Below are 144,179 nucleotides of genomic sequence, written 5' to 3'. Positions count from 1 at the left end.
TGCAAATGACACTATTCAAACGTAGTTGGCTGACAATATAGGAGTGATATTTGTTTGGATATTCCCAAAACTTCCTTGCTGTCTAGGATCCCCTTTGTGAACAGTTCCTGGTGACAGACAGCAATTCTGCACCTAGAGACTAATGCAGGAAATGAATGTTATCTCTTGCTCCCAGGAAGGATGTTTGCTCCCTGTCAGTGGCTCAGCGCTCTGTGTGATGGTCAGATGTTGGGTTAATCTCATGGAGATGTGTTTCAGCTCCCATAAGTGGAAGCCATGTGAGATACAACAGCACAAAGTGTCTGACAGGATGGGCTGGCAGGGATGTGGTGTGATGAGCAGGCTGGAAAACCACAGCCCCCTAAATCATGGAGTCAGTTCTTCTTTTTTTAGTAACAAACCAGAACAAACTATGCTTTTTGCCCCAGAGGAAACAGTAAACTTCAGAGCGTCACTTTTCCCTCCCATGTGTTATCCAGCTGCTCATCAGAGTCACTCAGCCTTGGTCCTTAACTTTTTCCAGCTTGGCTGTGCTCCAGGAACAGCAATTATCCCCTTTCTAATTAGTGGAGATCTCACCAGGGAGGGCGACAGATCCACAGGTTTTTTACCCGATGTGTTTGCAATTTAATGTTCTCATTATGGAGAACAAAATGATTTTTCCATACTGAGTCTGGAGGGGTCTGAAACTGCACAAGCGTTGTCCAGGTTCACGTGTCAGAGTCCATTGAATGTCTAAGCGGATTATATTCCTGCCTTGATACAAGTCACAAATCATGAACTGACCTTTTTGATTTCATCTAGTCCAACTGTCCTCCTATCCACATTACTACCACTAAGCTATTAAACCATATCTCATAGCACATCATTCAGATGCCTCTTGAACACTGCAAGGGATGGTGACTCCACCACCTCCCTAGGCAGGTCATTCCAGTGCCTGACCACCCTTTCGCCCACCCTAACAAGAAAGAGAAACATGCCATGAGAACTGTGTCCTATGACTGTGGCAGTCTAAGACACTCTTACTCTGCATTTCAAACACAAGCAGTTGTAAGGAATTGACCTTGCAAGTCTTGCTCGTGTCCTGAAACAAAAGGGTTTACGTTGCTTTTAAAGTCATATTCTAAGATCCATTATTCCCATTATCCATAGAAATGTCTGATCCTCTTTAGAATTTTGCTAAGCTCTTGGCACTGGTAACATCTTGTGAAGTCGGTTCCAATGCTGCAATATTTTTTGAGGCCTTTTCTTTGATATCATGTAGTTTCTGGCTCACAGATTTATTGAATACCCTCTCTTTATTTTCTCTGAGATAAGGGGTCCTCATCTGTATGTTCCCTCTCCTTTGGCTATTGCCAAACGTGCCTGCTGCCTTGCCCCAGCTGGACTGAGTCTGGGGCTGCCAGCAAATCGTAATGGGAAGAGCTGGTCTCATGAATATGTTCAGAGATGGCATAAAGGAGAAAATATTACTATAAGCGAGCAGAACAATGGCTAAATTACTTCAGCTAATTACTACCAATGAATTACTTGTCCAGTTTTGTCACCAGCTCTTAAACATAGTGACAATCATCTAATTAAAAACTGAAGAAACAAATTTATCTTCTTAAATAGAAACGTTATACTCCAGCTGTTGGAAAGCTAAATGAAGACATTTACCTTAAATTATCCTTTATGACATATTTGATCACTGATGGTCCTAACAAAGTTTTAAATAAAAACTGGCTGCTGCTTCATAATAGCACCAGCTTTATCCTGAATGTTCTTTAGCTAATGCACTTCTGTGTTTTGAGTAAGGAAGAAGAATGAGTAATCCTTGAGAGGGGAGGATTATTCAGTTTTTAGACTTAAAGTTTCAAAGAGCATTTGAAATCCCAGAATTATTTATGTAATGTTTCTGAAAATGAAAATCTTTTTGAGTTGCTTGAAAGCATCCTTTGCAAGGGCTGCAGTGACAGAAACTGCAATTCACGTGGGATGAAAGCCAGCCCGTTTGATCTGATTTTGCACTGTAATAGACAGGATTATTGATCCTTTGTTTTCATGGCATGTGCTCTGAGTTTTTCATGCATATCTTCCTCCCCGTTTCATTTATCCTGTTTGTGGTGGTGATTAATGAGGATGTATTGCGAAGCGTAAGACCTGAGCATGACATAGATGTGTAGCAGAAGGAGTGGGTATTGTCTTCCTTTTGGCTGAGATGGAGTTGGTTTTCTTCCTATCACCTGGCATGGTGCTGTGTTTTGGATTTAGGATGAGTATCATGTTGATAACACACTGATGTTTTAGTTGTTGCTGAGCAGTGGCTGCATAGATGCAAGGCCATTTCAGCTTCCTGTGCTGCACTGACAGCGAGGGGCTGGAGGTGCACAAAGAGCTGGGTGGGACAGAACCAGGACAGCCAACCTAAACTCACCAAAGCAATCTTCCGTACCATGTCACATCATGCTGAACGGTGAGACTAGAGGAGCTGGCCAGGGAGGCAGACTGCTTGGGGACTGGCTGCACATCAGTCACCAGGTAGTAAGCCATTGCATTGAGCATCAATTGTTTTTAAGTATTATTATTATTTTCCCTTCCTTTTCTGTCCTGTTGGCCAAGAAGGCCAATGCAATGAGTGAGGCTGTAGGGTGTAGTGAGGTGGGGGTCAGCCTTTTCTCCCAGGTAACAGTGATAGGACGAGAGGAAATGGCCGTAAGCACCCAGAGTTCTGCTTCTCCAATTAACTCCATGGAGACAACCTGAGCAAAGTATTTAAATGTTAACATTTTTTATCCAAAGGAGAAAATAGAAGCCTGTAGCTACCCAACATGAGCCAAAAACTGCGCCTCCAAGCAATAATCTCTTTGTTTACAACAGATTTTGGTTAATCTCAAAGGAAAATTTATTCCTGTTTTACATTTTGGGTTTATACACAGGACATGTTCGTGGTGTTCAAAGGGTGCAAGACAGGTAGAATTCAGGATGTACTGCCCCAGACTGAGAACAGCATCTTCATGTGTTCTAGTACAAAGAGTCAATGGTTTGATAAGGAGCAGAGTAACATTTTAGACCAACTGTTATTACAAAGTGACAAGCAGGTTTCTCGCAGTACTCATTAATTTATTCCTGTTTCATCCCCTAATGCTCAACAGGAACAGCAAGAACCCATCTAAGGCAAATGTGAGCAAACAAACCTTTCACTGTCAGTTGGATTTGCAGCTCTGGTTCTCTGCGTCTCTGTATCTTGTTATCATGCAGAGCAGATTATGAAGCACCCGAAACCTTAAAAATATGAAAACATAACAAGACTGACATTACAAAGGTGAAATTTCACCTTCCAGGAGGCAGAAATAAGCAGAAAGACTTGAAAATAATGGGATGCAGGAGGATGTGAGAGCAGGAGGGCAGCCTGGATAGCGGGGCTGAACAAGACCAAGGCTGGGATGCAAGGAGGGATTCAGGACACCCTGTGAAGCACATTGCCCACAGCACTGCGTTATGAGGAGAAGGGGAATGTACACGTTAAGTGTGGAAAATGATTAATTTGCAGGGAGTTGGAGGCACAGAGGTTGTGTCACTGACAGCTCATCCAAATCCCCTGATCTCATCCAAGTTCTTGAGTTATTTCCTAATACTCCATATAATTAGAATTTTCAAAGACCGGCAATTACACCACTTAGGTTTTAGCAGCAGTGTGTTTATGTGTTACAAAACAGCGTCAGCTGTGCATGAAGCAGACAAACATTCCAATGCAAGCCAGAACATGGAAATGTCTCTCCTCAATCCAGCATGAGGCTGTGAGGGCTGGCTGAGTGCAGCTCCCTGGAGCCAGGATCTGACCAGTGATGCCAGGACAAGAGGCAGCGAGTGCAAACTGGAGCACGAGAGGTTCCCTCTGATGAGCAGGAGCGTTTCTGTGCTGTGCTGGTTGCCCAAAGGTTGTGGGGTCTTGGAGATCTCCAAGAGCTACTGGATATAGTGCTGGGCACCCTGCTCTGTGTGTCCCTGCTGGAGCAGGGGTTGAACCAAGTGACCTCCAGAAGTCACTTACAACTTTATCCTTTCTATAACTATTTATTATTTTCCCAAACCTTTGGTCAGAAGCTTTTCACAAAGTTAGAATTTTGTCTGCCTGAGTTGCTTGATTAGAGAGCTCTGTGCTTTGGGCCCTTCACTACAAGAAAGATATTGAGGCCCAAGTGCATGTTCAGAGAAGGGCAATGGAGCTGTGTGGGGCCTGGAGCACAGACCTTATGGGGAGAGGCTGAGGGAGCTGGGATTGTTCAGGCTGGAGAAGAGGAGGCTCAGGGGAGACCTCATTCCTTCTTTTCTACAACTAACTGAAAGGTAGTAGTGGGGGGGGAGGAGGGTCAACCTCTTCCCCAGGTAAGAGACAAGAGGAAATGGCCTTAAGATTCTCCAGAGGAGGTTCAAGTTGGAAATGAGGAAAAGCTTTTTCTCAGAAGAAGTGGTGAGGTGCTGGCACGGGCTGCCCAGGGAGGTGGTGGCATCGCCATCAATGGAGGTGCTCAAGAAACGTGGAGATGTGGCATTGATGGACATGGTTAGTGGGCATGGTGGGGATGGGTTGATGTTTCGACTCAGTGTTCTTAGTGGCCTTTTTCTTAACAATTCTGTGATAGAAAAACAAAACAACAACTTCTTCCTTATCTACTTCTATGATACAGAGCTGAGTGGATGTTGAACAGTGGAGGCACAGGTGCCTTCTCTTGCTATATGACCTTTTGTCAGCTTTACCTGTTGCTGCTTTTCTTGCCTACGCCTTGGTGTGAATTAATTGCTTCACCCATAGAGATTAAACATTTCTCTGTGATCTTGCTGCTGCTAATTGCATTGTAATTCATGCATAAGTGGTGATAGTTTGTGCAAAGTTCAGCAGACTGATGCCTGTGGCTTATCTTTTACAAGTGTAGCACAGCAGTGCAGAGGACCTTCAAGTGAAAACAGAACAACACAACCATTCTGTTAACCCACTGCAAAATGCAAAGCCTCGTGTCTGGCGTTATCAGTCTGTATGAACAATTGGGGGAACAGAGGTGTGATTGTTCTGTAGATAGAAGAAATGCCTTGCAGAGACAGCAAGTGAGACATAGGCCTGGCAGTACTGGGAAGTCATTTCTGCAGGTCGGAGTTCAGCAGAAAGATGCACAGATGTGCTGAGTGTGCCCAACCAGGCTCCTCCAGCTCAGCCAGAGCAGATGTGGTTTCAAGTACCTTGGGGGCACTGCATGCTTAATTCTCTTCCAGACTCCTTGCATAATGCTTCAACTCCTCACCTCAGGCCAGTCCCTCACCCTGGGACAAAAAGGAGATTTTCTCCCTGGTTTCTGGAACAGTTATCCAACCAGGCATTTGCTATCTCAATGGCTGTGAGCTGCAAAGCTTTGCAGCACGTTTTATTTCAGATGGTTCATAGGAAACCAATTTTAGCTGTGACAAAATGTTCTGAACTCACTACCACATTTTTATTGCTCTTTGGCTCCGGATTGATTTTTTCTTATGAGCTGACTGTGGCTTTTTTTATCAGACAAACCTGGAAAGCAGCAAATCAGTCTGGAGCTCAGCTGCACAAAGCAGACTGGCTTTGCTTATTGATGCATGCTTTTAGATCACTTAAAGTGTAACAGGAGTCAGCAATTTAGCTGAATTGGTTCGGTTTTCAGCTTTGATTGAAATTCACAGTTTAGAACATTAGCAGAATTAATTTGCTGGAGATTCTTATCTTTCCCAGTTAATTTGAATGAAGTGAGGTATGTAAATGTATGTACTTTGCAAGCTGTTATCTTTGCCATTTCAAAACAAGATTGATTTGAGCAAAAAGCTTTAAAATCCAGTGCTGGTGATTGCTGGAGGCCCTGACTGGGGAGGTGGGTTGAGGTTTTGCCTGCGGTTTGTAGGAACAGCTTGATATGGTGTTTTTGCAGAGCTGAGGAGGGAGATGAAGGCAATTTTGACAGCAGCAAATGTCATTTAAAGGCAGAGGGAGCAAAGATGACTTGGCTGCAGGAGGTGGGTAATCCTGACTCATGTTTTTAATGGAAAATCCAGAGGTGGGAAATAGCATGTGCGAGAACCTGTGGGAAACAAGGCACAGCTGGGAGACAAAGCTGAAGGAGGTCCTGGAGTTCAGGCAGAGCTTTGAGGAGGTACCATGCAGCTGATGCCTTTCAGTGTTATGCTGCAGTGTCCTTCCAGACATACAAACATGTCATACTGTAGAAGGAGACCCTGGGGAGCACAGGTCTATATGGGCAGGTAGGTGATGGGTTTGTGCCCAGGAACATGATTTTGCATAGGCAGCTTTCCCAGAACAGTCTCCCTATCCCTTCCCTCTCACACTCTGTTTCTTGCTTTTTCCTTTTGCTTTTTGCCTCCAGTGGGAAACGTGATGGCCGTTTGTTGCTGGACACTGATTTATTTTTAGTGTTGCGGTACACGCATTCACTTCTTCGGCTGAAAGAGATAACTTGACACACTTTGCTGTTACAGTGGAGTCTATGGTGCTATGATTAATTCTCAGCATTAAACAGACTTGCACTCAAGGCAGATGCTGATATTTTTGAGATAGTTTGTCCATCTTTTAGTATCGGCTGTAATTTCCATGCTCAGCATTTATGCCTGCAAAAAAAAGATTTTGTATAACGAAAATGCACTAAATTTTTTTTGAGCAAGATAAGCATCCGAATACACCCTCTTTCAAATACGGTTTTAAATCTTCCCTGCTTGTAAAGAAGGGACCTTTGTAAATAAAGAAGGCATGGCAGTGATCCCACTAGGGAAAGGGCTATGGCAAATGTTGCTGGGAAAAGCTTTGCTTTTCCATGCATGTGGATCTGTTAGTGAGCTCTGTGTTCAGTGATGCTCAGCCTTGCAGATCAGCCCACCAGAAGATGCAGAGGAGAGGCTGAGACAGAAGACCTGGCTGTTGGCTCAGGGAGTTGTTTGAGTTACCGTCCCTGGAAGTGTTTGATAAGAAGGTGGATGTGGCACTGAGGGACATGGTATAGAGCAGTCACAGGCATGGGTTGATGGTTGATGATCTTACTTGTCTTTCCAACCTTAATGGTTCTTTGATTCTATGATTCTCTGGATGCAGGACTCGAGCTCTGGTCATCATTTCCTGTTCTCAGTGCCTGCTTAAGACAGAAAGATGAAGGCAGGCTGTTTCCCTCAGTTCACCCTTAAAAGAAAGAGAAATGCTGCTGAGCAACTTCAGGGGCCTTCAAGGTCTTCCCTCAAAGGAAACAAAGAGAGCTTTGCCACCAGCTCTGTGGGACAGGCTGCAACATCAAGGCCCTTTAGGGCAGCAGAAATGAAAGATCTTAAAACTGTAAAAGAAAGCTTTAAAGTCCAGTGTGTGGGAGTAATACAAAGGACACAAAGCAAGACAAACAAATGCGTGGCTGCAAAGAGCTTTTTGTTGTACTGCAAATAAAGTAGAAGGCTCTGGGCGTGGGGAGAAGTGATATCATGGTATATCTCTCATTGATAAGCTGTTGATGAATGTGATAATTACCACTTTTCAACTGTCATATGAACCTTATTTATTCCAGGATTTGAAAAATATCCCAATTAGAATTCCCATTTTATTCCTTGAACACCTCTAAAACCATCTCAGAACAAATGAAGAAACAACAGCACTTTGCATTGGGAGGCCCTCAAGATTACAGCAAATCCCGCATATCTGAACATCAGAATGAGTATTTTTATCCTAAGTTTGGCACAGGAGTAATCCAGACATTTTTAAAGCATTGAGCACTCGATAGCACCCTCTGATAGAGAGGCTGTTGAATACTCTTGAAGACCAACTCATTTATTGTTGTCCTTACTGACTGACTTGGGGACTAAAGCTGGGCCATCTTTGCCATAAGCAATTTGCCAAGAGCACAAAGCATCATCACATGGTAGATGTAAACCACAAGAAAACTGAGGGACGTGATTTCTGAATTCGCTGCCAATTGTAGTAAATTTGTCCCCGATTTCCCAGTGTTTATTGTGAGTCTTAAATGTTCCACCGCTGTTAATGTGCCACCAGGCACAAATCAAAGGTATTTTGGAAAGCCAAATGATGTACGCTGGTAACACCACATCCAAAAGGAAGGTAAGGAGGTTCTGTACTCACAGTTTGTTTTGAATAGTTGTTTTGTTCTTGATTGCACAACCAGAAAGGAAAAAAAGTAGGGAAAAAAAATGAGCTGTCAGTCAAAGTAAATGTGTTCTGCAGCTTCACAGGCATTTCTCTCTGGATCAAAAGTCAGCTTGAGAAATAGTGATCAATTTCAGCCAAACCAACCCACTTAAGCTTGCAGTGAAATGTCTTAATTTTGGCACCTATGGACAGGGGTGTGAGTGTAAGAAGTGGGGCTGATTTGTCCCTCTTTACAGGAGTTCAGGTTCTCCAAAGCTCTCCTGAGGTAGGGGAGATTCAACCAGAAAAACCCTTTCTCCTCCTTGGTAGGATGTTATTCTGTGTTGAGAAAAAGGCCATAACACAGGGAGACATGAGCTGGCATCTCTTCCCAACAGCCAACACTCCTGTCCTGGGAATGGACCCAGCACCCGACCAGTCCCATCCTCTGCAAATCTGCCTGCACTCTGCCATGAGACCATTTCGTACCCTCAGCCCAATCTTTAACTTCTTCAAGGAAAAAGGAATCAAGTCTAGTAAGGACTTAACTCTTGTTAGTGTTTGTGTATTGCTGCTCTCTGTTGGGTGCTGTGAGAACAGCCCAATTATGTATAATTTGAGTAGGAGTGGTCAAGTTTAACAGCAATTAGGGAGGATTAAAGAAGTAAAAACTTATTTCTGTGAGTGTTAAGCCTCCAGAAGTTTTCATTTTGTGGTAGTTAACGTGGATATTCTTTTATTTAAACCCAATCACAATGTCACTCGTGTCTGAGCATTGCTAACAGCCTTTGGGCACGTCTCCAGTAATAACCTGACAATATGCAATTGCCCAGATGGGGATTGGAGGGTCTCACAAGAAGGTGGGTGGCTGGGATGGGAAAGGCTGGCTTTGCAGCCCTGCAGCATGAAGGGAAGAAATGAAACCCCCTTCTCCCAGATGGTGTCACAGGGATAATACATGGGGAGCAATACTTTGGATTGGACATTTTCCCTGCCTTTGAGACATATCATCACTGCTGTATGAGTCTTGGACACTTACCTTGAATGCAAACCCTTCTTTCTTGGAAGAGTCTTGATTTGAGGAGAGAAGATGACTATATAATCAAAAATCACAGAATCTTTTAGGTTGGAAGAGGTCTTTGAGATCGTCAATCATCAACCTATTAGGATGGATAAAATAATTTCCCATATAGAGAACAGCTTCAGTATATGTTGGGTTACTCATTTTGTCCTCCAGTTCCTGCTAATAGCCTGCAGTCTCAGCCTGTGTTAGAATGATTGATGTCCATACATCTGAATACAGCTGCTGACACATGACTGAATACAGACAACTGACACATCTACTGCAGACATTGCCCAGCCCTGATTTACAAATGGCCAATAATACATTTCTATGTGCTTAAGAACTAAAGTGCAGTCTTCCACCAATAACTTATGTTACAGAACAGCTTCTCTGAGAGCTGGCCCATTACTATGTAAGTGGTGGAATTTTAAGAGCTTTTTCATTTGCATGCATACAGTGCTTATCCTGGGCAGCATACTGAACAGCCATCCCTGAGAAACACACCACAACCGCTCTCCTTTTCTTTCAGCATCACCCATTCAGCACTAAATCTTCACTAAGCAGATCCATCCAGAGATTACGCATCCCCCACAGTAAAATGAATGGGACTTCACTGAATATGGTTGAGATTGCAAAGGCTGAAACAGTGAATGCCAGAGTTGTCTTTTCTTTCCTCTTCCCTCTATCCGTAGATCACCATTTTTGGTTTTTAATTTTATTTATTTATTATTCATTTTTCGGTTTTGTTGGATGTTTATTTTTAAGTTAAAAATCTAAAATTGGATTCAAATGCTGGGAAGGTGGCTTTATGGAATAACCTCATGCACTGCAGTGATTCCAGATTTATAGGGAGAGGGGCAAAGAAGGAGAAGAATGATCCTAAAATAGCAGGCATTAAAGAGGGGAGTGTGAGAGGCCATGAGCCACTTCCTCTCCGAGAACAAATTCAGGATACATCTTTCTGGGAAAAGAAAGATAACTGTTTGTCTGATGATTATTGGAATGTAAATACAGCGGCGTGTTTTACTGCTGAGTGAGACTTGCATTTGAATTTGTAGATGTGCTCTCTTCTCCTGAAACAACAGCACCACTATTATCAGGATACCTGCAAACCAGTTTCCTCAGTCATTCACCAGCCCTGTATCCAGCATAATGGCAGGAGCACATATGTGCCCTTTCAATTCTTCTATACAGGCTCTCCTGTTTGGCAGGCTCATTCCCTGTAATGGGAGTAATGGTGGCTTTGTTTCAGCACCTGTCAATGGGAAACTTCACGTAAACACATGTGCTGTTGCTTTCTGTTTACAAATAAGTCCTTCTCTTCCTGGAAGTCGTGCATTGCACAGCCCTGGGCTGTGCTTCCTGGCAAGCTGGCCAGGCTACCCATTACTCAGCTAGCAAGGAAATGGACTCAGCTTGAGCTCATGTTTCTCAGAGCCAGGACACAGTGCTCAGAGTGAGGCAAAGATTAAACAAAGCTTGTCTTTTTCCCTGTGCAGACTGTGACATTTTTTTCTCCAGTGCACTGTCTGGCCCTTCCCTGGAACACATTCAAGACACTGCAGTGATTTCTTTTCGTACAGCAATGTTGGTAGGACAGACAGGAGGGAAGGCAGATGGATTACTGCTAAAGATGTTGCGAGAGTCTGACTGCAGGTTAGGCACGGCTGGCATAAGTGCAATGACAGAACCAATCGATTCCAAGCCAAGTGCAATTGGTGGTGAAACAAATTCTTAAAAATAAAGAAGCCAGGAGACAAAGGCTTGACAAGAGAGGATGATGAAGTGCTTAGATTCATCAGATTGATACCACCCTGGTGTGGGGAGCCCAGCATCCTCGCCTGGCCGCTGGGAGGATGGAGTCACCTTCAGCTCTTTGTGTCTAGCAGAACCCACGTGTCTGGACTCCAGATGTGAACATATGACCATTTACTGTGTCATTAATAGAAATAACTAGCATTAATAAATCCTTTGTATGGGCCATGAAAGGAGGTTGTGGCAAGGTTGGCCTCTGGTCACCTGTGAGAAAAGGTGACAGCAATATTATGAGAGGTGATGGCCTTAAGTTGCACTAGGGGAGGTTCAGGTTGGATATCAGGAAGAATTCTTTCTTCAGAGTGATGATGTACTGGCATAGCTGCCCAGGGAGGTGGTAGAGACACTGTCCCTGGAGGTGTTCAAGAAGCATGGCGATGTGACACCCAGCGGCATGGTTTAGGGGTATGATGGGGATGGATGGATGGTTGGACTTGGTGATCTTAGCAATCTATTCTGACCTTAGTGATTCTATGATTCTATATTAAAAAGCAGTCTGTTCAACAAACAAATAGTAAGAAATGACCCTGAAGGAAGGAGCTGTGAAGATGTGCCTCACAGGGCTATTCCCCCGTGGGAAAGTGGAGGAGGCAGCTCTTAGCTGTGCTTGCAAAGCTTGTGAGAGTGCTCCTTTGAGATCAAAGATTTGACTCACTGAAGGGTCAAGCCATGGGCCCTGAGAGTATTTTCAGCTCTTCTCCTCTCCCACCAGTAAAGCCTGCCCCTCCCTCTCATTTCCCTGCTGTATTCACAGCAGTTGGGATTATCTAAGAATTGGCTGCTCTTCCTGACTCCTCAAGACTCATAATTTTCATGTGATCCATGTACATCTACACATCCTTATCTGGGTTTAAAATGCTGTTACTGCAGAAAAAAATAAAACCAAAAACCAACTCAGCCACACTCACAGTTCTGCCTCAGGGATGCATGCTTGGCTCCTTCTATCATAGCCCCACCAGTGACTGCATACAGCTCAGTCTAGCATGTGGTCACTTCATCCTGTCTGGACTGAATTCCTCAGCACATGAAACAAGGAGTTTGTATTGCTCTTTTAACCTGTAGCGCATCACATGAAGGTGGCCTTGCAATCCCATACACAGGTGCAATAGGACACCAGTGCTGCTACAGATTTTTAGACTTCTTTAGGGTCATGTAGGGGATGGATATTTTTGTCTGCCTCTGCAGTGACACCAAGTCTGGTCTGACAAGAGCGAGCTGCTGGACACAGGTCAAGTTTGAGTCCTGTAAAACTGAGGCAAGTGAATACCTAATCACCATATATTTACTATGACCAAGCGTGCGGCCCTCAGCACAGGAAGGATGCTGAGCTGTTGGAGCAGTCCAGAGGAGAGACGTGAAGATGATCAAAGGGCTAGAGCATCTCCTATGTAGAAAAGTCAAGGGTCTTGTTCATTCTCCTGGGAGAAGGGCAGCAGTGAAGGAGAGGAGGGGAGCAGTGTTGAAAGTCACCGCTTTAAATCAGCAGAGAACATGTAAGTGAATGAAACAGAGGCGTTTCCATGTGATTGGTACCAGTTTATGAAGCTGCAAGGCTATATTGGAGAGATGAACCATCACTTGCAGTGTATCCCCCCATTACTGGAACAGCAACAGTGCCAGGGACACCAATCAAGGAGACTGATATCACCCCAAGCTGCTATTCAGGAAACCATTGCAGGGAACCACTGCTGGCACGTGCTCATGCTTTGTCTGCTCAGTGATTTTGAACAACAACAACTGTGAAACTGGGTGGAACCAACTGCACTGCTGGACCTCTGGCCTTTCCCCTTTTGTCCAGAGAAGTTCAAGAAATTCCCGTGGACAGCAGCCAAACATCTGTGCTTCCTCTTGTGGGGTGCCAAGCACTGTGCTCCCCTGTGAATCAAGGGGAGTATATTTAGACATTGAGATTCAGCAGCTACCAGTGAGTAGGCAAGCACATCTGAGCTGTTGCTCTCAGGGTAGAGAGTTTGCACAAGCTTCTGTGTGTATTTATATCTCAGTCCACATGCATTGGGTCTTGCATACATTAACAAGCTGACAGGCACCACATTTTATAATCTGGGCTTGTTTTGTTGATGCTGATAATTTAAAAAACAAAAAAGAAAACCCCCAAAACAACAGGGATATGACCACTGTTGGGCCAGTTTCCTGGCTGAAGCACAGGCATTCTCTGCCATGTGAGATGCCAAACAGGTCCCACAGTGTTTGCTTGGGTTAGGAGAGTCCAACCAAGATCTGGAGTATAAGATCTGCAGCTTGAAAACAGCATTTCCAATGCACAAAGCATGGCTACAAAATGACACATTTTTAGTGTTCCCAGCATTTAGTGTTCCCACTCTGAGCTTCATGAAAATGTGTGCCATGAGAGCTACTTCTCTTACCACTAACATCACCACCCGAGGTGCTAACAGCAGTGGAGAAGTACACCAGGATGCAGAAAATGATTAATTCTGGAGGATCCAATGTGGAGATCTCCATGGAGATTTCTGCCTTGCTTTGTAGCACAAGGTTTTGCCCTAACCGCATCAACCTCCAGCTCCATTTGTTGTGTTTTCAGCTCAGGACCTCGTTTTCCCAACCAGCAGAGATGTGGGAGCTTGGGAACACAGCCAGCGCCAGGAGAAATATGTCACCTCCTCCTCATTACAGTCTGGAGCACCATGGATGAGTGAGCGGCTCGAGGAGGAGCCCACACACCAAAGAACTTCAGAGTTCCCAAAACACAGTATGTTCTTAGAGTCATAGAATCATTAAGGTTGGAAAAGACCTCTAAGATTATCCAGTCCAACCTACCACCAATATTGCCCGCTAAACCATGTCCCTAAGCACCACATGTACATGCTTCTTGAACACCTCCAGTGACAGTGGCTACTCCAGCTCCTTGGGCAGCCTGCAACAGTGCCCAACCACTCTGAGAAGTTAGAATCATAGAATCACCAAGGTTGGAAAAGACCCAAAAGATCATCCAGTCCAACTGTTCACCTATTACTAATAGCTCCCACTAAACCATGTCCCTCAACACAACATCAAGTCTTTCCTTGAACACCCCCAGGGTCGGTGACTCCACCACCCCCCTGGGCAGTCCATTCCAGTGCCTGACCACCCTTTCTGAGAAGTAATGCTTCCTAATGTCCAGCTTCCAGTTTGTCCTAACATCCAATCTGCACCTTCCTTGACACAACTTGAGGACATTCTCTCTCATTCTAGCTCTAGTTATGCGGGAGAAGAAGCCAACCCCCATGATATTCATGTTATGACATGCTCTGGGACCAAGTGCTTGGAATAAGATGCTCACCAGAGCACAATTCATGTGCATGTTGCTTGGTGGCTGGAGAAAGGAGAAGCTTAAAGTGAAAAAAAGATCTTAAGAGAAATCCTGTCTCATCTCTTTTCATTTCCTTGGCAATAGAACTGGGAATAAGAGTGGGCCTCTACCTTCCAGTTGTGTTATGGGATCAGTTAGTGGCTGCTGGGAAAAGCACTTTGAGGGTATGGGTAAATGAGAAGTAGTATTAAAAAAAAGAAGGCAACGCAAGGACTTGTTGTTTAGATACACTCAGTTTGTCCTTTTGCCCTTTGGAGGGCAGATGGGAAAACAGTACTCCAGCTCTCCTGATGACTTATTGGGAACACTCTGTGTTCAGGAGATTGCCAAACTCCGGAGAATTTCTCCAAAGGAGATGGGGAAATCATTGTGACAACCAAGATCGCTACTTATTTGTCTCGTGTCCCCTTCACATGTGTTTTGGATTCTGGGGATACATTTGGGATGACTGTAAGGTGGTTGTTACAGACTGTTCCCTAAGACTTTTCACCTTGACACTCAGGACAGGATATACAATGCCATTAAAATAACTTGTTACCAAGCTGCTTCTGCTGATCCTTCGCCAGCTTCTTTAGCAATACTTCCCCTCACGCTCGCTGTTTGCAATGAGCAGGCATTCCTGCAGCAGAGTTCATCTGGAATCTCAAGTATATTTTTGCAAGCCCTAAAGAAAAGCTGCGTGTCTCCTTAGCAGATTGTAATATTTTGATGTTACCCAGATCACTTGAGCTCTCGTGATTTAAAACTGCCCAGAGTCTTTTGGAAGAAAGCTCATCTCACAAGCGCCCTAAATAATATAAGCTCTGTGCATGTGATATTTATAACCTTTGCAAAACTTGCCCATTTTTGCCTGCCCTGTTTCCAAAAAGTCCTTGAGCGATGGCATTCTTCATCTTTTGTGTATTTTTCCTTTCGTTCTGAACACTAAGCTTATTTGTAATTGCTGGCATTACTGCTGCCGGTTGCCTTATTAAGCCTTCAAAGTATGCTCAGATTTAAGGGTAGAATGATAATTACAGCATAGGGTTGAGGAGAGAAAGCAGCGCTTGGAAACAGAAAGCACACCCCCAAACACACCAGTGTGCTCCCAGAGAAGAGGCAGTGCACTTCAGGGTCACTTCCATTCCATGGAAATGAAACTGTTTTATTTTCCAGTTCCTGAGCGTCCTTCTCAGAAGAGCAGGGAAGGAGGCATGACATCGTGTGCTATTGTTCGTGCCTCCTTACAATGGCTATTCATAGAAGGGAGTTGTCTCAGGGGTCATCCAGCTCCCCTCTAATGGCTACAATGCATCAGATAATTCTGCAGAAGAATCCAAAACAGGCCTACCTCCCAAATACAGGGAGAAAATAGGAGCATGGCTGTCATTGTAAGTAGCTTACTGGAGTGGCAGAAGTGTGCAAACTCTTTGCAATGTTGTGTAACATTGCTCTGCACATGTTGTTCTCCTCCTCCTGCTTCAGCAAATCAACCATTTAATGTAATTATAGCTGCTATTGGCAAAAGACTCTGACAGCACCAGCTAGCTTTGGAAGAAAGCTGCTGCTGAGACAGGAGTGCTTTCAGCTCAGACATTTGGAAAACGACCAGGAGGACACCTCTCCTTCAGCCCTGTGTCATCTGGTGATGAATGATGAATGATCTTATTGTCCCTTTGGTGACATTTGCCTCTACATTATAAATAATCATCCGCAATGGCCGAAAATCAGGCATGTCTCCTATCCTGTTGCAAGCAGATCTGTTATCGGAATCCCTGGCCCCGTTTGCCTTCATGTGGATTCTCACAGACTGAATCCTTAGCGTCATTTATAGGGTCATGAAAACTACACCCATGTGGATTCCTGGTTTTGTGGAAGACTCCTTAGGGCAGATATTTGACCGGTATGAGACCTCAGATCCAGACAAAGCATGTTAATATGCTTAAATATGTATTTACTTACATATGGAATGAGAGTCATAGAATGTTCTAGATTGGAAGGGACCTGAAAGATCTTCAGGTCTAACCCCCACCTGCCATGGGTGGGGAAACAACAATATGTGTATATATATATCACTGCTCTCTGGAAAGGTTGGCTTTCACCCACAGCTGCGTGCAAGAGGGACACAGCTCTACTGACCAGGTTTAGATGGCTTTCCAGGGAATGTAGTTTGGATATTGTAGCTATTTCTCCAGCTGACCTCAAAAATGGCAGTCCTAGGCAGCAGGTGGGCTTATATCTCTTCAATTTATTGGTTGGTGCCTCTGGCCCCTCCTGCAGTAGCATCAATCACACCAATGGTACTGGGTTTATGGTAGATTAAGTAAATTGAAGAAAGTGGTACTTTCATAGTGCCATGCCCACTCACGGGAGAGAGGAGTTTGGGGAAACAGGAGAAAGGAAGGGAGGAAGGGTTATGCTCATCCTTGTGCAAGCAGACACTGAAAGCACAGCACAGGGCTGAGCAATTTATCAAGAATCTGGCTTAGCTCCTACCAGAGAAATACTGTTGTGTTAATGGGGCATTTAGGCTGACTGCTTAGATGTTTTGGTTTTATTTTCATCACCATCCAGAAAGTCAGAGGCAATGCCAGCAACTGAACTGAGATATTCTGCCACAGCACAGGGTATTACCTAGAAGACATGGTAAGTATGCATTATCCTTACTGCATGTTTCTCGTTCCAACAGTTTCTTCAAGAAACTTCAGAAAGTTTCTCAGGACATTTGGAACGTGTTCATGGAGTCGTGGGACAGACTCACGGAATCATAGACTGGCTTAGGTTGGAGGGGACCGTGAAGATCACCTATTTCCAAACCCCCTGCCATGGGCTGGTTGCTACCCAACAGATGAGGCTGCCCAGGGCCCTATCCATCCTGGTCTTGAACACTTCCATACATGAGGTATCCAGAACCTGTCTGGGCAGCCTGTGCCAGCACCTCACCTATACAGTTCAGAAGGAACCTCTGAAGTGGTCACCCCTCAGAGCTGCACATACTCAGCATCCAAGGTCCAGTGCCAGGAGTATTTCCTCAAAACCACCACTGCCCTCCTTCACCAGTTTAAATCAGTAGACCTTTTCCCTTGTCCTCTACTAACATCTGTCCCATCTATTATCACCACTTGTTTGTGATCTGATCGTGCAGCACTTAAAAGATTGACCCACTCTGTTCAAGCCTTTGTGTCTTTCTGGACTTATGGTTTCATCTCTCTCCCCTCTAGGGAGAGAGAGCTTTTGCTGTTGTTGGCCTCATGTCAGACCCCCTGATGCCGAGCAGGAATGCCCTCTGCTTGGTGGGATTTACACAAGGACAATCCCAGTTAATGAGAAGTGACTCAACCCTGGGGGCATCTCTTGCCTTTGGGCCCAACCAACAATTACCTCTGCTTAAAGCAGGACTGAGCTCTCCTCCTTGATGCTCTTCTGTTCCGTGGCTCTGTTTGTGGGTTTCTGTAGAGCAGTGAGATGACAGGCCCTCTCACACACCACTTTGCCATTTCTAACCCCACAGTGCATCCCTTCCCATCCTTCTCCAGCCCCAGGCTGGGAGTTGTCAACAGGGCTGTAAATTTATCTCTTTGCTTTCTTGCTTTTCCTGCTGGGTCTGCTTGAGACGAGCCAGTTCTGGTAGTTGTTTTATTATTGTGGTTACCTGGAGAGAGGCCATTTTAACTATAACTGCTCGTTCTCTGCTTATTTGGAAGGCTTTCTGTGAATGCCTCACACTGAGCTTGACTTTGAAGGAATGCTTAATTGGAGAAATGTTACATTCTTCCAAGCTTTCACTCTTTTTTGGGGGGGTCTTTTTCACCCTCTCCCACTGTGGATGCAACCACTCTGCCAGGAGAAATCACAGCTGCATGGTGAGCAGTCAGATCAGGATTCCCACACGTGCTACCAGCAGCAGTCTGCCTGTTGAATGTTAAAAGCTAAAACAGAACAGAATTTACAGTTTTTTTCTTTTTTTTTTTTCTGAAATATTTAAGCTTTGGTTGAACAGCTGTCTCAGGATTACTCAGATGTGCTTTTGCTGCAGCATCACATGCATTAAAAAATCAGATTAGCTCTGTATGAGCATCTGTATTGAGTGACGGATTGAAACAACTACACGTCGTGGCAAGTACATGTATGAGGTCTGGTGGAAATCCTGTACAGGATGTGTTCAGCAATTAAATATGGGGCTGGAAAGGAAAAGTAACATTAAGCAAGAGCACATTTACAGCCACCGTTTCTGTTCAGTGGCTTCGGTTTTTTTTATTATTATTAGTTTTTTATTTATTTCTTGCTGCCAAGGGAGAAATAACAAATCAAAGATTCTAATTAAGGAATTTGTTGTTATTGTTGTTGCTGTTGCTCAGTGGAAAAAAAGAAGAAGAATCTGGTTCTTTTTGTCATGCTTTGTGACACACACACAGTAAAACGCCCTGACCTGCATGTTCCCCTGATCTTTGCATAGACTCTGTTAAAGGCATTTATCACTTGAAGAAGACACAGAATCACAGAATTGTCTGAGTTGGAAGAGACCCTTATAGGCCATCTAGTCCAACTCTCTGCAGTGAGCAGGGACACTCACAGCTCCATCAGTGCTCAGAGCCCTGTCAAGCCTGACCTTGAGTGTCTGCAGGTATGGAGCATCCACCAGCTCTCTGGACAACCTGTTCCAGTGCCTCACCACCATTATTGTAAATAACTTCATCCTTATATCCACTCTAAACCTCCTTTCTTTTCATCTGAAAGCATTTTGCCTTGTCCTATCACAACAAACCCTGCTAAAGAATTTGTCCTCTTCCTTTTTACAGCCCCCATTTGACGCTAAAAGGCTGCTCTCAGGTCCCTTAGAACCTTCCCTTTCCTATGCTGACAGTCCCAGCTCTTTCAGCCTGTCCTGATAGGAGTGGTGTTCCATCCCTGGGATCATTTTTGTAGCCATCCTCTGGATACACTCCAACAAATCCATGTCTTTCCTGTACTGAGGACTCCACATCTGGATGCAATACTCCAGATAGCACCGAGGTCACAAATCACTTTTCCTATTAGGACAAGGTAGGAAGGATTGATATAAAAGATGTAAAAACCAATACATGAATTTACCAGTGAAGAAACTAACATTCAGACAGTTGTGTTCAAACAAGAACCTGGAGGGTTTAACTTTGCAGGCTAACATAGCTTCAGAGAGAAAGCAAAGACGTGGAGATGATGAAGAGGGCAGAAGCAGTTTTGTCTCCCTCCAGTCTCACTGAGGACAGACCACCTAGCCCAGCAGTGCATCTGCTTCTCTTCCCTTGCTAAGTTCTGAGCATCATGTTTTCCACAATGGTGGTGGGACACAAGATGCTCATGGGCTGGTTTATCTGTACAAGCTCCATTTGGTGACAACAACCCAAATGTGAACCCAGGGGATTCTCATGCATGACGTGACTTAAGTAACTCATTACAAAACTGTCTAGGGGGTCTGAATGAGCCAGCTTATGGCAGGTTTAACACAAGCCATCTGTGGCCTTGACTTGTTTTTTTGGACAAAGTTGTTGCAGTCAGACTGCGTTCCTGGCTCGTTGGAGCAGAAAGCATGGCAGGCTCAGTACATAAACACAGCGCTTCCTGCAAGAGGCTTTGTTTAGAGATGTGCTAATAGTGCAGAAGGAGGTTACTTGGTCATGAGCATGTTTTTAAGGGTTGGGACTGGACAGCCCTGCAGACTTTTTGCCTCTAGTAAAAGCCAGATTTGGGTGGCTGCAGTGGAGGGAAAAGGAGTTCAAAGTGTGAGGTCCTGTTTGAGTTTCAGGGTATGTTCTTATCTCCATGTAGGACAAATCACTGCAGTAAGTAACCAGGAGATGCTGGGAGGATTGGTGTCAGGTTTGGGAGGGGGGATGGCCAGGTCCTTGCCCAGCTCCAGCTGTTAACTTCAGCCCATTTGCTGTGCTCCTGGAATAGCACGGCCCTAAAACTCCCACAGTCCATGGTGGGGAGGCACTGAGATGCTGACAGCAATCTGTGTACAGCGAAGCTGTGTGTGGCACAGAACTTGTATCAGGGAGGAAAGTGGGGAGAAAAAGGGAGAGGAATGCTCAGGATTATTTCAGCTTCATACCCAAGGGTCCCATTTGTTCATGCAAGTATCCTTAGCAGAGTGAAATGCTTTTCATTGAAGCATTTTTCCCACTTACTGGCAGCCACTCTGCTCCGATTGACTTTTCTACCTTATCCCTTGAAGCAAGGCTCCAAGGTAAACAAGTAAAAACCTGACAGCTGGAATGCAAAGCTCCGGCTCAGACTGAAAGCTTTTATAAGATCACATTCTGCACATTTCTGTTGTCTGTGATACCAGGAAAGAGATTTCCTAATCTCACCAGAGACAGCACCTCACTGCCCCACATCTGAGCAATCTCCAGCCCACGGCAAAGGCCTCATCCATCCCCATTAGCCATGAGCCTGAGCAGGCACACACACAGTTTGCTCCTGGTCTGGATTTCCTACATTTTGGGGTGTAAATTCTTGAGAAATTATTTTCCATTAGAAAAAAAAGTAACCCACACAATGAAAATGCTTTGCAAAGCCACCTTCATTTAGCCTGAAATTTTACTTCAAAAGAGAAGACAGTTCTCACAATGTTGATGTGTCCAGTTTCAGCATAATTAATTGCAGGATAAAACATCTTTTTCTTTCAGTTTTGAAGTGTTTTTTATTTATTTATTCATTTATTTATTTTCCACAGAAATGTACCATTTTACAGCTTAGAATTTAAAATAGAAATCTTAGTGAAATTATAGTTTTGAGAGAGTACTACTGTGGTGAAAACACGTCTGAGAATCATCTGTAACTAGTGGGAAAAAACAAATATTAAATAATCATATCCCTTAAAATATAAGATTTTGATCCTGGCTACATGTCTATGTGAAGGTCTGTTGGCACGTTTGAGTTAAGATCATGGTTGATTTCTTCCCCAGTGAGGGCAACATCTGAGCAACAGCCCACTCCATTGATGGGTGGGTCATAGGATCATAGAATCATAGTCTGCCCCTGGGCAGAACTCTGCGGTGCCAATCACTCTTCTGGAGAAGCAGCTTTTCCAAGCATCCATCTTTTAAGATGCAGCTCTCCTTAAAACCAAAGGGATGAAAAAAATCTTGGTGTGTCTGGAATCACTTTCATTTTTTCTTCTGTTTTTTGCAAGAAGTCTAGATTGCTTTCTCCTACCATTCAGAGAAATTCAGATTTTATGTTTCTACAGAAAGAGCAACAAGCTCCATGTTAAGACTTGCCTGGGAGATGGTCATTTCAGTGGAGGTCTCCTCCTGCCTGTTAGTGAGCTTCTACCATCATCCTCACCATACTGACACGCTGTGTGGAAAATCAGAGTTGTGTTCATACTTAGGTCGGCTCTTTGGCCTTCTTTGCACAAACAAAGCTGGTGTCTTTCCATGTGTTTTAGACTGCTTCTTTGGGTCAACTCAGTGCCCTTGTGCTTGCTTAGTACCTCAGATCAGCTTGAAAATAATAATAATAATAAAAAAAAAAACTAAATTCTTAATTTCCAGCCAGAGCATTGAAGTAATTTCACAAAACTCCCAGTTTTGCTCAGGGTCTGTAGTAAAAATGGTGAGGAGAGAAGAGCAGGCCATGAGATGGGAAGATGAAGGAGATCCACCCAACTGGTGGTCTCCTGGAACATTTCCACTTTAAGAGGTAAAAATTGCTTCTAGCAAGGCATCATCTGTTCCCAGCACACAACTGTAGTTGCCATGAGCACATCTCAGTACTGTAAACTCCCAGCCATGCTGTTATAGGCATGACAAGAGGAGGCCTCAGTGTGCAGAACTGCATCCTATACAGTCAACCTTCCCTCAGCCAGGCTCCCCTTCCATTCCTGTCATAAAGAGCCTCTGTTTCTCACCAACAACCTTCGGTGCACTCCACATTCAGGCCACGTATCTCATCAGCTGGTGTCTCCCAGTGGAGGGCCGCCATTTTGCAGCCCTGCCAGGCCAACATAAAGCAAGCAGCTGTTGGAGGTCTGTACAGACAAAATTCCTCAGCTGCAGCTGTCTGTTCCAATGAATGTTTAGGGGCAGAGGGAATGCAATATGAGAAACACATGCTCAGAGAGGATGGATTCAAAAAGGGTGGTGTGGAAAGGGATTAGGGGAGGCTGTCCCCCTGGATGCCAGCATGGTGCCATGCTGAGCTATGCCTGTGCCACAGATGACCTATGCTGGATGCTTTATAAGCAGAATACTAAATAAATTCCGTGGAAAATGATTTTATTACAAATATGTTAATGTTCATGGGTGAAAATCTGGGTCTTAGCATTCAGTTGGGCTTCATGAACATGTGGACCTGGGAGATGTGAGGAGGGTGGCTGGAAGCTCTCTTTTTCGCCTTCTCCTCCAATCCTAAGGCTACTCAACCTTAGGTATAATTTAGAAAGGCTTTTCTAAGCTGTATGCCGACTCCATCTCTGGAAGGAAGAGAGCTTTGTTTATCCCCAGCAGTTGGCCCAGAGCGGGGGTTCCAAGTGCCTGAACATGAACATCTGTAGGGTCTGTGCCTGAATCAGAGCCAGCTGTCTGGGGCTCTCCATGAAGTCAGCAGAGAGAGGAACACACTGTAAGGATGTGATTCATCCCGTGGTGCAGTGGGAGCTGACTCAGGGCAGAGGAGCTGCTTCTGTTGCAGAGTAGGGGAGTGACACCCACACTGAGAGACTCAGTGAGAACATAAAATTTGAGCAGTCTTTGGGTTTTTCGTTAATTTTCTTCTCCAGGATCAGCATGCTGGGTTCATGACAAGCTTGGGCACCTTTTCTGAGGTGGCTCATACAGAGGCTTGGATGTGCTCAAGTATGGCCAAACCCCACAGCCACAGCTATAAAGGCACTTATGTGGTCTGGGATCTGTCTGCTGTGACGTCCCATGTACTTGAGACATGGTTTGGTGACCCCATGGTGCTTCAGCTTAATGGAACCAGCAGATAGGACTACAGAGAACTGGGTAGACTAAGGCATGGGAAGCTGAAGAAGTAGATGCTGTGGCTATCTGGGTCTTGAACCCACTGGAGAAATTCTGGGGGAGCTAAGGATGCTGATGTGAGCTCCATGCAGTGTGCAGGCTGTGGTTGTACGAGCTAGGCAAGCTGAGAAGTGACAGAGATGGAGTAGGGAGGCAAGAATTACATGAGACTGTGATGACAGCTATGCTGAACGCACTGGGGAGATTCTCGGGGAATAAAAAAAATCAAGACATTGATTCTGTTGGCAAGAATTTTGGCTATGTCCCAAAGAAGATACGATGTTTAAAATAAGTACAAAATCATGACTCCTTCCTGAGGGTCATCAGCTCAGTCTGGACACTTACATCTGGAGGTGTTCAAGGCTAGGCTGGGGGGCAGCCTGATCTGGTGGTGCTTGATCTAGTGGCCAGCAACCCTGCCCATGGCAGGTCCCTTCCAACCCAAGCCATTCTATGATTCTGTGATTCTGTGATCTCCTAGAGTGAGAACTACATGGTTAGGCTCAAAAAATAAAAGAAAAAAAAAGAAAAAAAAAGAAAAAAACCCCAAAACCAGATAGGGATGGTAAAAGGTTAGGAAGGTGGATATAGAGGAAGAAATGGAGAGCAATTTTGCTTTTCTCTTGAGAAATGTATCAGTGAGAAGGTTGTAGCTATTTAGTTCAATGGTGGAAAGAAACTGCTGTTATTCTTGTCAGATCTGAACAAAGTTCTGATCTTGGTCCTCATTTCTTGTTTAAAAACACCGAGTGCTCTGACAACTTCTCCTTTTTCCAAGCCAATTTCCCTGCCATGGGGACCTCACCCAAAGAAGGGCTTTTGATGCAGTGCACAAACGGAGGACAGTACAACTTTGACAGAACTTCCCCTCCTGCTCCAGGGGAGGCCAAGTTGAAAGGCAATACTTGAGGTGGGCAGGGCAGAGATGATGCTGTGCATCCAAGCAGTGAGATCCTTGGGAGAAAAGCTGTTAAGAACCATCAAAGCATGTTAGAGAAAGGAGATAAAGCAGGTGTGTGTAGGCTGAAGTGGAAAGGCTGGTGTGATAGATTTATGACAAGACTGGAGAAAGGCAGAGGAGATCTACCTATTATAGTTTAAAAAATGGTCCCGTCAGAAGCCTGTCATAAGTGCTCCACTGTGCAAATTTATGACATGAAGTGGGAGTGATCAAGGCTTCTGTGAGAGCTGGTTAAGAAAAGAAAAAGCTTTATTTAATGAGTAGCGATCATAAAAGTGCAATAGAATTTTTCTTTCCTCAAGAAAATTTTCTGTTCATTACAGAATGCAAAGCTCCTACGTTAATGGCAATTGAAAGTTGATTATTATTACTATTTTGGCTGCAAATTTCTTCCAATGTTTGTTTGAATTTTTTTTTTGTTGTTGTTCAATTCCAGATTTTAATTTTGGAACGAGCAAAGCAATTTATTTATTTATTTTTCTCTCAGAAAGACATTTAAACCCTTGCAAACATATTTTCTTCTGCTCAGAAAATTTCACAGTGAGGTACGCCAATTCTTTCTAACTGTTATTGCCACCTACTCACAGAAACAGCTCCCAAGCCACAGATAGTCTCAATACTATATGATTTAATCATAACAGATGAATATTTTAGTATCCTGCCTGTGAAAATAATCTTCATTTTCAGGAAAAAGCGTGTGTTTGAGGCTTTCTGACAAGGCCTTGAAGAGCTTGGCCATGGAATACTCAGCTCCATCAGTAGGGGAGCACTTTTGGAGCACTGACCTTTGGAGGAGAAATTGAGGAACCTCTTTTATTTTTTTTTAAGCTTGTCAAGAGATGTTTTTGTGTGGCAACCTGTCACTGCCTGCCAGAGGAGGTGGAGACAGACTCTTTGTGGAGATGCATGGCAGTAAGAGGAGAAGCAAGTGACTGAAAAAAAGAACGTGGGATGTTCAACCTTGACATGGAGAAAAGGTTTTCGCCATAGGGCCAGTGGAGCACTGCAGCACACTGATGAGAGTGCAGCCTGCTGGACCAAGCCACCAACGAATGGGAAAGGATCTTTTCCAATGGAAGTGTTACATAATGGATAGAAGATGAATTGCACATTCTGTATTAGGGAGTTTTCAGTCAGTTATATGAAAGGGAAGAGTATTAAACAGTAGTAATAAGAGGCCCACGCAGATGTCAATAGTTCAGCAGTTGGGCATTGCCCTTCAGCATAATTTCACCAGGAAGAGTATTAAATTAGGAGATTAACCCTAGGAAGCTTTATGGGTGGAGTTGGTTCACAAATTAGAAGATAACATTTATTTCCTGTGCGGGGTTGCTGCTCTAAGTGCAGTACATTTTTAGCAAGTCTAACTGATGTGTTATACATGGGAAAATGGGATCACATTATTGAGTTTTGCACAGCGGCCCTTCTAGAACTAGTGGCAATTACAGAATATCTTCTTCAAGCTCAGATTTTATATATGAGAAGCAAACATAACTGATAACACTTTTAAAGGCTGGCCTCCCTCCTCCAACCAGAGAACTGGGCAGCTTTACATATTTTCATGTTTTTCTTAGTCTTCTCATGTGTCTTTCTTTGTCTATCATTTATGGTGACTAGGGTGGTTTATTGGCAATATTGGTGGTAGGTGAACAGTTGGACTACACGATCTTAAAGGTCTTCTCCAACATTAATGACTCTATGATATTATGATTCTATGATCATTCTGGGGAGCGTCCTTGCAGTTCCTTCAATTACCCAACAAAAGTCTGGGGAAATAACCAGCAGAAACTAGCTATTCTCACAGTTGTTGTTATTATTATTATTATTATTATTTTGTCTGCTATAAGGAATAATTTCCCCTGCTCACTGAGAAAAAAAAACACTCCACAAGATTTCAAAGGACCTCCCTGTATCAAGAAATGGGCAGTAATAAATTGTCTTGTGCTTCTGTTCTACAGCCTGTGAGGGCAGGAGAGGTTCAAGGGCCCCTTTACATAGCATCAATTGAAATTAGAAGTATTTCTCCACTTCAGAGGTACCTGGCATTTGAGGCTGATGGGGAGTAACAGGGTCAAGTAGCGAGTGGTATAATATTAGACTTACTGAAATGTATAATTCTGCAGGTTAAACGACGGAGAATTGGCTTCCATGCTCCAGAGCACCTGCTGACTCTCAGGGGGCAAGGTAAGGATTCATACTCCACCTTTCTTTTTATTACAATTACAGGAGATAAAGCAGAACTTGGAGATCTGCCTTTTTACTTGGTGACTGCTCTAGATTTAATTGATTAATGATGAGATTGAAGATACTGACTCAGAAGATATGATTTCCATTATCCACCGTTAGTCATGCTCTTGCTGTGAGAGAGAACAGACTGTAGGAAATGGCCTCAGCTTGTGTGACTGTGACTGGATTCAATTTACTGCATGGTGGATAAACAGCAGTAGATCATTTGCCAGGGCTGCAAAGAATGAATTTTGATAATTAAAGAAACGAACAAAGTCATCTGGACTGAGGAGCCCAGTGTCTGGAGAGTGGAAGAGATGGATTCCTTCAAGTCACTGCTTAGAAGTGCTGTTCCAAAGGAAAAAATATGCAGGAAAGGGCAATGCAAGGATTAAGTAGACAATTAGTGGGATTAGGGAAAAAAAAAGAAGACTGACTAAACAGAGACAGCTGCATCAGAGCCAGGGAATGGGAGATGTAACATGAGAACTGGTGAGCTGTGAGTTAGATCCAGCAGATATAAAGTGGCAAAAAACTTTTTGCCCCAGGAATAGAACAAGGATGACAAAGTGTGGACCAAGTAGATGTCCCTGCACTAGAGCCATCTAATCTGGGACTTCAGCAAAAAAAGCCCTAAACCTGCTACCACTTCTTCTCTACTGAGCTGGTTAGTGCTCAGGAGTGCTCCCACATAGTCTTCATTGCATGCCCTTACTTGTTGTGCAAATCACCATTTAGGAAGGATTGTTGAGATACAGAATATTTGTGGTACATAGGTTTGCTTAAGATGGCACCTGATAGCATAATGACAACAGAATGTAATGTTCCACTATTGCTATAGTGGAAACAAAGGGTGAGTGAGCAGGGGAGGCACTGGAACTAGAGTGATATTGATCAGATCATGCCAGTGTAAGTGCTCAGAGGTCAGGACCACAGAAGTGAGGGTGGGGAGAGGAGGACTTCTGCTGCTAACAGGAGCTGAGCTGTTAATAAATGTGGTGCCATTGGGACTCTAAGGTCTTCTCAGAGGTTAAGCTATGAAAACCATATTACTGTGGTTGGCTGAATCTGTCTGATTCACTTCTAGATACAGCAGTATAAAACTCATTCTGCTTTTTCATGGTGACGTGTAGAAAAGTTGTTCTTCTCCCTCTGCCCTTGTCAATTCTGTCTCCTTTCATTCCAGTAATCAACACTTTGTAGATGAATGAGCATTTGCAGAGAACTGATTCTCAGCCTTCCACTTGGTAATATGACGTACTGGGGAGCAAACTGAGCCAGAGCCACTCATATTGTCTCTGCATCTTCTCTGTTGTTTCTAAGGGCTTGGCCACAATTAGAGCTCGTGCTAACCTGGGATAGATGTGGTGAAGAAAGTGAATTAAGACCGAGTTTGGACTGAGATTATCTGACATCTGCTCTCAGCTCAGCTGAGATTCTACTTGTCTCTGCTTGAATGAAGAAGACCAGGTTATTTGTTTGGAGGAGAGGGAATGTATGAAATACCTTGTGAACAATCAAGAACTGCTGAGAAACCGAAATGCAGTGTTCTCTGTTCAACAAACTGGAAAGTCTTCATGTTTCTTGTCATGTCTCTGGGCTTTATAAGCAATTTCTGGATGCAAAAAATGTTCTAGTGCTTTAGCTCTGTTCTCAGGATGAAATGGTGAGTCTGCTTCTAGAACATAGACCACCCAAATGATGGTCCTTTGGGTCCATTGCCACATCTGTTGTGGTTTCTATGATTCTGAAGAAATATTAAAATCATAGAATCATAGAATGGTTTGGGTTGGAAGGGACCTTTAAGATCATGTACTTCCAATCCCTCTGCTATAGTCAGCGACACCTTCCTCTAGACCAGTTTGTTTACAGTCCCATCCAGCCTGGTCTTAGGCAATTCCAGAGAGAGGACATTCACAACCTCACTGAGCAACCTGTTCCAGTGTCTCACCACCCTCACAGTAAAGAATTTCTTCCTGATATCTACTCTAAATCTACCCTCTTCTAGTTTAAAATCATTTTCCCTTGTCCTGTCACTACCTGCCCTTTTAAAAAGTTCCTCCCCATCTTTCCTGTAGGCCCCATTCAGGTACTGGAAGGCAGCTATGAGGTCTCCTTGCAGCCTTTTCTTCTTCTGGCTGAAGAACCCCAGCTCTGTCAGCCTATCCCCATAGAGGAGGTGCTCCAGCCCTCTGATAATCTTTGTGCCCTTCTCTGGACCTGCTCCAACAGCTCCATGTCCTTGTGTTGGGGGCTCTAGAACTAGATGCAGTACTCCAGGTGGGGTCACACAAGAGCAGAGTAGAGAGGCAGAATTACCTCCCTTGACCTGCTGGTCACATTTCTCTTGATGCAACTCAGCATACAGTTTGGCCCTCTGGGCTGCAAGCGCACATTACCAGCTAATGTTGAATCTCTTGTCAATCAACACCCCCTGATCCTTCTCCTCAGGGCTGCTCTCAAGCCATTCTCTACCCAACCAGTATCTATGCTTGGGATTGCCCTGACCCAGGTGCAGGACCTTGTACTTGGCCATACTGGACTCATAAGGTTAGCATGGGCCCATCTTTCAAGCCTGTCAAGGTCCCTCAGGATAGCATCCTTCTCATGTGGTGTGTCGACTACACCACTCAGCTTGGTGCTGTCTGCAGACTTGTTGAGAGTGTACTCAATCCCACTGTCCATGTTGCCTACAAATGTGTTTAAAAAAAAAAAAAAAAAGGCAAAAATGAAGGTAGGCAGATTACTTTCAACTAAAGAAAATGTAGTAGTCTCTTTAATCGAGGGACAAATTGCATAAATGGTGAAAACAATTTTCTATGTTCCTTGCTGATTTAAGAAACTGAGCTAAGTTACCATTTGTCTCCGTCTAGGGCAGCAAATTTGGAAAAGCACGGAACTGTACACAATATCCTCTCTTTTACTTCCAGTGCTGGAGAAGGGACACCAGAGGATGACCCCAAAGTGCAACCAGGACCTACTGCTAGTGACTAGGAAGAATTCTCATCTGCTTCCTCCTCCTGCTCTCAGTTCCTTGAGCAAGTCTATCCAAAAAGTGGGTAAAGATGCTGACACTGGTGCCCATGTCAGCAGGACACTCAGGAACTTTTGTTTCTTCCAGTATTTGCTCCAAGGCAATGCACCTCTGCTCATTAACTGTGGGCAGAGCTGAAACGCCCAGGAGAACACTGAATCCATAGCAAAACCATGCAGACCACATTTGCTGCAACAAGCCTACTACTTCTATTTCATCAGGTCAATATGTAATTGCTTCTGTTGCTGGAGGGCTTCATCAACCCCTTCATTAAAATGCAAATTTCACATTAATTAAAAATGCTTGGAGCATTTGCACAATTTATGACCAAATCTTTGAGTTCAACAGCTCCTACACTGGGGAGTAGCAGTAAGAGATATTTGAAACTGCTAAAATAAATCCTTATCTCACAACACTGGGGATGTTTTAACTGATAAAGGAGGATCTTCTTGGACTTTTAAAATTAATTTGTTCTCCCTAGATTGGAAAACACACAAGGCAAAAGGGGCTCTACAAGAGCTCTATTCTTACAGATATTCTTACAGATTTCTATGGTACAGAAAATGTCTAAGATGTGAATAAGGAAGAAGAAAAATCCTATCTTATGCTCTAATGCGGTAAGGAAATGATCTCATTTCTGGTCAACCTTCCCTTCCTAGTCAGATGACAGTATCCCCATATAGTACCTTAAACTACTAACTGCTGCAGTCCCTTCATAGCTGTTTCAACATTTCCACCTGATTGCTTCTTTGAGAGAGGAGCTGGAGGGGTGCTGAGAGAACGTGGGGTCTACATCTCATTCTCTGGGTGATACAGCTACAGTGGTACATGTCGTGCATCTAGGAAGATGGAATCCACCAGTGGGTGAAACTCTCCATGGGACATCATGGCACGTGAAAACACCACTGGCATTTTGGTTACACATCCTTGTATGACTTGAGCCCATTCACTAACCAGTGGTGAGGAACATATGTGATTTCCCCCAGGCCTTTGGTGTCTTACCATACAAAGTCTCATGGCTATGACTCTTCTGTCTACTGTAATTTGTCTATCCCAGTTTGAATTTCTAGCGCCTTCCCCTCACCACGATGTCTTTCCCACAAGCCATCAGCACTTTCCATCTGTCTGCATCCCTCCACCTCCAGAACGTAGGCCTGATCCATTCCTCGTCTGTGCGCAAGCAAATCATAGAACGCACAACCACAGCTGCAAAAATAAACCTGATTTGCCAAATACCTTCCCCCTTGAAGGGAAATCCGTGGTGATTGAGGGCAGGGGCTCTGTGCATGCCCAGATCTGGCGGTGTCTCTCCAGCGCCTGTTTCTGGTGCATAAACCAGCAGCAATTCTACCAAGGCAACAATATTTATGACTCACTGTAACGTTTACTGAGGTTAGCTCATAGCTCAGGGTGTTGTTAACAGCCCTGGAAAGGCTGTGTATTTGTGTGCATGTTTGCGTGTTTGCATGAGCAAGAGGAAAGGGGGCAGGAACTCAATGTAAAGCTACCGTTTATCCCACAGTGCTACCAAAACATGCTCTGCCTGAGATGGGCTGGGTTCCAGCAGCAAAGCAGACGCCCCTTGTATAAAGAGCCTCTTATTTAGTGACAAATGTAACAGGTGAATGAACTGAAAACGTGGGAGTGTGGAGGGATGGGATAATTATAGCTGCGTGCCTTTGCTTGACCTCACTGCGGGCACATCAGTGCCCTTTTGGCTGTGCCTTTCCGCTCAGTTTTGGGCACTGCCAGGTCTGCTGTGTTATTTAAGCCGAGTGGCCAAGTGCAGGCATTCATTTCTGCCAGGCATGGTCCTTTCTGCCTTCCCGGAGGTGATGCAGTGGGCACTGAATCGCTGTCCTTCTAGCCACAGATAAATCATGGATGGGAATTCTGGGTCACCTGAGATGGCATTTTTAGGATCATTCCCACATTCTCAGGCTCAGCAGTTACATATGTGAAATAAAAGAAAGGAGGTGTGATTTGTTTGTCATTGGGTCAAACTATTCCAAGATTTCTGGGGAAAAAGAATATCTCATCCCGATGGGTTCATAGTTATAAATAGCAGAGCTGCGTGCACACGGGGAAATGCTGCATTCCAGTGGGTAAGAAAAAAAGGGTCAAGAGATCGTTAGACTCATAAAATTTATGGTAGCCCGTGGACGGATGTGTTGTGTGAGTACAGGCACACACTGTACGTGAGGTCAGCCACCAAGGATTTATAACTCCCAGCACCTCTGTCCCGATGGCACCATGTGTTTATATGGCCCATAGGTTCATAATTGGGAATTGAAGGTCACTGTCACTCATGGAATCCCGTAGATGTGGTTCTGAAGGACACGAGCTGTAATCCACACTGCCTTTTATATCCTGGATCTATTTTGGTTTAAAGTGAAATCTAAAATATATCTTCTTCTTTTTTTTTTTTTTTTATTTTTTTCTCAGCAAGGAATTCTGAAACTAGAGAAGGGGAGCAGGCAACAGCCGGCCACCTTATTTCCATTTCTCTTGTTGTAAAACCTCGTCTCTATATGTGGGTCTGTTACAAAAGCATGCATTTCCCTGGTACTGTACACACATCCCTCCACGCCTGAAAACCTGCCAAGAAACACAGAGCATTCCCAGTCTTGCATCAGGAATAGCCCTGAAAAGCTGTGAAAACAGCAGCATCCAGAGCCTCCCTGCAGCCTGGTGCCATTGGTGGTAGGGATGCGGTGGCAGGGGACCAAGCCTGGCGTGAGCGCCTGGTCACAGGAGAAGGACACATGTGGAAATTCATTATCAAAAGCATGCTGCTAATAAAGGAAAATGAGCTGATGATTTTCCCAGGCACTTGTTCCCAGGGGCAGGTGGCAGGTGGGGATGCTGCCGGCACGATGACCATCCCTTGCTCCCTCTGCTGAGACCTCAGAGCTGTTGGTAGCAGGAAATGTTATCTGCTATGGACACACCCTTGGGTAGCTGTGGTAACAAACACAATATTACGTGCTCCATGGAGATAGGATTGTTGTGGTTAACCAGCGTGTTACACACTCCGTTAAGCAGCTCCTGCTCCCAGTGAGGGCTGCATGCTATTCAGCATTATTTTTGCTGCCTATAGTCTAAGGCAGTGCTTACTTCTGATACAGACCCAGAGCTTGTCACTTCTGCCAGCAGCACCGAGCTCAGGTCTCACTTATCCCATGGGATGGTCTGAGGGGCCATGTGAAGTAGTTTTCTTGCCAGTTCCACCCAGAAATTCTGCAGAAGATGAGTTGTGCTGCTGGGGGAATAGGGATGCATACAGCACAACCAGTGCTTGTGTGTTCCTCTTTCGTGTGATTACATCCGTCAGAGGGAACACAGAGGCTTTTTGGTCACCCCTTCACTGCTGGAGTGGAGGCTCAGACAGCAATTACATTTCTGTTTTAGAAAACAACCCTGGGACAGAGGTGCATCCTGCTTTCTGTTGGACCCATAGGCACTTGTGCTGCTTTCCATAGGGGTGTCATCTGCAACTTGCACTGTTAATGATGAAGAAAAGCAGATAACAGACAGGAACACTGACCTGGCAGCTTATCCTCTGCAAATCTGTTCCTAGCTACATATGGACTCAATGATTCTCTTGGGTCACTCCCAGTTCAGAGTATTCTATGCTGCAGAGATGTTCTCGGTGCATCTGAAGTTGCAGCTAGGTGAACATTCCTTTGTCTCTCTCATATATTTTGTAAATCCTTTCAAACTTCATGACTTAAATCTCCAAATTCAAATGAACATCTCAAAAGATTCAGACTAAGTATTTAACATCAATATCACAGGGAGGAGGGGGAGTCACCACCACTGGGGGTGTTCCAGCAATGTGGGGATGTGGCACTGGGGGACGTGGTTTTGTGGGCAGTACTGGTGATAGGTGGATATTTGGGCTAGATGATCTTAGAGGTCTTTTCCAACCTGAATGATTCTGTGGTGCTATGCTGGTAGGCCTGAGGGGTTCTTGCCTCTCTGTGGGTCCAGCTGTAAGAGGATGGTAAGTGATAAGAGAGACACAGCTCTGTTCACACACAAGGATGCAAAGGACACACACAGTGGGTTCAATTTTTTCTTTTCCTAATTCCATCTGACATTTAGCAATAGTAACTTTGTAACTAAGCTTGAGTAATAAATGGGTTTGTCCTTTTCAACAAAACTGCCGTGGACGTATTATTCCCTTTATGGTGTGTGTTGCTGAATTCCAGATGTTGCTGTTTATTCAAGACAAAGTTCATCCACAGGCGGGTCAAGGAAAAGAAAAAAGACTTGCTGAATGAGAGAAAAAGGAAAGATTTGGGGTGTAGGTATGTGTCGTGTAGAGCTTTGCATGAACTGAATTATGCCATTGCAGTGACTCAGCCTGAGGAAGTGAAAATGACTGCCAGTGCCTGCTTACCCCATTAACCTCTTTAATGTGAACTTGTAAAACAATATGTGATCTGGGAGATGGGGATCAAGTTGAACACGTACTGAAATAGTTTCCACGGGAGAAGTTAGCATCTTTCCTTCTGTGACAGTGAAAGAAATAACCTTTGCTCATTGCAGCCCAGCCCTGACTTAAGTGCAGCTCCCTACAGGCAGAGATGGAGCAGGCAGGGGAAGTATGTGATTAAAGATGCTGCTTATTTGGGTCGTGCCCTAATTGCTTGTGCCTTGGACTAAGGCCCCAGTGTGCTGGGTGCTGTGTGAAGCCAAACTCAATCCAACTCAAGCCGTAGTGTATTTATAAACCAAAACAAGACAGTATAAGCATTGCTTGGAGAGGAAGACAAAACACTCTTCACTTGCTGTCCTTGAGAATTACAAAAGCAGCTCTTGCATTTTTCCTAGTTTTTCATCTTGTGAATACAGAAAGAAGTCAGTGGGACTATCAAGGCTGTGCAGCCTTCCCTTGGGAGCAGTAGACACAGGGAGAGGAGCAAAGCTGCCTTTAGTTCCTCAGCGTAAAACTAAACCCAGCCTGCAAATCCACCTCCAGTTTTGGCAGTTCTCCTCTAAAATGGAAAGGTAAATAAGCAGAATATTAGAAAGAAAAGTGTTACATTTTGCAGGTAAGACATTTTTGCTACCTGATGTGGTTGGCTGAGGGCTGCTGAGATACCTAGTAGCCTACCTGCAAGTGCCTACTCAGGTGCTAATTCATTCCTTCATCCCTCTCAGGTGGGATGAAACCTGCTGGGGTGGGTTTGAAGTATGGATATGTACTGGATGTGTCCTGCTGGCCCATCCAGCACCAGGGATGGAGATGGGGAGGACCAAGGGACACTATGAAGAGTTCCTCTGGCATTGCAGGGCCCTGTTGTCATGGATTTCATTCATCTCCATGCAGGAGCCTCTGGGAAGGAAGAAGAAGATGGGCCAGTGCTGGCAGTGATTGCCTCAAAGCAGCAGAGCAGAAAGGCAAAGCAGAAAATAAAGCATGAAGTGCTGGTGCTCATCTGCACTTTGTTAAGCACCTTTGCCTCTTCTCTGGAAGAGATCTGATCTCTTTTTTCTTCCCCTGGGATCATATTCTCCTTGCTCACAAAGAGCACTATTGGGGCACGTCTTTATTAACCACTATCCCCACTGTGAAACTGTCCCTCTTGGCCTAGACAACGACTGACAGCTCCCAAGGCTTCTGTTCCCACTGGGTTTGGTACCTCTTTAATTAAAAACTAAATGTATAATTGATTTTTTTATTATTATTATTTTTAATTTGGTTTGGCAGCCTTTGAGAATCAACCTCTCCTCTACTTACAAGGAGAAATATTTACCTGGACACAGCCTGATCTGACTTTTAAGCAAACACATTCATATTTGTTTTTCACCACATTGAATCCTGCTGTTAACATTCCTGGTACAGAAATTTATAAATATTGACATTAGAAGTTAGCAGTGTGGTTGGTATATGGAGGCATATTCTGCTTCCATTCAGCAGAGTGCATTTATTTCAGCAGATATGTCATCTTCTTCTTTTTTTTTTTCTTCTTTTTCATAGCTGCACCAAATCTTGTTTCCAATTTGAAGTTACAATCAGGATAGAAAAGCCCTAATGAATGGGAAATTAATGGCACAGATCAAGCAATCAGCACTGGCACCTGGAGGAGTGGAGGGTATTAGGATCATCCCAGGGAGGAGAGAGCAGTTGCAGGCTGGCTTTCTGTTCCCCCCTGCCTGAGCTACTTATCTCAAGTTTCTCAAATCACAAGGTTATTCATATTTTCTTACATGACAGGCTTTGTTAGGGGAGTTAATGCATCATTCCTCTTGTGTTTGCCATGAGGAGATGATACACAGCATTACACAGCCTATAATCTGCATAAACAAGGTGAGTAGTACATAGAAGACGATAATGTTATTGTTTAAGCTATTTCTGGGCTAGGAAATCACCCAGCAGAACATTAAGGGACATTCCTCTGTCAGACCACCCATAGCACCCTCGTTGTACAATCACTTCTCTGAGAATGTTCCAGGCTTATAAGAAGAAATGACATTCGAGGTATGCTAAATCAGAAGCATATTTTGCAAACAGATACAATTTTTTATTTGAAATTTAGTAAAAGAGACCCAATAAATCTACCACAAGTGGATTCCAGCTAAGAGAAGGTATTTAGTTATTTGCTATGGAGCAGAGCTGGTCATAGCACTGCCACAACTTGCTGCTGTCCCAGAGCCATGTTGCTGGGTACGTGATGCTATGATAGAAGAAGAATGTGGTTCATGATTTCCACATGTAATGTTAACACCATAAGTGCATGAACACATTTGTTCTGATGACCCAGCAGTCACAGGCATGCGGTGATGGTTAGACTAGATGATCTTAGTGCTCTTTTCAACATTAATGATTCTTCAATTCTATGACTCTTTCCCTCTATTTTGTATAGTACTGAACTGTAGTCAGCTACCTCTAACCATATTGGTAGCAGTGCCACTGATGATGATTGAAAGGCTGCTGCTGGTGACCATTGCCACCAACATGACCGTGTGCTGGGGTGCCTTCTCTGGGCCTGCAGACGTCTCAGTGCACAATATGACGGACAAGTTGGCATCCTTACTTCTTCAGACATTATCCATGACACGTGAACAGCATGTTGTCCCCTTCCTTCTTGTGTCCCTAATGGATCCCAGTGCATTAACATCACCCCATGCTACTGTACTGGATGACGTCAGTGGTTGTGCAGGAGTGGGACTTTGACACGTAGGGTGTAGACAATAAACATTCATGTTAGAATGTAGTGCTGTGTACGTGTCTGTTGCCAGCCAGGTCAGGGTTCACACAGCCAGATCACCTTTGAAATTCATCTTGCTGCTGTCCTTCCGTGGCTACCTTGTATGTAATTCAGTTCTATTCAGTTCTATTTTAATATCATGGTGTCATCAGCTTAATTAGTCATAAAAGGACTCCTTTCCCCTACCTCCCAAAATTGCACTTGGCTTCCCCATATTTTCCCCATCTCATTGTGGACAGCATGCTATCTAATGGTTAATGAAAGGAGACAAGCCCAGATTACGAGGCTGTCTGAGATCTGTGTACATATACTGTTTTGACAGCAGAAACTACAAACAGACCATTTTTGTTGACCCGTGCCCTGCAATCTGTTTGAAAGCAATTCCTGCCTCTTAGCACTGAGACTGATGGTGGAAACATAACTTGTGCGGAAAATATTGTCTCAGTACTCTCTTGCCCAATGGATTGTTTCCTAATTCTGATGATCCAAGCTAATACTCTTGCTTCCTTAGCACTACCTGAGTGTACGACCTGCTGTGCTGTCAGTGACTGTGTAGATGGGTCCTTGCAGATGAGTTACAGCTGAGTCTGGAGATAAGAAAGAAGTTTCTTACAGTAGGGGTGGAGACGCACTGGCACAGATTGCCCAGAGAGATGGTGGATGCTCCATCCCTGAAGACACTCAAAGTCAGGCTGGATGGGGCTCTGAGCATCATTGTTCTAGTTGTAGGTGTCCCTGTTCATTGCTGGGGAATTGTACTTGATGGCTGTTAAGGGTACCTTCCAACTCAAAAAATTCTATGATCCCATGTCTGCGAGGGACTCAAAAAAGGAGGATGACACTCAGGCAGCACAAAATATATGAGATCAGCCTGCCCAGCAATTCTTTCATCAGAGGTGGGGGAGGAAAGTGAAAAAGGGAGATAGAGGAAGGAAAGAGGCAACAGCAGGTCATGGATTGGAGCAAACAGCCAGAAAAATGGGCCACCTGTTTGCCACCTGTGTGGTAGCAACAGCACTGCCGCGTCTGTGATGGGTGAAGGATTCTGCTCAGTTCTCTATAGGAAATTAGACTTCTCTTTACAAACCTGCCTGGAAAGGAGGAAGAGTGGTCGTCCTTCAAGCAGCTCTTCCCATGTGCAGTTATCCTGAAATATGTTTCTCCAGGTCTAGCACACTTCAAGAAAGTTCTCCCCAGGGTCAGAGCCTTTACTAGACCTACACCTATTCCTCCTCAGCCACCACTGTGCCCAGTTAGCACTTAGCATTGGAAAAAACCTGCCTTGTGGAAATAGAATTGCAGACCATTTACTGGCCTGGATCAGTGCCTGCTTCTTACAGACTTATTTGTCCTTTGGTCTTCCCCATCAAGTCACTGCCAGAGCCATAACTGGGCTTTTATCGTTGCCATTATAACAACTCAGGCTGCAAAGACTGCAGAGCTAAGCTAAGCTGTTTCCCTCACCTTCATGCTGAGACTGTTTTTCATCTGCATGCTATGTGTCAGAAATTTGCATTCCTTGAAGATATTCATAATACAGAAGTATCTCAGGCCTCCTGCTTGGCTGTGACCTGCCTACCTTGCTGCTCCCAGGACATGGTGGCCAGCTGGGTGGCAACGTGAATCCAGTTCTCTCATTTCTGAAGCATTATCCTTAACCCCTGACATGTCGGACAGCCTGGAGTGGGCACTTTCAGTGCAGGATCTGGGCAGGAAACATCTGCTGGAAGGACTCTGCAGCCTGAGCAGCTGAGCAAGTTGTTGCAAAACAAAGAATAAACATGGATGGTGCATAACAAAGTGGTGTCGGGAAACAAATTCCTCCTCTAGGAAAGAAAACTGTATCTTACTCTCATTTCCCCAAATCCCCTTTGTTTTGCAGATAAGTCCCAACAATTTCAAGCATGCCAAACATGCAAGGAAGTACTGCTGACGTCAGGTGTCTGGAGGCCAAAAAGAGGGGATGGAGTTCCGGAAATCTGTGAAATAGATACTGTGTGGGGAGTGTGTGCTGGGTCAGAAAAGGGTTTCCTCGCTGTGCAATCTGTCTGAGGCAGTTTTCTATTTCAAGTCCCCAGCTGGAGCTGGAGGAAGGGGCAGGGGGTCTCGGGATGAATCATCCATCCTGCTGGGAGAATCCTGAGGTGGGAGATTTCCTGCATTTGGAAAGAAAACAAGACACTCAGAAGCTGTTTATGCTAGCAGGGAACCAAACACCATCTAACGGGGACCTCAGTGAGGTCATCCAGGAACCCAGAGGTAGTGCTCATCTGCCATTAATTCCTTACACTCGGAAAAATAAACAGCGCTCCAACTGCGCGGCCTTAAGGGCTACTGGCTGTCCCATGGATGTCAAGTGGGAATAAATCCACAGAGCGGGTGTGGATGGCTTGTCATAAGTATCAGCTGGGTGTATTGGAGGAGCACAGAGCTCACAGCCATTGGCACCATGTCCTCCCCTAGCTGTGGAAGTGAAGGAAGTCTCCACTCCCAGCTCCAGTGCTCATGAATGCAGATCACTGCAATCAAATCCATCCCTGAAATGGTCCACAAGCTGCAGAAGTATTTTACTGTCACTTCCTCACTCTCCATAAAATAAATTCTCCTGCAGATTATTCATAATGGGGAAGAAGCTTCAAGTTATAGAATGCTTTTGAGCCATGTCCATACTCAGCATGCAAGGGAGATTTCAGCCACAGGAATGCTCATTGCTGTCTGCAGTGAATAAAGGTGTGAGGACAATCCAATATAGGGCAGTGTTAACTTAGCTACACCTGCTTAAATCCAGACATCAACGACACTCAAGGTTTTTATTTGTGCTTGAGGCTAAGCTTTGTGCCATTTTGTACATTTAGAATGGGATCAAGGATGGAATATTCAAACATGTTTTTGGCCTGATTTTCCCCTTTCTAAATCATTGAGCTTTCCAGTACAGTGGGGGCAGTCCAGGAGCACTGTACAGCAGCAGATCCCTTTCTTACCAGAAGCACTGCAGCCGGACATGCAGAATGCTGATCTGCTATAAATCCAGCGTGCTGACTCAGTCATCCTCTCATTACTTTCGTAAGTTAATTTTTTATGGGCAGGTATCATATTGGATCAGACAGTTTTTATTTGTGTCAGTCCAGCTTCATGTCGGATAGAAAAGATGCATTGGGTCAGCCAGGCCGTCAACTAGCAATTACCCTACCAAATGCTGGTTTAGAGACCTTGGTCTGTTTCTGAGGGAACAACTTTTGTATCTGTTTCCCATAGCAGGTTATATTAAAACATTTCCATTTATTTGACTGAATTTTGCATATTCTCTAAATTAAGCTGTGTATTTAAATAAGCACTTTCTTAACAACTCCTGCTGTAGGCCTCTTTTTGTGTTGTTGTTGTTCACTAGATTAGAGAGGTAAATTTCTCCTTGCAACATTTGGTAAACAAATAAAGAGAAGTCTCTATGCGATGTGCTACAGACTCAGCCCTCACTAATGGTGTCTTTACAAAAGAAATTCATAACTGTTTGACGGGAGAGGTGGGATTTGTCTGACCATCTCCAGATGTTCACATTGTAAATTTCTGCCTATGAGCTAAGTGTCTAGACTGTTTTTATAGTCAACAAAGAAATACAGCCACCTCAGGATTCATTTTTCCTTATCCTAAAGTCAATAATGGCTCTGACTGCACCTTTAAAGTGAAAATTATTTCCATTGGCTAAAAATGGAACCTGAGTGAGTAGCACTGGTTTAGATGTCCAGGCGTTGTCTTCATTTGAATACTAAATTGCTAGGGAGGAGATTGTTACCTGGCACTGAAGAAGAAGGGCAAGGAATGGCAGGGAATGCTCTTTCCCTCTAAAGTAGTGAGGATACCCCAGATTGCCACCACCCCTCCTGAATCCAACAGATCTTTGGGAGAGGAACTGATAGCCCATGGTCAAAACAATGTCGAGGACCAATCTAGCAGTTAGCATGGTCGGACACTGCAGACAGCCAAGCTACATGAGAAAACCAGGGTGATGGGCTGAGAAACAGACATTTACATTGTTGTCTTGCAAAGTTAAAAGTAATGAATCCTACTGAATTCTTGGAGGTGCTCGGGTCTGCTGCTGCTGCCTTCACTGCCTGCAAATGGTTGCTGCTTGAGTGCTGTCAGGATTTCTTCTGCAAGAGCTGTGGTTGCTGACATTTGTCTTGTGCTCTTCTTTGTAGCCTTCTTGATGGTACTGTTGTCAGTGCCTCCAGCTCTCTTCACAGGCCACGCGGAAAGAAGTTGGCTCCTTTGCCTTTGCAGAGATTTCTCTAAATTGGCTTCCCTTTAGTGGATTTGTGTTGATGGAAGGATTAAGCATTTCATTTGTTACTCGGTGATTACTGAAATCACTGGGGATAGGATTGCAAGATCAAGCAATGCTTTTACCCAGAGTGCTTCCTGGGTGAACTTTTGCTATTCCTTTGATGCTCACACATGGCTCTTCCCATTCATATCAAAGCTATTTGCCAGCTGCTCCCACCAAAGCAGCAGCACACTTTCATAAACTCTCAGTCTAGTTAGCTGTCAATATAATGGAAAAATCCAGTCCTTTTTCTCATCTAAGTTGTAGCACAGTGGCAGCACACCATTTTACATTCACTTTGCATGAAGTACAATCTCCTTACATGTAAACTACTTGGATATTTTGAGGCAAAACGTCTGATTTTTCATTGTTTAGTGGCCCTCTCTCGTGCCTGCAAGATGTAAGTGCCATCAAGAGTTACTGCTGTGAGTACTGTGTGTGCTAAACCCATCACAGGCACATTCTGATTACAGATTTACTGATGCAAAAATAGCATGACTGTGACCAGAGTCTGCCTGCTACTGTAGTAATATATCAGATAGCTTCACACAGATGGTGCACCTGATGCTTCCCCCCTTTTTTTTATTTCTTTTTGCATAATCTCAGTAGTTTCAGTGAGACTTCTCCATGGAGCAGAATAAATGAGATGCAACCCTGATTACAGAAACCGAGGATGCACAGAAATGGAGATAAAACTCAGGAAGAAGGAATGGATGTTTCGGCTCAACTACAACATAAAAAGTAACCAAAGTAGGATACGAGAATCTGAGGGGAATCTACAAATCCTGCCACTGTATTACAGCTGTTTCTTTTTAGCTTTGAAGCCTAGCTCTTTGAAGACGCGTTACTGAATACTTTCATCTATATGCCTTATTTTCCATTTAGAAATATCAGTTTTCAATTAAGGAAGGTTACTTTCCTAATGAATGGTTAGATTTTATTCCCAAAGCTTTAAAACTAGGAAAAAAACTAGCAGGGGGAGTGGTAGTGCATATCAATGGAAAAATTCCTAAACAGAAGGAGTTCTTGGAAATTGGAATCCAAACCAATTTTTGCACAATGCTGCAAAAAATGATAATCCTTATTAATTAATCCTTAAGGTGTTGGAGAACAAACGAAGGCACATCTGAAAGCTGAAGGGATTTGTGATACGTCCCAGTCTTTTCACCTCCAGGGCACCACTTTGGAGTTGTTGCGGGTTAGAAGCAACTGAAAGTCATTACTCTCTGACAGCCATTTGGAGACCTCTGGGAAATGAGTTTGTGTTATCCTGTGACCAGTGGTAGAGTGATGCAATGTCAAGCCATCTATCCTCTCTACATGGAGTAATTGGTATTTTCCTCCATGATATCAAGCAGAGAGACTGTAATTAAAGTAGGCAGAAAGCAAAATTGTCATCCTAGAGACACCCTTCTCGTTTCATACAAAAATAAAGGTTGGAGCCATTCATGTTGACCAGCGAGGCTTCTTTCTCCCCGCTGACAGAAAGGTGCCATGGATGATGCAGTCAGATTTCTACCTTTGAGATGATACCTAATAAAAGGAGATCTGCATCTTAGCGTGAGCATTTATTGAGAGCCAACAAAGTGGAACCAATATTCAGAAGAAGCAAATAAAGACATTGGAGACCTGGAAAAATATGGTTAGAGAGTTGAAGTGATAAGTCTGATTTAGATAGGAAAAGAAGATTGAGTGTCAGGTTAGATACAGTCAATAAAGAGGTTAAAACATAAAAAAAGCTTTTTAAATGCAATGGAGAAGGACATGATAAGAAGCAGTGGCTGGAAACCGAAGCCAGACAAATTTAAGTACAATCATCTCATAAACTATATCTCCCATAAAGCAGTGTGTCACCAAGGTAGAATGAAGTCTGATACTGAGCCTGACTGATCAAAATGGATCATTATTTGAAGATGACAGTAATGCCACAAACTGAAAGAGACACTTCAGCACCGGGATTGTCTGAGTGTTTTGGTCAGGCACAAAAGGGAGATCAAACAGCCAACTTCTATTCTGAGCAACCGCAGCCCAAAGCAGGGCTTTGACTGCATATTAATAGTAGCCTGGTTACATCTGAAGAGTTGTGGCCATTTTGGGACACCAACACAGAACTGATACAAGGTCTGCTGAAGTTCCCTCAGGGGTAGCAAGTAGAAGCTAGGAGCAATATACCAGTGAATCAATGAGGCTGCTATGTTACCAGGGATGTGTGGCTGAAGATGGTCCCAGCTGTTTCAACTCTTCCTGCAATCAGTGGAGAGAAATAGGCTGTCCAAAAATATGGGCCTGAAGTAGACCTGATGAAATATAACTTAAATACACCTACTTATCTCTTTGCATTGTAAAAAGAGAGCAAGGAAGTTGGCTCAGATGTCGATAACTACATTGTAAGTAAGTAATGACAAATAAGATCAATCCATCATTCAGTGTTTAGATGAAATGATTCACAATCATAGGAATGCCTTTAGATATTTTCTTGGACACTAAATCACAAGGTTTTCATTTTCCAGTCTGAATTCTAGATAACAGTATAAACGTCCAAAGGACAGAAATTCTTTGTGTTCCTGTCGGTCAAATTAAGCACATAAACTAGAATATAAAAGGTATGTTATTCCAGGGCTTTCTGAGAAAAGAACATACACCCAAAGAAACAAGAAATGCCCATTTTGCTCACAGACCAGCTTATGATGTTTGAGGAACATGTGGTCACTGACATGCGAGCAGACTGCTTGCTGCTCCCCTAGAATCTCTTTGCTTGAATATGGGTTTCTAACACATGGATGATAGTCACGTGCCAACAAACATGTAACCATGCAACCTCTGAGCATATGATTCCCAAAGTTGCTAAGGAATGCATAGTGAAGCAATTTAAGGAGGGGAACAAACCAACCCAAAGCAAGGGAAAGAGCAGAAGATCATTTACTCCAGCGCCCTTTGACACCATGTTGCTGCTGTAGCTAAGGCAACCTTTGGCTTGGCCCCTCCAGCTGCAACAGGCAACCTTCCCCTTTCAATCACTGAACTTTCCACCACTCCTATGAAAGACTAATTCCATGATCTAAGGCTGAATCATGAAAGAAAGTGCAGTGAAGTGGCAGCACAAACAAATGCCGTGTCCAGAACCTCACTTGCTTTTACGAGAGTGGGAAAGAGATGCCAACCAGAGCATGGGTACTTTGTCCTGGAGCACACCAGGTGCTGGGAAGAGCCTTGTACCACACCCTGCAAACACAAGGGTTAGCACCACCAGTGAGCAGAGGCACAGAGAGGTCACAGTTATTTTTGGAGACTTCTCTGACTGGCCTTCTTTCCTGACTCACTGAGAAAACAGTGTTTGTTTGGAGGTGTTGTCTGCTGGGAAATGCACATTACCTTTACAGGTGTAGCCCACAATGTCCTCACTGTGGCTTTGGCTGATGCGTGCTGGAGCCACAGACCAAGATGTCTTTGACATCCACAAAGGGATGTGAGCTGGTGTCTGGGCTGTGCTATGGTCTCTCCTCTTGAAATGACACTGAGGATGGATTTGAATCCCAAACTCCATGTTTGAGGCACGGGGAGGATGTGGTGTAGTCTGCCAGAATATCACCTTCCAGAGCAGCAGGGCCAAGGGAGCCACGTGCAACATGAACATGGTCAGCAGTAATGGCTTCAGCCCTTCAGAGATGGCAGTAACTGTTTAGAAGGATAATTATCCCTGCTGACAGATACTCGATGCATTCCACCAAAATGTGTACTTTTATGTATGTGTGTATGTATGTATTTATTTATTTTGTGGGCTGTGTAAGACAGTAACAATTTAACAGGAAAAAGCCCAATGAAGAGCCTAACCCAGCTGAATGAGATGGCAATTATTATACAGTCTGACTGCATGGAGCCGGTGCTTTTAGTGCAATTAATTCTGCCATGGCTTAATACATTTGTTACGCTGGCATAGTCAAGACTGAAGTTTAACAAGCATGATGATATGATGATGAGGGTTTTTGTGTTTAGACATGCCAGCATTCAGATTGTTAAAGTGCAATTTTGCCTATTCTGGGTTTCATGCCATTGGTCAGTGTTAGTGTGCCCAGTAAATAATTCTCCCTTTTGTTTTGGAGCTGGGGGTACCAGGGCAGGGATGCACAGTGGCAGCTCAGAGACCTAAGGAGTAAGTAGTCTGTGCTTCCCAGCATGATGCTCAATCTGAGGGCATGGGTCTTCCTTCAGAGAAACAGAAAGTTACTGTTAGCTCAGGACCTTGGCTTAAGGAAGGAGCAGCAAGTACATTTCCTGGTCTAGCAAGGAAGTTTTGTGGTGTCAAAGAAGTCAGGGAACATTAGTCTGGGGACAGGCAATTTCTGAGGTGAGATAAATGTATGAAACAAGGTAAAAGTGTCTTCAGAAAGGAAGGGAATCAGCTGTTCTTGTGCCTGGAAAAAAGAGTGAAAGATGGTGCACTCGGGCTACAGCGAACAAGGTTTCAGTGAGGCTGAGAACTTTCTCGACTTAGCAGTAATGAAGCTCTGAGCTGAACACCCAAAGGAAGCTGTGCAGTCTTCACACCGTTGTCTATTCTAAAGACAGATTGGAGACTGGTGAGTCAGGTGCCTCAATGCTCCTGGTCCTTCCCTGAAGTGAGAAATCTTTTCTCTTTCAGGCTGTAATGCTATTATCCCATGGGAATATGGCACTGGAAGTCCTTTGTCTCGGTAAGGGAAAGGCAGCAGCATGGTACTGAGATGCTGCGTGGAGCTGCTCCTTGTGATCCAGGATGCAAGCCAGGGCAATCTTGTTGGTCTCAAATATAACCAAGCAGTCACTAGCAAATGTGATTTTGCTCAGCAAACCTTGATCCATGATGTCTGCAATGGTTTGGAACATTAAAAACAAATGCATCATCTGCCAAATGGCTTTTCTTATATGAATGCTATGGAAATGTACACTCCTTATTGGTATCCTGTGTTTCATTTGCCATCTCTGAAGTGATAGATCCTTCCTAGGTAATTGGAAAAGAGCATGCCAAGAATTATCTCATTCTAAACACATTAGGAGCTGAGATAAATCCCAGTCAAGCCGAGCTCATTGCAGATGAAACATCGCAGAAACAATGAAAAGTTTTCTGGCCACAGAGAAGCAGCAGGTCTGACTTTTCTATTCAAACATGCATCAGGATATACATGCACAGGAAACTGGAGTCCCTCCTGGCAGTCCCTTTCCTGTTGCTGAGCATTCACTGCGTGGCACTGTTTGCTGTGATGGGCTGCAATTGCATCTGCAGAAAGGCTGAAGCCCAAAGCAGACCCAGGAGAGGCTGCTTCTTAGGGAAGGGTGCAGACCTGGGTGCATGGTGGGAGAGGAGGGGGTTGGGTTGCATTCACTCATGCAGGTCTTTGTGGGGGGAGCTGCTCTCTTGGCTCATTTGCTTCAGACCACATAGTGCTGCAGCCATGAGGGCTGGGCTTCTTTCCTCCTTAATCTGGATACCTGCTCTGTCTGAACCAGGAACCCTAAATTCCCTCTGGAACTTACATAGAAAAAGACACTCCCATGATTTTGTTCTTTTTCAAGTAGAAGTGTAAGATGAGTGGGATCCATTCCCTGTAAAAGCCCCTCAGCTGACCCCTAAAACAGAACAGGTCCAAAATGCCCTTTTGTATTCCTACTGATCGAGGAACTTTTCCTTTTTTAATTTAAAGAAGAAAATGATGTTTTTAATATATATATATGTATATTTTAAGGAAATATTAAAGGAATTGAAGAGAAAAAGATGAAAAATACCAGTCTCGTCCTCCTGCAAATATATCAGTAAGGAAGCTTTTATAATAGAAGCAAATCTTTCTTTTTTTCTTTTCTTTTTTCTTTTTTTCCCCCTACATTACTCTGCTTGCCCTCATGAAATCACAGAACTGCAGGGGTTGGATGGGACCTCAAGAGATCATCAAGTGCAACCCCCCTGCTAATGCAGGTACCCTACAGTAGTCACACAGGTGGGCATCCAGCCTGGTCTTGAATATCTCTATAGGAGGAGACTCCACAACCTCTGTGTGCTCTGTAATCCTTACCAGCCTGCCAATTCCACACTGTGCAGTGATGGTGGTGGGAAATGACACCCACGGGCTGTGTATGTGCATGAAAATTAGACTCTTGTGTAAATGCTCCTGCAGACTGGAATCCCAACTGAAGAGTGAATGCATTACTTTGTTTTTCCAAAGAAGGGGTCTTTACCACAACTCTACATCCTCTCAGCCTCAGAGGATGTCGTTGTCTGAGATGACAAGCAAGCCATATCCCAGACGTCCAAAGTATTTGACAGAGGATGTTTATTAATGACCTGGGGACTGAAGATAAACAGGCTGCACAAAAATATCTGCAGCGATACAATGGTGAGGTTGACCTTTGCGTTCCAGAGGTGTGGGTAGTGCTCTGATGGGATACACAGGCTGCAGTGTGGCTCAGGCTTAGCGCTTCTCCTTGTACGCTCTTGCATGTAGTAACATACGGCAGCACTGCAGAGTGGGAATACAGATCTGCTGTGGAAGTGTCTTTTCCCACTATGTGCTACATGATCAATTATAATGTGAGAAAATTCTGTCCTCATCCCTCATGTCCAAAGGAGCAACCAATCTATCTTCATTTAACAAATACTGCCAGAAGGACAGAGGGAGGTGTTACCTTTTGGACACCCATCATTTATACATCCACAATATTTCTGCTGTAGTGACATCAATGTGAATGCTGGAACCACTGTAAATGAACTATTCCATTTCTTTAGCTTCAGTGGTGATATATGAGAGTAGAGAACTTCAGGGACCTTGATCTTAGCTGAGACCCTCTCTAAGAATTAATAATAATTGCACAAGCCAGGAGTCATTATCCCATGTATCGAAACATGTATCTTGCACATCCACAAGAAGCAGCTGTGGATTGCTCCTGGGTTCTGACAGTGTAGGGTTAACATGACCTTCATTTTCCAGACATGCTGAACCCAACATCCAAACATCCAACAGTTCTGAATAGAGTTAAAAAAAAAAAAAAAGAAAAGTAAAAATAAACTGATGAAAATGCTTGGCAAACAGAAAAGTACAATGGAATGACCCTCTTGGGAAAACGGCATATTTGACCTCTTCAGAATACAAAGAAACATACTTCCCTGACTCATCAACCCTTTGTATCATTTACCTGCTGTCTGCAGCCTTCCCCAGGCTAACAGAAGGCAGATGGTATTCAACAGCATTTGCATTTGTTCCTAAGCACTTACCCAATAGCTCCCCATTTTTTCTGGTGTCTTTAACTCATCTAGAATAAGCAGTTTCACATTTGACTTGAGCAAAGGCCTGTCGTTTCAGAGACCAGTTTATCCAGACTGCTTGCACATCACCAGTTTAGGGGCCCCTCAGCAAACATGCCATTTTGTCTGCAGTCTGTAGGGTGTTTACCCAATCCATTTCTCGGGCTCTCCCTGGAGGAAGTGCTGAACATTATCGTCAGTTGACACAGGTTAACTCTGCTTAATGCATCCCCAAAAGAGATATGAAGATACACATATCAGCTGGCATTAGGCAGGAAAATAACTCAGACCCCCTGCTGCAAGCCTTGTCCAGCTGTATTCATGCTTTACTACGACTGTTACCTCAAGGTCAAAAGTTGAAGAAAAAAGTTCTTAGCGTTGTATTTATGATGGTCTTATTGGCAGTGAGCTGAGCAGGCTGGATCATTGAAGTAATCCTTGCATTCACAGAGTGGAAACTCCAAAAGGTTGACAAAGTTCTTCTATTTAATCCCAAGGAATGCTTTTTGTTCTGAACCAGAATTGTCTAAGGCATTACAAATGATACCCAGAGGCTTCCAGTTCTAACACAGCAGCCTGGTAGTTGGAAGGGAGATGATCCAAAATGGAGATGTTCAGAACTTTCCAAGTTCTTTCTTTTTTAACTGGTACGTATCAGTCTTTCAAAATGGAAGGTTTTAATGGAAATGCATCAGTTTGGGCCAAATAAAGATTTACAGCTGTTCAGTAGGTTTGGTAGTCGGTCAGTCGTGTTCAAATGAAAGAAAGGTTTCAGGTCTCTGTTTTCCTTTATTCTGAGCAATGATTGCTCTGGGAATGCCACATTTCAGGCAATGGTTTGAGATTTCTTTTTGAAATCTTGGCAATATCACCGCACTGGAAACACGTTGACAAGCTGTGTCCATATTTTGGGGGATCTTGAGCAAGAGCTGAGGTGTCAGGAAGGAGCAGCTCTTGGACAAATGTTCCCGTGCCATTATCCAGTAAAACATTCCAGTAGATAGCCAGAGACCTCAGGTTTGGGTAAGGAAGTTCCAGATCCACATCTACTCAGACACTGGCTTGTCTGAAACCAACCACAGCAATTCAAGTTTGGGGATTTGGGATTGTGGGATTCTGTTTCTTTTCTCATGCTCAGTGTTGTGTGACATTGAACACTGCTGTTTGGAGGAGCCTGTAAAACTGCCACTGGGGACCAGGTTGTCCTTGGAAACAAGCTGTAATCTCAATGTGTTTCCATATGAACAAGAAATACTTGGAGATGGAATCGAAGAATCTGTGTGACAGAAAGCACAGCCACTAACCTTGTGCTTTAAGGCCGTCGGTAGACGTTCAGTTTCATGAAGAGGTGAGGAAAATCTTTTTCTGATGAAACAAAAACCATCATCGAAGAACATCTGCAACATCCCCAACAGAATACGAGCCACTCTGTAATTAAGTCTTTCCTGGTTGCTTAAAGATGTGCAAAGTGAAAGGGTCTCTGGCAGGGTAGTAGTGATGAATTTTCTTTGACAAAATGCCTTTTGAAGTTGATTTTAGCTCATAAATGATTATTTTCCCTACAGACAGCTTTGAGTCTTGGTAGAGCAACCTCCAGCAAACAGGAAAAAGGGGCACCTTTCCTTGTAACAGATTAGCTAGCAGTGGTTAGCTAGGACAGAAGCACAATGAATTGGTTAAACAAATCTCTTTCACTCCATGGTTGAGTTTTAAGACTCTACCAGTGTTTTAAAAGGGAAGCACAGCCTTGTTGTCGGTGTTTGCACTCCAGATTTAAATACAGAAGCACTCAGCCAGGTTGGTAACTATGCACCAGGTGAAGGTCAGAGAAAGCTCAAATTTTGTGCTTAAATAAATGCAGGTACATTTTGTAATGAGCTTATCTCTGGCTTTCCAAAGACTGACATGCACCATAGCAAAGCTCCAGGGCACCGTTATAAAGCACATGGGCCAGGATGCAGCTTCAGAGCAAGAGCATTGGAAATCTCTTTCCCAAAGACAAAAAGGCATTAAGGAAGAATGCTGGGATATTTGGCACTTGTAACATTAGGGTTCTGCTTCTTGAGGGATGCTGTATTATTGCACAGGGTTTGCCACAGTGGAAGGCAGTGAGTTGTGACAGTATTGTTCAAATTGTTCATTTTTAATTTCTCCTTATCTGCTTACCAGAATTAGTTTATACTGCCATTAATCAGCAATGAGCTGCTGCTCTGCAGTAACGTGGCAGGATGGAGATTCTGCATAGGAACCAAGGTCTGCCTGCACTGCAGACTAGGCCTTGGCAGAAATACCTGGGAAGCTGGACTGGAAGAGAAGGTGCAACACCAGTGCACTGAGTCTGAACTTCTATCAGGACTCAGAATTCTGAGAGGGAGATCTGAGGGTGAAAGTTCAGCCTGCACCCTCATGAGGCACTGCTTCTCTTTGGGCATCAGTCCTGCTTGGACCCAAATCCCAACACTGGCAATGCAGCCATGCGGTTCCTCACATCTCCAGGTTGCAAGGAAGGCTGACTCTCTTTCTGACACTTTTCTTGCTTTGATATGGGTGGTTTTAGCATGAGTTTACTCTGCTGCCAAGAGCTCCCATTGAGCTATGCAGTGCAAAAGCTGGGCTCCATTTGTTCCCCTTGCAGAGGGGAAAACAGCCATCCGTTACAACACCCGACTTAGGTACTTTAATTTGATGTCTGCATCCTGTCTTTGTTGCAACTGAGACAAATAAATTGCCTTAGAACGGTTCTAGCAATTGGATCTGTTTTCAAACATTGACATAACTAAGATGGGAACACCATTCTGGAGGTAAAATGTAAGACTGGCCAACTCAAAAACCGTATCATGAAGGTCTTGCCCGTTAAAGACATAGCACTGTCCCTTTAAGTCAAATACATTGTGGTTCATAGCACTATTAGCAAATGGCTTTTATGCTTAAAAATGTAACACACCGTGTAATTACTCCATCATCCCTTACAGCTGACTCCTCATCCCACCTTTTTATGAGCCATCCATAGACACAAAATGATTTATCCAAGTAACGCCATGTTATAAACTTGGTCACATGGAACTGTTGATGAGGGATATCCATAAAGTTTAATTACAGCATTGATTCTGCTAAAATATTAACTTGGAGCTGGCTGTAGAGTCCTCCACTCACTACAGATCAAATGAAAGTATAAAATGTCCTGTACTTTAAAGATGTGCAGCATGTACTTTTCAAGTGGTAATCTGCAGGGAAAATCTTTCACTGCCTGCTATAAAGATAACCTCTTGTATTAGGATTCAACGTGAAGAGTTATAAAAGTCAGAGACAGAAAGGAACTATTAATTCACTTCTTGTTTCTCTGCCAATCTGGGTTTCTTCCAGAAAACGTATTATTGAATGTTATTGGTATAGGTAAGCTAATGGGGATTCCATAACTCTCTTTGGAGGATGTCATCCAAGCTAATAGACCTTGATTTTGGAAAAAGCAGTTCTGACATCTAATCTGCAGCTTCTTTTCTTTTTCCAGTTTCTCCTCATTGTTTCCAGCTATACCTGTTTGAATCAGCTTGCATGATGGCTCCCCAGCCCTGGTGCTATGCAATTTCCAAGAGAGAGCCTTTCTGTCATTGTCTGACTAGCCCAGGCACTTGGATCAGCTCTGTAAGGCAGGCTCAGGGATTCAGCCACAGCTGTCATGGAGTAAAGCAATAATGGACCATAGGATTCAGCCATATAACTCTCATTTATTTTTTGGGTGTCATGTCACTACCACTCCAAATTGGCTTTGAGAAACTCAGCTTTGGTTCCTCTTGTCAACAGAGGACACGTCCCTCCCAGCTTCCAGTTTGATTGTCTTGATTTTTTTCTGAATCCCCTCCAAAGTTTCAATATTTGCCTAACCTCACTGTCAATCCAATGACTAGGACAGCTTCGCTTAAGGTGGCTCTTAATGTGTTTGTGAGTGGGTACTTGTATGCACAGACGCATCAGTGTACCTGCACAAATCTACACAAGCACAGCAAGGAGCACATAGAATTTGTTTTGTTTCTATAGCCATGTTATTTGGACAGACACTGGTGAGACAGAGCTCCTCATTTCCAAAACCAGCTGGTTTTTATTTCTCTAGTAAATAGCAGATGTTGGACTACCTAGGATTAAACCCCAGGATGTTTAAGCCAGTAACACCAGAACTGTGACGACCTTTCCACTTGTTTTGCTTATGACACATTCCCACAGAGCCAAGCTAGCTATTGCTCCTGAGACCAGATCAGTTTTGCTTCTTGTATCATTAATCTCCTTTAACGCTTGCCTCCAAGGCTTCCAATCACTCATCTGTTGATCGGTTTGAAGAAAATGTGGCTATCCTAATAGTGAAAGAAGCAGGTTGGGAGGGACAGAGGCAGTGAGCAATCCAAGTGCTGACTTGGGTTTCATCTGGTCAAGACAGGTGAGCTTTGTCTTTCAGTTCAAATAACACAGTTACTCTAGAAGGCAGCAGAACAGTCACAGAGTGCTAAGTAATCTCTAACAGACATTACCGTTCTTGAGTTTGCCTCCCTGCAAAAAACTGGTAAAGCTCCAAGTTGGAGACCAGCACTCCTCTACCAGCTAAGACAGGAGTTACTAGCTTCAGGACAGTGAATCAACTGGAGTGAATTAACCTCCTGAGGTGGTTGTTCAGACAGCCTTTTCTCAGAATTGAACTTGCTCGTCTGAATACAGAATGAATCCTTCTGGTAGTCATATGCAACCAGTCATATAAGCTGTCACTTCTGATTCCTCCTTCTTAGCACCTTCCAAATTTGTTAACATCTGCTCACTGAGGAACTTACTATGTCACATGCAGATGGATGGCCAACCAGCATTGGCTTTGAGATGATAAACACCTCTTGTCTCTGATGTAGCCAACAGAGGGAAACACCACTGCAAGCAGCAAGACATAACAGGAGCTGGGTGCTCCTGATGACGTATCAAATGTGACATGTATATGAAATTCAGGTATAATAATCTAGCAGTAGACTGCAGCAGCATGTCCTTGCTGCTGGCAGATTTCAATAACACAGTACAGTGTCACAGACATAATTCAGAGCTACTTAGACTCATAGTCTTGAGTTTTACCTAGTGGCCTCAATATTGGATCTAAAATGATTTCTAGCAGCCAGAAAAGATGCACTGAAAACATAAGCTGCTTGAGCAAGTCCCGCTGTAACGACATACATAGTCATGAAAATAAACTGGGAGAAGACAGGCTCCCACCTCTGGAACAGAAAGGTTGCTGCTTTAATTAAACTTTTTAATTGTCACGGCCAACTCCTCCCGCCCAAAGCAGACACTGAATAAACACAGAATGTCATCTCATCCTTCCTACAGACATGGAGCCATTTTGGAAAATCAATGGCAATAATTAAGAGAGCTCTCATGCTCTCATTCCTTGCTTTTACCTGCATTCTACTTTCCACACCGAGTGTATTGACTAAATGTCTCTTCCCAGAAGGTTGTGTCTACAGGCTTTCTGCAGACTGCGCCAGCAACATTTCTTGTTAGAGGCAGGTGCTGCTGCTCACATAGCAAGCATTTTCCTTTACTGTTTGCAGTGTAAGCCCTGTGGGGTCTGAGCACTGGAAGAGTCTGGCAAGAGATATTCTGTCCTCAGAGGTCTTCTGGTCTTTGAGGTGTATAAAACTTGGCCAAGGAACAAAAATGTGATGCCAGTTTTTCTAGTCACAAGCATGAATAGCAAACACAGGTCTTCTCTGCCAGGCTGCATGTCTCACAGACTTACCCACAGACAGCCCATAGTAGTGTCCCCCTTCACTGTGCTGGAAACAGAAACCTTCCTCTGAGGGTCAGGTTGGCCATTCTATCAAAATAGACAAACAAAACCCCTCCTGGATGCATAAATCTCTGGAGAACTGATGAAGGCTTGTTGGCCCAGCTGTCCCCATCTATTCCAGCTGCTCTGCATGATCCCAGTGATGCTCACATTATGTCACAACGTGATACAAAGCAGATGGGGCTCAGCAGTGAGTCTGGCTCCCAGTACTCAACCACTGAAGAGTAATCTTCCTGAAGAGCTTCTTTTTACCTTTCAATCACTACTTGACCCAAATTAGGAGCTTTTGCTGTCATCAGAACTTCTTTGCGCATCATAGCGTTATTCCTCAAAGTCTTTTTCTTTGTGTCTTTTAAAGATTTTATTTATTCATCAGAGATTTACAGCTCATTTTTCCCACAACGGCCTAGGAAGGTGCTACAGGAATTACCAGCAACACATGCTTCAGTAAGTGGCAGAACTTGCCTATGTCCTGTTTCCTTAAATTGATTTGATTCCCTGTCAGGTGTTGATAACCATTCCTTCCCCACCTCTCCTCATTGCTCTGCTGAGCACAGATCACTGAAGCTCCTTACCTGCAAGGCTCAGTGTGAAGAAATATACCCAACATACACATGAAAACCCTCACAAACAGAGCTACCAAAGCCTTTAGGAGCCTGCACTCTTTCAAAACCATTCATACTTAAGAGATTGTTGTAGATATTGAAGTCAGGCTCCCATCCCATAAGTTCTTTACTATGAGAGTGGTGAGATGTTGGAACAGCTGCCCAGAGAGGCTGTGGATGCCCCGTCCTTAGAGGTGTTCAAGGCCAGGTTGGATGGGGCCATGGGCAGCCTGAGCTGGTATTAAATGGGGAGGTTGGTGGCCCTGCCTGTGGTGGGAGGTTGAAGTTTCACGATCCTTGAGGTCCCTTCCAACCCAGGCCATTCCGTGATCACTGCAGCCTGAACCTCCCACGATTTGCAGCTCAGTTTTCTGCATGGCAGCCCAGGATGTAGGAAAAAAAAGAGAATTTAAATGATTCGTCCCTGCCTGAAACACAGCAGAGACTTCAGCCTTCTTCAGCTGTGCGCCAGGCCTGTAATATCAGTTCACTTTCTCTCTCTTTCCTGGTATCATGTATAACTAATTAACAGACTTAAAGAAGGGGAAATTGGCACGTTCACCCAACTTCAACTTGCAGACATTAGAAATGGATCCAAGCTGTTCAACCCGAATAACCCTGGATCTGTAGACAAACTTAGCAGATGATGCCTAAAAAGCAAGAGGGATTTGTGAATCGCCTCAGGAGATGGCTCAGAGCAACTGACATTTCTGCTGGAGGATTTTAACAGCGCTGCTGGTTTTGCCCTTTGGGTCATTAGGCCGTGACTAGGTGATGGATAAAAACTAAACCATGCAATGTTATGGCTATTGCATATTGGGGCTGAGTGACTCGGCTGAGAGGCAAATGTCAAAAGAAGCACTGAGACAGAGCAGCTGCTTTGCTGCATCATTCCTTCTCTCGTGCAAGAGCCAAGGCTTCTCAGCTCATCTTCCCATGTGTGCAGCCCTCAGCCCTGCCAGCATCTCCCACCCCTGCTCTGGGCTCCTCCGGGGAGGCTGCAGCTGAAGACCTCTCCTCCAGTGAATAAAAAACTCCTTTTAATTTCCTGCATACAGCTCTTTGGGGCCACTCGATGCACATTTGTTCTGCTGCCAAAGCTTGCCTTTAGCTTACATAAGTTTACTCTTTGGTATTTATCTATCTCCTTGATGCATTAACAGCGCAATTGAATTGCCTCTCATCAATTGCTTTGCCAGAATAAAATGGCCAGATTCATTCAGTTCCCCCTCATGGCACATGTTTGCTGCTCCTTCCATAAGGAAATGAACAAAACTGGCTCTGAGGAATTTCATCAGGTATATCTCCCACCCCCTTCCATTTTGCTTCCAGAAGAACCTGCTGTGTTTGCTCATGGCTATTTCCCAAAGGACCTTCCGTTCAAATACCACTCTCTGCTTCCTCCAACACAAACAGTAATTTCCCATGTGGCTCTTCTATCAAAAGTGTTGCTGAAGCCCAGACAGATTAGATCTAAAGCATTTCCTATGTCTAAAAAAGCCCGTGGAGTATTTTGTTTGCTGTTTCGTTTTTATTCTTTCCTTATCACCAAAAACTACCAAGCTAGTCTGACCCAAGTAACCTTAGTGAAGCCCTGTTACATTTTTATCACATCTTTTCATTTACTTCTATGTCTTCGGTCTTTTCTGAATTCCTGTGTGTTCAGCCCCCAGTCTCTGTTATTGTATAGCCCGGCTTCAGGACATCTGATGTTCTCCCTGTTTTTTGAGCACCCTCGAGAAATAGGGTGGCTTTAGGATATCTAAGGAAGCCAGAAGCAAAACCCAGAGCTGGGACCAGATCATAGAACCATTATAGTTGGAAAGACCACTAAGGTCATCTAGTCCAACCATCAGCCCATGCCTGTGTCCCCTCTAGACCATGTCACTCAGTGCAACATCTACTAGGTGTGTTAAACCCAGGGCTCATTACCCCTCTGGAAACCTCCAAATTTAATGGGAGCAGTTTTCTGCATAACATTCCCTTTGCTCTGTGCACTCATGAAGAAAATGATGCCTGAACATGGCCTTGAAGTATATGTGTGCAAACATCAAGGACTCCCATACCTACCCAATGTCACCCTGCCTATTTTAGCTCAATGTGCTCCTCTGCACTCAGCATCCCGTCTATTGAGCTAAAGGTCTGATTCAGGCAGAACCAAAACAAACCAGCTGTGGGATAATCTACTTCATACTTTTCATTTGGACAAATATTTCCTTGCTTCTCCATGGGGGTTCTGGGGGCTCTAGGTCCACATCAAGGGCTGGAACAGCTCCTGCATTATTTACACAGTCCTCTGTACTTCAGGTTTCACTCCCCTTGCTGGCAAACCAGTGCCTCAACCACCACCATTCCACATCCTTCTTTATAAATACATACAGAGTTTGTACATAGATGTACTTACAGACATATGTATTTGTATACAACTTATTTCTTTCAAGCATTCCCGTCTCCAGGTGCAACACAGAGCAGTTCAGTCCCCATTGTCTGATCCAGGCTGGGCTCCAAATTCTGCTGGCCACCCTCTGGGAAAAAGAACCCCATTTAGCTGGAGGGTAGCTATGGCAACATCACACAAAGACATCTCAATGCCAGGCCAGCCCCTGTCTGCAGACAGACATTGCTTGTTGGTGCTCAGACTGTGCTCCATTTGGACAAAGAGATGGTTGTGACATAGGATGAGCCCCTGGCTGGAAGCACCTGGTAGATGGAAGCGAAGCAATGCTGCTGCCCTGATCAGTGGGGCATTCTGGGGGATGTTCACGAACATGTCTTGTAATGGGTAATAGAGAGGCAGTGGAGAGGGACGGAAGGAAATGAATGAGCGGAGGCTGCAGCTGCTGTAGAGTAGCTCGCTGGGGAGTGTTGTGCTCTCTGAGTTATGTCTCATCTGTCTGGGAAAGCTGATCCAGCTTTCCTTTTAGTCTCAGCGAACTGCCCAGTGGCCACACACAGATTGTCTTGTTTCTCAATGGAAGTACTACCTTTTTTTTATTATTTTTTTTCCATGCAGGAGCTGGGCTTCCCTGCTTTGCACCATAAAAACAAAGGTTCAGCCACCACAAAGCTCAGCCAGGAAGCCATCAGCCTGCAGATGTGCCATGGTACATATTTGGGGAACGTTTGGAAAGCTGACAGGAGAAATCGTGTTGCCCAGAAAGCTGTGGGTGCCCCATAACTTGAGGCACTCAAGGACAGGATGGATGGGGCCCTGGGCAGCAACCAGCCTGTGTCAGGGGGTTGGAAATGGGTGAACTTTAAGATCCCTTCCAACTCAAGCCATTCTATGATTCTATGACTCTCTGATGATTTGATGGAATCTGAGAGCTGACAGTGTCCCGAGGGCTGTGCCAATGGCCCTGTGCTGGGGAGGTGGGCTGGAGACCACCAGCACCACTGCCAAGTTGCTGTCTGTTTTCATCTCGACCGTGACAATCTGCTTCTGCATTTATCCCCAGTGCATTTCTCCCCTCTCCTCTTTTGAATTTCTGACACCACTCTTGGGGGTGATTCAAACGTGGTCTTCTGGGCACAGAGCTTGCCGTAGCTCTCTCTGCTTTTCCACAGCTCTGGCTGGAGCAATCCCTGAACACACCTGTCAAGAAGACCAAAAGCAGTGGGTGGTGGAGATGGATGTGAGGTCTTGTCCAGCAAGATTCCTTTCTTTCTTCTCCATGCTGTTGCCTCTTTTCCTCTGGGCAAAATCCTGCTTCACAGGATCCCTAACCACAGGAGGCTGCAGAGCCAGCAGCCCAGTGCAGTGCCATCTGTCCGGCTTGGTTGTCCCCATCACCTCCTAAGGATGAGCACCCCAGAGGGCCAGCCAGCTGCTCACTGCCTCCACCTGCCTTCCCTGCTCACACAGTCTGTGTGTTTAACGCAGCCTTGCGTGATGATGATGTGTGGTTTGGTCTGAGGGACCATGCATGAATGCGAGGAACTAAAGAAAAAAAGCCTGAATAGGGTGTGAGCAAATAGCTCATGTTATCTATTTGCTGCTGCAGAAGGCAGCAACAAGCAATGGCTGTAATAAATGCTGAAGTTCTTAGGGCCTTTTCCTGTGTTGGTTAGATGAAAGGGGGGAAAAGGAGGTCTGGAACTTGTAGACCTGAATAACTTCATGGTCATGATCTGTACTTTGAAGCGAGATAATAAAAGACATCTTTTAATGCTATTCATTTCAGGAGCCTTTGCTCTTCAGCCAGGATTTTTCTGCCTGCTGGGAACAGCCCAATGGAAAAACTTTTAAAGCATTCAAAAATCCTGTCTGAGATTTTTACTTTGTTCTTTACCTCTGAGGTTTATGTAGCATCGGTGCAGGCTGATCCATCCGACAGAATAATAAATATCAAGATCCTTCAGGTCACACAGGGACCAAGTTGCCAACCCAGAGCTCAGCTGATTTCTCATAAACCCTAGGTGCTGCACCAGAACAGCTGGAACAATACAGAGTTTTAGAAGGTCAGTGAGAACTTTTCTTTCAGGATCTTCCTATCTCCTGAAGGTGCCCGTGATTGATAGAAACATTCAGGGGATATCATCCGGTGGCACATCTTGGTGATGGACTACTCATCACTTCTGTATGCTGCAGCATCTGACTTTGGATTTTGGGGGACATCTAAGGGACCCCATATGTAGGTATGAGAGCTGAGCTCTTGCAGAGGGGTTTATTAAAGTAGCCTGAACAACCAAGAGATGCCCAAATGAGGCAGGAATTATCTTTTAGGTATCAAAGAAGTACAGCATGACCTTGGGGATAAGTGCCTGCTACAGCAGAGGGAGGGCAGGGGTACATCTGCCTTCCCAGACAGGGCAGGTTTAGGTGTATGGTGGACCTAGCTAAGTTCATGTCCATAGACAGCCAGTGGGGGAGTTTTGATTCTTCAGAAAATCAGAGGTAAAATTCTGAGTGGCCTATACACTTTGGGTACCTCCAAAGAGAGGCAAAAGCCGCAGAGATATTTTCAGGCCTGCGGATCTAAACTTGAGTAAGAATGAAACCCCAGATCCCACATGGATTCCTGCACCTTTTGCTGGGGTTTTGCCTTGATTCTTTTCTCTGTTGGAGGCTAAATGCAGGCTGTCTCATCTCCCTTCCAGATGTATTGCTATACTACTTCTTCAATTTTTAATGAAGCCAAGACGCAGTTTTTCCAAAGAGCTTCTGAAAATCAATAGCACTCTTTTGCAATGATATATTTTTACAGCGGTAGGTCAATAAGGAAGAAAAACCCAAAGTCTCCAGGGACAAAACTGCCTTCTTACCTGAAGCACTGAATTTTGTATGACAGAGTTCAGGAAGATAAGTGAATGTATGAATAATTTGGAGGATGTATCACCGCCACATCACCCGTTTCAAAGAGCTCTGATATATGTTCTTCAGGGTTATTAACTTGGTTCTCTGTAACAATGATTTATTTGGAGGTCTAAAGCATTTTAATAATTTCAGTGCAAGAGAATTATTGCCCTGAATTTCTTGTAGCAGTTCTTGTGCTGTTATTTTTTGTTATTCTGTTTGAAAGCCAAAGCCAACCGGTGAATAGGAACAGCAGGGTGTCTTTTAGGTAACCTGTTATTAAGCCCAAACATTAATATTCAGACTTGTCGTGTAAAACGAAGTAATCATTTCAAAAAATACGTGAAACTCTCCCGTATTTTTTTATTAGTAATAAATCACGTTTTTTCATTAGTTTGAGAATGCTTTGTTTGATTAAAAAGTCACCAGCTAAATTAATCTGACTGCAGTTTGGGAATGCATGTAAAACTCCTACAGTACTTGTCTACTCCCATTAATTTCAGTGGGATTGAAAGACATGGATGGGTTTTTCCTAAATTTGATACTTTCCTGAGATGAAATTTGTGTTTGTGAGCCATGACTCATACTGGCTTTCCAACACCAGGTGCAGGAAAGAAAAGCAAAGAGGAAAAGCATACCCATTTAGCTATCAAATTTAGGCACTTCCATTGGAAGGTAGAGCATCTCCTGTTGTTCCCTATGAGGAGAAGGGAGAACCACACCATTAATCAAGGTGAGGGGCCGATGAAGAGGGATTCAGAATGGCTAGACTGGCCTTCTTGTGCTGAACAACCTCCCTTCTTCTGCCCTTCCCAGTGGATTCCTATAAGCTCTGAGATTTCCTCTGCCGCTGCTGCTCTGGAGCAGCCTTGGCAGCTGTTGACTTGGACTGTATTCACCCGTTCACTCAAGGGAGTCTCCGAGGATGTGTGACCTTGGAGATAGCCCTGCCAGACCTCTCTCATCCCGCCCCCACTTCCCCCTGCCCCCTTGGACAGACATTGTCTGCTTTGAGCGCCTTGTCGATACCGAGAGGCTCGGAGCCTTCATGAGCTATTTTGGGATTTATCTGACAGACTTCCCCACTTTCCTGTTTCTCTCTAAGACTTTTATCGCCAGTTTCGGTAAAAGCCTGTCTTTCTCTACTTTAAAACCAGATAAACAATGGTCTAATAACTCTGCTATTCCATTATTTTTAGTTTATATTTCTCCCCATATCATTCCTGCAAGTAAAAATCACTGCCCTGTTAATGACATCTATCATAAGCCTTTGGATCTTATTTATTAATCCTGCTGTCCTAGGACAACTGATCTTATTTTTGCCATTTTTATCCTACCATATTTTGCAAATTTTATTGTCCTTTTTTATCCTCCTTTCACTTTCCTCCAAAGCTCTCAGGCAAAAATAGGCTTTGCACACTCATGAATCACCCCAGAAACTGAAAAGAAATGGCATTAGAGAATGAACTGAAGGATAATATTGGAATCTGGTGCTTTGTTTTCCACTTCTGGCACAGGGGCCTCAATAGGTAGGAAGAAATTACACAACAAATCCATCTTGTTTTAGCTGTATTTGAAACAGGGAGAATGTTTGCCAGTCTGTTATTGCTGCTCGTTTCATACTAACACCTCGAGTAGCCTTGGGCAAAGGGCACTGGATAAGAATATAGCTGGGCCTAGGAAAAAACATCGTGCAGAAAATAGATGGTGAGCTGGGTGATGGGAAGTATAATGGGATATCTCAGGAGAAAGCCTGGGGAAAATGCCCATTGACACAGCTCAGAGGCACAGATACACAACACGGGATCACAGGAGCTCGAGAAGAGCAAACGATGGAATGGAACTTCTGGAGGGGCTTGTTTTTCCCTAAAACAATCAGGCCCTTATTTGGTCTTTAACACAAAAAACACGTTGTAGTAAAATTGTTTGCCATTCAACAAGTAGCCAGACCAATTCTAGCCTTATGAAAGCAGTATTTTCTTTCCAAATAGTCTAGTTTGTTTTTATTTTCTTCACTGAGCTTGGGACCAGGCTCCTGAAGATAAAATGTTCTTGATGGATGTGAAGGCACGTGTGAGACAGAGAGGAAGTGCAGCAAGCATTTCCACAGCATTACAACAGGGCAGAAAGGGGAAGACAAAGGATCCTATATCCAGGAGAAATCACATTTATCAGGAAGCAACAAGCAAGTGTGAGAACAATGCTTTATCTAACAGCAATGCCTTCTCATCTCCTTTACAGAATAGTTTCAGTGACCAACTGGGTTGTGTCCTGGAAAAACATATTAGCAGATTAATTAGTGATGGATTTTTAACAATAGCGTCAAAGATATGCACAGGAGAGAAAGATCAGGAAGTTGAATTGAATTATTATACTCGCATAGGTTCTTAGATTGACTACTTTATGCTTTTGATTAAATTATTGTAATTTATGTTCTTTTCAAGTAGCAATTTTCTCTGAGACATTATTTTTTCTTGACCTATCTCCATATAGAATTATTTCCATGGCAACAGCTTGAGTCATTTGAGAAAGAAACAAAAATATGAACTTCCTTTACCACTGGGTTAGAAAACTTGATTGATTTTAAAGCAAAAATACTGAAGATTTTGGTCCTATGAACGATAACTAAATAAAAAGGAAATTCAAACTCAATCTTTCATAATTTCTTTCATCAAAAATGTTATTTTCAAAAGGAGGTCTATACACGTACTATTAACATTAGACCTAATCAATCTAACATCTCTCCACTTGAAAGTATCTTGGAAAGTAATGGGACATAAAATCTCCATTCCTCCTCCTGAGTCAGCAGACTGATAAATCAATACAAAATAATAGCTATTTGGTATTTTCTTGTTATTTCCTCAGCGCTGGGGAATTTACATAAGTGAAATGTTTTAAGTGTAAGGCATAAATTAGAAGAATTAGATAAACCAAGAGGAACAGATGACATTCAGCCTAGGGTTTGTGAGGGACTGGATGAAATCTCCTTGAAACATCAGCAGTCATCTTGGAGTGCACAGTGGTGGTGGAAGAGGAGATTTCAGCAGGCTGGAAAAGAGAAAATAAAAGAAGGAAAGGGGAAAAGATGTGGATAGAGAGAATTACAGACCAGCCAGGCTTGCTGTGGCACCCAGAAAGGTTCTGGCACAAATTATTCACAACTTAATAAACTCCAGCAGAAAAAAAAACAAACACACACGAAAATATATCACAAGTAGAGTTTTCCAAAACAAATAATGTGATTTCAGTGTGATTCCTTTCTTTGGTAGGGTTAACAGTCCAATGAGCAGCGGAGGAGCAGCTTATGTGCTGTATCTTGTCTTCAGAGACCTTTTTGCCACTGCCAGATTATCATAGAATAATTAAGGCTGGAAAAGGCCTATAACCATCCACTTACCACCAATACTGCCCACAAATCACATTCCTCAGTGGCATATCTCCATAGTTCTGGAGCACCTCTGGGGACAGTGACACACCCACCTTCCTGGGAAGCCTGTGCCAATGTCTCACCACTCTTTCTGAGAAGAAATTTTTCCTAATATCCAACCTGAACCTCCCCTGGTGCAACGTGAAGCCATTGCTTCTCATCCCATTGCTGTCACCTGAGAGAGGAGGCTGACCTCCACCTTGCTACAACCTCCTTTCCAGGAGTTGTAGAGAGAGCTGTGTCCTTATTCAACATCCAAGAAAGAGCAAAAGATTAAATCAGACAAAGGAGTAAAGGATGGACTTCCATTTGTGGAGTGATTAAGTCCTTGCAGGGAAGCTTTCAAGCCTGCTTGAGGGCAGCAGTACTCAGAGTAATCTGTAAGTTAGAAGATAAACACCATTAATTAAATTCAGTAACATACCAAATTTGGTAAGAGAGGAGCAAATGAGCAAATTCAAAGCTGGCAGCAAAACAGCCAAACCAAGCCATCACCAGAGGGTCTCTGGATATACTACTTCCTGCACAGAAATGGGCTGAGAGGAGGAAAGCACTGTTACCATCACCCTTGTTGCATGGTGCATGCATGGAAAGGCTGGAGGAAGATGCACCTGGATATCGTTGTCCTCTCCTGTCTGAAAGTTTTCCTTTTACTCAAAGGAGACTCTCTTTTCCATCACTCAGATGTCAACAGAAAAGATCTTGGAAGCAGAATAGGTGCCAGGAAACGTGTTAAACCCACACACTTGCCCTGGTGAGGTCATCTTGGTGTGAACTCCCTGGTTGGAAGGCATCTTGTCTGGAGACGCTCAAGGTCAGGCTGGATGGGGCTCTGAGCACCTGATCAAGCTGTAGGTGTCCCTGTTCATTGCAGTTGGAGTTGGACTATACAGGTTTTATGGGTCCCTTCCAACTCAAATGATTCTGTGATTCTGTGTATTTACGTACTTCTGTCCCTTGCTGAATGCCCCAAAGGGAAAAGAGAAGCACTAGGAGCAGTCAAATTTGCCTGAAGGCTTCTCAAGGCCCTTGCGGGGGGGGGGGGTTTACCTGCAGAACCATTAGCACTCCCTTCTGTAAATGCAATAAGGTACAGATTCAGCTATCAAGAATGCTGCTTCACAACGTTGTAATTGTTCAATAGTGTGCATTGTTCTAAGCATACTGTGCCCCGTGGGCACAGCTGGGGCATACAGACTCCTCACTGGAAAGCAATTAAAGCTCGTGCTGGGAAGGTGCAGACTGTGTAATCCCTGTCAGTAAGCAATGGGAAACAGAACTTCCTGAGGAGCCCATATAATCTGGCCAGATGCAATTCACTGCGGATGGTTTCATTTCTCAAATCACCGCAGACAAAGGAAGCAGAGTCTTATCGGGTTGTAGAGATCATAACTCTCCTGTAGAATTTTTAGAAACAGATGATCCCGTGTTCACAGTGGATCTTTTCTTCTTCTTCTTCTGAGAAGTTTCTTCCTTTTTTGTAAGTTTTTGGTCTTGTCTAGGAATTCTTTTTATATTCTAATCCTTTAATCTCAGTGTGATAAAGTTCCTCCGAAAAGTTACTGTTAAAAGAGATCTTAAAAGTTGCTTGGAATGCATACAGCCCTTCATAGAAAATACAACTTGGGTTTATGGCTTCTCACTAGTTTAAATCATGTTGGCTTTTATACAGGTGCCAGAGCTGCTCAGCTGTAAGTGAACTAAAGAAGCTTGCTCTAACCACTATCAAACTTCCCCATTTTGTGAAACAGCATGCAGAATATTATGTACTTTTGGTTGTGTGGGAGAAATGTGGACCAGATTGTTTTTAATAACAACCGCTTGAGTTCCTACACAATATTTTGTGTTTTTCAAAATCCAGAAAAAAAAACATTTATAGGTTAGTTGGCATCCCCAGCAGGATGCAATTCTGGTTTAATTGTATTCCCAGAGAAGTATAATACATGCTGGATTTGACCAAAGCTGTATGGTTATTAAAGTAATTTTCTGTGGGGTGGTTATGGGATGTTTGCTGGTTGGTGTTGGTGGGGTTTGTTGCCAGGATGAGGCATGAACCAGCTTGGGCTGGGATCTGCTGCCTCAGCCTACTACTTGAGATCGCTTATCTCATGGCAAGCAGGGTTTCTCTTGTCCCTACTGCCCTTTTGCTCTTCTATCTCTTGCCATAGGCTGGAGTGTGAGGACCAAAAGATTTTCTTGCCTTTCTCGGACTCAGTTATTTGTAGGCTGTGAAGTTGAGTGGAGATCTTTTCCTCCTCCTCACAGTCAAGCTGAGTCCTTCTGGGATAAGAGTTTCCTTTGCCTTTGGTCACCACTTCCTTTTATTTGAGTCTAACAGTCTCATAACCATCAGATTCTTGTGTCTAGGTTTCATGGGAAACTGCTGCAGCAACTGAAGATGGAAGGTGGAGTGAGACCACAGACAGGTCGGTGATGTGGAAGTGCCTTTACCCACTTCTTCATTTGTTACATTAATAGCTGAAATCAAACTGCTTTCATGCGAGCAAGGACTCTGGTTCAAAAATAACAGTATTTCATTAGAAAGAGCTCAGTAGGATGAAAACACTTACTCCTAAACCGGCTTAGAAGCAAAGGGCAACGCATTGTTATCCATGCCAAATGCAAACCAGAAATAACCAGAGCTTGCAAAGGCACGAACCCAATCACTCACAGAAAGGAGCATTGTTCTTCAGCCCTGCAGGCAGAGCTATGGGACCTGCTCCTGTCCATGCAACAGTCCCCCACTTAGGGAAGGAGCATGGATTTCTACACATGGGGTTTCAAAATGGTGCTTGGAGTTTAGAGGCATTTTCCACAAATAGTCCCCAGAAAATTCATCCCTTTCAGATGGTTTCTGGCAAATGGGGTGCTGGGTTTCACATACTCTTGTGGTAGCTATAGGGCCTTGTGGGAAAATGGCAAGCACCCATGTGCCTTTCTTCAGCAGAGTCTGGATTTAAAGAGGAGCCTTTCAAAGCCAAGGCTAAATGCATCATTTAAGGCTGCTTTGTCCAAGAATAGTAAATGTCAAGAACTGCAGGTGAGTTACAGCAGTCAGACTCAGATAGCAAGTTTCCTTTGTAACACTCAGATTTGTGTGACCCCATGTCCTGAGTTCTCCATTGCCAACATTTCTGTGTCCCAGAGGCTGTGAATGGCAATGCTGCACCATGATGGTGGGTGCCAGCATGGCAGCTGACTCTCAGTGGAGTCTAGCAGTGGGGCTTTGGTCCTTGGTTTAGTTGCTGTGCATATGAAACTATCCGAAGCACAGCCCAGCATAGCAACTAATTAGGCAGATAAGGCTGTGTGTTTCTGGGACATGTTTAATTACCACTCAAAATAAGTGAAGATGTACTGCAAGCTGCCTTGCTGAGAGACTTCCCTGCTCCTGACTCCTCATGAACCACATCCAAGTGAACCAAGGGGGCAGCTCTGCCAAGACAGATGTTGTCTTACTGTTTGTTCCTAAACTTGAGGAGTTGCTAAACCCTCTGTCATTCCCAGCCCTGAGCACAGAACTAGCCCTATAGCCCCTGTGGAGGGGTGGGAAGGTATTCCCTGAAGTACCTATTAAAAAAAAATAACAATATTGCAGAGGAAAATCCATCTGTAGAATATAACATACAGTATCTAGGCTCTGGATCTCGTGGAAGAGGTAAGTGAAGAAGTGGCGGAAGGCCTACCCAAAAAGTTGTCTGGGTGAGGTGGTCAACTCCACACCTCAAAATTGCCTCCACCAAGAAGGAAAGAAGGGTGAGCAAAGCATCTCACTAGAGATGAGCCTGCAACTGCAAGGATTGTTCACCAGGTGTTGGCAGTTCTGAAAATGGTTGGCAGTGTTTGTTCAGAAATTGGGAAGGGATCTAATGGTCTGGAACTAATACAATTTGCATGGATATTTTATCTTAAAAGCCACCTTGAACTTAAATTAAACTCTGCAGAAATGCTTAGGAAGGCAGAGCAGATGAGATTGAATCAGTGGAGACAAACAGAAAACAACATTTCTCTTAAGGAAGCTGTATCGCTCTCTGTAGGTTCCTATTTACCACTGTGGATTATTGAGCCCAGTACCGCTCAGATGACCAGCTAGGGTTGTATACTTATTTTTAGCACCCAGTTTGTGGTAAGACTACTCTCCAAGCATATGAGTGCAAGTTGCTTGTTTCACTCTTGGTCCCAGAGGCTTTAATGGTGTTGTGCTGACATAACATGGATGGAGCACGATTCTATGATTCCAGGTGGCCTGGGTTCAGGTTTTCCTTGTGTAGACAGCACCTGATGTCACCTCTACCTCATAGCTGACTCTAGGTTGTCTCTCTAAGTAAAGAGGGCATAGTGTTTGGAGTCAGAGAGTGCTTGGGGTTGCATTTAAACTACAGTGTAGATTCTGCTGCTGAGAAAAGATAGATTTAAACCATTTGTCGCAATATATCAGAAAACATCAATTTGTGAGGCTCTTTCTTTTCCAAATTTAGCTGGAGAGAAGGTTCTGTAGAGCACTGCATTGGCATTGCTATACTTCATGAGCTCCAGCCTGCCTAGCACCCTCATCTGTTGAGCTTTCAGCACTGGCATAGGTACAAGAAACATTCACCACTGTGGTACAGACAACAAAGGAGATCTCATCACCGCAGGAGCCAAATGGCCTGGAAAAATAGTTGTTCCCTGTTCAAACATGCAGGCTGCATCTCTGCAAGTAGTCAAGCCAGCCAAGTATAATGTCTTGAGAAAGGTAAAGGATCTGCATTAATCTTCATCTGTTAGTGAATGAGCCCGCTTTCCTGCAAGCCAGAATTCAGCATTAATCAAATCACTCACCTTCCTCCAGAGTAAATAGCTACACTCATAAACTGTAAAGGGCTTGAGTGCATGTTGGCAGGCAGAACTTGGTAGCAGACATGAAGAGGCCTGTGGTAACGGGCAGCTTCTCCATCTGGAATGAGGGTACAGGTAACACAAAAGGTGGGGAGCTGCAACAGCCAAAACAAAGTGGAAACTGCAGCTTCCACTCTGTCCTCAGCCCTCTGTCACTGCTCAGAAATGCTTTGTGAGGAGTCGGGTGTTGTAGCAGATGCACCACCCCACTGACTGCCCATCTAACCCATACGTCAACAGCTCGTCTATGAAGATCTTAAGGAAGATAGTGCCAAAGGCATTACTGAAGTCCAGACAGACAGTATCCACTGCTCTCCACTCATCCATCCGTGTGGTCATTTCATTGTAGAACTTCATCAAGATGGTAAAGTATGACTTTCCCTTGGTGGATCCATGTTCATTTCACTTGGTGTTTTTCTTGCCCTTCATTTGCATGGAAGTGGTTTCGAGGATTAGCTGCTCCACCACTTTCCAAGGGATCAAGGTGAGGTCAACAGACTTGCAGGTCCCCAGGTCCTCCTGCTTGACTTCTTTGAAGTCAGGAGTGACATTAGCTTTCTTCCGAGGCAATTATTTCTCCTAATTTATGGAAAAAAAAGCCAGCTTTTGCAAAGATTGGGTAAAACAGCATCATGGCTTGAGACGTCACGTGAGAGAGGGCTTTTCTGGCCTGACCTTGCATAGTTCATGCTTCTATATCTGAAAATACTTAAGAGATAAAGGGTGCCTCAGGAACCGGGGAGAGAATTATTTTGACTCCAAACTTCTGTGTTTTGACTCCATCCATGCATTCACAAATAACATCTGGCACGCCTCTGTTCAGGCAACGTAGGCTTTGTGAGTACAGAGACAGAGAATAAGATGTTACAGTCCCAATGACTGCCACCTCCTAATGATTCTCTTCTGGCATGGCTTGATTCTGGCCATTCTCTTCAATGGCTGGTCTGTGCACTAAGGCCTCAGCTCTGCAGGGGAAATGCCTCAACACACATCTACAGAGTAAATGAAGTAAGAACAACAAAGAAAAGAAGATAATTAGGGAAAGCTATCCAATAACAATGCAAATTAGTCCCCCTGCACAAAGACATTTGCAGACCCTGGGATGTTGTGTACTTATTCCTTCAATTGAATGTGACATACTGAAATCTTCCCTTTGCCAAAAATGCTCTTCCACTCTCTCTGACCTCACTCAGACAAAGGGGCAGACTAGAGGAGAGATAAATACAATTTATGAAACACCTGGGGATGCTGCAAAAAAAGCCTGTGCATAAAGCCTTAATGAAACATACAGTATTTCAAACTGTTTTATTTTGCTGGAGCCTCTGAACCATTGATTGCCAGTAATGTTCAAAAGCTCACTGTTTCTCTATTAGTTGCTCTCTTTCTTACAAGGAGCTGAATCTCTCCCTTCACACTATGCTTGCTGCTCTTCCTGTTTCCTCTTTGCATCCAAACCTGCAGCACCAGCTGGCTAATGTAGGAGAAAAGATACCCTAAATGTACCTTTGCTATAGGTTACCACAGCCAATGAGGTACTCATTGTATGGAGATCATCAGGGCCTGGGTCAGTTAGCAAGAAGCAGGTTTTATGGAGCCCTTGCTGTGTGTAGCACAGCCCTTCAGCAGCTACTGATTTCTCACTGATGTCAAACAAGCAGGTGAAAGTGCTTTCCTCCATCTACGCACAAGAACCATCTGTAGCTTTGGTCTCATCTCCTAGAACTGCCATTTGCTTTTGGAAGGGCTCAAGGGTTTCAGTGTGGGACATCCCATTCCTTATTCACAACCGGGGTTGGATGCAGCTTTTGGTGGTGGATATCAGTAGTCAAGAGCAACAGAATGGGTATGAAGAGCTCCCCAAAACGGGAGGCATATTCCACCAGAGAGAAGGTCAGGCATGTTTTTTCCCACGTGTAGTGCAAGGTGTGATGACTGCACAACCATTTCAGCCTTCAGGAGATATGAGGCAATTTGGCGCAGCTGCATCCTCTCTTGCTGCAAGCTAAATGACGTCAAAGCTAACCCCTGAGCCAGAGGTTTGGATCACACTTGGGCACTTGCTGCTGCCGAGGTGCTGTGTGATGATTTGCCAGTCTACAGTCACGTGTCGGAGCCTCTTGACATGGGTAAATCTGGGGCAACTCCATAAAAGTCAATTTCACCGGTGCAACACATCAGCACTGAGCTCCCTGCACACTTATCAGCCTGGCTAGGCCTGTTAGTCATGTGTTGTTCAAAACCAGACAGGAAAAAATACAAGCCTGGTTGGCATTCATTGAAGTAAATGCTTCAAGCTGAGATTTATGGGAAACGGGCTGTGTAATGGGAAACAGATCTTTCCTTCAGAGCTCACGTGCCACTAAATGGTTTTACTATGTTCCACGTGTTCTTGCCAGTCATCTTTTGTCATGGTCAGCACATTCATCTTTTGTTAACATGCTTTGGGAAGTCACATTTAGCTGAGGAATTCTTTTTATTTAGAAAGCGTCTTCCTAGGGACTGAGTCAACATAGAAGGCTCATGTAGCATGTCAAGAAAAAAAGCATTTATGAGAACTGCTGTGTGCTCACCGCACTTTGTGACTTCCAGCAAATGCCCCAGCAAAGCTGATGTCCCAGCATGTGGTGGATGGGTGCTGGAAGGACTTGGAGGTGTTCAAGGCCAGGCTGGATGGGGCCCTGGGCAACCTGATCTAGTACTCAATCTAGTGGTTGGCAACACCAGCCATGGCAGGAGATTGGAACTAGGTGATTTTTAAGGTCTCTTCCAACACAAGCCATTCTATGATTCTATGATGCTAGGCCAGGGAGCTCCCCCACAGTGTCCCCAGGTCTTGGAGCCAGCCCATAGCACAGACCACTCCTACAATGGCATGGTGCTCCTGTGCTGGCTGGTGTTGGTGCTGGATGTCTGCAGTGGTTCCTCTATCATTTGAGCTGTAAGATGCTTCTCAAAGAAATTCTGAGCATTCTCTGCCTATCTCACAATCAAATAGGGTCTATGTCAGACTTGGAAAGTGCTCGTTGTCAGGTATGGGATGTTCCTGTCAATACTAATGGACTAGGATCAGATCATTTGCTATCCTACCTCTTCTTTCCTCCCCAAGAATACTGTGGTTCTGAAAACAAACTTTCTCAACATCCTGCCTTTCAACATATCTATCAGGTAACACTGGTTTGCATGCCAAAACCTGTTCATGAATACAAGTTTTGGACTTAGGCCAGAAGAATTTTGGGAGTAACATTGCCTATGGAAAGAAGAGGTTAAACAGCACTCATGAAAGCTGAAAGGACCCTGGAGTGATCTGTACTGCCCTCACACCAGGAGGCACCTTCTCACCCTGCTCCCAAACCATACGGTACTGTCAAGCTTTCCTCAATGGAGGCTGAGATTTCACCAACCCAGGTGGGAAGCATAGAAGATATTTCATTGCTGAGATGACCGTCCCCAGGTGAAGGCAATCAGACCTGCTGAAGTATGCCAACAGGAGAAAGTGTGTCTAAAAAAAAAGGACATGGAGCTTTCTTTAACATTGCCCACACAAATCAATCTTTATTTAGATTAGCCAGGGCCTCTCCCTGTTGTGAGACTGAACAGCATCATAAGCTAATGGTCACTGTGGCCTGTGAGCAGGTCTGATAGATCCAGACAACACCAGACTGCAGCAGTTCTGAAGTTAGTGAGATGCAGAGCTTAAACCCCGGCATGTCTCTGACAATGGATGTTCCCCTAATGAACATAAATATGTCACTCACTTTGCAGTTCCCCTGAGGTTGTGGACCACAGATAGGCACAAGACAGCAGTGGAGGGGGAGGCAGCTCTGTATGGATGAGCACATTAGTCACTGCTGTTCACAGGGTTATTTTTAATCTCCTGTCTTCTGCAGGGGAACTCTTTCACACAGTATATCTAAAAGGGAAAATGGACTTGACATTGCCCTCCTTTCCCACTGTGTGAGAACAGAGCATCTGCCAGAAGGAGAGACGCCTACCCTGTTGCAAAGGGAGCTTAAGGCCAAGCAAGTAGGAATTCAAGAAGCCAGAAGTGCAGTCTTCTGCCTCACCTCTGCACTGCTGGCTGCTGCATAGCTGAGCACAGCTACCTGGGCCTCAGCTGATCCACCACCAAGCGCCCCATCCCAAAGCTTTTGCATTTGAACCTAGAGGCATTCCAACCAAAGCCATATTTGAACCTAGAGGCATTCCAACCAAAGCCAGATTTGAACCTTGAGGCATTCCAACCAAAGCCATATTTGAACCTAGAGGCGTTCCAACCAAAGCCATAGCACTACAGAAACCACCTTGTCCTGTAGCAGATTCAATAAATTTGCTGAAAGAGCTCTGAATGTCTTCTGTCTTCATTCGCTCAGGTAGGGACATGTGTGCACAAATGTGCAAGGCTGATGCTACCGATGCAGAGGGCTTTTCACACAGGAGTGTCAATGGCATCCCCTGTTTTTTTCAGTCCTGCCATTCTACTGTTGGTGTTGTTGAGGTTATGCAAGAGTAAATCTAAGACTGGATCTGAGAAAAGCTTTTGACAAAGGGTCAGACTGGCTGGGGCCATGAAGAAGGAGCTCTTTGCCATAGACAAGGAATACCAGGAGCCCAGGTGAAACCTACACATGGAAGAAGGCAATTTTGTTGTAGACACTAGGAACAGCACTCAGTTTCATAGAGAAAGACAACTGAAGTGCAAACTCTTTCTAAGTACCAGTGCTACCAGCAGCAGCCCTGTGCTCTAAATCTGAGATGTGAAGGATAGGGGAGTGGACAGGGCAGCTCTCCATTCACATCATTATTTCCAATAAACTTACAGCCCCATGTTATGTCGAAGCAATGATGTCTTTACCCTCCTGGTATGCTAACAGACCAAGTGTGCTGTCCCTGTCTCTGTGAGGAGGATTCTACCTTTACCCAAAGGTGGTGAGTACAGAAGGGAGCGAAGGCTGGCCAAAAATAGGACATCATAGAATCACAGAATCATTAACGTTGGAAAAGACTATTAAGATCATCTGGTTCAACTCTTGAGCCATCACTAGTGTGTTCACTAAACCATGTCCTTAAGTAGCACAACTCCAGGTTTCTTGAAAACCTCCATGGACAGTGTTTCCACCACCTCCCTGAGCAGCCTGTTCCATGTAGCTTCAGGATGAGCAATTCCTACCAGATGGAGAGGGTAGAGGTAAATAGTCTCCAGGGCCTGGTCTGGAGCACAGCACAAAGCCATGGATTAGAGTCAGCAAGCAGCAAGCAATGGGCTCTCTTAGCTTCTGGAGAGACCCCATCACTGTCAGCATGACATTTCTCTTTTAAGCCCTGGTAGAGGTGTTACTCAGATTAGGGAGAAAATTGGCAGAATGCAGAAAAACGTTTCTGAAAGGTTTCAATATCAACAGAAGTTTCAGCGCATTGAGGCAATTTCCTGACTCTTTTAATCTAACCCCTCAACCCAGCAGTTTTATCCTGATGGACAGGGAAACACTTCAGAAATGATTAGATTCTCTATCACTAGCTGTTTCTATGGGAAAGCGGAGGTTGGCTACAGGAGCAAATGAACTACAGTGATACCCAGTAAATCTTTCCTTGCCATTTAATTGCATAATGCCACAAATCACACCAGTGTTGGACATGTCCACGTGGATTGCAGGGGCTGGAATCTGGCTTTTCCCAGTGTCTGTAAGGGAAAAACATTCCAACACTGAGGAAAATCTGGGAGCAGAGATACAGATCTGTCCCTTTGTTCTTAAATTCACCACCAAATGCTTGAATTAAATTCAATGCCAATCCCTCCTCTATAACTTAGTGAAAAGAAACACCAAATAATTGCTCGAGATAAAAAACCCCGTCAAAATCACTTTAAGATCAAAATAGCCACAGATATTTTCTTTAAAAGCTGTGACAGGTTTCAGGTTCTCCTAAAGCTTCTGTTAAATTTGCTTTATTTATTTTACTAAGGAGTCAAGCTGGTGTTGGAAACAGAGCAGCCAGGTTCTGGTGCACCGGTTCATGTGCACGTGTGTTAAACAAGAGAAGGCGAGAAGGGAGCACCCGTGAGAAGACCTGTCTGCTTGCAGCAAGGCCTCACCTCCAAAGCCATATTGCCCATTGACCTTGCTTATCGTTGGTTCCCAGCCACTGGGTGTTTTGTGACTTACTGCTGGAAATCCTGGTGTGCCTAAAGCAGAGCATGGCTTCCTTTTGGCTCCTGTCATCGCTTCCTTTGGGTTGTCATTATGTGCACGCTCTCTCTTATGGGAGGAATCAGGTGATTGATTATTACAGACCTTATCAAAAGAAGTAATATATATTTATAATAATATTAACAGGGAAAGCGGTCCTGCTTTGTACTCACGAGGTTTTGCAAGAGACACCCTGAGCTGCTTAGACCATAGGCAGAACAGCCTTTAAAAGGATGGAGGAATTTACATACTGAAAAGAGAGGAAAAACCCACTGATCAGATACAAAACGAACAGATATTAGGCCTGTGCTGCCCTTAAGCAGGAAAATCTGCTGCACAATCCCAAAGGCTCAGCCCTACACAGACGGATTTTCTTTCTTGGGAAATGGAGCCCATGCAGCTTTTTTGGCCATTTGAGAACGTTAAGATTTCTCCCTGTTTATCAGTCTGCTCTGCTTCACACACAACCTGCATGGTGCATTACAGCCCCGCTTTTATAAAGATGTAGAAAAGGACGAGATGAGAAAGTGTTGGCAATGCATAAAGCTCCTTCACTTCTCTCCAGCAATGTCTGTTCCCAGACCCCAGGGCACTGTCAGACTTTCCCCCTTAAATGATGGAAGCCAGTGGGGAGCTGGGTCTCCTTGGTTATTTCTCTGAACACAGACATTCAAATGCAGATCAACAATTTGTCAGGTTGGCTTTGGAGCCCCTGCAAAGAATGCAAGAGATAGATGATAGATAGATAGATAGATAGATAGATAGATAGATAGATAGATAGATAGATAGATAGATAGATAGATAGATAGATAGATAGATAATGCAGAATCTTAGTTGATTAGGATGCCCCAAAAGACTTGAGTGACTCTTAGACTTTCCAAATGCCATTTGAATGATACAGCTTCAGAGTTCAACCTTTGAAAACCCATCAGCTGCCTAATCCTGGTACACCTGATGTCTGCATGCTGCTCAGATGCTGACATTTAGGTCAGCATTTTTCCATCCATGGTTCACAGCCCTGAGACTTTGGACAGGGATACAGAAATTTCTCCCGTGAATGCTGTTGTATTTCCTGATCGCTGGGATAGAGGGAAGGAAAGAGTGATGAGTACTGCCTGGGTGTGAGGAGACTTGAGGTGAATTCTGCTTCAGGGGACAGCTAGTGTAAAATGCACAACCTCTCCTTCCTTTGAGAGGGGACTGAAATCAGATACATACTCTCCTGTCTGTATCATGGAGACATTTTCATTTGCACACACTCCATAGCCCATTGAATATTTACTTTTCTGTGCATACAAAGACACGAAATCATTAGGAGATGTTTATGCTTACAGGGAATATCAAAACTCCAGAACACTTTTCAGCACAGCGAATTAGGTTAAAATAAGGCAGAGGGGAGAAATAAACTCTGGTCTCCTGTGGCTGGAGATGTCTTACTAGCCAAGCAGTAAATGACTGCTTCTTCCAGCCCTGTTGTGCGGATGGGAAGGGGAGGAGAGGGAAGGGAAGGATGAAGAGAAGGATGAGGAACTCATGGCTGCAAACTCATCAGCCTTAAAAGCTGTGGGGAGAAACAGGGGCACCCAGTGATAGAAGAAGTGCTTGGGTTTTGCTTTTTTCTAGCTGTGTCACTTCCCTGGTGACACTCTGTTGGTGTTAATGGGTGCTTTCAAACATCAAAATATTATCTTTCTCATACAGCTTACAAAGCCAAAACCTGCCAGTCCACGTTCCTATGAGCCTCCCGACTGGAGTCAGCAGAAGTTGAAACCTGGGTGCATTTACCAAAGTGTTTTGCTTCAGATCAAGTGTGAGCTTTTGAAGGGAATCTCTCCATTTTCCCCATTTACTACCTCTGTTCATATCCAGGAATGGTCCCAGTGCAATTAATGAAGTCTCTGGATGAATGAATTACCCTGGAGCACACTCCTGAAGGGCCTACACTCAATGCAGTCCAACCCCCGAACATACATCTCACCAATACCACTCCAAACATATCACACAGCCTCCTTTGTTTTCAGCACCTACCTCCTGGATTTCCCCTTCCTTGTCACAGAACGCAGATTTGCAGGAGCACCATATTTCCAAGCAAATCTCTCACCCCTCATGGTAGCAGGATATAGCTGCTGCGGGGCTAGGAGGTTGACTTGTGGAATCATATGGGCCCTAGAGGGATCTGGCAGGTGACACATGCTCTTCAACAGCAAATTCAGATCAGATGAATGATTCCCAAACCTCCATTCTTGTTTGTAAGGCAAGAACACGATGCTGATGCCAGGAGTGCGTTGCATGTATTTGACTTGGTTGCTTAAGGCAGTGTTTCAGGTCATACTGGGCTGGGTTTCTTTGCAGACTCGTGAAAACAGAATAACAGGCCAAGGGCTCCCTCTGCATCCTACGCTGGGCATAACTCCTATCCTAGCTGGAACAGCCTGGCTGGGGGCATATGCCTGTCACAGGGCTTGGTGCCTCAGTCCTGCTATGCTGATATGGAATCACCTCCAGCTCCCTTGGAGGCAAGAGGTGAAGCATCCAAAGGAGATTGGAGCACCCTGCTGAAATCTCTGCTGTTCTGCACTTCTCTAAGAGGACTGAGAGGTTTTGTTTTCTGAAGAACCATGTGCCTGCATCAGGCCAAATCCATTTTGGTGTGGCAGGAGGCGTGGAGGGCTCTTTGTGCTCTTTTGGACAAACTGAGCTTAAGCACTGCTCGCAAAGAGCCTGGAGATTCTATTCCATGGCACATGGTACAGAAATGCAAGATCTCAGTTTTACCCATCCAAGATTCTCTGTGGGTGTAGGGCCCTTAGGATAACTTGTTAATTAAATGTTACATCATTGCAGGAGATAAAAATCTCCCACCTTTGGCCGCACAGGGTGACACCAAACAATTTGCAAAATGAAGAACAAGACTCTAGAGAAATAAAAGAGATGGGGGCACCACTTTCCAACAGCCTGTTTGCAGAGGGATGTCAGAGTGGGGTTCATTTCTTAGGTGTAAATGCAGCAGTGCAAATTCACAGTCAGACAAAGGTCTAGGAGCCTTCTACCCTTCTACTTCGGGCTGCATCTCTTCGTGTAAGTCCTAAGGAGATGGCACCTGGCTCCCTATTGCGTGTTGAAATGGGGCTGGTAATAACATCCCTCTGAGCACACAGCTCCCTCAGGCAGCTGAGGGCTGGAGTAGACCATGAAATTGCTTCGCTGCACAATTTTAACAGCCCAAAATTAAACTTGATGGAAACTGAATCATTCCTCCTGTGTGAACTTCCGCTTTTCAACATAAATGCTCAATGCTTTATTTTATGGCTTTGGTTTTTAGTTTCGGTTTGTCTGCCCGAGATTTTGCCCTTTTGCATCCATTTGAAATGGAGGTATTTTCTACAGCCCTCAGGTTTCCCTAAGGACAAGCCCAACACCTCAGCATTTCCACCTACAGCTTTCCCAGCACCTACACATATGAACTGCTTTTCTAAGAGTTCTTGTGAAAACACACTTTAGACGTGAGTTGAGCACACAGCAGATAGGGACAGAGTTCTGGTGATACAAGTCCCACCTAGAGCAGATTCCCAGCACTCCATTTTCCCTGCCTTGGCTACAAACCTCCCCATGTACAACCTGCCAGCACAGTGTTGGCTGGTTTGCCTGCTAACAAATGACCTGAATCACATTTGCAGGCCCAAAATAATGTTCATGGCGTGGCTCCAACCCATGAGCCCAGCCTGGAATCCCTCCCGGCAGCTGCAGGCCGCGGCCTGCCCCGCTTACAGGAGGGGCCCAGCATGGCCATGGGGAGAAGGCCTCCTTGGGAAGGATCCATTTCACCTAAGTATAGATGCCCACAGCCTGCAGCTGAGCTCATTGGCCAGAGTTCCCTCCTGGAAGCCAACAGGCACTTCCAGAGGGTATTTTGTCTCGCCCCATGTTAGGTGATGGTCAGAGGAAGCAGCCCAGAAGCACCAGTTTTTATTGACTAAAAAGGTAATAACAGCTTCTTGCTCTGATACAGCCCCACCTCTTCTGTTCAGGTTCTTAAACATGGGCACCTCTGCTTGGCCCAACCTCCTTCTTGCACACCCTGCTCCAAGCAGATCCACTGCTGGCACCACAGCCCTCTTAGAGCTGGAATCAAGCAGCTCTCAGGGAAAGCCTTGCTCAGCCCATTCCTGCACGGGGTTTAAAGAGAGATGAGGGGTGAGCATGGACTGGCTGCCTGTGGGCACAGTCAGAAGGGCACACACAGAGGAAAACTGACAGAGCTGCCATAGCGTTTTAGTTCTGGCAGCACTATATAGAATCACAGAATCATTAAAGCTGGAAAGCCCACTAAGATCACCTAGCTCAGCCATCAGCCCCTGCCTGTGACCTTCTCATTAAAGACATATAATTGATAAGGAAACTAAAAGGAGGTTTCCAACAGTTAGAAACAAGACAGAACCCAGCAAAGAAAGTGTTTTATTCATACCCCTATGTCTCATTTCTACAGTCCCCTACCACACCGATAACACGGTGCCAGGGGCAGAAAGCCCCACTGTTCTCAAACCGCCATGCCTCCATGATCCAAAAGCTTCTGCACTGAGTCACTGATGTTGTTTTCACTTGCCAGGAAGAGCATGTAAGTGCTCACTGCCAGCATTTCAACCATGTTTCTAAGAATTGGGACTGCTGTCAGTACATTCGGAATATTCAACTTTGTGTCTGCTGTTGCTGATGCTATTTCCATTTTAGGCCTGGTTACATCCATGCCCGTACTGAAGGAGTAGCAATGTTTTCCTGTTAAGATAGCAGTCCTGCTTTTGGGAGGCCACGAAAAGCTTCCAAAATGGGGCTTAGGTACCTACTACCTGTTTCCATTTGCAGCAAATTGCAGTGGCTAGTACTAGCATTTAACCATTCCTAATTGTTGGGCCTTTGAAGGCACCTCAGGTTTCTGCTGGGAAAGTCAACAGCAATCTTGAAAGAAAGTGTTTTAGTTCTGGCAGCACTATATCTCCTGGCATTCTGATCCAGATCCAGCAAATGCTTTATTCCCACTGACCATGGCTGTGCCAGAGATTCAAGACTGGATGTGGAAGAGGAAGGTGACTTTTAAAGGAATTTGGAGTTTGGGCTTGTTTTGCTGACATAATAAAGAAAATAGTTAAGCTTTTCTTCATTTATTTGTAAAGGTTATTCATTTCCTTCTTCTATTTTATTGGAAAAAATAGGAGGAAACTCAGATTCTCACACCCTTAGTGTTGGGAAAACCCATGAGCAATCCCAGCAAATGCTGTTTTTGTCGCAAACGCTGTTAGACATTTTAAAATGAAACAGCAGTTCAACTGGGAAAGAAATTAAAAGTAGCAATGCTACGAAATCCTGTCTTATTGCTTGTTTTCCGTACTTAATCACAGAATCATAGGTTGGAAATGACCTCTAAGATCATCCAGTCCAACCATCCACCTACCGCCAATAGTGGCCAGTAAACCACGTCCCTCAGCACCACATCTCTATGTTGCTTAAACACCTCCAGGGATGGTGACTCCACTGCCTCTCTGAGCAGCCTGTGACAGAGCTTTTCTTCCGGAGAAGTTTTTCCTAATATCCAACCTGAACCTCCTCTGGTGCAACTTGATACTACCAGCTCTCCACAGTTGGAATATCTTCCTAACGTTCTAACAATACAGAGGAAAGATAGGCTTTTTTTTAATGTGTGTGTGTTAATATTTCAAGTTATCCTTACACATATCACAAAAAAATAAAAATAAAATAAAAAAAAAAAAACATAAAAAAAGAATAGTAAAAACAAATATGAAAATCCCTTAATCCACGAGACTGTTTTTGCTTGTATTTTTAGTTTAGCCTCGAGGTTCATGGCCAAGATAGGCAACCAGACAAATTTTTGGCTGGCTCTGCTGCAGAGTCCCAGGTTAACTGTGGGAAGATTAATAACCCTCTCTAGTTTTTCCATCTTGTCATATGTATTGCACACATATCTGTTATCAGACAGAAACACAGAGCTTAATAATGACTCCAAACCCTTTGATCCCAGTGCCTGGTGAGGTGTCTAAAACAAATGAATACTGTTCCATGAAATGAAGGTTATTAAAATCGCTCTGGAAATGCCAGGGAGGCAGCAGGTCTTTGCCTGTGGCACACGCTGAACACCCAGCCAGCTAAATGCAGCTCAGGTGGGATAAAGAGAAAAGGAAACAGTTAAATGGAAAAGTAAAAAAGAAAGAGCAACATAAAAGGATTTAAAAATCATGCTAAATGCATATGATATAGGTTTCATCTCATTAATTACTGCACTACAGTACCTTAAAGGTGATGGCAATCAATCTGGTAATGACTGCCCTAAAGGAAATGGGTCCACTCGCAACTGCTCTGCAGAACCGAATGTGCAAATGTGTGATTTGCAAATGTGGGAAAATTGGAGCTGGTTAATCTGGCAAGTGCAAGACTATACAGAAGAGCCTCATTGCTCATCTGTCTCAGCCAAAAATGTTGCTCTGGGCATAGCCATGCAAACAGCTCACTGCCCAATCCAACCCAGTCTGCATATTGCCAGCCTGGAAATAGGAGGAAGCAGCATTAAGCCTGGCTTGGGACAGTCTCCTGTCTCGTTGCTTAAGGAAATGTGTGTATTATAAGATGGAGAGCAGAGACAGCACCACAAGCTGTTCTACTAAGGGCATCTGAAGGGATGCTGTGAAATCTATACCAGCACAGAAGGGGACATCTGAACCTCCCTGTGATTTTGCCCCTTCCTCTCTGCGACAGCAGTACAGCTTCTTTCTGCAAATGTGGATGGTGAAGCCAGATGGATCTGAGGCTCAATTTACCAGCAAAAACACACTGACAACATCAGCATGCAACGAGAGAAGTTTGCAAAGGCAAATAGCAATTGGTGATCACCCACTGCCCTCAGGTACACATTTGGGATAGTTATTTCTACTTCTAGTTGGGTCCTTGGGATCAAAAAGTCCAGATTGCTCTATTGCATCTCTGGTGGGACCAGCACGTGAGAAACTGAGATCAGAAGATTAGCAGTGGAAGTGCTCCCCATGCTACACTAAGCCGCTGCTGAAGACAGGCCCATATTTCTTATTCATTCCTCATGATAAAGATGAATTTTCCACATCATTCCATGTAGAAATATGTTTTCTTTTTAGGTAAGGCATTACGACTATAATTAGCCAGCAGTCCTGGACACAAGAAATTCCTCAGAGAGACTGCACACAAGATTAAATATGCAAGCTATGAAAGGGCATGGCACAGGAAGGCATAGGCAGGAAAGTAAATCATTGTAGCTTGCAGATTTGATTGCACAAGGGGGGAAAGCACTGGCTAGCTGTGACTCTCAGCATTCAAGGTAAAGAAATGATTATTTCTGTTCACAGGAAGAGCTTGTTAACATACCCAGACACTGTTAAACTGAACAATTTCTATATGCTTCTCCGAGGTGAAATGAGTGGCCTGAAATTATCATCACAAACCAAACAGTCGGAGATATTTAGGAGCATTAGCACAAATCCCACGGACAAACTTAAAAAGCACAGAGAAATCAGCAGGGAAGCAAGTTTTCAGTAACTACCCCAGGAATTTTATAATTTTGTTTTGTTTGCTTTTATGTGCATTTGAAAAACCACGGGGCTCATCTCACCAAAGGACCTCTAAGCAGATCAATACAGCCCTGGTCCTTCGGGGAAGGGAAAGGCTGTAAGCACTGTGAATAGGCCAGGCAGATGGCCTTCTTCCATGCCATCCCATTTCTCACATCCTCAGTGGTGCTCTCCATACCAACCAGGCTTGAACAGTGGTGTCATAAATCATTCTAATTTGGCCAGGTGACTGAAATTTCCACTATGATCACAGTGCTACCCTGTGGATGTGACAGTTCCAAACACCCAAATGTGGTATTATGATTCCTAGGTATTGGAAAAACGATATACTTCACGGAACAAACCATGGTGGCTCCTATTGCAGTAGGTGTCAGTCTTTGTTTATGGTGATGGTTTCAAACTCTGAGGTTCCTGAGCACCTCAGTGAAAAAGATCATAGGATAAACTACTGAAGCTCATTTAAGACGGGGCTGGACTAGATGAGCTCCAGAAGCCCCTTCCGACCTCTATGATTCTGTGCTATGATCAGTGGCCTATTTAGGGCTTATTCCTCCGAACTTTGCTGAGTGTTTTGATGATGTTTGTTACCTTGAGATATCTTTTACATTTGCCTTCCTAGGCAAATTATGGTATCTACCAATCTTACCTTTTAAGGTGACATCTGAAGGAGCACCAAGGAACGGCTGAAGTCTTCCTCTGATCCCAGTGAGACTTCTGCTGCTCACTGCAGATATAACACATGTCAAGAGTGGTTATTAAAAAAAAAATCAATACTGCAAATCAGAATTTCTACTGACTTCGGGAATCCCTCCTGAGTAAAGAGTAAATAAGAACGACCTTGTTGTTATACGGCCAGTGGGCAGATCTTATTCAGGGTGCTGGGAAGCACCACGCATGGCAGATGTTCTGTTCCTTACGTCACCCCACCGAGTGACTCACTCAGTACAAGCTTTGGATTAGATCAGTATGGTATTCTTCACAACAGCCAAAAGCAGATGACTGCATGGAAGGATGAAAATATTTGTTTGTTGAATATTCTCCTTCCAGCAACTTGTAGCTCAAGGACTTCCCAGACCCTACGAGGCATCTTTAACAATCCCTGATAGATTCTTCTTTTATGAGTCTAGCTGTATCTCCTTGACTCCATATACATTTTTAGCATCTTCAACATCCTGGAGGCATTCAAGGCCAGGCTGGATGTGACTCTGAGCAGCCGGGTCTGGTGGTTGGTGGCCCTGCATATGGCGGTGGGGGAGTTGAAACTAGGTGAGCATTGTGGTCCTTTTCAACCCAGGCCATTCAATGATTCTGTGATTCCTAGTATGAATCACATTTAGTCTCCAAATATCTATGACAAACCAATCCTTTAAGCAGCTTCATTGATGTCTGAACTCCCATAGCAATACTTACCATTAATTTATCATCATTAACTTTCATTGCTATTATTTTTATTCTCAGAGGTGTATTCTACAGATGGCTGTCTAGAAATACAGGCACATGATTTTCCTTCACTTTAATTTCTCATTGGGTTCAATTAGTTTCATAACAACAGAATGCAGAAGCATTACAAGGAAGACCAGAAATATGGTAAGGGTTGAACAACTGGATGGTGGGTTTAAGGATGAACCAAAGAACTGGTGCAATACAGAAAGTAACTGACAACATTCAGTCCAGATGTTGCTGTTGAGATGTAAAATAAGAATACAGATAACAAGTCACAGTAAAATCCCTCCCTATTCATGACTTGGGGGTTTAAACTGTCACAATTAAGAGCACATAGTGATTGATGGGAAATGTGGTTGACACATACGTGTATGCACACATGCACACACCCAAAGAGTCAGGAATCCCTGATGAGATTACTGACACTCACATATCTAAGAGAAAAAATGCTTTTTCTGTACTCTGCATTAAATCTAACAACCACAGGGATTGGTCATTTACAGTCTCTTTTCATTAGCTAATGCCTAAGTGCCCCATGAGCGTGCCAGGGTTTCCTGACCTTAAATTACAGGCTGCCTTGGGTATTCCAATGTAGCAAGCTCAGCTACAATGCAGATGTATCAGTTTTAATTAATATATTTCTTTAGATCCAGCCTAAATCACCACTGACTGAGGTAGGTCTTAAATACTATGATGTGTGAATTAGCTTTACTAAAAATGCAGCACAGAACTGATACGAACAGATGATCCACTGTTCATCTGTGAAACACCTGAATTAGTGAAATCAGCATTTTAACTGTGACCCAAACAATGATGTACATAGAGTTCCATGTTATTAGTGCTGTATCATACAACAAGCAGAAGGTTATGCAAAACAAGCAGCAGCTTCTAAAGCAACAGAGATATCCATTATGAGTTCTAATTACCAAAGAAGATATCTTTTGTAAGGGTTTATATTTAACTCTACTGCTTCCCAGATCTTCTGATGGGCTAGCTGTTATTAATGTCAAAAGGTGATGCCTGTCAGCCAAGAACTACATCAGAGTCCCTAATTGAATTTCTAGAGTTGTCAAGAAGAGGCTAATAAAATAGCTGCTACTGGGAGTGATGTATGCGAAAGAAAAGCTCTGGTCTGGCAGGATGCAAAGTATGTTGCATGGTTTCCCAATGTCATTTCAAATAATATGTTCAATTTTTCTGAGCTGGATTTGCCTGACATTCTCCTCCTGTATAATAATGATTCATTATGTATAATTTATTCAAAGACTATAACTCACCTCTAAGTGCCTATAAATATTGCTGGAGCTAGACATTTGCATTGTAAAACAAATGTGTTACACTGGGATTTATGAAGGATCCTTTTACATCAGTTCCTTGATAGAAAAGAGAGATTTTTCTGAAGTAAAACAGACCTCAAAATCATCTTAAAAATCTACCACAGGAAACTATTAACAGCTCTTCCTTCCCTGTGTTGGTAATTTGACAACTTAGGGAAGGGTTGAGGACCAAATATTCCTTGCTCGGTTTAAACGGATATTGCTATACTGCTGCTTCATCAGTATTACTGGGAACGTTCCCATGGTTATAATAGTCATGCATAATATCTGCCCTCCCACTGCTTTGCAAAAGCGTGAGCCATTGCTGAGTGTTTAGAGGTGGAGGCTGGCAGACCGATGCCACTGTCACGAGGAAAGGTGAAAGCAAAATATGATCCCGTCTGGGATCATATTGCACCACACCAAGTGTTAAGGAAAGGGAGTGGGATGCTGGCAAATTGGTATGTGAGTATGTAGCAATTCCAAATCCAATGCGAGATGACAACACTCAGTCAGGACACACTGAGGCATGGGAAGCTGGTATTGTAGTGATGTCCTGACCTGGCTTGCTGCCTCCCTCACTGGGTGGGTGTTCAGTCTAGAAAACAAGACTGAGAGGTGTACTTTGTTCTCCTTCTGCGCTGATGAGAATTAGAAATGACATAATTAAGTTGCAGTAAGGAACGGTTATATCGGACAGTAGCAAAAAGGTTTCTATTAGGATGGCCAAGAACTGTAATAGAACCCCCATGGAGGCTATGGGACACAGGCCAGATGTTCTGCCTTTAGGCAGGACAAACTCGTCTTCACAGACCCCAGCCAGCTCTGTATTCTACTGTTTTGCTAACTTACTAGAAGAAATCTTAATGTTCCTGTGTTGAACCTTCACTAAGGGTGAAGATCTGCACTCAGTCTACTGATAGTTAAATCCATGACCCTCCATGTGGTAGTTTTAGCAGTGTTCAGGTCAAGTGCCAGGCTGCAGGCCAAAAGTACAGAAATACAGTCAGTTTCCTGCGTAGTGCTGCATGAAGTGGAGATGAAGATTCCTCAGCCCTCGGTTAAATAAGCAGCGGTTGGCTCATGACATCAGGTTGTGCAACAGGAAGGCTGTCCTGACTTCAGTCCTCCTCTGCTACTCTCTTCAGTGTCTCTGGCAAGTCGTTTGTTCCTTCCTTTGCGCCTCCGTTCTCCATCTGCAGAATGGGATGAACAAGCTTCCTAATTGCACCAGGAGGCTGTGAGAACAGACAGGATCAGGTACTTCCTTTGCCCATATATAGTCTTACCAATAGGTACTCTGAAAAGAAATACGAGCACAGCTACATTCCTGGTTTCATACTTATTTACGCAGGGTTTTAGCTCAGCTTGCACTTTCATTCCATGGAATCCATCCTTTAACTCCAATCTGCTGCTTTTGCACGACCTAAAGAACAACAACAACAGTAACTTCTGCAGGTTAGCAGATGTTTATTATTGTACTGAACACATTTCACACAGGCAATGGTTACGTTCTACTTGTTCCATCAAACTAAAATACCATTATAATATTTTGCATTGGCTTAAAAAAAGAAATAATGAGATAATTTCATCTATTTTATATATATATGTATATAATGCTTTCTATTCATTTTGTTCTATATTATAAAGGCTAATTTGGGGATAGGGATATGGCTTAAATATATTAACATTTTCCCTCTGACGAGTTTGCCTTCACATTCAGATACGACACGTGGAATGAGTTCAGGAATCTCCACCTGACAACATACATCAACCCACAATGGGTGTAAATTCAACCATTCAACCAGAGTGCTTGAGGTGGGGAAAAGTAGCAGCGTGGAACTCCTGTTCTAACATCCTTTTCTTCCTTTTCCTGCACATTAAGTTTTCTCAGGTACCTTTTCTTCCTATGTTTTCATTTTGGATAATCCCAAGTTTGTCCTCCCTTTACAAAGACTGCCACAGTAAGGAAGGAACATATCGCAGTTTATGAAATATTTAATGATGTATGAAATATTTAGTAATTCTAATGTAGTGGAATTAATCACCACGGATCCTGCATGAATTCATGGCAGAAGAGAGAGAGTGATTCCAGATAGCAAGTCAGAATTCATCTATTAGGACACCTGCATTACATCAACTGCAGAAATCTGTTTCCTTTTGCGAAGTACAGCAGAAATCCAGGAAGGTATGTCTGGAAAAAAAACAACAGCCCTTGTGTATCTTGTGTAGGTTTAGGAAGAGTCCTGCAGCATCCAAATCTCCTACATGCTGCAACTTATGCTACGTCTGGAGCTACCTTAGCCACCTTCAGCCATTTGCTATCTCTCCTAGCGGCCAGAGATACATAGTGTTTGCCATTTGCCATCCTGCATGTTCTCCTCCAAGCTGGTATTTATGCAACAAAGACAGCAGAACAGTCAGGTTTAGCTGGGATTTCAGTATTTCTCTGAACTAGAGAGGAACTGCTAACCATACTTAATGGTTACTGAAATGCCAGGCAAGGAGGAAAAGTCTGCTATAAAAATGCACAGGAAAAAAGCAGCATTGCCTTTCCAGTGAACTGAAATGCCTAAAATGACAGGAAAAACATCCTGTCCTCCCTTACCATTGGTTGGATATTGCTCATCCTTGCCATTTGTGCAATACAATTGCATAGTCTGGAGTAAACAGGACAAAATTTTATTATGCTGATATTAAAATAGCAGTGGGCATAATCTGTAGTGCTGTGCCCTTGTCCATATTCCCTAAAGCCATGAAAATCTAAGGCAACACTATATATACCACAACTGCATTGTTTAGAAAACATCACGTTGAGTCTTTGATAGCCAAATTTGCTGCTCTCTGTATTGTGGGACACAAAAGAGATCTGGCCAATTCCAGATACTGTCAATTGAGCTCATAAGGAATTTGGGCCAAGAAGGTTATCGATTACATATTAGAAATAGATCTATTTAGAAAAGACTTGTATCTTGGTCATTGATGGATTCATTTTCCTGGATATACTGGAGAATGTCCACTTCATTCATTGCCTGAATTTTGTCTTCTTTTGGCTTTGCCAGTGGAGAGGAATTCTTGTTCCTGGGGAGAGCTGCTGTCTTCTGAGGCAGTGGTGGTTTTGGTGGTACCTTAGGTTTCGCTTTGGAGGTTAATTTCAAGAGTTTTTCAAAATCATCTTCAACTCTGGAATGAAAAGAAAACACCAGAAACTCCTCAGTGACACAGTCTGGGACTTTGGGAACTGCTCCTTGTTTGCGGGCTTTTTTAAAGATCTTTCAACTCATGGTAGAAACTCATTTATTTTACAGCATGATTTCAAGCTAAAGACAAACTGAAATGATGAGAATAAGAATTATGTGACTTTAGATTCGGGAAAAAACAACAAGCTTTTGATTTATTACAGGACGGCTTGCTTTTCTAAGAGCTTTTGTGGGATAGTAAACCTTTCCATGCGCAGCTTTGCTTTCCTCTTTCCCTTCCCCATGACAGATATGCTTAGTCATGAGAAACCTGAAAACGTAATGGCTTTAGAAGCATTCATTCACTTTTGCTTCCAAGAAATGGAGGGAGTTTTGAAGTCTATGAACGCATACAACAATTCTTGTTTGGTGACCATTTTCCACAGTTTCATAGTGACAGAACCAGAACATCTGGAACAGCTAAGACTGATTTCTACTTGGATTGTTTGACCTTATCGAAAGGCACAGCATGCTGTGTGTGCCCAATTCTGCTCCCATTGCAGCTGTTAAAGAAAGTGCCCTTACAACAGACAGTGGTGTGACTCCAAGAGATGGCTACCTTTGGGAAGTAGATATGTGAAGGAAAGAGAAAGTAAGGTGTGATGCACCACATCTCTAAAAGATGAACTACAGAGATGTACTCCAAAAAGATGTGAATGAAAAGATGTGAATGTAAAGATGTGATGACAAGGAGAAATGTTCTTAAACTGAGAAAGGAGAGGTCTAGGTTAGATATTAGGAGGAAGCTTTTCACACAGAGGGTGGTAACGCACTGGAACAGGTTGCCCAAGGATTTTGGTGTTGCCCCATCTCTGGAGGCATTCAAGGCCAGGCTGGATGTGGCTCTGGGCAGCCTGGTCTGCAGGTTGGCGACCCTGCCCATAGCACAGGGATTGAAACTAGATGATCATTGTGGTCCTTTTCAACCCAAGCCATTCTACGATTCTGTGATTCTAAGTAAAAATTAACATAGCTGGAGAAGTCTTAACAGGCCATGGCAACTTTTGCTCTGAATCCAAGGCTGTTTGCCTCTCGGCTTGGTATGCTGAGCACAGTGGTCAAACAAAATGCCATCTGGAGTAAACACAGTTGCTAATTTCCAAGAGGCTTCACTAATCAATGACTGTTAAGTAGTCAAAACCCAAATGGTAATCCATGCAGATAATCAGCTCTGTAATGACTGGCTACAGAAGTGAAACCCCTGATAAAACGAATACCTCATATATGCTTACAAAATACAGGGTTTACAAAAGGCTCTACCCTTATTGCACCATATAAAAACTAAAGAAAGCTTAACTGTAAGAAGCGCGAGCAAAAACTTACATGAAGGACCAGGAGGAACATGAGGAACCAGGTCTGTAATGTGACAGCATCTCCATGCCAGACTCCAGCTCTAGTGGGATATGCTACTCTATGGCTGCAGTGTCTTAAGCAGTGAAATGATCTATCTGCTTAACTGTTTACAAACACTGATGCAAGAACTGTTTTTACCAAACTTCAGCATCAACTGAAACAGCCCATTAAAAAGCTGCAATAGTGCCTGCAGTATAATGCCTTCTGCTACAGCCTAAGATAGGGTAGCCAAACAGGATATGAACTATAAGATGAAATTAAGGTGCAGGAGTTATTCCAACAGGACTGTAATTTTCTTCCGAGCTGAAGTTCCCTTTGAGTAGTTTTACTTTGTTCATTCTTATAAGACCTGAGAGGATAAGAAAGTCTTGTCAAGTGAACCTTAAATGGAGAAGGAGACTGCTGTCCCTGTGCAGCTCATCCTCTCTCCTAGAGCACTACATCAGGAGGTGGCACAGTCTTCCCAGCAGGAAGGATGAGCTGGATGTTTGCCTGTTTGTAACAGCTTCCTTGCAATCAGGGCTTTCTGTAAGTCTCAAATAAAACCAAACACTGTCAGTTTAAACCAAGGCTAACCTTGTAAAATCACCTGGCAGGACACTAATAGCTACATCTAGGAAATACCTAACCAAACTGATGGATAGAGCACACACACAGTCCTAGAACTCTGCACCGTGAGCTCTACATGGTGCACTTTGTATTCCATGTGCTTCTGCTGTTATCTATCTCAGATTTCAACCCTCAACTAATTCTGGAGACTATATTCTGTTTTAATTTCATAATAAGATTTATGATGTCTTTTGGGTCCCATGACTCCCTGTAGGTGTTATATCCCACCTAACTTACAAAACACATTGTGAGTATCTTGCTTCCTTCTGAATCCCTCATCTACAGAGAAGACATTAATTCACTTAAGCCCAGATATTTGCTGCAAACTGTGATATCCAAGAGATACCACACCTGTAATCACATTGTCAAGACATGTTCTTGTTCTCTATGCTGCATAATAAACAGAACATGTTACAGCTGGTATTTTTGAAGCCTACTTTTCTTCAGCTAATCTGATGCCTCCCAAGTTGGCATAAACAAATACTGAATGAATCAGTGTCCATGTCATAAAGTTTTGGTCAGAAACAACAGAAACCATAATAAGCAGATGGACAGTGCAGACATACACATACAGATTGTATGAAGCCAGCATGATTTTGAGCCAGATGCAGTATTTGATGAGGGCAGCTGATCTGCCAAGCAGGGGCAGCAGTAGATACAGCTAATTAACCTGATCAGAAGTCACAGCTTGCTGAATTACCTACTCCTTCGTGGCTCTATATTAATTTCTGCACTAACCGCAGCAACAAAACCACAGTCACAAAACAGCTCCAAAAGATGCAGCTCAGATACTTTTTTTCTTCTTGCTGGTCATCAATTTTTCAGTCTGGAAACTGATAGTGTAAAGCTTCATTTCTGTCCTGCATTTTTGAAAGTGCTCTGTAAGAGAGAAAAATCTTTTACAGAGGACACAGCAGATAATGTGATCTTTGTTTCAAAACCTGCTTTTCATGCTGCTGCATTAGGCAAACTGTTTCATCCACTGCTGTTTGATCATGTGAGACACAATTGCCTTCGGAAAACTAAAGAGGTAAAATGCAAAATGCCTCAGGCAGAGCTAGAAACAAGGACTCCTATTTCTTGAGAAGCAGATGAATTGTTACAGTGCGTAACTACCACCATATTTAACTCCAGGCGAGGAGGAGGTAGAAGAAAAAAGTCAAGCAAATAATATTCTGAAATAGCAAGTAGATTAAAGGAAGAACCTTCCTGCTTCCATCCCCCATTTTGTTACAGACAATCAGGTACAGAATCCATGTAATTAATCATTCCCTAATTATTCTCTATCTCCCTTTTTTTTCCAATGGAAAAGCAGCACCACATTGTTTAAAATTCCTGCCATACTGTAGTACTGATTCACAGACTTTCTTTGGTGGAAAATCTCATTGTTTCTGGACAGAAAGCAATCAAAACCCCTATTAAAGGAAGACTGTCACAAAGCCCTACGGTATAATAATTGCTAGCATGTGGACTAAAAGGGATTGAAAGACGTCTGAGCTGCAGACAAAAATATAGCTGCCATCAGAATATCAGCATATTAGATGTCACTTCTCTTGACTTCCATTCTGTCTGGACAAAACTTCTGGGATGAAAACAACAATGTGTGCACGCAGCATCTAACATGATGAGAGCAGTGACCTCCTCAGCCTGCCAGGAATGCTCTAACGAGGAGAATTAGTAATGAAAGCAAGAGACAAAGGCTGCCATAATTTGCTAAAGAATCCAAAAGGATCAGACTTGAAGCTGCGTTATGCAACTCACAACAGCTCTTGCAGAGCAGACTTTTTATCTTTTTTATCTTACTACCATTATTTTGTCTGGTGTTAATTCTGTGCATAACATTTGCTTTACTGAAGTGTTGGGGGAAAGATATAATATCACATATTTGATAGAGAAAAGGCTTTGAAATATCTGTTGGCCATTATCATAGAATCATAGAATTACCCAGGTTGGAAAAGACCTTGAAGATCATCAAGTCCAACCGCAGCCTAACCAGTACCCCATGCATCTACCCCATTACATCTAGAATGGGCAATAGAGACAGTATGGCCTGTGGAAATCACACAGGCTGGAGTTAATAACAGAAGGGAGCTGTGTAGGGGTTATTGTCCACCTGCTCCTGCTTTCCCCTACAGTCCATTCCAGGTAAGTTCATATTGGTACTTCAAACAGTGCTAGGAGATGTATCTGCAACACAAGAGCCTGCACCGTTGAGCTGTTAGGTCACTCATCCAGTAAAGGAGACAGTTGTTTTTACAATCTGGACCAGAGAACCTGGTTCAATTTTTCTCTATCCTGAAGAAGTTCAAACTTTTTTTCTCTTGCTTCTCTAGAAAGTTCCCTTGTCACCAGCTTATGGCATAGTTGGCTATATAGCCTATGTCTCTGGCTGTCAAAATGCAAGTATGCAAATATGCAAGCTGACTCTTGAACCTAGCAAAAAGGTCTCTCTCTATCCTAAGGCAGACTAGGAATCTAGGCCACTGCTCTTCTTTATTTCACACAACCTGTACATGTAACTAAGAGTGGGGCAAGAATTAATGTTTCCTATCTGGCAACAGCCTTTCTATTCTGTTGGCCAAGCTTACTGGGTAGCTCTTCCACTGTTGGTAGGCAGCATTATTATGCATCACAGGAAAAATGTTATGAACAAAATAAATGCTTGAAAGCCATTACAGAAAGTGTTCTTGGGAAGCAAAGAAAATCCATCAAAATGAAGGAAAAAATGAGTATAGTTACAGTATAGTTATTTATTTTTTTACTGAACACTGATGCAGCCAAATCAAGGTTATTTCTCCATAGTCAGAGCCCAACAAGCCATGGAAACTGCCCTAGATTGGTCAAGAACTTTCTGAGTCATCCATTGCAGCCACCTGTCCACAACCTAAACAATACTCTGCCCAAGGATTTAGATTTAAACCCTCTACTTTTTCAAAGCTCTTCTACCTGTGATGTTGCTTTCGTGCCCTTAGTACAGTGAAAAAGTATTTCACATGATACGAATCTGGAGGTGGTGTGCTGTGTGACTTCTGGTTAGTAATAAGGTTTCAGCTTTGCCCTTTGAATTCAGTGCCCTGCTGAATGAAGAACATACAAACTCTGCTTTAAGGATGTTTCTTGGTAAACCTTAACCTACCAAACCTGCTTAGGAAGCTATATAGACTGGTGGTAGAAATGGTCATTGTTAGGATGTGATTTCACAAACACCTTCAGCCTCTAACAATATTAGGCTCCGGAAAGAGCATTTGCATCACTTGCAGTTATACACAGAGATTAGCTTGTAAATAAAGACATCATGTATCTTTTAAGAGCATGGACTGAATAAGGCAGCTCCAGCACAAAAGTAAGAGCTGGATGGTCCCTAGATGACACTATTCTCAGCACAAGAAAAAAACAAATTTTATGCTGACAGCTGCTTCCTTCCATCTCAACTCCCTGTTCATTATCGAAGGTGAAGCAAACTGAATCTCTCCTAAAAGGCTGCTCAGACAACTCTGATAATTATTTCAGGTTAAGATGTGTGGTAATTTATGTAATCCTGTGGGCCACAGAGCTTCTGCAACACTCAGGCAATCAAGTCTAGAACTGGTTTTTCACAAAGACTTGATCCATCACACCAGACAGGCATGGTTTAGATGAATGAGGCAGAAGAGGTCAGCTGCAGTCCTGTTGCATGACAACTTATTTTGCACATCTGTGGCTGCTGGGTAGACAGAGATAAGGAAGCAAGATGGCATGAGAAACCATGATGTAAGAGTTTGCAGGATACAGGTTTCTGTAGCAGCTGACTTCTATCAGTCACTAGCGTAAACAGAAGTCATACTTGAGGAGGAACGCTGAGAATGGTGGTAAAAAACTGAATGTGTCCAGAAGGAATCATTATATGGTGTGACGCAACCCAGGAAGTGAGAAGAGAAGCATAACCATAAATCCCTTTTCAAAGGTAACTATTCTAACACCTGAGAGAGGGTTGGTCAGTTACCCTTTCAGCTTACGGCAGTGGACCACTCTGTACCTTGGGAGAGTTGAAAGCAATGGAATCCTGGACTTGCTGGACTTGTTTGAGTTCCTCTCTATTCCTGTGGAGATTTGGTTGCCTATTACTCTCTTTTGCAAAGTGTATCCTGTGAAGGATGTGCTTTTCTTCTGTGAAGGCAGTATTGGGATTTGACCTTGCTGGTTCCTACCATAGCAATCTATCTCTTTTCCACAAGTTCTGGAGAGATGTATAAGTACAAGTACCTCACTGAAGTATTATGGCAGACCTAAGGGTAGGAGAGAATGCCCTCCTCTGTGATGAGTGTGGTAACTCACCTTGTTTCTCCATCACCATCACATGATCGTTGGTAGGCAGAGAAATTAGAAACCAGTAGATTTTGGTCAGTGGACAGGAAGAGGGAAGATATTTATTTGAAAGGATGTCAGTGTTTTGTCATTAAGAACAAACAAAACAACTACAACTCTTTCATTGCACTTGCAAAGCATTTGGTCTTTCTCAAGCTTCAACACTCCTTAATGTGCATAATTCCACTTAAAATAGTAATTCTTTTATTTGAGCAGGCATCCACAGAGAGCACAGTCTTCCATCTGCAATGAGAGCATTTATCATATTCTCTTCTTCCTTATGTTGTGACATGCAGAGCCCACACACATTTTGCAGGCTCATTTGTCTCTCTAACAGTTGCTTCCTCAGGTTGCAAGTCACTGCTGGGGGAGATGCACAGTTGTACGAGCAATGCCGTGGTGCAGCTGCTCCTACAACTGCTCAAGTATTACAAAGATCAAAAAGGACTAGATTGCTCCTGTGTTCTCCACTGAACACCATCTCTACTTTGCAAGCAAGTTCTGCCCTTTTCTGCCTCACACACTGCTCTCCTCTTTCTGCCTGTCATTCACTGGAAAGTAAGTAAGGTAAACACTTCTCAGATCTGTCACATGTATATGAGTAGACTATGAGGTACCTGCAGATGTGCACTATGTAAGTCAAGAGCTACCATATCTGCTTTATTGAACTAATTCATCCATGCACAGTGAACACAGTGAAGGTTTCTGGACCTACCACAGCTTCTATGATGTACAGATAAAACTGTGAGCTAGGCTCATCAACGCAGTTTCAGAGTGTTAGGCACCTAAACAGGTCAAGAGATCCTGACCAGTTTGCTTCTACCTCTTGCACAGTGAGGAGTTGCCTCCTGTAGTAACTTTCCCATTGAACAGCAGGCATGATTTTCTGCTTCATTACATGTATTCACTTCCAGTTGGATCTTGGTGACTTGCCAGCTACTGAAAGCATTGGGACAATTCATGAATAAATGAAAACTAGAATTTAAAAGAAATGGAATCTTTTATCATGGTTTTTCATTATCATCTGGGTGTGCTGCTAACACTGATGACCCTGAAGCAATTTAAAAGCACAGTCTATTAGTCTTGGAGTAGACTTCAGAGACCTTTCTTCAGCACAGAAGAAGGGAAAACATACAGTTCAAAGGACATTAACAAACAATTGCAGAAACACTTTCCACTAGCGAATAATGAATACAATGACTGCATTAAAACAGGCGCTTCTAGCCCTATAAGCTATCTGAATGCATGCTGAGATGGCTAGCAGAAGAGAAAGCAAGCATGAAAACACAGCAAACACAGAATGCTTGCTTTCAGTATACCACAGTACTAAATTAGGTCAGGTCCTTCCCCATCAGCTTTCATAAACATCAGGTGGGCTGCCAGGATATAATGTGACATGGCACCTAACCTAACTTAACCTCTGTTTAAATTAAGCCAATTATTAGTGCTGAGGTAGTTAGCACTTTTGCACGGGTAAAAAGCAATACTTGCAAAATTATCTGCTTCACGAGAGGAAACCACACACTGCTTTTCTCCCTTGGGCTTACTGTTGAAATCATACATCCTAACAGAAGTTTGCTTGGAAGAACCAGTGCTTGAAATAGGTTGGCCTTATCATTCAGATGCCAGCCTGAGATCCAGGCTGAGACTTGTGAGAGTCAAGTCAGGAATAAAAACATCTGATGTTGATGCTCTGTTCCTGTGCTACGCTTGCAAGGGAGCAGGCAAGTGTAAGAGCAAGTACATATATTCTTCCTGTAACTACTGGGCCTGGTCCTTTGGTCCACTAGATTAAAAATTCAATACTGAGATAGATTTTGATGAGAGCCCTTCACAGTTGTGGTGGTAGGCACAGGACGTTTCATGGAAATGCATATGAAGGTCTGAGAGCCACCAGCAGAAAATCATTTCTATTGTGGCTAGAGGGAAGAGAGCCATTGATTTCAGCTCACTAAAGCAGAATTCCTGTTGTGTTTTTTTCTGGGTGTTAATCTCGAGTCAGTTTTTTGCTTTTTGTTCTGGTATTTTTAAGCCCTGTGTGCTGCTCAGAGAAAGCAGAAATGTCTTGTTAGCAAACAGATACCTTAGCAGCTCCTCAGTGTCCTCCTCAGGAGCTGTGTTCGGAATGTGCTCCCTTTTCTCACAGGCAGCTGGCAACAGCAATGAGTCGCCCAATTTCACCACTCCACCAAGGTCTGGATCTTCAAATAATTTCACATCTGGAAAGGGGAGCCAGTAAAAGGTGTAGTTAAACTGTACTACACAGAACAATAACCACAGTAATAGTAACTAAGGAATCTGAATAAGGGGATCTAAAAAAGATCACGCAGACAATTCCTTTTATATAATGATTTCCAATCCACAAAGTACCAGGAATCACATTAATAATACATTATGTTCTCAGGAACTGGTAAATCTGCTTTTCTTCTTGCACACAGGTCACACTACTCTTGCCGATGTCATGACAGCCAGCTTCCAAAAACCTATATTACCCAAACCTGAAATGTGAACAGTGAACAGCTAGGGGAACTATGATAAGATAGTCCAAACCATATTTATTCCATTTAAATGATTCTAGATGATTCTGCCCTACCTTTGACTTAACATTTTAACGTAAAATTTGCCTTAACATTTCCAAGACATAATCCAACCTGTACACTCTGCATCACTGTACTTTAAAAGTCCAATCGTACACATGCTTTAGACAAAACAAACTCTCTATAAACAAATATAGCAAAGGTTTACCCTCTTTCATCTTCTTCCTAGGACCAAGTGATGAGAAATCTTTCTCCGGGCCAAACAGTCCCTCATTTGGGTCTACTTCCTCTTCAAAAATGATTAATTTGTGCTTCTCTTCCTTTGCTGGAGGAGCAGATGCCTTCTTTGTTTTTTTAGTTCTAAAAACATAAGAGACAAGAAGATCAACTGCAATTCTTCATTTAACAAGAAAGATTTATGGCTAAGAAAGTCCCATACGCTGAAAATAGATGGAGGCTGGGAAAGTATTAGAGGAAGGTACATACCCATCTGTTACTCACTGGCAGAAACAAGATGTGGAGCTGGGTAGTTAGTTAGCATGACATACTCTAACTGTACCCACACTTTGTGTTCTTAGGTACTACTGAGGAGCTCAATGGGAAGTGGAAGATAAGGGCTAAAAATGCCATACTGTAAAAAACTACCACTTGATCACATTTGTTTTAAATGGTTTTACTTCTCACAGAGAGAAAGCTTAAAATAAGGAAGACCAGCAGCTTCAGCAATGCTGTCATAGAGAGACAGACAAGGGATGGCTTGGAAAACAAAGCACAGATAGGACACGGCATCCCTTTGGCCCTGCTTCCAGTCACTGACTCCGTGTTTGACGTCTACAAAATACTTTTCATCACAGCGTCAGCCATTTTATGAGAACACCCCCATCCTCAATAAAGATTGGTACAGAGTCTACATCACCTTTAGGTTGAAGGAAGTGGGGACTGGAAGACAGTTTTTTGGATAGACTGCAACTTGCAGAATATCCAAATGACACTCAGTACTTTCTCAAACCAAGGGTAGCAGTAACTGCCTCCGAGTTCAGCCTTCTAAAAGTTGGACAGTGAGACAAAGTTGATTTTTAGCCTTCTTCTCTACTCAATGGAAAGAGGCAGGCATTCCTATAGGACAACTAATCCCATCTCCTTTCAACACTGATATTTGGATACAATAAATCTCTGAAGGTCTCCCCCTCCCTTCCTACCAGATAGAGAAGGAGGCTGAAAACTGCTTTGGGGTATCATTTGAACATTGCTTAAATCTCATATATAGGAATTACATTCCACTGGCCGCTGCAAGGCAGCTTTCAAGTAGGGCAGCTTTTGAGAACAAAAACCTTTGGATGAAAAGTCCAATCCAAACTAAGCTGAAATAGAATTCCTTAGGACAGCATGTCCTTCCCAAGAATTTGTCGTGTTTTAGAGATCTTGATTCCTAGCATGAATGGTCTTAACACTTCTATGGTAGCCCCTCTGAGTGCCTCTTACAACAGATCTGATCTTCTTTTCTGAGAGTAGGTCAGGTTTCAGCCTAGAGCAAACCCAATTATCAGCACTTAACATGCCAGAGTCATCAAAACTGCAAACTAAGGTCAAAAGATTACACATACATTCCATCTACTTAAAAGAACCTTGTAAAATTCTTGTCCGAATACAGCTACACGCAGAGTGGAATCCAGTTACTTTCAGTTATTTCCACAAGTTTATTATCAACAAAACAGAACTTAATGGATGATGTTACCCGGCTACCATCACTTTGTCTCCTGGCAACAGGAAAGGCCACACTTCAGGAAAGGCCTAACAACAAGCCTCATGCAGAACTGAAATACAGACTTATTTGGAAATGCAGCCCAACAATACACCAAAGGTATCTGCAGTCAATGGTGACAGTGTGCTGATCTATTTAAAGTAAACCCACCTCCTTTTTTAAACACTTCCACGGCTTTGCTTTTTTGCATGTATATTCCTTATGGATCTGGCTTGAGTGACTTTGAATTTGAGCTGCTTTTGGAAAGTCGAGTCCAAGCACTTGTTTCAAACTAAAGCACTTCTGAGCCTTCTTCCAAAAATGTACATAACCTAAAATAGTATTACCTACAAGCCAAACAGCTTTCAGTAGAGATTTCCACACAAAATTATTGCTTTATTAACTGTGGCAAGAAATCTATCACTCAAATGAGCTTAAACATCGAAGGAAAAGGTAAAAAATTAGATTAGTAATATAGAACAGAAGGAGAGGAACAGTAAAAATGAGTTGCAGAGAGCTGGCCAATTGATTACAAGTAGAATTAGTAGACACAAAACAATCCAATCTACTGGGGACAAAACAATCTTTGCAGGTTTTGTGCATTGTATTCTTTGAAGTGACTGATAACACAGATGAAGATTTGCCAACCTGTGGAGTAGCAAAAAGCCTTTGGCAAGATACCTTGTTCATGCAAGTGTGACCACAGCTCTCCTGATGCCTAAGAGCATCCTAGGCCAAAGGTACTTACACATGAACTAACACATGTCCAAGCAACAGCTCTCCACCCCAATGAAGTTACCAACGAGTATATCAACAGTTAGCTGACATACTTGCAGCACAGAGTATCAGTATGGTGGGAAACATCAAGGGAAGGGTGGAGAACAAGCAAACAACACCATATGGAATAAGCCGTAAAACAAAATGAACAGGACTCAAAGGCATTAGCAATAACCCTCTGTTGAGTCTAGCCATCAGACCAGCCTACAGACACAGCCTTGCCTTCTATTTTGTCAAGAGACACCAGACAGTTAGAGGGCATGGGGCCAAAGCCACAGGGCCCAACTGCTACCAGTAGGAACATGAAGAAGTTGTTTTTCTGCCTCCAAGTCATCTCCCCTGAGTGCCCTTCTTAGGAAGCCACAGCCGGGCTGCCAAGTCATTCCAGCATATCCATACAGGGACTCCATAGAGGTCAGACTCAGATTGGGAAACAAAATTCCCACGGTTCTGTATTTAGCAGTGCCCATCCAGGCTGTACGCTGGGAGCAGAGGTTAACAGACGAGAAAGGGTGTATGAGAAGCCCGAGAGTCTGTCTGGGGCTCTGCCTTCACCATCAGCTTCAGCTGGCCTGAGCATGTGTTGCAAGCAGTAGCTCTGCCTGCTGCACTAGTGAGGGCCTACATGCTGGTAGGCAGGTACAGGAGGAGCTGCAAGGATGGCCACCTCGATGTTCATGATACTCCCAACCGTAGACATTCTGAAACTACCTGCATCCAGCTGGCATAAAATAATCCACGTCAATGCTATTATTTCCGTGTTGCTGGAACAAGTGAACAATGGAGAGATCCCTGCAGTTAACTTGAAGAATCTTAGTGAAAAACCAAACCAGTTATAAACCTCCACTGAACTGAGGAGATTTCTGGAACGATGCTTATTTCCCCAATTGGATGCCCTGTTTTCTACACACGAAGCACCACAAGAGTGCCTCTAATAACACTGCGGTCTTCTGACTTGAGCCCAAATTGTCTCACAAATGAATGTAAGTAATGATTAGCTCTGAACTGATGTGGACAAAAATGGGACAACCAAACATTAGGGAATGTGACTGCTCCTAGCCAGGTTACTGGTACACTTGAAAATCCAGCTGAGATTCCTGGCCCCCACGTGATTCTCACCTGCGAAAATGTCAGCAGAGCTCTGGATGCAGGAGATACTCACTTTCTAAAGTAGCCCATTTATTCAGAGCACTTCTGTTATTGTTTACAGACACAGTGTAGGTCACTTGTTTGGCAGCCTCTCTGTCTCACCGGCACATCAATAATGCAGAAAAGCTTTCTGGTCAGCTGCAGAGAACAGCAATGAGGATGACTAAGACGCTTCTCGTGCGATTGCTGTGCTCTGAAACGCTGGATCTCCACACCTAACTCTTGGTAACACAGCTTAAATCACAGAGCTGGGCTCTGCAACTCTGCGTGGCTGCTGTGGTTGGCACAGAAGTTCCTAACCCATTCTCACCACTGAGTTAAAATATAGGTAATGCTGATACCACCGTGTGTACTTGTCCTTCTGTGCATTCAGAGTAAGCGCAATCTCAGTACACAGACAGACAAAAATGCTCTGAACTTCCTGTCCTGAAAATATGCCTATTTCTTTTTTACAGGAATAAGGTTATGCTCCAGGAAAGGAATGTTACGCATAAAGAAGATTTACTCCAAATACACATACTCATATTTTAGGAATCCATGAGATTTTACAAGGAAAGAGCTCAGTGATATAAATGCACCCCAGCTCCCACACATCCCCGTTCAGGCTTGAACAAAAGAACTCCTGCTAAAGCAGCAGCAATATTAGCACATCTTCTTGAAAGCCATTTCTGGGAAAACAAAGATCCTATACACGAGCACACCCAGAAAACAAAATGTCATCTGCTGCTTTCTTTTCATTCAGCAGAGCCCATTTTCAGTAGCTGCCCGACAATAACAGACAGGACAAAAGGGGTCATTCTCATCTGCTTTGGGCAAGGGATGCAGCACAGAGCTCGAAGGCAGCTGGCTCAGCACAGCCTGGCATGAAGCATTAAGCAACCATGACAAGTGCTGGCCGCAGGGATATTTCACCTCACACAGTACTGCTTTTCTTGTAGGCATCGTAGTGACTCGCAGTGCTTGAAATGGGCCTGGCATGTTCCAAAATAAGACAGCGTTTAACAGACAGAGTAAATCTCCTATTAGAAATCACATGGAAGAAGAATCATAGAATCACAGAATCACAAGGTTGGAAAAGACCTATAAGATCATCTAGCCCAACCATCCTCCCTTTACCATACCTACAGAAAACCACTAACCAATATCTCCTAGCTCCCTACCCAGACACCTGTTGAACACTGCCAGGGATGGCGACTCCACCACCTCCCTGGGCAGCCATTCCAGTGCCTGACCACCCTCTGAGAAAAAAAGTTCCTTCTTATGTCCAGTCTAAACCTCATCTAATACAACTCCATTTCCCCAGGTCCTGTTTGTTGCCTGACAGAAGAAGTCAAGCCCCTCCTCATCACAACCTCCCTTCAGGAAGTTGTAGAGTGCAATGAGGTCTCCCCTGAGCCTCCTCTTCTCCAGGCTAAACAATCCCAGCTCCTTAGGATGTCGCATGGCAAAGAAAAGTGTGCTGATGAACACTGCCACGATGCTGGGTAAAGCCAAAGATATATATGAGATATAGTCAGTAATCAAAAGAGCATTCAGCTGCTGGATTATCGACAGAACCATATTGCTGCTTTGTTTTTTTCTGACACTACAGGATTGATCTTGTTTGGAGGTTAGCAGCCTATGGATTACTAAGACAGCAGCAAGGCAAGAACCAGGGCTCAGGGCTTGGCACGTAACATTTTTTCCGTTTCCCTTTGCCATCCCTCCTCAATGCATTTCTCCAAGTTTCTGGTCAGTATCAGGCATTTTCTTGCTCCATTTGCTGGAACTGCAATATTGCATTATCATTCAGGTTAACATTTGAGCCTCCTGGTCATCTTTAGTGCTCTACTCCCCTCATCTGCATCATGTACCTTTTCCCTCCAGATCTCCACTCCTGTCTTTTTCTGCTTCAACTCTAAGGACTTCCACTGTTCATCAAATCAGGCTTTTGAAAAAGCCCACGGGCTGCAAGTAAAGAGGAAACAGGATGCTGCAGTGGGAAAGTGGGAAAAAACAGGAGGGAGGGGAAGGAAAGAAAAGGATGAAATTAAGCATAAATAACAATAGGCAAATCAGCAAAGGAAGAGAAAAGGAAGAGTTTGAAGCTGATACGAAATGATAACCAGCTGCAATTGCTCAGCACCAAAAATAAACAAGGATGTTGACAAGTTCATTTTCATGTTTAAAATTAAACAACCATAAAATTGAGAAAGGAAGCTTTATAAGGAAAAACTTAGGAAGAACAGTTTGGGCTTAATGCACTCTGCTAGATGTTAGTGCTTGAACTCTCTCTTTTAAGGTGCCCCAGATCTATGTTTTGACCCTATAAAAATTACACTCTTAACTAAAAAAATCCACTCCCTTGCGCTGATTAATAATTGCTATTAGTCTGTAGCTCCTGAGGCAGGAAATCTATGGGCAAGTACCCTGTAGCATGCCTGTAAAGTGATGCCTACGTTCAGTATAGATCAACAATACAATGTGCCACACAACCAGAATATAAATATGACAACTGTAATGAGATCGACCTGTCAACACTGTCCCCTTTATGAGACATTTACAATCAAAGTGAACCGTGTAGATGAAGAGTGTGTGACAAAAAACCCTGTCTGGTGAGCATGTATCTGCCTCATTTTGTGCTCCTCAGCAGCAGACAATCCCCACTGCACTGCTGCCTCAGGAGAATCCCCCCCTCACCACATCCAAAGTGCTGGTTACCAAAGCACTGAGCGGACTCCACCAGTAACCAGGCAGGATTAGTTCTCCAAGGCAGACCGCTATAGAAGTGTCTCCACTGAGCCTGAGGAAGGGACACAGGTTTCAGGCTGGTTTTCCACTGCCCTCCTTCCTCCTGCAATCCGCATCCTGCTGTCACACAGATCACTATTTCCCTGTGCTGCCCTGCCTGCCATGCTGTGGGTAACACAAACATACCAGCACAAGGTGGAGATGGCTCCATGGGGAGCAACATGAGGAAGGACGCAGGGAGTCACTGTCAGAGCTAAATGACACCGTTGTTGCGGATGCAGCCCCGTGCTCTTCTGCTGCCTCTCCTGCTGATTCTGAGATCAAAGCCTCTTCCATAAAAATAAAATGTGACTTTCCTATCTAGAGGTGGTAAAATAAAATTGCTGTGGGCAAAATATCCCCCAGGCCATAGATATGCCTACTCCATCATCTCATATCCCCAGAGAATTGCCACCTTGCATCAGAGCCAGCGGCTCCACACAAGTGAATCATTACAAACCCTGCTCCTTGCTCCTACTTAGCTGTCTATGTGCTATTATTGCCAGCTGCCTGCATTAGAAACTCAGGGGATCCATGCATTGCAACAAGGAAAATGGAACAGGGAGCGCATCTTAGGGGATCATTTGCCACAGTTCATTGGGACAACGTACTCAGACATAGGGTTTGATTTCGGAAGGTCCTGTGTAGAGCCAGGAGTTGGACTCAGTGATCCTTGTGGGTTCCTTAGAACTCAGGATATTCTGTGATTCTATGTGGCTTCCACCCTGCATAGGGACAAAAAGTGGAAAGCAGAGAGGGCTCTATTAGCCCTCAGAGAGCTATTTTCAGAATTAGCTGCTGTTAACTCAGGTGTGAACCTGGGCATGTAAACCTGATCTTCTGGGCCAGTGTGCTGATTCACAAATCCTGACAGGATTCCATGTGTATCAGTTATGCCATTTCATATCTGCAGAGAATCCAGTACAATTAAACCATACAGTAAATCAGACAGATGTGAGAAACTCAGTTTAGTTTGTTAAGGGGGATCTGCTGTTGGAAACAAAGAGGGAGCAGGAATTCGATCACTGATCTGTGTCAGGAAGAGAGGCAAGTGGAAGAGTGATAAATGATGCTGATGACAGCAGGGGAGTAGCAATTACAAATAACTGCACAACATTTCAAGCTTCTACTCCCTGCTGTTAGAATGCCTGTAGCAATGTTAGAGGAAAGAATGATGATTTTCAGACTGAAAACATATCTTTAGGATACTTCAGGATCTGGGTTCATAAGGAGAAATGATACAGCAGCCCCTTCATGTGTCATGTGGCTAGGAGAGAGAACCAACACAGTGAGCTGTAAACATGCAGTCCAGCAAGTGCTGGGGCTGCCTTGTGCCTCTCAGCAATTCATTCTGCACTTCTCACCCATCTCCCATCTGCCACTTCTGGCTTTGTTCATCTTTCTTCACACTCCCAAGGGAGGACTTGCTTGGGATCTCACCAGTGAAACTAAGGGGTTTGGGGCTGCCCACCTTCCACAGCTGGCAGAATCCCACAACGCAGGATGCAGCACATACACCTACCCTGCTCAGGAAAACAAGGTTGGCTCTGCTTGCACTTGGCACTGGGTCTTCAAAGTGCTTGAAATAACGTGAGGGTTGTGCTAGAGCTCTGCAGAGCGATAGCTTGAAATACAGGGTGCTTATGATTTGCCCCAAGCACAGGAAGGTGTATGCCGGTGTTTGAAGGTGCAAAGCTTGATGAGATACTGCCAGAGGACTGTGTACAGAGACAAACCTGATGCAGTGTTCCCCATGTTGCCTTTTGGAAATGTCCTTGGTGTGAGGTCCTGGGTAGCAGCTCAGAGAACAGATAAACAGAGAAGAAGAGAGACTGCCCTCCACCATGTCATCCGTTTGCCCAAAGGTCTTAAATATATCCTGTCAATCTTCATATCATTCATCAGTAACATCCATTTGTAGGGCACAGAGCAGTATGACGCCTCCCTTCCCTTGAGCAATGGTGCTATGCCAACAGCTGGCAGGAGCCTGGCAAACTGAGCATGATCCTCTGTAAGGGTGGCACAGTAAGGGGTACAACAGGCTGGGTTATGTTTCCCACCGCCTCCCAAAGGCAACTGAGAGGATGTTTACTGCCAACATTTGGATAGCACCCAATCACCACACAACCATTCAGAGCTGACTCTCACTGCGCCCTTCTGCAGCAGGGAATGCCAACACTCTTCTTTTACACACTGGGAACAAAACAAGGTCCCAAAAAACAGAAGTGAGCTGGTAACAGCCTAAACAGGATGTCTTTGAAGCTGCATTGAAACTAATTCCTCTGAGAATTTGGCCAGCAGCTCTGGACTACATGCTTCTCCTTCCTGTCTAAGCATCTTGCATTGTGTGGCACTGCCCTTGTCTCTTGGCAGCACCATTGAGCAAATAAAAACAACTCGGAATAGATAAGGGTTTGCTTTAATAGCCCCCGAGAGAGGAAGGGAGGGTTAGCTCTCAGAAGCCACAGAAGAACATCTTTATATATATGCTTATATATATATATATTTATATAGATATATATAACAGAAACAGCGAGGCCAAGCATCTGTCACTCGTAACTGAGACAAGAAAGATGGACAGCATGGAAACAAGTTTGCAGGACAAGACTGTTATACACAGGAACAATAATGCTGGCAGATAACCCATCACACAGATGAAAAATGAGCCATCTTTAGCAAATGGGTCTAGATAATGTTGTAAGGTGGTTCTGAGGGCAAGACATTGTGTTTTGTGCTTAATGATGCCTTCAGAAATGCCTCAGATGCTATTATAGACAAAAAACAGTAAAGCAAGGCACAGAAGACATTTAGAAATCTTCCATTCAAGTCACTCTGACCAGTTTGTGAACCGTGCCAAATCAGTAGCAGTTATTACAGAATAATCACGGTTCAGAGAGCAGACCTCAGAAAATAGCCTATACTACCAGAAACCCAAGTCAAGACCTTTTCCCAGCCCAGTGACTCACCATCGCTTCTACCATGGCCAAACTCTGCTCCAACACAGGCTGCACCCATGCAGCCCTAAGCTAGCTCCTGAGCTGTGCCCACCATCACACAAAGACTATTGCTTGATATGAAGCACCATAGCCAGGCTGCAGACTCACTGCAAAACACCCTCGGCACACCATGGTTGTCTAGTGAGTTGTTAGCATGCTCCCTGGCATGAATTTGTCCCAGGTTAGTTAATGCTTTCCGAGATTAAACTGCGTCTCTGGATATAGTTTAAGGTTCAATACAAGGCTCAGGGTCCTTTCCATTTCGGATGCAGCTGGCTTGCTCTGAGGAGCAGATGATTTTAACTAGGATTTAGTCATCATTTAGTCAGGGCAAGACTAGACATCATGTCCAGTTTTATTTACTTGTCTAGTCACAAACTGCCTCCACAGTGTGTACATCACTGCGCTGACAAATCCAACCCCTGGACACAGACATGACTGTGTATCTCAGGCAATAGGAAAAGAAAGGTCTCGAGTCTTATCCAGAATTTATGGCAAAGAATAGAAAGCCTTTCCTCCTTCAGTGACAAACGCCACTAGCAATCACCTGAATACTACATTTCTTTGCAAAGATGAACTTTTCCCCAGGCAGTTTTATTCTGTTTATCAAAGGGATAATGGAGAGATGAAACTTACAAGGGCTGTGCCCAAGATGTGACCTGAGAAATCAAAGAGCAGAATGAAGAGCTGCTGAGTCCCAAACACGTGTCTGTCTGTAAGCACATTCCTCTATTTGCTGGCACTTCATATGACTCCAGAGCTGGCCAACTACTGCAAAAGGCAGGAGGGATAGGATGTGATCCCCCAGGTGTGTTAATTAGTACCAGCCTACGGTTACAACAGCTAATTCAGGAATTTTTTGTAAGGTTTTACAGACTACTTCCAAAAATGGTTTTCCAAAAGCCCGTTCTCCAGTCCTTTGAAACCAAGACAGAAACATCTGCAGCAAATCCATGGGGAGAGGGGAACAGTGGTTTTATTAAGCGTGCTGATTTAGGAACTTGACAGCATCAGATGAAAAGACAAGCAAATCTCCCATCTCACTGGGCACCTCATCACCCCCCTGCCCCAGACAGCTTCTTCCAGAGCAAGCGATTCTCTTACACTCGGTGAACAGAAAAACAACAGGGCACCTCTGAATCCATTCCTCATTAGCAGTCTGTCCCACCTACAAGCAGTTCTCCGGGTCTTCTGATTAAAGATTTCCTGTGCTTTGGTGAAAGGCACAGGCTAATCGATGAGGTAATGCTTTTTTTATTCTAATTAAGGGTTTGAGTCATCCTATTATTGTAAAGTCCATGCAACAAAACATGTTTAAATCTGTCCGGTTACATCATGTTCAGTCCTCTTCCAAACAAGAAATTAAAAAACAAACCACAACAGCCAACACTTTTGATTCTGTGTAGTTACAAATTTATCCTGTACCCCTTCTAAAGGATCTCCTGCCTCCTACAAACCTGTCTCGGTTAACTAAAGGCTTGCTTAGTATGCCTACACAATAGCTTGTGGCAGCTCCTGCATGCCTTCATCGCTAAGCTCGGCACTGCTGCAAATGACAGCACACTGCTGTTAGAGAGGATGGGAAAATGGAAAGCTGAGAGTTCACTGAAAGGACTATGGGAATGCTATGAAAGCTGGTGCCAGCTAGTGGCAATGGCATTTCATGCTGTTTCCCTGACATTACTTGGCTCCAAAATTCTTATATTTACAGATATGTGTGTGGCAAGTTCACATGCACTGTCCTTTAACGCATTGAAAACAATGAATCAGATCCATTACAAGTCCCACAACATCTTTCTTAAAAGCAGATCTGTTTAAGTTTGTGAGACGGACAAATTCCAATCCGGACAGTTACATCCACATTAGCACAATTCCTCCTGCTGAACTGGAGCTGAATGACGTATTCCTCACTTAGTGCCTGATGTTGCACGAAGCCATTAAGCCCTCACTGCATTTTACCCCAGGTGTAGTTACACTTGTGCTCTGCACCAGAACACTGCTGGCTGGCACGCACAGCTGTAACATTACACAGACTATATATAGAGTTATTTGCAGTCCTCTGGGTTTAGGATGATGGTATAAACACAAAATTACTATTTATAATACCCATTTAAATATATTCAGTGCTCTAATCAGAAAGAAAATGAAGCACATTAAAATAATTACTTGAACTCCCTCCCAAAGGATGCTCGTGTTCCAGCTGTGTGTGTATTGGAATCACGCAAGCCAGCCACGACAGAAACTCACTACTGAAGTTTAACTGAGGCAATTGCTTCCACATGCAAAGGGAAACCTGGGGGAAACAATGACTGCATAAACATGTAGGGCCAAAAATCTTACACCAGAACAGGATATATGACTGCAGATAAGGACAATGCTGGCATGGAGGAGGATTCCTCCAAGTTTCCCCTGGGTCAGAGAAGAGACTATTTCCAGAATAAAAGAAAACACTGAGCAGCCAACTTCAGATCTGTGAGTTACGCCTCTGTGAACCTCTCTGTCAAAATGCCCTACAGCTCTGATCCCAACATACAGTTCCTTCTGACCACGAGCAGATATACAGGAGGCTTTTGTCACATTCATCTGTCAGATACGCTCCCCTGAAGCAGCGCTTATGGATGTAACCTGTAACAAGTACAAAAACACTAAACTGAGAAAATCTCAGCTTTCCTGAGTGCACTTTCATTCAGTTAGCACCTGCCAGAGAACAGCAATGAGAAGAGGGCTGAGTCTTTCACACACCTACCCCAGTGCCCTCAGCTGGAAAATATAGCTAGAAAAGTTTCTCAGCTCCATCACATGGAACCAAACGGACCTTAGTAGAGTCCTTCCAAGGAAAACATCATCCTGGACCCAAGAGCAAACACTCACAGCAGGCAGCGCTGAACTAATACGGGTGTTTCTGTGAGATTCAATAGCTGTATGTGTTTTCATTTTCCACTGTTTTCTTTCAATCACCTTCAACCCTTCATCTGTGGGAGGACAGCAAGTTTGGCAGAGAAGAAACGTGGGAAGCTGTGCCGAGGACGTGGGGCTGGAGACAGAAGGCAAAGGAACACCCACTGCATCATCTGCATATGGGAAGTGAATTCTCACCAGGCATCTATAGACATAAACAACATTCAGGACAGGCAAACTGGAAAGACTAAAGTGTTGCAAGGAGAGCATCCTGCCATCTGCTTTATTCCCTGTTCAGTCAGTTACACAATCTCCACAGCTAGGCTGTAAGTCTGCCCCAAAAAGGGGTCAAGAATAGATAATTTCATGAAAAGCAAATAAGAGTCATCCTTGATTTGCATGAGTAATCCACACTTCCTGCTGTCTTTTCTTCTTTTTCCCTCTCTTTGACGAGGAAGATCACTATATCAGACTACGACCTTGGTTTTCAGCAAAAATTCAACTGCCAGAAATGTTTTGGTGGAAGACCGGTGGGGTTGTTTACTGAGATTCAATAAGTTTCCAATTGAACAGCAGCTGCATTGGAATTGAAACAAATACTTGTGTCACTTGGCTAAGTGACAGTCGAGCATGCCTTGCAACCTAAACTTGTGACTCAATTCACTGAATATAAAGACCTGCCTGTTTAAATATCGAAAGGCTTCACAGCTGTGAGCACGGATGCACACGCTGCTAGCAAAACAAGGCTCTTTCTGTTTCTTGTTCATTGTTTTATCTATCTGAATTTCAATAAAGAAAACACAACCTGTAGCCTCCCCTCCTCTTTGACATGAACACTCTCTCTCAGCTTGTTAGGACAGCCAGGCAAGTGTTTCTACTTTTGTACCCAAATCCTGCTGGATTCAGATGGGAAGCCATGAACTCACAAGGCCAGGCCATAATACAGTTGTGAATTTACAAGTGGCTGAGGAACAGGAGAATGCCTGAGTGGAGGCAACACCTCAGGAGTACAACCGTGCTGAACAAGGACCAGAAGGCACAACAACTGAACACATACATTTTGACCAGTTTGCTCCAGGCCAATTGCCCAGTGGATAGCAGCTGTGCCGTGACACTGCTCCAGCCTGCACATATTCTCTTCTTCCTTTGAGGAAAAAACAAATCCACCAGCAGGCACAGCGCCTGCACCTACCTACCACAGCTCTGGGCATGCCATCAATGAAACTACTTGGCAAGGCACAAAACGCAGGACTCCTTTGGAGCTGACTTCTGTCTCACTGTGAGCTGTTTTCAGCTGCCCAAATTTTCTGGTATAGGAAGTGAGATCAAATTTTGCCATTCATTTCTCCACCAAAAACAATAAAGACCGAGGCCGGCCTAGTCCACAACAGGGCAGAAAAGGGAAAGCAAGGCATCACTGAGATGTCAGGAGACAAACCCTAGTGTGGTGGTCATTAGGACACGACCCAGAAATAACTGCTGGCACGTGCACCAACCTACCTCTCCTCTAGCAGCCAGCCCGGCTCTGCAGGGCTCCGGCAAAGTCAGGGCTTGCTGCCCAGCTGCTTCCTCCCCACCAATCTGCTGCTCAGAGTAATTGCCCGCTTTGTCTGCAGCCAGAAGAGGCCTTGAGTCCTTTAAAACTCTCTTTACCAATCAAACCAAGTGATGGCAAACCTCTAGCACCAGGGCTGATCAAGCTTGACCACAGTAACAACAAACAGCTTTTAAAAACTTTTGGCATCAAGCAAGCCCCCAAAACATCAGCCCTCAGCTGCCTCATCCCTTCCAAACCGTTGTCGGGAGTTAGCTTATCCACAACAGATGCGAAGCATCAATCTACCCATGTGCCTTTGTTCCTCTGGGAAGGTACAAAATGGGATGAAGAGCAGCCATGAGGGGAAATCTGCTGAAATAACAACAAAGGTAGAGAGAGGAGACAGAAGAGATTTTGCCTGGGGAATACCCACCCCATGGCTCTGTGCAGTCTGCCAGGAAAAAACCTCAGGCTGAGGGAGGATGTGCTGTCACTGAAAGATTTAGGGAGGCAAAGGAGAAAGGACGGAAGGGAGGGAACAGTGTGTGGAGGAGAGGCTCTGGTGAGGGGTGCAGAGAGTATATGGAGGCAGGAAAGCATAGGAAAAGGTGGGTTTTCCCAAGCTGGTGAACAAACATTAGCTCAGAGCTTAATTGTCACTGAAGAAAAGCGTGCACAGGGCTGTCACATGCTTTAAGTCATGAAGTACTCATGTTCTTTTGACAAAATTTATCACTGCTTTGCTCAGAAAAGCTGGTTCTGAGTCATTGTAATCAACTACTGTCTCAAGTTCATCGGAGTAAACTGAATACAAGTACTAACATCAGTATTAAACTGAGTTTTAAAGCTCTTGTCTTCAGCCCACAAACAAACTGCACAGTTCATCTGCGGAAGAAAGAGATGAGATCCAACTCAGTTACTGTGATGTGTTCCTACTGTTGTTGTAACATTCAGAGCTAGAACTGTCTAATGTGGTCTTTCTTGGACCAAACAGAAGGAAAAAAATACATAACTGGCTACTTGAATTCCCTACAGAAAGCAAAACCCTAGGAAATCCTCAGGGCAAATAGAGAGCAGACACATCAGAAGGCAGAGAGCTAACCGCTGGGGGAAAAAGGGCTCAGGGCTATACTTCATTTATTAGTTGGTAATCACTTCACACCTCGGGCCTGAGCACAGGAACTCAATTCAGCAATTCTAGTTAGACTAAGTCCTGGTGATCCCCTGGCATGGGACAGATCGCTTTCTCCTAACCCATCCTAATCACAGCCCAGGAGATGGCACAGGCCAATGGCTACTTCCAGTGGGCATTCTGGGTATAGCAAACCTCTTTTGGAGGACAGGGGAATATAACAGAAAATCTTTCATGAGCCAGCACTGTTAAAAGATTCTGCACCTCTAAAAAAAATAAGGCATACTGCTAAAAGCACTGATGTAGTTTATAGGTTACTTAATAATACGTATCTGCAAATGTTGAAACAGATGGATTAAAGACTGATAAATAGCAGCACTGCATTCACTTTAAGGAGAACAGAGAAAAGATAAGTTAATATATTTGATATTTTTCCAATGATGTGAAATAAAATATATATCTAATTTCACAATCTAGAGGATTTTAGTACAGGGATACTGTAAGCATGATGGATTACTAGGGGAAAAAATAAGGGCTTTATGATAAATGCTCTGGCTAAGAGAGGCTTATGTAACTGGGCTCTAAGTAACTGTATGCTTACAATGCCAAATTAAACAAAATAGAAGAAGAAAAGTGCCACTGCTACAAAAGCAAGTACAATACACTCTTTCCCCACCGCACAGTTGATCTCATCTTACTTAGTATTATTCTGTGCTGCTCTGCACAAAGCAGAAAAGGTCTCTACACATGTCCAGGAAAACTTGCAGAGTGATAACACGGAGAAACAATATACCTAACTCTCGAGGAGAGCAGAAGACGAGGTGACAGTACACATCCTATACTCACATTTCAGGTGAATGTTAGCACTGCATCCCAAAAATACCATGTGATTCTGAGCACTTTTCATTCTTGGATAGTGCGTTAAAAGGTGCAACTCCAGGGCGTAAGCTTAATGAGAAGTAAATACTCAAGATGTTCCTAATTCAGACAAGAAAAGGAATCTTTCTGCTGCTAAGCAGCCCAGACATGGATGATGATCACTGTACAAACACAGAAAGTAAGCTTTTGTGCATGAGAAAAGCTGAAGAGCATAGAACTGGCAAGTGAGTTGCCACCAGATATGAAAAATCAACTCGCCACAGCCCTGAATGCAGGGAAGAAAATCAGCACAACTGGGATGTCTCCTCCATTACCAGCCAACATGCACCTGGATGATCGTCATTAATACAAAAGCAGAAAAAACAAGACCCTAGTTTTGCATTTTACCCCTAAGGCCAGTGCATTTAACTGACTATCTGGTGGTTCAGCAGCACAGCAGCAGTGCTGGGCCAAGTCCAAGACACAGCCTTCTGGCCCAGGAGGAAAAGTTGTTACCAAATGAAGCGTGTTGACAACATATGGAGGCTGCTGCTACTGGAGCAGTTTCATCCTTATCCAGAAATAAAAAAAATAAAATAAAATAAATGTAGGATTATGCCAAACACGTGATTCAATTTAGGTCAGAGCTCCGCTACTCAAAGCACTCTGGCTGCTGATACGGCTTGCAATGGACTGCCTTGTTTTACGGTTGACCTCATATGTTTTCAAAGATATTTTTAATTATTATTATTATTATTATTTAATATAAAGCAAAACAAGGGAAGGAATTCTGGATTTTTTTTCGATCTGAATTATCCATGCAACAAGGAACTGCACAATACTAAACACGTTTATCCAGTCTGTACCGCCTTCTTTTTTTATTCATTCCCATCCCAAACAAAGCATGCCTGAGAAACTGAAGCTGAAAGTCTGTCAAGTTCCTTGTTTAAAGCATGCACAGACCTACAACTTTAAGGGCATGAAAAAAAACCCTAAAATGTTCACTCCAGAAACACCAACTCACTGAAAACTATGATTCTTTCTTTGTCCTCTTACGTAGACATCTATTATTCAACTCCAGGCAACCCTACAGGCTTGGGGAAGTGTGGCTGGAAAGTTGCCTGATGGAAAGGGATGATGTGCTGATGGACAGTTGGCTGAATATGAGCCAGCAGTGTGCCCAGGTGGCCAAGAAGGCCAATGGCATCCTGGTTTGTATCAGGAATGGTGTGGTGAGCAGGACTAAGGAAGTCATCCTGCCCCTGTACTCAGCATTGGTGAGGCTTCACCTCGAGTACTGTGTCCAGTTTTGGGCACCTCAGCACAAGAAAGATATGGAAGTACTGGAGCAGGTCCAGAGAAGGGCAGCGAGGCTCGTTAAGGGCTTGGAGAATCAGCCCTACGAGGAGAGGCTAAGGAAGCTGGGGCTGTTTAGTCTGAGGAAGAGGAGGCTGAGGGGAGACCTTATTGCCGTCTTCCAGTACCTGAAAGGTTCTTACAGTGAGAGTGGGGCAGGTCTCTTCTCACTAGTGACTTGTGACAGGACGAGGGGAAATGGCCTCAAGCAGCTCCAAGGTAACTTTAGGTCTGAAACACTTCTTTACAGAAAGGGTAGTTAGGTACTGGAATAGGCTCCCCAGGAAGGTGGTTGAGTCACCATCCCTGGATGTGTTTAAGAGCCATTTGGATGTGGTGCTCAGAGATATGATTTAGCAGGGGGTTGGGTTGTTTGTTAGGGTACTATCGTTGGACTTGATGATCTTTAAGGTCTTTTCCAACCTGGTTAATTCTATGATTCTGTTATTCCTAGATGGCTTAAAACTGGGATGCAATGCTTATGTCCAACCTGATCACCACTGATGTGAAATAAAAATACCTTCCATAGAAGCTTGCTGAGTCAGAGGAATTAGAAACAATATAAATGAGATTCAGGATTCTCATTTCCACTGCTGTGACAGTGTACATATGATATTTAAAAAAATAATAAATACACCGAGAAGTTTTTATATAAGAAGCCAACCACTGAGTTAGAGAGAAAACCATCAGACTGCATGATGCGTCACACTGCAACTCTCAACCAGTGAAGGCCTTGTTTCTTCTTAAATAAACAAAATTATTCTGATTCACTAAGAATTCTGCTCTGGAAAGGAATGAAAGCAATAAACTAAATGAGGATTAAATACCAAATCTTTTCATCCTTCAAGGCATTAAAGGACCAAAATAATCAGACTTTCAAATGTTACGTCAAACTCTGCAGAGCAGAAAAGCAAACTTCTTGCTTGTTTTGGCACAGCAAATTCTTTACAGCTTACACTTGTTGTAACTCTGAAAATACAACACTGTGTTTGCTAAACCAATATATCATTTTCCTATCCAAAAAAGGACAGTTTCTTTTATAAACACCACCAACTAAAGAGCATTCTGCGGGAAGTACTACGTTATCTGGTTTCTCATTGTAAATAGTTGCTGAACTTTTTAAAACACCTCTTCAACAAAGGAGAAATTCTGAGTAATTAAGCACATTTTGTCAAAAGAATAAGGTTTAAAGTTCCCCGGTGAAGCGTAAAGGATGAAATATCTCAGGTAAAATGGATGCTATCTGGACATCAGCTAGTGTTGATGTTAGTGTTTTGCTATTATAATCATGAAATGTGATTATAATAGCAAAATCAAAATCCTTAATCATTACAGTCCACTTGAATTTTAGTTTTGGAGACCCATGCAAAGAACTTGGTGTGAATGACCACGCTGCAAATGATTCACAGTAACTGGGAATCAATAAGAGAGTGTTCTGGTTCATTCCTATCAGTTACTACCTTCTTCTAGGAAGAAGCATTTCAAAAGTCCAGACTTCAAGGTTCAAGAAAAAAACATTCAGTAGAGGCTAATGACTGTGGATGCCTCAACCAATTCAGCTGAATCCATCAGCCTGCTTACTGAAGGTCAAGAACAAGTAGATTTACTTTGGGCCTCTCTACTTGGGTATCTAAAGTTTGAGACACACTAAAAAAAACAGTCACAACTTATGATCCCAAACATGGAAAAACTAAATTTACAGTCAGACTTCAGTGGTTAGAAATGCTTTTGGGAATTCAGTGAGAATTTCCATCTTGAAGTGGAAATAACCATCTGAAATTATTGGACAGATACACAAACCCAGACGTTACCTTTAGCAACCTCTGATTCAATTCCTTGGTTTCTCAAGCTATTATTGCTTATGTCTTAGATGCATTTATGATGTGGTATCATCAAAGAAGGGCAAAAGGAAAGATAGCCCATACATGAATCTCATGATTGAAACATTGGTTCTTTGTGCTGCTATAACTTCATGTCATTCTAGGTACCAGTCAGCTCAGAAGTAGTTCCAGACACAGTAATCATAGAATCATAGAATCATAGAATGACCCGGGTTGGAAGGGACCTCAAGGATCACGTAGTTTCAACCCCCCTGCCTAGCAGGGCCACCAAACATACACCTTTACCCTTATATACTTAATGTATTTATTTATATACTTAATTATTATACTGTAATTATTTATATACTTAACGTATTACATTAACGTGTAATCAATATGTAGTGACTAGGTAACTAGAATCACACTCTATAGGATAAGAAGAACACATCCTAAAAGATAAGTGAAGTTGCAAATACAGATAAGTGCGAATCTACTGTTGGCTGAGACCCGACAATTCTAGACTGAATCCAGAAGGTCCCCGCGCTTGTTGTTCAAGCTGTACTAATCACTGAGACCAACAGCAGCAGAACAGTCTCAGGTACCAGATTCGGACTCCCCACCAACAGCTCCTGTAAGGAAAGAACTCTTATCCCACTTCCCATAGTCAGTCTTCACCAACCATCCTTGAGTAAAACGAGAAGTGAAGCAGGACCCATTGTCAGTCTTAACGTGACTGGGTAAACCGACCACAGCAACAGCGGTTGCCAAATGGTACTGGACTGCAGTCAAGCCAGACCTGACATGCTGAGTGGCCGTGATGACAGTAGAGGAGGTACTCACAGCAATAGCCAGCCATTGACGGGGAGACAAGCAAGGCTCCCAGATGATACCAGTTTGCCAGATCTGCAGCGACCCTAGGCCAAAGACAGGAGTGCTGGCAACTTTATCTGCTATTGCATTACCTCTGGTAAAAAGGCTTGGCACCTCAGAGTGACCACGCACATATAAGGATGCAACAGGAGCTGTGTGGGAAGCCAAGGTCTCCCAAAATTCCAGCAGCCTCTGTACTTGGGAGGCCCTCCCGGCCCATCCAGGCCAACTGCTTGGCTGCAAAGATGGAGTCAGCAATAGTGTTAGAGGGCATCATACGCCAGAGGTGCATTGCGGCTGTTACAGCCATCACCTCAAGCATCTGCACGCTGACCATTCGGTTTGTGAAGACAGCAGCCTGTGAACTACGGTTGGAATCCTGCCAAACCACCGTCCTGAGATTAAGAGTCTCATGCCCTTCTGACTGAGCTAGCCGGGCCATTTCAAGGCCTCGAGCAGTGTCCCACTGTGCAAGCGATCCTTCCATGCAGCTCTGTAAGATCTTTTGCCAAACTGCAGCCATTTCGCTAGATGGATTTTGGGGTTCTTTTGGGTCAGATCCCTTCAGCTGACCATACAAGGGCTTCATCAATTGAGAAGGTATCTCCAAAGCACCCTGAACCCACTGGAGGGCTGGTGAGCAGAGAACTGTCACCAGATGCTAGCAGAGAGCAGGAGCAGAACCGCAGGGGACGCACCCAGGACAGGCCAGATCCTCCAAGAACAACTTCCCCACAGAGAAAGCACTCCTCCAGTGAGCAGAGACCCTCAGGTCTGCCACAGAATGAAAATCCCACTGGGTCCAAGACTCCAACCCTCATCATGCGCAAGCTCTTTGAAGAAGTAAACCCCAGTGCTCTCCAAAATGTCATGTCCTATAGTGTCCAGCAGCTTAACAATTTGTGGAAGCATCCTGCAGCATCTAATAGAGCACCCACTGCAGTTGAGACTGTAGTTAAGCCATTCACAACGTCTCTCTTGGATTCCCTGAGGAATGCACTGAAGAGGCCCTACAAATTTTCTTTACTCCATAAAGGTTATTCTTTATGAATCTACAGGAATCTATCTACAGAAAAACAGCAGAGGCCTCTCCTTCTCTGTCAAGTCCAACTGAAAGCTTTTTATATTACAAAGCATTGGGATGAGGGAACGGAGACATGCAACAGACTTTATTATTTAAAAAAATTAGGCAAAAAAATTAAACAACAATGGCCATGACATCCATACCTGATTATACCAAGAGGGTCTAAATCTTCTTCCTCCTCTTCCTCTTCTTTTTTCTCATTTTTCTTAGCATTCTCCAGTGTTGCAAGCTTTGAAATCAAGTCAGGTGTCTTCTCCTCTTTGAAGAAATCCAATGCATCATTTTCTTCATCTTCTTTCTCTTTGTCATCAGGAATGTTTCTACCCTTGAAGTCAGTGACACCAGGGGATTTTGTTCCTGCAAAACACAATTACAGGTGCAAAACTGAAAACACGGGACAACAGCCATGTTTTATTTCATGCCTCGCACCTCTTCCTCCTGATTTTGTTTGAGGAATGAAGTACACAATCAGCTTTTGTGAAATTCTTCCAATATTCCCAACTGTCCCTAGTTCTTCTCAATCTTGCATCATTATATTTCTGATCTGTTTACTGATTTTAAGTTGTCAAGCAGAAAAAGACAGAAGAAATTAACTTCTATCAGCATATGTCTAATCTTCTCCTTTATGTTCCTTCTGTAGTCAGTGGAAACAATAGAATTTCCAGTCAGTGACTCATCATGTCTAAATACAGTTGTTTAAGTTTCCTTCTGAAGTGCCTATTTCTCCCCATTGGCTACAGAGGGGGCCTAAACGCTCCACTTTGCTGTAGATAACTAACCTTCATATATAACTAGAAGAGATAAAGTCCACTTTTAGTTACTGATTTAATGAACTTGGGCTAAAATACAGCACTGGACAGCATGAAAAACAGTTTCCAAAACAGTTCTTCAATTTACACTCAGAAAAGAAGTCTGAAGTTCTAATTCTCTTCACTATGCAAGACCCATCAAACAGAACAAACTCAACAAACTGAAACATTGAGAAAGTCTTCTGACCAACTTTATTATACGGAAAACCTAGGAGCGAGAGAAGAGCTCGCAACTAGTCTGTTCTATGGAGTCTCTGGATGTTCAGGAAACCAATTTAAAATAATGAGACTATCTAAAAATAGGCTAGCTTAAAAACAGTATTGGTAGATAAAATTCTTACCTTCATCCTTTTGACTGTTAAAATAACATGGCAAGTGAGACTCATCTCACCTTGCTTTCATGACCACGTGTCCCCAGCCAGCTAGGGCAGAACACAGTAACTAAAGGCGCATGTCTACACTGAAGAAGTGGTCTTACGCTTCCCTTATGGGCAAGGGAGTGCTGATGAGGGCAGACAGTAGAGGTTAGGATGCTGCACATTTTATTCCCATGTAGATAAACATCTACGTTTTACCATGTTAAATCTCCCCAAACACCTCTTTATATATTGACTATGTCTCCAATATCTGTAGTGTATGTACTGAAGTTCATCTGGTTTGGTAGAGTGAGACACAATATTCTAAGGCAGGTTTTGATAAACAGGTCACATTACTTGTACATAACCTGTCCACAGAATATAAGGACTTATTCAGCTATAGTCATCTGTATCATATACAGAAAAGCTTAACACAAATTCTAAATTTTCCTTTCTAAAGTCTACTTTCAAGACAAGGATAGGGAAGAACTCTAAAATCTTATTTGGCAAAATCCTTTCGCTAACATTATGAAGTTTTGCCCCCCTTGACTTTAAGAAGCTTTTTTCAATTGTGGGTTTTGTGACTGATAAGGCTTTGCTTACAAGGATGCACACTTGCCAGTGTCACAGAGCAATACTTAAATGAACTAAGAGCAGAGAGCCCATCTGTTCTATTCATTCACTTACTCACTGCTACGTCCAAGAAATGTAAGAAAGGATATGTATAAATAATTGGAAGTGGCAACAAGAACTGGACACAAAGCTCAGAGAAATTAAGGAGGAAAAAAAAAAGCTAAAGAATGGGTTTAACTAAAAAAGCATCAGACTTCTACTGAAAAAGTCATTGTCAACAGTTTGTTTTAGGGTCTGCTTCAACATGACCTAGCAGTTTTATTAGGAATGAAAAACAAAGCATGGAACAGTTATTCACTAAGGGAGCCCTGCACCGTCCTACCAGGGACCATCCCTCTGCTAACAATACGCGATTATTTAGCCTATGAAACTTACATGCTCTGAATCACAGCTTTAGTATATGCCTAAGGGAAATTAGAGATTGTGCAACTGACACTTTCATAACGACCATTTTGGTATCAGTACTTCCAAAGGAGATATGTGTTCAGTGAAGAGGGGAAAATAACAGCAAAGACAATCAGAAAGAGTGGTAAGACATTGACACAGGCTGCCCAGGGAGGTGGTGGAGTCACTGTCCCTGGAGATGTTCAAGAAACATGGAGATGTGGTACTAAGGGACCTGGTCAGTGGGCATGGTGGGGATGAGTTGGTGGTTGGACTAGATGATCTGAGGGGTCTATTCCAACCTTACTGATTCCATGGTTCAATGACTGTGTAGTACTGTCGATGCACAAGAGAATGTTTTTAGTGACAACCTTTACTCTGGCATTCTCTAGCTCTTGACTACCTAAATCAAGTACCTAATAAGGCTTGTAGTAAGCATGTTTGTGGAAGTGGGGACACTCACATATTTTAGTTACCTAAAAATTCCAGTAACTCAGGACTCGTTGCTAGATCCTCATCTTTTGAGATGAATTTCATGATATCATTGAACGTTGCTCTTCGTTCATAGATGTCAGATTCTCCCACAAAGAGAACTTTCCTAGGCAAGAGTGGAAGAGAAGCATGTGGATACCGTGCTGACAGTCTGTGGTAGAGCTCCTCTATCTCGCTGTACTTCTTGGACACCTGAAATAGAATGTGTTGTCTGGGTAAGTTTCTTTAAAGGCAAGAGGGAGACACGGGCAGCAAGCAGCAATTTAAGCACTGTGAAGCATTAACCCTGGAACCTGCGGTGGAAAAACATTTATTACCAAAGAACTTTACATATATAGCCTAGTAAAAACTTGTTATCTACACAGCCAATCCCAAAGCAACGTTGCTGGTCTTCTGATTCTGTTATTAAAATCTGCTCTCTAATGAAATAGAAGTTCATTGCCAGATACCCAGCGTCCATTTGTCTGACTCATCAGCTAATTAAATACTGGGAAGATCTCTGCTCCAGATACTTTCCTCTGACAGCTAAAATTCGTGTCTGCTATGTGATGATACAGCTTCAGAAGACAGGAGGCATAGCCAGGTATGTATCATATGGAGAAAGCAGGTTGAATCTTTTTACCACCACTCCGGGAGACAGATATCTCAGCCTTGCTGGGTTTTGGTGTGTTTCTGGCTGTCAAGGCCTAAACACCTGTCACATTTGTTGCCCTGCACAGCACCCAACACAAAAACTCAAGGGCAAAGACCTCGGGTAATCCTTAACTCTTTAGTTTATCCATTAAAAAACTCAAAGGCAAAGACCTTAGCTGATCCCTGGCTCCTTATCTACAAGAAAATAAAAAGAAACCACTTGGCTATGGTCAACAGGTTCTTGTATAGTGAGAAGATGCCAACAGCAGAGTCATTCCCTCTTCACACAAAGGCAGGAAGTCTGAGGAGAAATAAGGCCCAAGATACCACAGGAAAGTGATAACCATGGGAATGCTGGTTAGAAATAGTCTGGCTTCTATGCCACAGCCAGTTCTGAATTCAAGACTGGAAACCAACACATACAAAAAGTCCCCCACAAAAAGACAACACACTGTCTGTAACTGATATTATGGTCATAATGGGGATTGACTGCCATGCTATGGGACTGTGGCATTATACAGACAATACATTAATCTTGATGATCCATAATCTATTAAAGCGTTGCAATGCATACGGAGTTGGATTTAAAAAAACAACCCAAAATCTAGTGCAAGCAGAGGCTGCATGGATCAGATCCTCTCCTAGGGTGGAACATTTATCCTCCTGTAACTTACGCTGTAGTGTAGTGGAGTGAATCCCAATTAGCAGTGAGCTATAAGAGACGGAGAGACATGAGCACCACATCTTCTATCTTGGGATAGAAGAAGGCAGAATATTTCCACCAACACAGCAATAATAGAAGGTCAACCCACAAGAAGCACAGAAGTATCTCGGAAATAAGCTAGGCAGTAACTCAGAACCCATAAACTATATCTATACAAGCAAACTTAACAGTATCGGGGTATATTCCCCAGCAGTGAAACTTGATAGTATCTGATAGGAACCTTATAGTGTCTCTCTGGAATCTGATAGCATCTGGCACAGTTTTGCCTGGGCAGTTAGCACTCCCTCAGCTAAACTTCTCAGTCCAGGATTTAGCCTGGTGCAGAGCACTCAGTAGCCTTTTTGGGTACTGCCAGTCATTGTAAATCAGTAAAAAAGTTTCACACTATAGATGCAGCCAGACTGCTAGCTGGCCTCCAGGTCAGAGAACAGGCCCTGACATTAACAGAAACAGTAGGCTAGTCCGCTGAGCTACGCACAGCCATAAAGAACAATAGCCACCCCAGCTTTCATGCTTCCCTGCCTTTCAGAGTAATTATCAACCAACCCAGATGATTTGCAAGATGTCTGCGTTTCAGATGTACAGTGATCACTCTGGGTTCAGTGTCCACCAATAAAAGGCAAGCAACTCTTGCAAGAAAGATCAGAATCACAAAAACAAAACTGAGCTGATTGGGAAATGAAAAATTAGGATTTTAGACTTGCATCCTATATGCAATACAGGCAAGTATAGGCAACATTGTACTCTGCATGCAGGATCTGACACTCAATTCAGCAGCCAGGAACTAAAGTGATGGCAATAAAGAGATCTCCCCAAAATAAACCAACTCTCCCTTTGAAGAATACCCTAAAATAAGACAGGAAAGCAATTCTGGAATTTCTGAACTGCCATGCATTTTTGTTTAGCTGTTCTCCAGCAGCACTCTGAATAGATTATGATACTAAAGTCCCTTCTAAACATACTGTATAAGCACCGGTATAAGGGCAGTGAGGAAGTCGCTGGTCTTTTTTCAACAGAATAAATAAATTTCACCTTCTGCCAAGAAAAAGAATCAAATCTGATTTGCAAAAAATGCCCAATGTCTAATTAATGGCAATAATATAATACATAACAAATTAATGTCTGAAACCATTAGAAGACAGCAGCCAATCAACAAGACCAAGCCAAAACAGCTTTAAAGCACTCAGAAAGGAACATTGAACTGAGACATACAAACATATTTCTCTCCCCTCTTAACTATCATCCCTCCTCTATCAAACACTGCACGTAATTAATAATTCTCAATTTATATCTCATTACACCATTGAACTTAAAGTATACGCACACCTTCGCATGTTGTTACTAATTGAGCCATTGTGAATCTGTGTGGGCTCTGCACAACACCGTGCAACAGCACATACAGTGTAATAATACTATACTCAAAGCATACTAACAGGATACCCAAAAGCCTGCAACACACCATGCAGACTAACATCCAGCAGTGTGGGGATGCCCTCTGCTGGGATAACCTGCCACACACACGGGATGTGAAACCTGCAGCCCAAACTACACCAAAGGCTGTGCCTAGCAAGTCCCTGCCTCCTCTGGCTCTGCCTCAAACCCCAGCTTACAATGTAATGTTTTCTGTCAATTTCCCAAGGGAGGGCATGCAGCAAGTTAAATCTTCCTTTTCCCAGTTACCCTTCATAATTCTGTGAAAAGAGGCCATGGATTCCGTGGTACAGAATGCCAGTTTAAAAAACAAGAAGTTGCTCTAAAGCCTTCTTTATTGATGCTATTCAATAAATGAGATCCCATTTGATTGATATTAAAACATTTGTCTTAGGTTACCTGTAATTCCTCTAGGGTCCCGCAATTATCCTCTCCTCCTCCCCGCCTCTACCCTAAGCCCCCACCTGCTGAAGCCAGCTCAAGTACACTGACTTCAAGGGAGTTCTGTCAAGTTGCAATATCAAAGGCTCCATTTACTTTACTTCAAAAGAGTTAATCACACAGATACAGCAAAGCATGTGCTTATTTGCCAGGTCAAGACCCTATCTGCCTATAACAATTAACATTCAACTTAGAGCTGAAACAGAGACAGGGATGGGCTGAGTGGCTTTTTTTTTCCCCCCCTCCAGGAAACAGATAAGTCAAATATGACCACATACAGCTAGAAGGTTAAGAAAACCACCGGGAAGTTCAAAGTGAAAGACTGTAGTTTGCTGCTAATCCCTCAAATCTCATGCATGTGCCTTACCCCCCTCTTCACAAGAACCTCGTGTATCAAAGTATGAACTGATGCCTGAAGGACACAAGCCTGGGACTCTCAGATGTGCACAGGAGAATCTGATTCCACTCAGTATTAGTGGGATTTAATGTCTCCTTTCCCTAGGCTCCTTTTAATGCCTCAAGCTTGTCTTCATATGCTTTCTATTAACAGTAAGGATTTCAATGAAACGGAGGCCTCAGACAGAGCTAACTCAACCCCCTCAGCCAGCCAATGCACACTAATGACTAGACTTAGTTCTACAGTGTTTCATGAAATACATATCTATGACTACTTTTTAAAAGCCCACTTCTTCATACTGTCAGAAAATGGAAGTGAAGCATTACCCCTTAAAACATCCATCAGCTTTGGATATGAGAATCAAAAGCATCCAAAGACAACACAAACTGAGCTTTCACTTGTATGCTTCCAAGGTAAGCAATACCAGAATTAATGCTGCTTGGTGATCTCATGGTTATGCATCACAGTAGACTTTAATTACATGACCACCTGCTTGTTCTCCTCACCTGTTTCACCCAGCAGAAAAGCAGCACGCTACTATTTCTTCTTTAATCAACACGAACTCTTAACAGCTGCTGAACCTACTGCTACACCGAATGCTGCTCTCCCATCACAGAGGCTACAGCACGAAGGAATTTATCTTCCCAACATACCTGTGTGGTCAGGAAACAGCAGCCCCAGCTCAGAGGGACTGTGAGGCTCACAGAAAGTAGGTCAACGTACACCAATAGGCAAGGATAAAAACACACCCACACGCTCTTACTCCTTCACTTTATGAGAGGAAGAAAGTTCTGTAGTAAACCTCTCCTCAAAATGTGCTGTGCCTGCCCAACACCAATACTTACTTGGCTCAGCCTGGAGAAAGGAAAAAACTTGAGTAACAAATGGTACTTGTAAAAAAGAAGAAATTAAACTAAGCACAACTAGAAAGAGAAGGCACTATCTGTTGGGTGGATTTTTAATTAGGCTGGGAAGAGAGAAGCTCGCTGCTAAAGAAGGTGAGGTGTGGCGAGAAGAAATGCATTTAAGATAAACAAAGCCTCACAGAAAATGGTACATCTGTAGACAATAATTAAAGGTTACCTTTGCAGCAGTACTTGATGCAGCACGAAAGATAAAACCAATTTCATTGTTTCAGTAGGATTCTGACCTTTGAAAGAAACGCAGCTGAGTTCTCCTTTAATTACCAAACATAACCTCAAGGTTAAGCATTTCTACAACCCATCTGCTGTATTTTACACATGGTATTTCTTTTTAATTAAAAAATCCCTTCTGTTTCTCAGATCTGAAGGTAACAAGGACGTGGATTTCTTCTTCTGTTAATGCTTCACAAACATTTCATTTGAAATACTGATGTTGCACAGTCCCATTATAGCTGGGGAACACACAGAACCCTGGATTGCTCAAACCCATTGTAAAGGGCAATAGCTCCCCAGGTCAGATATGAAGTCTTTTTCTGCTGTTTGTCTAGCTTTGGTCTGAGAACCTTCACACATCTTGATCTACTGTGGTCTAAACCACAGTGCTGAGGTCAGAGCTAGCTCAGACAGTGTTTCTGTCCCGCTCACCTTCTTTTTCCAGATGACACGAAGATGGTTTTTGTGGAAAAAAATAGTGTACAAGCACATGGCTGCCTGTGGCTGCTTGTAGCTCAAAGCACAAAGAGTTTCATTGCTGCCATCTAGGGTGTGAGAAGGCAGAGGACATTGACTTCTATTGGAAACAGACAGAAAAAGCAGCTAGACAAGGAACATCAGTTTACAAGGGAAAGGAACAGAAGAAGGACTAGGAAAAAAGAAAGAAAGCCAAAGGTTCCCAAAATACAGATCAGGCTCCAAAACTGGATTATCATATCCAGAGCCAACAAAATTCCTACCACACCTACCAGTCTTCTTTAATCCATGATCTAAGCATTGTGGCACCGGCTCCTTCCTCCAACCTCCCAGATTTTACAGTTTCAACAACAGCAAAGAAATGTTTTATCTGCCATTCTGATCACACACTTGGTAAGGCAGAACAGGCACACTGTTGTTTCTGTTTCCTCCTTCAGATGTCTTATCTCACTTCTCCTTACTAAACCACTTTGATGTGTTGGTCCGGCTGCCCAATGGAACCTCCCCACTCACCTGGTTCTCTCACACTTAGTTTGAAAACCTTCTGGGGAAAGGTCTCAGTTTCTGCTTGTGCCGGTACAACACTAAACACAATGGGGCACTGTGCAGGCACAAAGCACTACAGGTAACATATAGTCACTACCTTTTGGAAAGAAGCGACAAACTCAACCCAAGTAGGGGATTCAGATGCCTAAACACAATCAGGTAGAGGTAGATGCAATGTACAGTCTTCTACTTCTTTCTATTCCAAGACAATGCCATTGCCTTACATCCTATGTCAAAATGCATCCCCCTCCACAAACATCTCAGGCTGCTCAGATGTTACCAGCCATGCACAGCAAACAAACTGAGTTCACCCACATCATAAATGCTCTGCTATATTCTTCTCAACAGTGCTGCAGTGGCTGCAATGGGAAAATACTGGTCAAATGTAGACGTCTAACCACAGAAAACAAACAGCTCTGCCTAAACACAGGCATCTGTGCCATCTGAGATGCTCTGGGGCACCCAAGAGCGCAGCCAAATATCACACAAAACCTATGGGAGACCCACAGCATTGTGAGAGCTTTTTGAAAAACCCCAGGGCACCTCAGATAGTCTAGACAGTGAGTGGCATGCAACTCAACTGAGCCTTAAGCATTTTAGCCTAGAGTCAAAGCCCCCCACCCCAGCTGTCTAACATGCAGAATGCTTTCCCTTTACAGTCAAATAGTAGAGGCATTTCCAGAGGATGAGTCACCCCATTCCCCTTCTCTCCAGTGACCACAAAAGCAGTGACAGACTCAGATTAAAATATCTAACTTGCAGAGAGATAAACTAGGACAGGTGAATCCCTCTGCTCTTTCCAGTAATACATACTGAAGACTCACTGGAATGAATCGACGCAAAGCATCCATCCTCCAACCACTCAGCTCAAGAGTTTTAAATTACTTTCATGCACCAAACTATGTAATATATCAGACTTAGCTGAGAAAAAAGAAAGCATCAGATGAGACAAATGTTACTCCCGTCAGGCTACACCACAGTTTTCTTCCTCATAAAGAACGAAATGCCAGGAGGTCTGACCCGAGAAGAAAGCAGAAAGGTTCACTTCACTTGAGAAGAACAGCTGAGTGTGGAAAACTCTTTTACTCAGAGAGAACAGACATGGGAGTGGATAACCTCAGCAAACAGGGGGAGCGCAGTAGGAAGTCTGCTGCTTCTCTGTATAGAAGAGCTGATTTCAACTCCTCTTTCTAAGTGAAGCACAGTATCAGATAACAAAAACCAGCTTAAAACCTTGGGTTTAGTCAGGTTCCTCCTTTCACAGAGCTGCATGGAAAAAGTGCATAATACAAGTAGGCACTACTGCACAAAATAGCAATTCCACATCCCCTTCTCTCATCTGCCCGTCTGGTCCTTCCCCTGTCCTTCAGCAGTGACTGATGAGTGCTGTGCAACACACAGAAACAGGTGTAAATTAGTACTAAGCAAGAAACCCCCAAACACTGTTTTTAGCCAGGACCAGCTGCTCAGCTGTCACTACAGAATGGCCACATGGCAACTGACACTGGCAGAAAGAAGGAAGCACTGCAAGAGAGAGAACCACTCGATCCCACTCAGAACAAGAGAACAGTCTCTCTTGCCAGCACTTTACCATAGTCTATCACATAGGGAGTGCAACAAATGTCAGAGATCTGCTCCTCACCATGACTATTTCAGAGCACTGACAGATGTTTCTTTACCTGCAGTTCACACTGTGTGCACATCCGTTTACCAGCTATGTCCCATTGAGCATGAGTTATACTAAGGCTAATGGTCTACCAGGTAACCGCATACATCATTCTAACATTACAGTCATCACCAAAACATCTGAAAAGTGCAGATGCCGACAGCATGCAAAAGTATCTGTTACATCAGATCCAAAACAATCAAAAGTGGATTAAGAGAGAGAGAAAAATAAATGATTGCTAATATGGCACTGATTAAACATTTACCATAAACTGAACAACATCCTCAGGTTTGTGCTTGGCTGACTTGAAGGCAGCCAGTCGGGTAACGACGACTATGTGGTACTCCACGTGGCCAGACATCATCTTCCCACGGACCTCCTGGTATTCCGGCACTGACAGATCCAACCCAGTGTGTGTATTCTGGATTTGTCTAGGAAGGGAAATAACACACAGAGCTCAGGCACTGGCACACACACACTTTTAAATGATCCTCTCTGAGGATCCAATTCAAAGCTCCAGAAAGTCAGTACTTCTGTTTTAACAGGGCTCAGGACAGATCCTACACTGCAGCAATACAAAACTGCACAGACATCACCTATCACGACATGAAATAATACGTATTGGTTTTGAATATTATCGTCCCAACAAATGCTGTTTTACCCTGCAGGGCAGACAAGAAGATGCTGTGATCTCCAATTTCATCTTGCTCTGAAACAAAGCTCTGGTCACAGGTCAAGACAAGACCTATCCACCTCTCCTTTACCTTTGGGTATCTCCAAGAAAGGCAGAAACAAGAGCTGAAAGGAGCCAGAAATAATAAGGAACTTGCCTGGATGCAGGGATAACTATATGTATGTAAGAGCCATCCAGGGAAGAAGATTAAAGATTAAAGAGATGTTGCAGCAGACTGCTGGGCCAGCCATGCTGCTTCCACCCGTAGAGCTTCTTGAAGAAAATTAAACAAACACCTATTACAAATGTCCTTAAATCTGGTTAATTTAAGCCCACTGAGCAAGTTAAAGCCATCTATGGTCTGTCTGAGCTGCCTTCTAGCCTTGTCGTGTCATGTCACACCCAGGCTTTTCATTTCAAAGCTGTTAGAAGTCGCAGCTCAAACGACTGTAATGGAAAACGATTAGAGGGAAGGGAAATAACCGCATTTATTGCTTGCTTGCTTAATGCTTCGTGATCACTTTCATGATCATCTCTTATACAAAACCTACCACCATGGTAGGTCTTCCATGGTATCAGGATGGGTTTCTTAAGTATAATAATGAACCTAAGCCAACAGAAACCAGCAGGTTGCCCAAGGAGGCTGTGGATGCCCCATCCCTGCAGGCAATCAAGGCCAGGCTGGATGTGGCTCTGGGCAGCCTGGTCTGCTGGTTGGTGACCCTGCACAGGGCAGGGGGTTGAAACTACATGATCATTGTGGTCCTTTTCAACCCAGGCCATTCTATGGCTCCATGATTTCTCCGTGTAGTTTAACTACACGGCTGCAGGTTGCACTAAGCTGATCTTGGAGGTCTTTTCCAAGCCGACCAGCGAAGTCCTTCAGGACGAAGGGAAGCGCTCTGAAGTTCGTGTGACCGAAGCGGTTTTGCGTTACGCCCCAGCAGATGGGCGCAGGAGCTCCGAGCCACCACAGGGCGGAACAAAACAGGGACGGCTGAGCTGACAGCACGGACTCTTTCCGGCCTCGGATCGTCACCAAACCTCACGGGACAGCACCGGCCCCAAACACCCCACAGCCGGGGAACCGCTCCCCTCAGCCCCCCTTCAGCGCCCGCCGCCCCGAGCCCGGCCGGTACCTGCTGGTGACCAGCACGGCGGGCGCCGCGCTGTGCTGCATGGCGGGGGATCGGGCTCCTTCCGGGCCCGCCCCGCGAGCAGAGGCCGCTGTCGGCGGCTGAGCGGCCCGTCACGGGGTCCCGCCTCCCTCTGGCTGCGGCCCGGCCGGATGTGTGCGGGCTGCGATGCAAAAGGAGCGCTGGGATGCAAAGAGGAAGAAAAGTGCGGCACGCCACGTAGTCGGCAGGATTCGAACCTGCGCGGGGAGACCCCAATGGATTTCTAGTCCATCGCCTTAACCACTCGGCCACGACTACACCGGCATATGATGCTGCTGGCAGCAAAACTGGAGTAATTAATGTCCGCTTAGTGTCCCCACGCCGTGCCGTTCCTTCCCAGCCTTTCCTCCTGCAGGAGATGCTCCAGGCCCTGAGCATCCTCTTCTCCAGGCTGAACATTCCCAGCTCCTTCAGCCTCTCCTCATACGGCCTGTGCTCCAGACCTTTAGGTCGGTGGTTAGGAAGCGCGTTAGGAGCTCATGCTGAAATACGGTCTCATCCTGAAACTCTACATGAAGAGCTCTCCGTGATACAAATGTAGATTTTAAACACAGAATTTAAGGAGAGATGCTTGTAACCTCCAGTTTCACCATCAGCAACAAAAATACTTTGGCCATTCTTATTTCACAAAAACAAAAGGAAAACCTGATGAGTTATTTTCGGACCTCAGAACTCTGATGCCTAATATAGGCAATGACGATTAAATTACGTTACCCTTACAAATCTCTTGATTTTGGGATACTTTTAAAGCACGTGGTTCAGTAATATGGTGGTGGCTGGTTCTACTCTCCTGTCTTCATGCCTATCTGCCCTTCTTGCTTGCTGCACAAGCTGGAGAAGCTCCTGCATGTGCTTCCTTCAAAATAGGAAGAGTGTCCTATGGAAGAAGACCCTGCACAAGCCTGTGGGTATTGCAGACTCCATGCCACAGCCAGCCAGATCAGCTCAGGGAAAGTGAGCATCAAGCTGTTTGTCTCTGGATTCATTCTTCTGTCCACTAGAGAGCACTCAAATCTAACCAATAAACCATGAGAGGTTGCTGGTGCTAACTGCAGCCCGGTACTGTGTCTCACCCTTAGGGACCCAGCTCTGGAAGCTATCTCAGAGTATCGTCTGTCTTCTGGCTGGGAGCACAGCCCTGGCTGGGTGTGATTCTTGGCAGTTCTCAGGTTTTCTTTTCATCTCCCCCGAGCTCACAGACCAGCAGCAGTGAGTTTATAAGTCTCGGGGGAATTATCTGCCAACTTTTGGATCCCTGGCAAAATGCTCTGCTTGTAATCATAGATGTGGAGGAATCAGAGCCCTGCATAGGGTATAGTAAGTAAAATGGTGAGGCTGGAGGGAAGCAAGGACAAGGGAACATACTTCCATACAAAATAAATTGGCTATGAAAACACATTTTAAAAGCTGAAATGAAACCTTTTTCAGCCTAGATCATATTGAGAGAAATACGATAGAATTTAATTACCGCACTGGGGTAATAGGATTCCAGTGAGATGATCGGTCGCTTCATCGTTTCTACCGCTATTTGTTTTCAGATGACAATTACAGAACCCAGATGCGAACCACTAGGAGATTTTATATTAAGTCTGAAGTGCTTTGTGAGTTTCAAAGGTAGCAGAAATGCTAGATTTAAAGTTCACTGTTGTTACATGATGTGGTAAGGCTGTTGATAGCCTGTCAGGGCAGCCTTTTAATCTACACACCTCCTAAACTTGGTATCGATTTATTCTGGGAAGAAGGGAGGAGAGTTATATTGCTGTTCTTCATTATACCTCATGTTTTTTCTCTCCTTTAAACAGTTAACCTGTAATACAATGAGCCCCATGTCAGGAATAATCCAGTAGAAACCATAGGTAATCCCTGATGAAAGATAACCTGACTCTTGCCCTGCTGCAGCCCTGGAATTAAATTTCCCTGTCTCTGAAGTTTGGGAGACCGATGTAAATCATGGATAGAATTCATGGTAGACAGCTACAAAGAAGAGATGAGGTTTTCTGGTCCGCCTCAATTTAAAAAGAAAATAAAAGAAACAAAACTATGCAATAATAATAATAATAAAAACCTATATTATTCAAAAACTCATCTGTAGTAGGTAGAAACTGCACTTTTCCTTCCTTCCTTCCTTCCTTCCTCCCTTCCTTCCTTCCTTCCTTCCTTCCTTCCTTCCTTCCTTCCTTCCTTCCTTCCTTCCTTCCTTCCTTCCTTCCTTCCTTCCTTCCTTCCTTCCTTCCTTCCTTCCTTCCTTCCTTCCTTCCTTCCTTCCTTCCTTCCTTTCCTTCCTTCCTTCCTTTCCTTCCTTCCTTCCTTTCCTTCCTTCCTTCCTTCCTTCCTTCCTTCCTTCCTTCCTTCCTTCCTTCCTTCCTTCCTTCCTTCCTTCCTTCCTTCCTTCCTTCCTTCCTTCCTTCCTTCCTTCCTTCCTTCCTTCCTTCCTTCCTTCCTTCCTTCCTTCCTTCCTTCCTTCCTTCCTTCCTTCCTTCCTTCCTTCCTTCCTTCCTTCCTTCCTTCCTTCCTTCCTTCCTTCCTTCCTTCCTTCCTTCCTCCTTCCTCCTTCCCTCCCTCCCTCCCTCCCTCCCTCCCTCCCTCTCCCTACTATTTCTACCTCCCTTCTACTTTTTCAAAGACAGTTTATGTCTTCTATGTGCAATGAAAAGAGTATTTCCCCAAATCAAGGAAAGGCGAAGACCAGTCAGTAACAGCAGATTTACAGCTAGACTCCCAAATATGTTGCCAGGTTTTTCATGTACTTCTTCACCATGCTTAACCTAAGCTGTTGTTTACTTTGGTTTTCATCACTCCCACCAGGTAAACTCTGGAGGTATTTGTCATAGAATCAGAGAATCATATTTATGTCCATGTTCATTTATTTGATTGGAGATAAACAGGAGCACAAGGTCTGCTTGGTTTTGATTGGTTGTTCAGCACCTGTGTGGAAACTACTCCCTTAATGAAGACCTCTTTCATCAAAAGAAAAGCCTTTAGTTATTGGACACCTAAAAATCACACTAACCTTGCTTGGAATAAGGCTTTGAAAGAATGAAAGCAGGACTGCACAGGCAGGAATGATCTGGGTTTTCAACAAAGAAACCCATCAACTACCCTGCCTTGGTCTCCAGCATCTCCAGAGAACCATTAACATGAGTAAATCAAACAATGAGATTCAGGTTGGGTGTTAGGAAATGCTTTTCTGTGAGAATGGTCAGGAATTGGCACAGGCTGCCCAGGGAGGTGGTGGAGTCGCTGTCCCTTGATGTGTTCAAGAAACATTTAGATGTTGTACTGAGGGACACGGTTTAGTGGGAAACATGGGCAGACGGTTGGACTGAATGATCTTGGAGGTCTTTTCCAACTTCGGTGATTCTATGGTTATATGATTTTCAGCCTAGAACTGTGCTGAGCAGTTCCTGGGGCAATTCAGTTGTTAACACAAGCCAGGGACCATTCCTATCCAGCACTCTGGTCAGCAGCCCTGGAGGCTAAGGGAGCTCAGTCATGTGCATGTGGTTTTGTCAGTATCAATCCACCTTAGTGTCAAAGAAAGGTCCTACATTTAATTTGCTTGTATAGATGTAGCCCAGGTGGCTAGTTCTGCTTTCACAACCATGTCCACCTGGAGAGCTCACTGGATGGTTTAACATCCTTTATATTTACAGCTTGTCTTACACGCACATTACAGCTCACTGTACAGAGAAAGAACCGATGAGAAGATTTAGAGAACGATTCACTTGCAGTTTCCACATCACTAAATCATCAAAGCCCAGGAAGGCCCTTAAGTCTCTTTGTGTCTTTGGCTCTCATTAAAACCACCAGTCCAGGCTTAGTTTGTGCCATAGGGTGAGGCACTACAGAAAGGATGTAGGCAGAATTTAGCACCTCCTTGTTCCAAAAGCAAAGCGCTGGTTAGCAAACTTTTATCTGCCTGCCAGGCCATCATTTCATCTCACACAGTCACATCAAATCATTTCCTGCTGCACTTCCATTCTGGTTGCAGAACAGGGAGCCACAAATGCCATATTTTTGGATTTACTGATTAATGTATGGAATTAGTGCAAGAATAACAGAGCTCCTAATACATTGCTGACGTGACTCATAATCAGTGGTGTGGGGCTCAAGGATTTCTTCTAGCTATGTCAGGAAGATGCATCTCATGTATTTTTTTACTAAATTCTGATGATTGTCTTCTGTGGGCGTATGCTTTGTTCAGGTGCTTAAATAGGCAGCTAGATTGGTTCTGCAGGCTGCAAGCTGTAGATATGTACACAAAACCATGTGCCACTGTACTGTATCAGGAGAGAGAGGTCTTTGCTAACAGGGCATTTGACATCCCACTTTGCAATGTGCATCTGTGGCTTTGCACACACAGCTGTCCCTGCTCAAAGGTCTTCCTTCTGCATTAGTAGGAGCTCCAGATGGGCAGGGACTGCACATCTACCTGAACAAAGATATAGGCAAAATCTTGTTCTGATTTGGATTTGGTTAAACTTTGTCAAGTTACCTTCAGAGCCTTGAGAGAGATGTGATATTACAACCATTGTTCTGTGTTTGTTAACTTGAGGGCTTTTTGAGACAGAATTGAGACAAAGCAAAATAAGATGGAGCTTCACCTGATACAGCTGCAGCCTGCTGCTGCCTTCCACGCTCCACCTGCTCCTCGCAAACCACCCTGCGTAGAGATTTCCTGCTATGAATCCTTTTACCAGGAGATGGTGCTCCTGTCCCGGCAGTCAGCCCTGCTGCAAGCTGGACCCTTCCCGGTACTCCAGGCATGGTGATGGTGCTCGGTCCGCTGTAGCAACCCAGCAGCAGATGAAGCAGGGGGTGGTATGTCTGTGAGCTCCCTGTTTGCCCCCCAGCTGCCCCCCACATCTCACCAGTGTCCCCAGCGTGACCAAAGGAGGAACCAAAGCACCCACCCCCCAGCAGTTACCTCATGCTGATAGCTGTGCTTAGAAAGGTTGGATCTGCCTGTTGATTCCTGCCCAAAGGGATATTCTCAACAAGGAGAGAATATTCCATTTACAGGGGCAGACTCGCTTTGCCAGATCCCGGTCATATGGTGAGTTATTGGGTTGACCTTATGGACTTCAGCTGATGTAGCTCCACTGGGCTGATCTATAGCTGAAAATAAGAGCATTGAATTGAACATGAGAGCAAAACTCATGTTTGATAAGGAATAAACAATACCAAGGGATGGGAAGATAACCTAAAGGGAACAAAAATCTCCTTCCCAGGCCAAGGAACCAGATGGGTTCCTTGGTTAGTGCTGTAGGAACCGCCTTTGGAGGTCTTGCTCCCCATCAGGAAGATATGAATCACAGAATCATAGAATGGCCTGGGTTGAAAAGGACCACAATGCTCATCTAATTTCAAACCCCCTGCTATGTGCAGGGCCGCCAACCACCAGACCAGGCTGCCCAGAGCCACATCCAGCCTGGCCTTGAATGCCTCCAGGGATGGAGCATTCATTTTCCAGGGGTAAACGAACTCTTGGCAAAGTGTTTCTCTAAATCTCCTGGCCCTTAGCTAGAGCATAGTGGTCAGATAAAAAGTGGTGGACATTCACATCGCAGCAGTGTGTGCTCTCTGGGCCTGAAGCAAAACATTCTACAGGACTTATGGATCCATCTGATGTTGCATGCATTGACTTTGTACGTTAATTTGCTTTACTTTCTCTGTCGATCTCTGTTCAGACAATCAGAAAAAAATCAGCCTGGTCTCAGTTTTAATAAGTTTTGGAAAGATTTGATGGGAACATGGATAGTGGGCATGGTGGTGATGGGTTGATGGTTGCACGAGATAATCCTAGAGGTCTCTTCCAACCTCAATGATTCTATGATAAGATTTGGAAAGAAAATGATGCTGTTGCTTGGTTACTTGCTGAGCTGGCCCTGTCGTCACTTGTAGCCATCTCACTAGGAAGTTTGCTAAGTGAAACCCCAAGAGGCTTCATGTGTGGTCACCACATGGGAACATATTCTTCCAAATAACCACAAGCATTACACATCGTGACCACTGCAAACTTGCTCAAGACTTGAAAATTTGGTGGAGCCCCGCTGGTTTGGCTGATGGAAACAGCCACAAACACCCCAGCTTTGAGGCCTGGGGGATGTTTGTCACCACAGTTCAATTTTGTTCCAACAAGCTGTGCTGATGAAGGGGAAGGTGAACAGCTATAGAGACAGAGAGCTCTGGGAACATGGCTATGGCACTGAGTTCATGGTCGTTCCTTGAGGATCTCTTTTCTGCCTCATTTTCCTCCTTTGGGACCTGGTGGGATGCTTTGTTCTGGTTATGTCAAATAACTTCTTGTGCTCCATGTGTAAAGGTACCCTGCCTTCAAAAAACCTATCTAGAGCTGTGTCATGGAGAGGTCGTGCTGATCCCTGGTACACAAGCATTGGCTTCATGCTGTACTAGAGACAGGTTCTCTAGGTGCTCATCTCATACTAGAGACAGGTTGTTGGGGAAACACAGAAACAGATGTGGACCTTTAGCTTCACCTTAGGTGGTGACAGACTTCTGGTTCATTCACTATAGAATCATAAAATCCTTAAAGTTGGAAAAGACCACTAAGATCATCGAGTCCAACCACCCACCCATCCCACCATACCCACTAAGTGCCACATCTCCACACTTCTTGAACACCTGCAGGGCCAATGACCCCCCCCCCCCCCCCCCCCAGGCAGCCTGTGCCAATGCCTCACCACTCTTTTGGAGAAGAAATCTTCCCAAGTATCCAACCTGTAATGATGGGACATCTCAGGGCTTTGTTTGTCTGTTCGTGCTGGAGTTACCAGGAGGATTTGTAACAGTAGGGAGAGATAGAGCAGGGAATGGAGCTGGAGTCAGTCTCACCATGCTGGTGAAGGGCCACCATGGGCAACAGGGAGTGCCCTTGAGAGGAACAAGTCTCCTTGCTGGTGAAGTCAAATGGACATAAAATCTCCTGTGGTTATATGGGTGTTTTTTCTGTATAAACTTGCTAATTGAGTTGTAAAATAAAACTGCAGCCTTTCCTCTCCAATTTCTGCCGCTGCAGCCGCGCGCTAATTTGGTTTTGGAAGGGGGCTGGTAGAAGGTGGCCCTTTGCCAGTGTGAAGTTATGCACAGAAGGGTTTGCGCTGGGAGGGCAGGGTGTGTGTGCTCTGAGCAGGGCAGGAGCTGGGGTGGTTCGGGCAGCTCCCACAACTGGGCTGGGCCGATGGAGATTCAAGGAAAACCCAAAAGGGTTTGGACAAAGCTGCAATGGAGAACAGATGGGAAAGTCCAGCACCTCCATAGATGCTGGGCAGTGGAGAGGATGGGCTGCGGGACTGCACAGACGGGCAGGATTTGCTGTGTGCACACGTGCCCATGGAGCCACGATGTGGGTATGTGTGCCTGTTGTGTGAATGCGTGCCCCAGTGAATATGGCACTGCGTGGTGCTGCTCTGGGGCCGGAAAACTGGAGAAAGAGAAGACTCGGGTGCTCTGTTGTGTCCATATCATTATAATTTTTAGCAGATAGACTGAAAAAACACAAGGGCAGATCCATGTGCCCTGAATATGGAGGAGTCTGGAGTTTCTTGTGTGTGGAATCATTGGAAGGGACCACTTAAGAGTGGGAAGGGACCTCTTAGATTGGGAAGGGACCTCTAAAGGCCATGTAGGCCAGCTCCCCGGCAGTGGACAGGGGCAGCTACAGCTCCATCAGGTTGCTCAGAGCCCCATCCAGCCTGACCTTGAATGAACATGTGCCTCTACTGACACCATTTTTCACCCTTCACCATTCAAACTCTACTCTGGAGGAATCCAGGAAGGAAGCTCCAATGCCACTGCACTGAGCCCAAGAGTTCATAGATGGATTTCTGAAGCTTCATCACATCTTTTCCCTGGCTCTTTCATTCCTTTCCCATTGGGAAGAGAGCACATGAAAAGCTGGAAGCCCCACCTGGGGCAATTCTTTACTCAGAGAGTGGGGAGGCACCGGCACATCTGCCCCAGAGTGGCTGTGGGTGCCCCATCCCTGGAAGCATTCAGTGCTGGGTGGGATGAGGCTCTGGGCAGCCTTATCGGGAGGGGGGCAACCAGCCCATAGCAGAGGGTTGGGGCTGGGTGATCTTTAAGGTCCCTTCCAAGCCAAGTGACTCTGTGATTCTATGGTGCCACTGGTGCAGGTGGGACTGGGACAGGATGGGTCTCTTCTGCCTTCCTGCGTTGGGGAAGGGATGCTCTGAGTGCTCAGCCTCCGCAGGGAGGCGATGCTGGTTGGCATTAGGAACACAACGGGCTGACCGAGCACCTGTAGGATGACAGCAGGAAGAAACGCGAGAGGCTGCAGTGATAAACGCTCGTGAGAAGAGTTTGTTTTCTTTGGGGAGGGGGGGAAAGAAAAGCCGTGTTTGTTTTGGCCAAACGCTTACATTCCTTCCAATAAATCATCGCGGCACTTGTTTTTGTATTTGCGAAGAAATAGCAACAGACATAAGCAGGGACTTAAGAGACTTGAAATAACATCCCGGTAAATACCCCCATGTTGTTATTTTAATCGAGGCCCGAGGAAACATCTGAATTTTACCAAGGAAACTCTCCTTGGTGCGGGGGAAAACATCGCCCAGTGCCCGCCCGGGGCTTTGTTCAGCCGCGGGGAGGAATTACCGCGGTTGCTGCGGGCGCGGAGCCGCTCGGAGTCCGCTCTTCGGGGCCGCCCCGTTGCCCCAAACCCCCGTTCCCTCGGGGGTGGAGGGTTGGGGGGAGGCACCCTTCGGAGCGTGGGCTGCGAGATGGAGATGTGAGGCGTGAAACGGAGCCGGGGAGCGGGGGCACAGCTCCAAAGGAAATAAGTAAAAGGCCGGAGGCGCTCCCTGCCCAAAATAAGGGCCAACGAGAGCGATCCCCCAGCTCGGGGAGCCGTCGGAGGGCCGCGGGATCCCGCGTCGGGCGCACCGAGCGAGGCCGCGGGACACGCGCGGGGGGCGGACCGGGGCGCGGGGGCCCCCCCGGCTCTCACCTGCGGCCGAGGGCGGGGCGGGGGGCGGGCGGCCGGCAGGGGGCGCCGCGGGCGGCGGCGGGAGGCGGCCGGCGGCGGCGGCGACGACGGCGGCGGCGGCGGCGGCGGGCGAAGACGATGTTCAAAAGCGGGCGGGGAGCGGCGGCGGCAGCAGCACAGCGCAGAGCCCCGCGCCGCCGCCATGCGCCTCCGCGCCGCCGCCGCCGCCCTCTGCCTCTGCCTGCTGGGCGCCTGCCGCCTCCGCCGCGGGCCGCAGGCCGCCGCCGCTCCCCAGCGACCCCCGGCAGCCGCGCCTTCCTCCTCCTCCGCCTCCTCCTCCTCCTCCTCCGCCGCCGCCTCCCCCTTCTCCTCCCCGCCGCGGAGGGACGGGGCGCTCCGCAACGGCACGGTGGTGCCGCACCGCTACATGGTGACCCTCTACCAGCGCCTGGCCGCCCGACGAGGCGCGGCCGCCCGCCCCGTCGGCACCGTCACCGGCTTCGTGGAGAGGCTGCCGGGCGGTGAGTGCGGGGCAGGGCGGCGGGATCGCACGTCGAGGATGTGCGCGGGACGGGGATGGAGATGGAGACGAGCGCCGGCTGGGACGGGGCTGCGCGCGTGGATGGAGCGGTGCGCGGAACGGGGCAGCGCGTGGGGATGGCGCTGCGCAGGAGATGGGGATCCGCGTGAGCCCCGCGGGGCGGTGCGTGGCTGTGGGCTGTGGGTATGAGAAGTGCCGGACGGAAGCAGGCGCGGGGCAGAGCTCCGATCCGCTCCCACCTGTGGCGGTGCCCACAGGGATGCGCGCACCAACGGGATCGGGGACGGCACTGAGGCTGCGGTGCCCCCCTTTGGCCCGTTCGTACCCGCGGATCCGATGATGTTGTGTCGAGCAGACACACACCGAGCTATCGCTTTTTTTCCCTTGTGCGCTTACCCGCATTGTGTCGTCCCGACAAAAGTTTTCGGGGGGGGGAAGAAATAATTAAATCAGACCCTCCCTCCCTCGCCCTTCCCAGATGGAACACAATGGATATCCGAAGGGAAGGGCAGCCCCCGGCTCCCCCTGTGCCCGGACCCCCGCAGCCTCTGTGCTCTGCCCGGCGGCGGCACTGCTGTCCTGCGGGGGAGCAGCTGGAGCGGGGCTGCGGGGTGGGCTCTGCAAAGGGATCCCCTTATCCGACCCCGCGGGAACTGCAGATTTGCTTTAAAAGAAAATAATTCCTGTTATTATAATAAAGGACGGGGAGAAAACTGTTTCCCAGCCCGAGAGCGGCTGCGGGTCGGGGTGAGCGCGGGTGTCGGGCGCTGCAGCGTGCAGCGGTCCGGTTTCTTATTAGAGAGGAGAAAAGAAGAAAGCCCGGACCTCGTCCATCTCCCCTTCCCTCGCCTCCTCCAGCGCCTCTTTTTCTTTCTTTCTTTCTTTTTAAATTAACATCTAGTATATAAACGGTGCCAGAAACAGCACAAGTCTGCGTTTGGGCTTTGCATGCGCCCCTTTGGACTCAGTGATCTTTATAGTCACTTCCAACTCCGGGTATTTACTGTTTCTATGGAAAAACAGGGACAAGTTCAGCGTCTGGGAAGCGCCCGTGTCAGACACCCCGAGGCAGCACCCCGTGCCTGCAGGGGACAATAGGATTTCCCCCTTTTCTTTGCTGGGGGGACGCGGGGAGCGGGAGGGCACTCGCTTGGAGCCATCCCTCCCCCCTCTCATTCCCTCCCCGTTCTTTTTCCAGCCCTCAACGCGGTGACACCGCCGGGGCAGAGGGCTGTGTCCCTCCCGCCGGGATGCTCAGCCCATTGCTGCCATTCACTGCCTGTTCCGCGCACCTCCGTGACGAGCGCTCGGCTTCTCCTGGCTGGGTTTTGATATTATGCCTTTTTTTTCCCCTCTCTTCTTTCATTTTTTTTTCTTCTTTTCTCTTCTTTTTCCTCCTTTTTTTTTTTTTTTTTTTTCCTGTTTTCTTTTTGTATATTTCTTTTCTTTTTGCATTTCTTTCCTTTTTCTCGCTCCCAGATTCCTCCCCGTCCGCCCCCGAGCAGCGCTACCTCTTCGACATCTCCAGCCTTCCCGAGGCAGAGGAGGTGACGGGCGCGGAGCTGCGGGTCCTGCGCTCCCTCCCTGCAAACCTCAGCCTGGCTCTGTCCCCCGAAGGCACCTTCCACCACTTGCTCCTCTCCACCTGTTCCGGCCCTGCCGGCGAGGAGCCCCGGCTGCTGGACTCCAGAGCGGCCGATGTTCTGGATGCAGGTTCCAGATGGGAAGTGTTTGACGTCTGGGAAGCGCTGCGAGACCTCAGGGAGAGGCCCCCCCCGGGCAAACTGCTGTGCTTCGTGCTGAGGGTGGTGTCGGATCGCTCGGGCCATCTCCTGCCCCCCCGGCAGCTGGGATTCGGCAAACCCCATCCACAGCCTCACGAGCGAGCACTGCTCGTGGCCTTCTCCCGCACCCAGAGGAAGGAGAACCTCTTCAAGGAGATCCGGGAGAGGATGAAGGTGCTGGGTGGCCCCCCCCTGCTGGAGCCCCCTGATCCCGGCCAGGAGGCGTACCCCAAGCGGAGGAAGAGGAGAACCACCATCGCCGCCCGCTCTGGAGGCAGAGGCCATGGGAAGAAGGCGAAGACGCGCTGCAGCAGGAAACCCCTACACGTCAACTTCAAGGAGCTGGGCTGGGACGACTGGATCATCGCCCCGCTGGATTACGAGGCGTATCACTGCGAGGGGGTCTGCGATTTCCCCCTGCGCTCCCACCTGGAGCCCACCAACCACGCCATCATCCAGACCCTGATGAACTCCATGGACCCGGAGTCCACCCCCCCAAGCTGCTGCGTGCCCTCCAAGCTCAGTCCCATCAGCATCCTCTACATAGACTCCGGGAACAACGTGGTGTACAAACAGTATGAGGACATGGTGGTGGAGACGTGCGGCTGCAGGTAGCAATTTCTGCAGCTCTTCCCCGTCCCGTCGCACCCCATTTTATATATAAATATATATATAATATATATATATATACGTACACATTTTGGTGTGTGCCTTTCCAAGAGCCCCCTCCCCCCAGGGGCTGCCCTGCAGGGATGGTGAAACCCTCTCTGCTCTTTGCTCAAAGGTTTGGGGCTCTCTGCATTGACCTTGGTTTGGGGCAGTTGGAGCTTTTCTTTCTGCCACGTAAGGACACCCACCTCTTCAGAGCATGTGGGGAGAAGCAGAGTTCTGAGCTCCCCAGGGAAGAGCTGCTTTGCTTGGGTTCTTATTTTTGCCCCCAAATAATGGCTGTAAAAAGGCCATGCTCTGCTCCACCTCCCTTTGGCAGCAGCTCCATCCCTCCCTGCCTACTCTAAGGGAGCCTGCATCCTTTGGGCAGAGACATTTAACTCGCAAAGAGCAGAGCTGAGAGGGCTGCAAGTTGTTAGGAAATGGGCTTAAACAGTGCCTTGATCCCCAAGAAGCCTGGCATCAATTGTGGGATGCTGTCAGGTGGCTTTCTGTACCGAGCAGCTTTGTGGCTCTGCTTGGGTCAGGGATGGGATTGGTTTGTGTTAGTGTGCAAGCTGTCGCTTTATAAATATCAGCACTCACCAGCTATGGGGGTTCTCTTTTGGGGAGATCAATTCTTGCTGGAAAATGTTTTTGTTTATTTCTTTCTATGAAGCTCCTCATTCTCCATCTCAGAGATTTCTGAACAGAGGGCAGGAAGCCTCCCAGCCCCAGACCGCTTCCTTGGGCAGGAGAGAGCATCCAGCTCCCACCCAAGCAGCCCCTGCTGGGGCAATACGACATCAGGAAGGCTCCCACCCTGCATATCACAGCAGAGAGGTACCCCCGGGACAATCCCAGTGTCTCCCCATCCTCACCCCCAGGGCTCCAGCAAACCTCATCCAACATCCCTAACAAACAGCTCTCGTCCCATACCCTTATCACAGGCATCAATCAGAGTGGGGGGATGCGGGCACCACGGCATTCCCAAACCTGCCACACTTCCATGTGCCTGGCAGTTCAGTCACTGATGGTCTCCACGTAGCTTTCCTCACTGCTGAATTCTATATATATATATATATTTAATGTTTTCACTTTTTTATTCCTTTCCTCCAAATATTTGCTGTGGAGGTTTGTGGGCAGTTCAATATTTATATATACATACAGCTCCTGACAACCCCACAAGTGGCCTCAGGCCCCTTCTTGCAGGACACAGAACCATGTCCGCATTGGTGCCCCAGGGAGGAAAGTTCTGGCTCGATCACTGCAGGTTTGCAGCCTGGATCACTGCATTAAGGGAAAATTGGGAGGTCTGGGAAGAGCACAGCGGCTGCTGCTGGCGGCGGTGCTGTCTGTGGATTTGCCCATGTGGGAATGAATTGCTTCTCTCCCCATTGGGCACCTCTGTTTTTTTGGCAGAGAGCTCTTCTTTGGGCAGCCTGATGTGGGTGGCAGCCCAGCCCTTGGCAGGAGATTGGAAATAAATGATCATATGGCCCCCTCCAACCTACGCCATTCTATGGCTGTGTAGGCGAGGTTGGCTTCTGCGGGGGGATGTTCTCTGGGGTATCACTGCCAAGACCCTCTAAAGGCATTGAAGCCACCCCATGAAGTGGTATTCCTGATCCATCTCCTCTCACCTGGGCTGATTTCTGAGCAGTATAAATAGGAGACGAGAGGCTGAAAGCGGACAAAGGTGGATTCAGTGGACTCAGAACGATTTGAATGGATAATTACAGGTTCCCAACCTGCAGTATTTATACAGCCTTTCCAGGAAAAAAAAGAGAGGGGAAAAAAAAAAAAAGAAAAAGAAAAAGAAAACCGAAACAGTTTCCATGCAGAGTTATGTTCTCCTGGAGGATTTGTCTGACCTTCAGCACCATTTTTATCTGCGGGATGTAATTACAGCAAAGCTAGAAATAGCGAGCATCTGGAAAGGGCCGCGTACCTGCGCTTGGTGCTCCGTCCCCTCCTGGATGTGGGGGCAGCAATGGCTCAGGGGCAGGGAAAGCTGCTCAGACCCAAAAAGGCTTTGCCAGCACTGAGCTGGGACTCGGGGTGCATGGTGAGGCCAAACCTGGTGCGTGGAAACGGTGTGTAAAACCAGAGCTTGTGCTTCCGGCACCGCTTCACTGCGTCCTGGAGACCACAACCCACTGGGGTCCCAAAGCAGGGGCAGATGGAGTGGTGATGTCCTCCTAGGCTGTTTGCTGATGCTTGGCAAACCCGTGAGGAAAAGTCTGGCAACCCCAAGCTGCCTTCTGCTCA

The 144,179-nt window shown here is 44.5% G+C and overlaps 2 protein-coding genes and 1 non-coding gene across 4 annotated transcripts; 1 reads left to right on the top strand and 2 right to left on the bottom strand.

The window, feature by feature from the left end:
- Positions 1-86,052: 86,052 nt before the first annotated feature.
- HS1BP3 (HCLS1 binding protein 3) lies at positions 86,053-130,038 on the bottom strand. Of its 2 annotated transcripts, XR_011903108.1 has the most exons (8): positions 129,929-130,038; positions 128,382-128,547; positions 120,650-120,857; positions 118,135-118,348; positions 97,213-97,364; positions 96,551-96,686; positions 86,212-88,105; positions 86,053-86,118 (listed from the first exon to the last, which is right to left on the bottom strand). XR_011903108.1 is itself a non-coding variant. In XM_072332527.1 (7 exons), exons 1-7 carry the CDS (start codon positions 129,967-129,969, stop codon positions 87,877-87,879), a joined length of 1,146 nt encoding a protein of 381 aa, XP_072188628.1. In that variant the 5' UTR covers positions 129,970-130,038; the 3' UTR covers positions 86,196-87,876. The 2 variants fall into 2 exon arrangements, 1 of the variants encoding a protein (XP_072188628.1); XM_072332527.1 differs by lacking the exon at positions 86,053-86,118 and having other exon boundaries at positions 86,196-88,105.
- A 105-nt stretch (positions 130,039-130,143) lies between these two features.
- Positions 130,144-130,225, bottom strand: TRNAS-AGA (transfer RNA serine (anticodon AGA)). Its single transcript has one exon. It is a non-coding gene; the product is annotated as a tRNA-Ser (tRNA).
- Positions 130,226-139,137: 8,912 nt separating this feature from the next.
- On the top strand, positions 139,138-141,890 carry GDF7 (growth differentiation factor 7). Its single transcript, XM_072333099.1, has 2 exons — positions 139,138-139,456; positions 140,956-141,890. Exons 1-2 carry the CDS (start codon positions 139,138-139,140, stop codon positions 141,873-141,875), a joined length of 1,239 nt encoding a protein of 412 aa, XP_072189200.1. The 3' UTR covers positions 141,876-141,890.
- Positions 141,891-144,179: the final 2,289 nt, after the last annotated feature.

The sequence above is a fragment of the Excalfactoria chinensis genome, chromosome 3 (genome assembly GCF_039878825.1).
Source record: "Excalfactoria chinensis isolate bCotChi1 chromosome 3, bCotChi1.hap2, whole genome shotgun sequence".
In the NCBI taxonomy this organism is placed as follows: Eukaryota; Metazoa; Chordata; class Aves; order Galliformes; family Phasianidae; genus Excalfactoria; species Excalfactoria chinensis.
Note: the sequence above shows the minus strand (reverse complement) of the source record. Positions and strands in the feature narration are given on the sequence as shown.

Excerpts from the sequence above, each read along its gene's own strand:
- HS1BP3 (XM_072332527.1), bottom strand. The coding sequence starts at position 129,969 with ATGCAGCACAGCGCGGCGCCCGCCGTGCTGGTCACCAGCAG. Across the intron at positions 97,365-118,134 it reads GACCCTCTTGGTATAATCAG|AACTAAAAAAACAAAGAAGG; the intron begins GTATGGATGTCA and ends TTATGTTTTTAG. Across the intron at positions 96,687-97,212 it reads TAGGAAGAAGATGAAAGAGG|ATGTGAAATTATTTGAAGAT; the intron begins GTAAACCTTTGC and ends TCCCCTTTCCAG.
- GDF7 (XM_072333099.1), top strand. The coding sequence starts at position 139,138 with ATGCGCCTCCGCGCCGCCGCCGCCGCCCTCTGCCTCTGCCTGCTGGGC. Across the intron at positions 139,457-140,955 it reads CGTGGAGAGGCTGCCGGGCG|ATTCCTCCCCGTCCGCCCCC; the intron begins GTGAGTGCGGGG and ends TCTCGCTCCCAG.